General features: G+C 55.7%; 1 protein-coding gene across 1 annotated transcript; it reads left to right on the top strand.

The window, feature by feature from the left end:
* The first annotated feature begins 52,253 nt into the window (after positions 1–52,253).
* Positions 52,254–102,986, top strand: RBM19 (RNA binding motif protein 19). Its single transcript, XM_082293162.1, has 25 exons — positions 52,254–52,382; positions 53,051–53,233; positions 53,675–53,806; positions 54,022–54,060; positions 54,554–54,758; positions 55,722–55,981; positions 56,466–56,534; positions 56,786–56,864; positions 57,561–57,632; positions 58,199–58,399; positions 58,949–59,079; positions 59,434–59,555; positions 60,289–60,385; positions 60,819–60,929; positions 61,393–61,593; positions 61,945–62,062; positions 62,262–62,404; positions 63,364–63,424; positions 65,000–65,079; positions 65,485–65,540; positions 66,853–66,969; positions 85,308–85,413; positions 90,734–90,854; positions 95,608–95,721; positions 102,633–102,986. Exons 1-24 carry the CDS (start codon positions 52,347–52,349, stop codon positions 95,697–95,699), a joined length of 2,832 nt encoding a protein of 943 aa, XP_082149288.1. The 5' UTR covers positions 52,254–52,346; the 3' UTR covers positions 95,700–95,721; positions 102,633–102,986.
* Positions 102,987–139,020: the final 36,034 nt, after the last annotated feature.

Raw genomic sequence — 139,020 nt, forward strand, 5'->3', positions numbered from 1 at the left:
TCTCAGGCAAAGACAATCTCTTATTTCCACTCCAGGACATTTATTTGGGTCAGGGTAGGGAAAGTTGATTTACTTGCCAAGGTCCCACGGGGCTGGTGAAAGCACAACTGCCACACGTTATGGTGTGAGCATCCCGATCCCGCCCGGTGACTGTTTGTTACACTCGGCCACTCGGGAGTTTTCTCTCTGCCCCCTCCCCTAAATCCACTCGAGTGAATTTGCCCTGAGTGCTGCCAGGCCCTGTAAAACCACGGAGAGGGGATGGAGCTGCAGGGATCCGGGACCCAGCTCCTCGCAGAGCTTCCCAGAGCCTGCGGAGGGGAACACCTGAAGCTCTGTCCTCTGCTCAGGGCCTCATTTCACGCCTCGTCTGCCGGGAGTGGGAGTCGTTCACAGCATCCCAGAATGGGTTTGGAGGGATCTTAAAGATCATCCAGTGCCACCCCTGCTGTGGGCAGGGACACCTTCCACTGTCCCAGTCTTCTCCCTTGGACACTTCCAGGGATCCAGGGGCAGGCACAGCTGCTCTGGGCACCCTGTGCCAGGGCCTCACCTCCCTCACAGGGAACAATCTATTCCCAGTATCCAACCTAAACCAGCTCTCTGTCAGTTTGAAGCCATTCCCCCTGGTCCTGACACTCCAGTTCCTGATGAACGGTCCCTCTGTGGTCTCCTTGCAGCCCCTTCAGATCCTGGAAAGCAGTTCTGAGGTCTCCACTCAACCTTCTCTTCTCTCAGCCTGTCATCATCCTCGGGCCCTTACCTCCAGCAGAAGCAGGACATGGATCTCCAGCAGGCAGGGCTGAGGTTGCCCTGTGATGATCCGTAAGGCGGAGGGCATGGAGGATGAGCCTTAGGAGGGTGCCCCTCGTTGACAGGAGAACAAATTCTGATTTCTTATGTTGGATGAAAACAGAGCCAGTGGACTGGAGCCTGTCCCTGGGGCACTGAGCTCCCCTCTCTGGTGCCCGGGGACAGCACCCAGGGAGCGGCTGGAGCTGGGCCAGGGCAGGCTCAGGCTGAGATCAGGGAAAGGCTCTTCCCCCAGAGGCTGCTGGGCACTGCCCAGGCTCCCCAGGGAATGGGCACGGCCCCGAGGCTGCCAGAGCTCCAGGAGCGTTTGGACAGCGCTGCCAGGGATGCCCGGGGGGAGTTGTTGGGGTGTCTGGGGAGGAGACAGGATCAGGAGTTGGATCAATGGTCCTTGTGGGGCCCTTCCAGCTCAGGACACTCCATAATCCAAATGGTGCTTTCCAGCCCTACATTCGCAGCTCCGGGCCAGAGCCCCTTGGCTTCCCAAGCCCCAGAACTGCCTTGTGAGCCGCCCTGGGCTGTACCGATTTGCCTCTGTGCCGCACCCTGCTCCCAATCCCCGCTGGCTGCAGGGCTCCTGCCTCACACTGGCCGGACTCCGCTGCCTCGGCACTTTGGGATTGGCCTGGCGGGTTTTTTCCAGGCAGGAAAAGGTTGTTCTGCTGCTGGAAGCGCCGTGGTAACACCCCGGGAGCGCTGCTGCGTTAAACCCCGCAGCACGAGGCGCTCCGAGCACGCCAGCTCCTGCTCCTAGGCAAGGAGGGAGTTTTCCTTTGTATTTATCCCCCGGGGCCTGAAGCACCAGCCTGCTCCCTGTGCATTGTGCCGGCACAGCAGCCCCATCGCCGGCGATCCAAGGGCAACGAGGTGCCAGGATCCCAACAGAACCCCCCGCTCGCAGCATCCGCGGCCGCCGGGGGCTGCGTGCGAGCCCAGGGTGTGAAAGCAGCCCCAAGGCGCTCCCCGTGCTGGAGCTGCTGCATTAACTCGCGTTCAGGGCGCTCTGCAGAGCACTCAAAGGGATAAAAGCAGGGGGAAATCATCTCCCAGCCTGACCTGGGGCTCGCAGCACCCCGTGGACCTGCTCCCTTTTCTGCGCGCACGCTTCCAGGTAACAGCTCTTCCCAAGAAAATCCAGCGTCTTCAGGAGGAGCAGGTGCTGTGCAAAGGCAGCAGCAGGGCCCGCAAATGGAAAACTCCCTCGCACGCGGATGGGAAACGCGTCCTGCTCCGAGGGAAGAGACCTGGGGGAGGTTTGCTCCCACCAAGGTGGTGCTGGCTGCAGAGATTTGCGTGTTTAGTGACTTCATGCACATCCACTCAGCCGCTTCCTTCCCCGGCCTCGCAGGGACTGCTCGTTATTTGTTTTCACAGCTAATCAGAGCCTCCCCGGGCTCAGCCCCCTGATTAGGGAGAGAGGGCTGAGCCCACAGGCAGCCACGGTGGAGGATGCCCCTGCGTACGGGCTGACCCCAGGCCGCCCTGCAGACCCCACGCTGCAGTCGGGACATTATTTACCCCGATATTGCAGCGTTCTCTTAAAATATATTGAAGGAGAGATTGGGAAAATGAAGTGCATAAGATTTATCCTGCACCAGAGGATTTCAGCATCCAAGAAAGCCAGAGAGTCCAGTCCCTCAGACTTAATAGAAACCTCCTGCTTTATTAATGTTGCCTGATTTTTTTTTTTTCCCCTTGTCCACAGGTCCTGGGCAGAAAGTCAAAGCTGTATTTGAGGAGCTTTCCTGGAGGTTTTCATTAACATCAGGGCCAGGGAATCCACTGCAAATGTAAAAATAATAGATTTGAGAGCCCTAAAAGGATGGAGATTTACTCACTGTGGAAATATTAGGGAGAAAGTGGGAGTGGGAGGTTCCCAGGGCCCGGCGCTGCCTGGCTGTGAGCTCTGGAAGCTGCCCGAGGAGCTGCTGGGAATGGGAGAGGAGGAAATGTTGCCTCCGAGCGGCTCTGCAAGGCAGCTGCGGCTGCTCCGCTGAGCAGCGAGCTCCCAGAGCCGTGGGTATCCCCGAGAAACGGAGAATTTCCTTCCCAGGGTAACGGGAAAAGGAGGATGGGGAGCTTTCACCGGCCACGGTGTTCACCCTCGGAGCTGGAGGTCCGGGGTGATGCTGATGCCCAGCAGGTCAGGAGGGACCCACCGGAGCGGGGTAGGAGAGAGCGATCGCTGCTTCCTGCTGTGCCCGCTCCTTGTGGGAATGCTGGGACCGCGTCCCCTCCTTCCCTGGGCCTGCTCCTGCGCCCCACACTGAGCGCCAGGCCACACTGTCACCGCCGGTGGCGTCACCTCTGTGCCCAACCTCGCCTGGCAGAGCTGCGAGAGCCACCAGCGTGGCACAGCTCGGTGGGCGGCAGGGTCCCGGCTCCGGCTGAGCCCGTGCCCAGGAGCTGCTGCACGGAAAGAGCCCCTCTGCTCCCGGACAGGAAGGGTCTGCCCTCCCCACTCCGCTCCGCCCTAGAGGCAGTAACCTGCTGAAGCTGCTTGGCACGGGCTGGTTTTACGGTGGAAAATAGGTTTAAAATGGGTACCGCTTCCTCTGGAAGGAGGAGCACAGCCTTTAGCTCTGTGGCATCCTCCAGGTACAAGTGAAAACCCTCAGCCAGAGCTTCCAGCCAGCTGAGACCGCTGGGTACCAGAATTCCTGGGGGATGGAGGGACGGAGAAGTGAGATTTCCGTCCATCTGGGCAAAACAGGCAGCGAAGCCTCTGGGTGCGGATGGAACTGGCTGCAGGCTCGGATGCCAAACCAGCCCTCCGAGGAATCCTGGGGAGCCCCTGCCAAGCCCCGCTTCCCTGGGAGGCAGCATCCGGCGTGCCCCGGAGCGCTTCAGCTCCTCCACAGCTCCTCCCTCGGCGCTTTTCAGCAGCTCCGCAGCCCCCCAGCCCCAGCCGGCTGCGCTGGTGGCCCGGGGGCTGCAGGCATTTTCCCAGCGCTCTAATCTAACAGCACCAGTGGGAATGTTTACAGCACGCTGCCACTTGAGGGCTTATCAGCCCCGCCGCCTATCTCCCACCGCCCCAGCCTGATAAAGGGAGGGGCTGCTGGCACCCGGGGGAAGCGCCCGGAGCAGGGGACGGAGCTGGGGACTGGCCAAGCAAACCCAGCAGGGCTGCGGGACTTCTCCAGGAGCCCCTCTGTGTCACCGAGGATGTGCTGGAGAGAAGGAGCAGGGCAGATCCTTTCCCGAAGGGTCCCTCAGAGCAGCTTGGGAGCAGCAGCGGCCAGGCCCGGGGCAGAGGGAGCATCCCGTGGAGGGGTGATGGGGTGTGGGGGCACGGAAGCGCATCCCTGGGAAAACTAGAGGCGGGTCATAGGGTCATGTAGGTGGGAGTATCAAGTCCAAGTGTTATCCCAGCACTGCCGAGGCCACCACTGCCCCACGTCCCCAAGTGCCACATCCACACGGCTTTTAAATCCCTCCAGGGACGGGGACTCCACCACCACTGCCTGGGCTTTGCTGAAGAAATTTTCCCTTTTATCCAATCGGATCCTCTGCCGGTGCGACCTGAGGCTGTTTCCTCTTGCTCTGTTACTGGGGGGGAAGGGTCTGACCCCACCGCAGAGGGCGGCTCCAATATTTCCATCAAGGAGCCAACTGCTGACACCTGCCTGCCCTAGGAACAGTTTTTCCCTAAATTCCCTTCATCAGCTGGGGGTAAAACGCAGCTCAGCTGGGGCTGCACTCTCTGCGTTGTGCCGGGGCTGAGCTGCAGCATCCTGGGAGCGTCCGCACGGATCCTAAATGTCCCGCTTATCCACCTGCAGCGCTTAAACCGAGCAGAGTTCGAACAGACTTAATTTTTTTTTTTTTTTTTTTTTTTTTTTTTAACTTTAGGACAGGCAGGTGCCCTGACGTGTCCTTGCGGCTACCAAGCAGCCTCTGTCCCCCCTGCGCATCCCTGGCTCCCGGCGCTCCGGGCGTGGGACACGCCACGATTGCCCTCTAGTGGCCCCCGGCCCGGGCAAGGGGCGCTCGGGTCGCGGGGGCTGCGGGGTCCCGCTCCCGACCCCCCCTGCCCCCGGCCGGGATCCCCGCCCCGCTCAGCGCACCCGGTCCCTGTCCCCTCCGCGTCCCCCGGGCTGTGCCAGGAGCCGCCGCTTTTGGGATTCGGGCTTTTCCCGGGATCTGGTGTGCAGCACGCCTGGCTGCAGCCCCCGCACGGCCCTTGTGTCCCTACCCCATCCCTCGGGCTGTTCCTCAGCCTGGCAGGTTCCCCCAAGCAGGGAATCTCAGACTTGAGGGTTCAGAGGGTGGTAGGAACAGGGAATTCATTCTGGAGACTTCCCCGGCTTTATTTTGAATGTTTTTAGTAGAATCACAGAGTCATGTAGGCTGGAAAAAAGCTTTAGGGTCACTGAGTCCAACCAACCCTTCCAGTCACCACAACCCCCCAGGGATGGTGACAAGCCGATGCCAGTGCTTGATAATCCTTCTGGTGAAGAAATTTTCCCTAATATCCAACCTGAGCCTCCCCTGGCACAGCCTGAGGCTGGTTCCTCTCCTCCTGATGGCTGCTGGCTGGGAGAAGGGAGTGATGTTTTAATAAGAAAGTGGCTGCTGCTCCTGCCAGTGTGGCCAGGAGGGATCCCCAGGTCCCACGTGGGATCCAACAGAGTCTCCCAACACAAGAAGCAGAGGAAATGGAGAGGTAAACTCGGAGAAGGAGGGAAGTTTGCAGAGGGAATGGACTGGGATCCACTCCTGGCATTGATGGAGGGCGTGAGGACTCAGGGAGAGAGAGGCTGGAGAATCACTGCGGACTTTCAGCAGTGCTGGGAGAACCACGCACAGCACACTCTGCCCGTGTTCACCCTCCCCCTTTATCTTAACACGGACCTTTTGGAGAGCAAAACCATCCTGCTCTTCCCAGAGCTCTGCTCCCAAGGTGTTGTGCTGAAGGAATCTGTCCTCTGGTGGGGCTGGGTGCTGCTGTTCTGCTCCCTGCAGTAACAGGAACCGTTTGCGTGGCTTGGCAGGACCTGCTTCACCCCAGCCAGGAGATCACAGCCCCATTTCTCATCTATGAATAAATCAATACAGCCCTGGCAGGGCTGGGAACACGAGGGAATAGAAAGGAAGGTTTCCTTCCTGGAATGCTCCCTCCTCGGTGGGATCTCCCAAGGGACCGGGCAGAGGAGAGGGTGAAATGTCCTCCCGTTCTCTGCCGATGTTTCTGGAGAGGTTGGAGACCCTGGGCTCTTCCTCCAGCCCTGGTTTATGTAGGACAGGGATGGGCAGCACTGGGATCATGATCCCTGCGTGTCCCACGGCCTGCCATGGAAAAGGGAAAGGGCATTAGGTAGGACTTTAAAGTGCTTGGAATTTTTTAATATGAAGGTGCCACTAAGGAAAACCGTAGATAATATCTTTTTTCTCCCAAAAAAGAAGGGCAGTGAAGATGTGGGAGCACATCCCCAGTGTGTGCAAACCACAGACTGGACTGTGACACTGAGCACAAACTGCAGCCACGGGTGCCAGGTAAGGGGAAAACGAAACTGGGCTGTGGATTGCAGGGAAAAACACAAGGGCAGGGGCGAAAAACCTAAAAGAAGAGACTGGGAAAGTGATCTAGAAAGTCAGAAGAACAGGTGGGGAAAAAACCCAACCCCAGGACAATAACGGGGGAGAGGAAATAACTGGGAGAAAGCAGAAGGAAGTGGAGCCATTGCAGGGGGTTTATTGCTCTCACCTGGTGGATTTTATGTCCTCCATTACCTGAATCTGTCCCTGGGTGACTGTAGGGTTTCATTAACTCCCTCTGTGACCCCCTCAAGGGTTTATGGCCCAGGACAGACCCCAGTGGCCATCACCATGCAGAGCCAGTGTCCCAGCAGCCCACAGATGTCCCCAAGCCGCAGCAGCACAGGGGCCCCTCGTGCCTCTCCAGGCTGCAGGGCCAGAGCTGGTGGTGCTCAGACGTCATTGCAGGGGCCTGGGTGGTGTTTCCATTCCTGCCCTGGAAGTTTGGAGCAGAATAGGAGCACAGGAACATCCCTTAAAGCTGATTTGGCAATGCAGGAGTCGCTTGTGTCCCTTCCCACAGGCAGAGGGGGAATGAGGAGGTTTTGGGGAGGTCGTGAGGAGCTGGGCAGGGACAGCTGCAGCTGAGCCCTGTCCACAGCCCGTGCCTGCCCTGGGGCTTTTGCCTCGCAGGGAGAACAGGGCTGAGGGACTCTCACTTCTGGAGCTGCGGGCTCTGACTCCCATCCCTCAGTGAGCCCAGTGCCACTCGGTGCTGTATTTTGTGCCTTCCAGACTGAACTCTGGATCCCCCAGCTGCCCCTGCCGGGGCTGATCTCCCCTTCCCTGACCAGCACCATCCCCCCCAGAGGCTCCCAGCCCCCAAACCCAGTTCCCCTGTGCTGTCAAGGCCCTGCCCTGCAGATCCCTCCTCCTCTGCAGTCCTGGGCTGGGTGAGGTGCCCTTTCCATGGACACCCAGCGGCAGCTGCTGCTCAAAGCCTGCTGTGATGCTGTGCCAGCCCTCCGAGCGTGGCTCAGGGCACCTCTCCTGCCCACCGGCCTGGGGGGAGCAGGAGCCAAGCCCTGGAGCACAAAAGGGGCTGTGTGGCTGCTGTTTGCCCTCCGAGAGCTGGAGGAAACTTGGCAGGGAGAAGAAAGCCCTCAGAAGCTCCTGGGACAGCCGGGATTTACGTTAAGCTGCTCTCAGGAATAAAGGGAATCTTGAGTGGGAGCAGGTACGGCAGAAGGGATGTGGGCAAACGGGATTTGTCTCCATATATCCGAGAGGAGCAGTTCACTGTCACAACTGCAGTTTATGTGCTCGTGAATTGCCTTTGTCACCTGCGGGAGGCTGGTTCTGCTCCACTGAGACACCACCTTTGGTTTCGGAGGGAGTCTGGAACAAAAACACCTCAGCCACGTATTTTTAACCTGAATGTCTTTAACTTCAGAGAACAGCAAGAAGGATTAAAAGCCCCAAAACCTCTGTGAAAGAGGGCATGGTGCACACATCTGAGCTGCAGCGCTGGAGAACGCGGAGGCGGCCGATTGGAAAGAGGGGCAGAAGGAGAGCGATCTGAGGGGCACAGAGCATGGACCCCCCTCTCCTCGGGGCAAGGAGGGCTCTGGCCCTGTGCCAGTGTCCCGGGCTCAGGTGAGATGAACTTCCCTGGGGGCGAACAGCCTTGCCGTGAGTTTATTCCGTGCAAAGGGCGGGGCCCTGGGTTCTTTCAGGGTTGTGCTGAGGGCAGGCTCTCCCCGGCCCAACAACGAAATGGATCTCCACCCTGGCCGGGCTGAGCGGGGCTGAGCCCGCTGTGCGGCTGGGACGTGGCCAGGAGGACGGTGGTGTGTGCTGGCCAGGCCAGCACAGAGCTGGCATTGAGAGCCAGGAGCCTGCCAGGCAATCCCTGGATCTCAGCTCCCTCTGGGAATGCCTGTCCTGGTGGTCCAGCGCTCAGAGCCTCACTGTGAGCGCTCCCAGGCAGAGAAAGGCACAGGGAAGGCTGAGGAGGGTTTTCCACAGCATCTCGTGACTCCTCTGACAAGTCAGATCCACGTGAGGGGATTCTGCTGCTTGCTTAGGCTCTCCTGAGACCCACCAGCATCTTGGGAATTGTTTAGGCTGGAAAAGATCCCTAAAAATCACCCTGAGGGAGATGATCTCCCCTCTATCCTGGCTGTGAAACCCCACCTGGAGCATTGCACCCAGGTCTGGAGTCCTCAGCATGGGAATGGTGTGGATCTGTTGGAGCACATCCAGAGGAGGCCACAGAGATGCCCAGGAGGCTCTGGAGCCAGGCTGGGAGAGCTGGGAGTGTTCACCTGGAGAAGAGAAGGCTCCAGGGAGACCTCAGTGTCCCTTCCAGGGCCTAAAGGGGGATTATAAAAAAGTGGGACAATGACTTTTTCCAGGGGCAGATGGTGCTAGGACAAAGGGGAAGGGCTCTAAGCTAAAAGAGGAGAGATTTGGATTGGATGTTAGGAAGGAATTGTCCCCTGGGAGGGTGGGCAGGCCCTGGCACAGGGTGCCCAGAGCAGCTGGGGCTGCCCCTGGATCCCTGGCAGTGCCCAAGGCCAGGCTGGATGGGGCTGGGAGCAGCCTGGGACAGTGGGAGGCCTCTTTGCCTGTGGCTGGAATGAGATGATGAACATCAGCTCTGGTTAAACAGCCTGGAGTGCTGGGGGAGCTTTGTGGGGCTGCTCTGGGCCTGGGGCCTGCTCCTCTCCCCAGCCTTGTTGGCCAAGAACATTCCCTGGGGTCACCAGCTCCCTGCTGCTCTCCTGGCCCTTGGCTGCTCCCCAGATTCCCTCTGCTCCCCCCGATCCCAGGGTGTCCCTTTGTGCCCCCCCTCGATCCAAGGGTGTCCCTTTGTGCCCCTCCCCAATCCCAGGGTGTCCCTTTGTGCCCCCCCCGATCCCAGGGTGTCCCTTTGTGCCCCCCCTCGATCCAAGGGTGTCCCTTTGTGCCCCTCCCCAATCCCAGGGTGTCCCTTCGCTCCCCCCGATCCCAGGGTGTCCCTCTGCCTCTCCCGATCCCAGGGTGTCCCTTTGTGCCCCCCCCCCGATCCCAGGGTGTCCCTTTGTGCCCCCCCTCGATCCAAGGGTGTCCCTTTGTGCACCTCCCCAATCCCAGGGTGTCCCTTCGCTCCCCCCAATCCCAGGGTGTCCCTCTGCCTCTCCCGATCCCAGGGTGTCCCTTCACCCCTGCTTTCAGCCATTTGGCTCCCTGTGCCAGCTGCCCAGAGTGCCCAGAGCTGTAAAATAAACCCAGAGTGGCACCATTCCCTGGAAGAAAGCAGCTCATGCCCCACGTTCCCTGCTCTCCCCTTTTCCCTCCTCCACCTCGCTGCTCTCCAGGAAATCTCGTGACCGGTGATTTATGGGCAGTAAAAGGGAGAAGGAGCCTGACTTGGGACTTGCTTTTGTGAGGCCTCGGGGGAGTTTTGTGGGGCTCAGCTTGCCTGGAAGGTGCTCGGTGCTGGTGGCTGCAGGTGGGAGAGCCTTGCCCAGCGAAGAGGGGAAGCAGAGGAGCGTGAAACTGTGGGACTTGCTCAGGCAGAGTGGGCAGAGGGGGAGCAAAACCGGCTCGTGAGCGCTCTGAAGTTGAGGATGGCTCCAGGCAGAGCTGGCCCAGCTGCAAGCCATTCTCCAGACAAACTAACTCTTGCCACCAAATGTCCATACGATTTTGTGGCTCTGCTCTATCCATCACGCCTAATACGTGGCTGCATAAGCCAGGCTTAAGTAATGAGTTGTGACAGGCTGTACATTTCTGGGTGATTATGGCATGTGTCATAAAGCAACGAGCTGGAGGCAATAATCCCCTGGAAACACATGGCCCCGGGGTGTCCTGTTACCCTTCCGAATGCGAGTCACAAATGAAAAAGTAATGAAAACAGCCAAGAGCTCGAGCCACAGGTAGGGCAGGGCTGTCGGGGGATCAACCCTCCAGCCCAGGCCGTGGGGATCGCTTAGATCCAGCACCCACTGTGCCACCCCACGGGTGCTGCCGACAGCCAGGCCCTGGGTGCTGCCGCTTCTGCCGCCAGGATCCTGGAGAAGCAGCTTTTCCTTGGTGCTGTGAGGGTTCTCCCGGGCTGTGCTCACCCCCAGCTCACCTGGGTGCTTTCTCTGCTCTAAACCCGTTCGGTGAAAGCTGAGCTTTCACTGGGCTGGGCTGCGATGGCCCCAGGGGGTCCCTTCCAGCTCAGGGCGTTCTGGGATTCCTCTTTTATTCCCGCACTTAAGGTGGAGCATCTCGTGAGTGGTTTGGGATAACAACCTCGCCTTTGTTACTTGGGCTCCAGAACTGGAGCGGGATCTCAGAGGGGGGAGGCTGAGGCTGGCACTTGGCTTTTCCTTGGCTCTCCATCTCCTGGCCTCCACTCGCTGCACCCACTCCTTTTCCAGGGAATAGGAGTTTTCTTTCCAGAGAAAGTTGGGAAGAACAACTCAGGGAGTGGCCTGGAAGCACAGGGATGTGCCTGTCCTGCCTTTTGGACACAGCCGGGAGTGACCCACCCTGAACTCAGTGTGGACCTTGAGCACGAGGTTGGACTTGGAACCTCCCAAGGGCCCTTCTGAGATGGAATTCCCGTGATTCCATGGAATCGGTGCATTTTTGGGGTGTTTAGGAGCAGAAGTTGCCTCTCTTTTCCATGAAATCTCACCCACAGGGAAACCACTGCCACCAGGAGAAGGCACCAGTCGTTCCATGGGGTTTTATCTCCTTTCTCAGCCTCATTTGCATCAGACAAGGGATTGATCCAGAGGTTTGTGGGAGGACTTTCACCACCACGTGTGTGATACCAACAATCGTTTCTGTGGCTGTGCAGAGAGTTCCAGCTCCCCATGATGAGCCCAAGAATGTCTCCAGCTCCCTTCTCTCCACAGGAGCAGCAGAAGATGCTGGGAAATTACAGCATAAGTTTATTTCTTCACTCTTTTTTTCTCTTTTTGTTTTCCCCAAGCTTAAGGAAAACTCCCAACAAAGAAAACTTCCTTTTTCCCCTTCTCACATCAACACGATTTGCCGGGTAATGACAGATGGAGGGCCAAGATGTGCCAAATGCCAGCCTGGAAAGGTAAAAAGCTTTGATATTCCACAGGATCCAAGGCCTGTTTGCAAATTTTGGGCTTTTCAGGAAAAAAAACTTGTCACCAGTTCGATTTTCTTGGCTCGCCAGGAGCGGAGTCTTTTCTATCAGCTGCCTCAAGTTTTTGTTTAAGAGAGAACTCAAAACTGTTGGTGGAAATGAGGGGCTTTTCCTCCTCTTTTCCTCCTGTGGGAAAAATCCAGGCTGAGGAACTCCAGTGCCTTGAGAGCTGACTGAAAACTGCAATTTTTTAGTTTGAAAACAACAAAATGAGATTTCCCCCTTCTGCAAAACAATTAGAAACCAGCGTTTTTCATGCAGGAAAATTGGACAAAAGCAGTTAAGTATGGAGGAAGTCTCAAATGCTTCCTGACTCTGGGAATTTTTTTTTTTTTTTTCAAATCATTTGTTTCAATAAAAATCTGACATTTCAATAGGAGAAAATGTTTTGTTTGGACTTTTGTGTACATAGTTGAAATTTACCAGCATCAAAATGCATTCTGACATTTAATGTATAATAATATGTCATGAGATATTCGAATATGCTTCAAACAAAGGGGTCCAGAGAAATAATGCCTAGAGTGAAATGAAATATTCCAGATCTGGAAAGTTGAGGAAAAGCTTTATCCCTCTTCAAAAATTTCATAGAAATGGACAAGTTCTTGCAAAAGATTCTGATTTTGAGCCAAATGTGGGTTTGGAAGGACCTAAGAGCTTCACCTCCAGGAGCTCTTTGATGAATTCCTTTGGATCCATGGCTCTCCAGTTCCACTTGGAACTCCAAAATGGGCTCTTTTTTGGTCATTTCCTCCAATCAAATTATCCCTCCAGAAGGAAAGGCAAAATTGGTCATTATCCTCATTTTACTGCCTGGGAAGCCAAGTTGTAGGGAGGGAGAGGGGAGGGGAAGCCAAGATTTAGTGGCCAGCTCGGTGCTTCCCACGCTGTGGATGCTCCTCCAAGCCCGGGCGAGGCTCTTCTGGGGGAGGGGCTGGGGGAGTGAAAGGCGCTTTCCTGGGGCTCTGCTGGGCTGCATCCCCAAAGAACTGGGATTTTTACAGCAGGGCTTCTTACTTCAACCTATTGCCATTGCCCAGCTGCGTTTTGCCATTCCCAGTTTGGTTTTGCCATTTCCCAGTTTGATTTTGCCATTCCCAGTTGAATTTTGCCATTCCCAGTTTGGTTTTGCCATTTCCCAGTTTGGTTTTGCCATTTCCCAGTTTGATTTTGCCATTTCCAGTTTGATTTTGCCATTTCCCAGTTTGAATTTTCCATTTCCCAGTTTGATTTTGCCATTCCCAGTTTGGTTTTGCCATTCCCAGTTGAATTTTGCCATTTCCCAGTTTGATTTTGCCATTCCCAGTTGAATTTTGCCACTCCTCAGTTTGATTTTGCCATTTCCCAGTTTGATTTTGCCATTTCCCAGTTTGGTTTTGCCATTTCCCAGTTTGATTTTACCATTCCCAGTTGAATTTTGCCATTTCCCAGTTTGATTTTGCCATTTCCCAGTTTGAATTTTCCATTTCCCAGTTTGGTTTTGCCATTTCCCAGTTTGATTTTACCATTCCCAGTTGAATTTTGCCATTCCCAGTTTGATTTTGCCATTTCCCAGTTTGTTTTTGCCATTTCCCAGTTTGATTTTACCATTCCCAGTTGAATTTTGCCATTCCCAGTTTGATTTTGCCATTTCCCAGTTTGATTTTGCCATTTCCAGTTTGATTTTACCATTTCCCAGTTTGATTTTACCATTTCCCAGTTTGATTTTGCCATTCCCAGTTGAATTTTGCCATTTCCCAGTTTGATTTTGCCATTCCCAGTTGAATTTTGCCACTCCTCAGTTTGATTTTGCCATTCCCAGTTTGATTTTGCCATTTCCCAGTTTGGTTTTGCCATTTCCCAGTTTGATTTTACCATTCCCAGTTGAATTTTGCCATTTCCCAGTTTGATTTTGCCATTTCCCAGTTTGATTTTGCCATTTCCCAGTTTGAATTTTCCATTTCCCAGTTTGGTTTTGCCATTTCCCAGTTTGATTTTACCATTCCCAGTTGAATTTTGCCATTCCCAGTTTGATTTTGCCATTCCCAGTTTGATTTTACCATTCCCAGTTGAATTTTGCCATTCCCAGTTTGATTTTGCCATTTCCCAGTTTGATTTTGCCATTTCCAGTTTGATTTTACCATTTCCCAGTTTGATTTTACCATTTCCCAGTTTGATTTTGCCATTCCCAGTTGAATTTTGCCATTTCCCAGTTTGATTTTGCCATTCCCAGTTGAATTTTGCCACTCCTCAGTTTGATTTTGCCATTCCCAGTTTGATTTTGCCATTTCCCAGTTTGGTTTTGCCATTTCCCAGTTTGATTTTACCATTCCCAGTTTGATTTTGCCATTTCCCAGTTGAATTTTGCCATTTCCCAGTTTGATTTTACCATTCCCAGTTGAATTTTGCCATTTCCCAGTTTGATTTTACCACTCCCCAGTTTAACCTCCCTGGCAAGGAGCTGCCCCCCCGGAATGCCCGGAACATTCCCCAGTTTTCCGTGCTCCCCCCCGGCAGCGCGGCCGAGCCGGGGCGGGCTCGGCCTTGGGGGAGGTTGTGTCCCGTTTCCTCCGGCTCTCCTTGATCCTGATTTCAGGAGAAGCTTCCTGAAAGCAACGTGACAAGTGGCGTTTGTCCCGTCACAGTCAGGCTTTGTCCCGTCACGTCACCCTCCAGAGAGCTGCAACCAGACTTGAGCGTTCAAACCTGTTTCCTTTTTATTTTTAAAGTGCCTGGTTTTCCCCCAGGGAATCTCTGTAGTCCTTGGGAAGACTCAAGGGTGACAGAATAAACTGATTTTTTTTTTTTAATATTAATGAGTTTAAAACTGGTTCAGGCTGAAAGGGAACATTGGGAACACAATTAATTTGATTTTTTCCCCCAGTTCCTATTGGAAGCAAATAAATAACCTTACGGAATGGCATCCATAAGGGGATTTTATCATGGAAACAAGTTTTAATAAGCAAGGCACTGATGTGGGAGCTCCCTGCACGCTGAAGAGAGGTCTCTAGTGAGGCAGCTTTAGCTGGAAATTGATAATTAATGCAATTTCCAAATCTCAGTTAATCACAGCAGCTTTGCCCTTGGGGCACGAGGCACTTTGACCCCAGACCTTGGGGGAGTTTTGGGATGGGCTGGGCTTGAGGCACCTGGAGCAGGATAAAGTCCCACCTTCTGGCTGCCAGGGCCTGTTCCTCTCCTTGGCAGAGGCCGCAGGAGGAAGTCTCCACAAGGTCAGCTGAATTCAGATATTTCTGCTTTTGTTGTCCTTTTCCAAGCACCGTTCCCACTGCTGCATTTGCTGCTGGAGCTGTGTTCCCATGCCGCTGACGAGTGGGAGTCTGGCCATTCCCAAATCTTCGGTCTCCCAGCGCTGTTCTCAGAGGGATCCGACTCCACAGCTGCCGGGAGTGTGAATGAGCAGGGCAGCTCCGAGGTTTCACCCAGCTGCAGTGACACCAAAATCATGGGCGAGGAATCCCTGCGGTGCCGTGGCCGCCGGAGGCAGGGCCAGCCGCCATTCCCAGCCTCTTTCCAAACACTCTGACAGCGGGCGAGGCGGGAACGAGGGAAGCAATAAGCTGGGTCCTGGGCCACAAATGAGGAATTAATTGAACACTTGCTTTTAATTTCCCCCCGTCCTGAGCCCAGCTCGAGATCCCTCTGACAGTGCTCTTCCCACGGGAGGAAAGGGGCGGGCTGACGATTTTTCCCTGTTGGTTGGTGCTTCCATCGTTTTCTGTTTGGTTCAGGCTCTTTCTTGCCAGTTCTTTCCTCTTTTCCCACCAGCTCTTCCCCTTTTCCAAGCGTGGGGAGCTGGGAGGAAGATTTGGGGCTCTGCCTTTAGCAGTGCTGTCTGTGGGAAAGATGTCATCGGTATCAGGGAGTGGTGATTTAGTCAATCCCAGAATTCCAGAATGGAATTTGGGTGGGAAGGGACCTCAAAACTCGTCTTGTTCCAATCCCCTGCTGGGGTCACCATCCCAGGCTGCTCCAAGCCCTGTCCAACCTGGCCTTGGACACTTCCAGGGATCCAGGGGCAGCCACAGCTGCTCTCAGTCAGTGATAACAATTCCTCGTTATCACATCCTGTGCAGTACTTGCAGACCGTGGGCTGTTTCATGGATTTAGGAGTGTTTCCCATCACATCCCGGCTTTCAGCTCTGGATTCTCCCGGTCTGGAGTGACTCCAGGGAGGTGCTGTGATCCTTGGGAGCAGGTGAGTTCAAGTTCAAGGGAATCTCCTTTTCCCAGGGGATGTGTCCTGCTGTGGAAAAACATCTGCTGCTGTAGGAAAATGAGCTTTTCCCTCACCTCCCGGTGTCCCTGGCACTGGGAATTCCCTGGTCCTGCTCCTCCCTGGTTTGCAGCATCTCTGCCACCTGCAAATACGGGAAACCTGCTGGAAACGATGGGAACAATATTTCTGTGCCCGAGGAGAAACAGGAACGCTGTGGGCAGTTAGGGGCTGGTTTTCCCTCCCCATTTCTTGGTAGAAAGGACCCACGGACACCTCTGGGTCCCTCCCATGGATCTCCCTTCCAGCTCGGATATTTTAAGCTGAATTCCTCTCTTTGCCCTCAGGACTGGGCTTCCCTCAGCCCTGCACCGGGCAGGGTCTGGCCTTTCCCAAGGCCATCCATGGCCTGATGGTCACCACGTCGCTCCTGATTTCAGGGATCACGTTCCAGGAGCACATTTTGCAGCAGCATCTGGAATTGCAGAGGAGATCTGAAGCTTTCCTTGCCCTTTTTGTCTCTCCCTCTCTTCCCCCAGCATCGCCCGGCCCCAATTACAGCCCGGGGCGCTCTGGGAGGGGACATTCAAACCCAACAAAGCCCCGTCCCCCGCCCTACAAAGGCGACATCTCCTGGGCTTGTGCCCTAATGAGAGCAAATTTTTTGTCCAAACATTCGAAGCGAGGAGGTGCCTTCTCCTGCCACCCCCTGCCGGGGTTAATGTCATTATCCAGCTGGCTCTGGTTGGGAATTAAAACAAGGGCATTCCCTTCTTTTAATGAGAGCTGACAGTGGCTCCAGCACTTCAGAAGGGAATTAGGGAAGGAGGGATGGAAGCGGAGTCTGTCTCCCTGGAGCCTTATCCACCGGCGCTGCTGCCCCGGGGGATCAAAGGCCACTTACCTGCTGCTGAGCACCAAAGCCCTCGGGACACCACGCTGGAATAACGATTTTAGCAATCCAAGGCTCCGCTTTGGCACTTTGGGCATCGTGGCCAGCTCTAAAATGGCATTTTGGAGTGTTAAACCTGGCCGGGTTTTGGTTAGGACTCGGTGGAAAGAGAAAGGTTTTGGTGTAGCCAGTCTGGTGAAAGTGCAGCAAGTGAAATGTTGTGGAGAAAACGATGCATGCATATCTATTTTAAAGCTGGTTTTTTTAATGAAAAACTCTAAGTTTTCAATGGAACCTTTTTGACTTCAGGTAAGTGCTCCAGAGAAGGCGGTTTATTTTTAGAAATGGAAAAAAAAAAAAGAAAATTGCTGATCAGAAATACCCACCAAAACCTCCCTGCATCGTATCACTGAAAACAGCGAGCTCAGCCCGTCCTCCTCTCTGTCCCAGGATAGGTTTGATTAGAAACGTCAAAAAAATGCAGGGCAAAAATGTGAATTTTTAATCCCATTTTAAAGGACCTTTACCCATGCGTGAAGTCTCCTTTTGAAGTGCTGTAGTGGCTCTTGCCCGATCTGCTCCGAGCAGAGATGCCCAAACAAAGGGAACCATTTGCAGTGATCGTTACTTGCGGCAGGATGCCAGAGGACAGGAGCAGGAGCTCCATTTCCTGGGATGCCAGGGGAGCTGCTGGCTGTTCTGGAGGTGGGGAGGAGACACTGAGCCGCACAAAACAGAGCCCAGGCTGTGAAAATGGATGGAACGGGCTGATTGCAATGATTGCAGGGAATTTTCCTGGGGTTTTTGGGTGTGTTGGAACAGTTTATAGCTGCCCTTTGAAAGGGATTGGGAGGGAAATGAATTCCCAATCCATGGACCACAGAGAGGATGCTCGCTGCGCTGCTCTGCTATGGAGCTTTCAGATGGAGTTGAATGATTTCAGGATAACTTCAGCCCAAATCCCACTATTTCATGGAATGGTGTCCTCCTCAGGAGCACTCCAGCTTAAAATTCACGCTCTAGCATAAATTTTTTGTCTAGGAATTACTGGCATGGAGCTGGGGAGGCAGGATGCTTGCTGGAAGAAAATGGGAGAGTCAATGGCTCTGTGGATATTTCCTTTCTCAAAAGGCCAGGCCAGAGGTGCTGCAGGGGACCTGGTGGCTCTTGCCATCCCCTTGGTGGCACTGGGAGACAAGGGACAGCAACAGCAGCTTCAGGGCACTCCCAACACCAGGAAAACCTGGAAAAATGCATTGCAGTTAAAGGTGTGATGGGGGAAAAGAAAAATCCCTTTCCTTGATGTCCATCACAGAGGGAAAATTCTGCTTTTTTCCTTTAATTGGAAAGCTGAAAATGAATAATTAATTTGGAAACGAATGCACTTTTAGGCTTCTGGATGAGAGGCTTTCAGTTTCCAATGGAGGGGTGGCAGAGCTTAGGGAAAGCCAACACTCTTAGGGGGAAATCAGCCTGGTTTGGTGCTTGGCTCCGGAGCGGGGCAGGGCCACGGGGGAGCAGCAGGGAAAGGAGCATTAACGACCTGAACCCACTCATCCATCCCCGGCAGGGCCGGGGGTACAAATGGAAGTGGCTGGGGCCAGCCCAGCCCAGCCCAGCCCGTTCCCTGCAGGCTGGGAGGGGGAGCCGGGCAGGAATCCCCGGGAGCAGCCGGGCAGGCAACGCTCAATAAACAGCCAGCGGTAACCCAGCCGTCTCCAGCAGGAAATCAATCAGATGAGGGGCCTTGAGGTTGGCTTTTTCTCTGTTTTTCCTCCTCCCTTCCCCTCCTCTTTTCCATTTTCCAGGCAGGTGTCTGAGGTGAGGGCTGCGGGAGCCGTCGCTGCTCGAGGCAGCCGCTCTGCTGTTCCCTCTGCTCACAGCCCGTGGCTCCGGGGCTTTGTGCTTCTCCCGTCCCCCATCCACTGGGAAGCTGGGGCTGGGAAGGCTGCCAGGGTCACAGTTTGAGCTGCTTGCATCCCAAAGGAGGTGCATTAGCCCTGGGTTTGGGCCTGACCAGCAAGAGCCAGAGCAGGGCATGGAGGTTTCCAGGCTCGGGGTGAAGGAGAGGAGGGTTTGGAAGGATGTGCTTGCTCTGGGTTTGGCTTCTGAGCTTGAGCAGAGATGAGGAAAGGCTGGGAAGGGATTAAATCCAGCTCTGGTCAGGGAAAACCACTGGAAGCAAAGGGGCAGCACGAGGGGTTTGGCAACAGGAGAGCAGAAAATGGATAGGTCGGGCTTGATGGGTTCTGCGGGACTGGCTGTATTTGGGATTGCACCCAGCCAGGGGTTTGGATCTGGGGCCTGAGGGTGACCCAGCTTTGAAACCAAATCTCTGATCTTTATATCCTCTTTGTTACTTTCCCCTGGTGGTTTGTGACCTTGCTTGCCTTGCTCCTGACTTAATCCCCCAAAATTCCAAACTGCCCAACCCTTTCCACTGCCAGCTGCACAGAGCCCTGAGCATGGGAGGAGGAGATGGCATTGGCTTAGCCAGGAATTGCCAAACACCACCTTTGCCAAGATGGAGATGAATGTAAGAGATCAAACACCACCACAAAATTGGATTTCAAAAAGCTCTCTGCTTTGAGAACATCAGAATCTCTGGTGCTCTGGGCTGTAATGTCGTGTTCTCATAAAGCAAAAACTGTCTCAGCCAAAATATCGGGTCTGAAATAGCTACGTCAGGCAGCAAACCAGTAATTCTGCCTGAATAACCACGAAGGGAAATGACACCGAAGGCAGCAAAGGGAGTGTGGGGACAGAGCAGGGGACAGATGGCCCTGAGACCAGCTCCATATCCCTGCGGAGGTGCTGGCAGAGGGAGAGACCTTGATATATCATCTGTCCCTTTGAACAATCCCAGGTCAGCCAGGCAGCTTCATTCATCTTCTCCCTCCGGCAAGGAAAGGAGCAAATTCTCTGCCTGGTCTGGATTCCAGATGTGTGGCAGTACCTGGGACGCTGACTCTCAGCAGAGCCCTTGGATCTGGAGAGCACCGGGCGCTCCTGACAACAGCAGCCAGCACATCCCTGGGGACAGGCAGAGCTGCTCCATCCTCTGGAGCATCCTGGGCCATCTCCTGGTGGAGTTCACTGGTCACCAAGCGGGTACAACCTGCACAACTGCTCCTTACCTGCTGCAAACACAAAGTGTCATTTAAATTCTTCCTCTGACCAAAAACTTCACACCGTGGTCATTAAGACCCAGCTACCAAATCTGCCTCAGCTGCTTTTAATCATCTGGACATCCCCCCGAGCTCCCAGATGCCAGGCTTGGCTTTATTCCCCTGCAGGAACTTGTTAGGCTGTCAGCCCTGAATGTTCCAATATCCCAGGTGAGGCACCTCCCAGCTTCATTTAATTATCTATCTCCACTCCTACATATCTATCCAGCCTGAAACCCAGGGTGAAATAGATGGCTTGGAAAGGGATGGATTGAGGGGTGTTTGCTGTGCCTTTTGTTCTCCAACCAGCAGGTCTGGGTTTGAAACCACAAGCTGACAAAAAGGGTCGTGCTCAGTACCGGGGGCTCGTCCATCTGCCGCTCGCGTGTCTGATCTGTGCAGGGTGTGTTGGGCCAGCTAAACCTGGGCTTTTCTGCTCTGTGAACAAGTCTGATGTTGGCAAAGGAAACGTCATCCTGGTTCATCGTTTCGGGGAGGGGTAGAAGGGAATTGGGCACGGAACATCACCTGGATGGGTCAAAGGGGTGGCTTTCCCTCTCTTTGTCTGGACTTCATTTGGATTCTGCAGGAGGAAACTCTGCAGTTTCGTTCAAGCCAAACCTAAATGGAAACATTATCTACAGAAATGTTCAGAATGCCTTGGGTTGGGGTTTTTTGCCTGCCTGCACATGATGTCATCTTTTAACACTTGTCTGTGTGAGGCACCGCGCCTGCCCTGGGTGAGCCCGGGGCGGCCGCAGCGCTGCTCTGCAGCTCGTGCTCGGCTGGTCGTGTCCCCAGCTCAGTCCCCGGCAAGGAAAGATAAGGCCCTAAGTTACGTCTTTAGCTCTTGGCTGCGTTTCCTGCTGCCCCCAAACTCGCTGGAAACAGGGAGAAAGATCCTCCAGGGATTTTTCTGCAGTTGCCTTCGAGCAGAGACTTTGCCAGGCTGGGGCACCCTCGCTCCCTGCTGCAAAGTCCAGGAGGTGCCACTGGCTGTGACAGGGACAAGGTGGGCTTGGAAACCGAGCACATTTCTTCCAAAGCCTCTGCTGTGTGCTCCCTGCAGCCCATCCCGTTCCAACCCCCAGCCCGCCGCTGTTATTTCAGCAATCAGCTGCAAGACAAACCAGCTGGCCCCTGCCGAGGTGTGGAAAGTCCACCGGGGGATTAAGCTGGTCTTACCATCAGTCCTCACTTGTGAAAATACAACCTACTAAGTTTTCCTAGATGATGCAGTTTTCAATTGCTTTTGTTTGCTTTTCAGGCAGGTCTTAAATCAGGCTGTCAGTCAGGCTCCCTCCGTGCCCCCGCCTCGCCTCTGAGGCGGCTTCCAGGCGCTGCTGCAGGACCTGCAATCCCTTTCCTATTGCCATTTCTTTTTGGGGTTTTCCCTCCCCCTGGTAGGAAGGGAGGGGCTGTGTCTGGCACAGCGAAGCCTGAGCTCTGCAGCTCCTTTCTGGAGCTCCCAAACCGGGGTGCCAGGCACCGATGCCGGCAGGGCTGCAGGGGGGACTGCGGGGACACCGCGGTGGCGCTTGGTGTCTCCGCCTCTCCAGCTTTCTCCTCCATCATCTGCGATGCTGCAGACTCTGAAGAGAGGGTGGGGACATCCTATCAGTGTCCTACAAACCTCTCACCCCTCTCTTCACACCTGCGAGGGGAATTTCCCGGGGAAAGCTGAGGGAGAGGCTTTATCTGCGCTTCCTCCCGTCCCTGGGCTGTTACATCCCTCTCCTGGCTGCCGCACGTGTTTGTGCAGCGTCCCGCGGCGAGGGAAGAGGTGAAGTTTGTTAGAGCTCGTTGCTGGAGTTTCCAAAAAAGGGTGCCACGGTTTTTTGGAGGGCGAAGGAGTGGCTGGGAGGTGCAGGGAGCAGCTCTGGAAGGTGCAAGCTGCGAGTTCAGCGGGGCTCGGCTCGGCCCCGCGCTCCGTCCCACCAGGCACATTTTTATATTTGTTTAGGTGCTTGAGCACAGCGCTGTCAGCACGTGGGAAAGGAGCTGGTCCTGCCGGAGTGTGTGCAGCAAATCCAACACAGCCCAGGCAGAGATCGACTCCGCCTGACATCTGGAGCAGGTCGGTGCCTCCGGGATGCAGCAGAGCTGCTCCGTGTACGTTCAGGGAGGATAATCCAGGATTTCTGGCCGTGCAGAGCAAGCCCTGACCCAGATCTCTGGGCATTAAGTTGTCTCTCCAAGTCGTGGTGCACAGGTCCCTCTGGCAGAGGTGGCAGACCTCCAAGGACCTCTGCAAATCTGGCCCAAACCTTACTTGCAGCCACATCTCTCCCCCCGCCCCGGCCTCAGTGTTCCAGGTGTTTTCTTCCGCCTTTGTCTCATAACACAATTCACAAAGGCCAGAGCTCTTCCAGATTTGGGAATGTGGGCGCCAAGTCCGCTCCCAGCAGCCCCCTAAATCCTACCCCTCCGTGTAATTCAAATCGCAGGGGCTGCGCCTCGGGGACGGGGGGGAGGCTGCTGGCTTTGAATGTCACCCGGTTAAGGAGCGCAGCGCGCTCCCTCCTCCCCCTGTGCGGACAGCAGAAGGCAGGGGACGGACGGGGTTTGAGCAGCTCTGCTGGCTGCAGGAGCCGATTCCTCTGCTGGGACTGCGGTAACACAGAGCTGCTGGAGCTGGGGTGGTGCTCGGAGTCAGGGCTTGCAGCTCTCCCCGCGCTCCTGGGGGAGCACCGTGCTGAGCTGCTGGCGACTCTCACCTCCGATAAGGGAGGAGGCAGAGAAAAGCCAGGGCCTGTCTCGTCCTGGAGGGGCTGGGTTTGGGTTCAAGCGGCGCAGAATGGTCCCTTCCTGGCAGAGAGGTGTGTCCTCCCGCTTCACCTGCACAAAACTGCAAATCCTGCTCTAATACACCCCGCTGTTGCCCCGGACAGGCAAGGAATCATCCCGGAATGTTTTTCTTAGCGCAAAGTGTGGCTACCCGGGCAGAAAAGCAAAGCAAGGCACCCTAAAGCTGCTCGATGGCAGAGGAAGATTTGGGAGTGCTGATATCCAAGTGAGTGGTGGTTTTCTGGCTGGCTGTAGGATGGGAGAAGGAGCTTCCCAGGCTTTTCTCCTGCTCTGGGTGATGTGGAAATGGCTTGGGCAGCTGAAGAGCCACTGGGCAAACACGTGGTCCCTGCAACAAGGTGAGAGTCTGCCCCTGACTTTAACAGCTAAATCCACAGGAGCTCCTCACTCCAAGCCTTGAGCTGGTTTTACATCTGATTTTAGCCAAGCTTGAACAACGCTGGCACTTAGATAAAGCTTTGTTTTCCTTCTCTTCTTCGCATCTCCTCCCAAGCAGCCTGGAGATGATTGGAGAAAGCTGCATCTTCCACTACTCCAGTGAGTCAAGAAGGACCCAAATTCCTGGTCTTGATGTTAGACTGGCTTTGTTCTGTGCAGCAGGAATAAGAAAAACCCCGACTGAAACACGAAAGTGGCTGTGCTGTTAAAGGCTCCAGCCCACGGAAGGAGGGGAAATACATTTTCTCCTGTGCCAAAGCGAGCTGGGACACCAAAATCCCTCACCTCGCAGGCCCGATGTGAAAGCCAGGTTGCCTCCCCTCCACACATCTGCAGCACTGCTGCTCCCGGTGCCCCCAGGGGAAAACAGGGCAGCAGCAAGCCCTGCCAGCTGTGTCCAACAGCACAGCACAGCGTGGTGCCAAGGCCTGGGCACTGGCAGGGGGCAAGGCTGGGGTGCACAGCAGGGCTGGGAAGCCTTGGAGGGATGCTCGGGATGAGAGATGCGTTGTTGCACCGTTGGCAGCACTGCTTGAGTGGCTTCATCCCTGGCAGCTTGAGCAGGGGTTTATCCAATTCCCAAACTCCCCAGGGATGTGGCTCGCTCAGCTGCCTCAGCTCGAGGAAGGAGAAGCATCTGGCTGGTGTCAGAGCTGGTTGTGGCCGAGAGAGCAATGAGGCATCGCTGCACTGTGCCTTGAGCCGGGATCTGCTGATCCGGGACCTCCTGGGCTGTTTGCTCCCAGGATATCTCCCAGCCACTGCTGCCTGGTGCCCTTGGAAAGCTGCTGGATTCATTGCTGGTGTTGCTTGGAAAACCCTGCTCAGGCATCTTTACCTGTGAGCTCGGCTGAGACTAAAATAGGAACATCTCAAGGAATAAAAGGATTCCTGAAAGAACTCCAGACCACCTGCCATGGGATGCCAAAGGGTTCGTGTTTAGCTGAACCCCTCTGCCCATGCACCAGGTTCCCTGGGAATCTGGTTTTTAACCTGGGACAGAAAAATGGGGAAAATGGCAAAGGTTTTATATTTGATCTGGATTAACCAGGAGCATCCAGAGCCAGCACCACTCCCCAGGGGACAGCTGGAGGCAAAGCAGGCAGTGCTGTGGGATACACATGCCACTGCCATCCCACTCACTGGAGCACGTCTTGGAAGGGGATTTGGGGATTTTGGAGCCACTGGAAGCAGAGCTGGCTGGGAATCTTTTTGCTAAAGCACGTGTTGGAGTCACTCGGTCAGATGGAACCTCTCAGAGCGATGTGTGGTGCCTGCCAAGGCTGAGGCTGGGAACTCTTTCCTCCATCCAAAGGGAGAAAAAAGGGGATCCAGGAGGAGCAAAGGCTTTGCAGAAGTGCATCCAGGCTGAGTGCTGGCTCCCGCTCTCTGCAGTGGCCACAAGCACAAGGAATGGCTGTCACCGACACCTCCTTGGCCACCCGAGAGCCCTGACGTGGTGCCAGGACCTGCCATGGTGTGGGTGTCCTCAATGAGTGACATTCCCAGAGCCTCTTGTTCTGTGCATGGTGTCTTGGATAAAAGAATTTAGGTTGGAAGGGACTTTCAAAAGTCCTTCAGTCCAATCCCCTGCCACGGGCAGGGCCTTCTTCAACCTCAGAGCCCCATCCAGCCTGGCTTGGACGTTTCCAGGGATGGGATGAGCTGGCAGTGGGCAACGCTCCTTAATCCCCACCTCGAAGCAGACCCTTGAGCCCAAGCCAACCCCACTTCCAACACCCTATGCTCTCCCTTCCCTTTCTCTTTTAGGAAAATCTTGGAGGCAGCCACTTCCGTGTGGTGGGAAACAGGAAAATTTGGGGAATTCTTCAGCAGGCCATCAGCGTTGCTGCTGCCCTGGGCACGGGAGAGGCTGCGCTGAGGGTGAGCGCCTTTCAGCTGCTCCTCGGTGTAAATCTGACCCACGAGCTCACCCAGCTCATAGACACTGCCTCCTGAAAAGGCAGTAAATCACCCAAAACCCTCAGTCAGAGCTGGCTTGGGAATGTTTTATGGTGGAATTAGAATAATGAATGAGGAGCCTGCTGTTTGTGTTAGTTTTGGCTTGCGAGCTGCAGAAGAAGTCTGGCGCAGAGCTCGGTGATAAACTCTCCTCGCCAGCGGGCCCTGAGGTTGGAAACAACTTTTTAAAGCCTCCAGGGCCCAGGAGGGTGAGAGGCTGGCACAGCACGAGCTGAGTGAAAGTTAGGGCTGAGATAAGAGGCCTGGGTGTGTTTTGGGGCAGGATGAGCCCTCGCTGCCGGAGGATCCAAGCTCTCCAAAGCTTTGGACACTGTCCTCCTTGGGCTTGGCCCACCACATGCTGCAGGAGCAAAGTGAGTTGGCCAAACCTGCAAGAACCCAGCTGTTTCCATGCTGAGGAGCCAAACACACTGGGATGCTTTGGGATTGCTCCACACCTGGTGGCAGGTCACCCACCACACATTCCTGTCCAGCTTTGCTCTCAGATCCCTGCTTGAGCTCGGGGGGATAAAATGAGCTTTGTGCTCTGACTCTGCCAGAGCTGCAGGGGCTGGAGAGAACTTGGCTGTGGTTTTCCCGAGCTTTGACGTGGGTCTGGATGGCTCCTGAGTGGCTGGGGGAAGATACTCTGGGAAAACCCGAGGAGCTGCTGGTTAGTGGGACACAGTCCAGATGGATGGGGAGCATTTCTGCGTTAGTGTGAATGATCCAGTCATGCAGTTCCAATGCATGATCCCTAATCCATGCACGCTGCAACAAATTCCCAGGCAGGGCTTCCAAAGAGCTGCAATTGCCTTCCCTTCTCTGCATCCAGGATTTTATTTCCTGGTGGTCCTTCTTGCCCCCTGACAACTCCTGCTGCTTGGTTCTGAGTGGGACACTCCTTTCACCAAGGTTTAGGATCCTTCTTCTCCAAATCTTTACCCCAGCAGATGGACCCAAAATTCTCCCACAGTTTTACCAGAGGTCAAAACCTGGCAAAACTCACAGTCTCATTTTTGCGTCCATGGTTGATTTTCTACTTCTCAAGGGCTGTAATCAATGTCATCTTTCCAGAAGAAATCCCAGCTCACCTGGCCTTGCCGTTTCTCATCTTTTTGGTCTTTTTTTTTCTCTGGATTTTTGAACTTTGCTTTCTCAAATTGTTTAAAAAGACATGTTTGATGATGGGAAATGACTCAGAGCTGCACCGAAGCCTCTTCCACCTGGTGAGCCATGAAACGCAGTTTGCAGGTGGAGCCTCGCCTTTGGTCTACGTTGGATAAGCTGAAGCCTTTGTGGGGGCTGCTTAAAAGCTGGGATTTGAATTCCCAAAATTCGGAAAGGGCAGAATTTGCTGCCCTGCTGCATCTCCTGTGAGCGATCACAGGGGAAGGGTCCAGGCTGGGCCTCGGCGTCCCCACGAGCCCCAAGGCCGTGAGAGTCCTCCCCGAGCCCGTGGGCTCTGGCGCCCGCTGGGCGCTCGGGGCAGACACAGGCCCCGCTCAGCTCCCCTCGCTCAGCGCCAGCCGGAGCCAGGCGGGGAGCGCCGCCTGTGCTGAGCTCAGCTCAGCTCCTGCAGGCCCGGCTGCGGCTGCACGGGGCCAGGCAGGACTTTTGGTCGTGTTTTGAGCTGTTTGGGATGTCCGGCAGGAGCAGCGGGGCTTGGAGGGAGGAGAGCAGCGTGAGGGATCCCTCGGTGTCCCCTGGTGCCACCCCAAAGCCACCCTGGTGTCCCCACAGCCACCACCCAGCCCGGCCTCACCGCGTCCTTCCGTGGCCCCTCTCCTCCTTCCCTGAACCCGACCACACTCGGTTCGAGTTGATCCCGGGTTTATTTTGGAGCTGGATCAGCCTCCCCTGAGGCCAGGCCCGTGGCTGCCTCCTGGCCAAGTGGCTCTCTCAGGGGCAGCCTTTATCTCTTTGAAGATTAGGGGGCTTTAATATGTCTTTAAAGTGAATTTCATCCCCCCCCCCCCCCACTCCTCTGTTTTATTATGATAATTGATGACCAGCAAACTTTTCTTTTCCTTTATCTCTTAAATATGTTTCTTTACCCTTAAAAATGCAATATTTCTTTTAACTGGGAATATGGATGGGTCTGTGCAGAGTGGGGCTGCCTTGGAATCATCTGTCAATTTGATCGTGTAAAGCCTCTGTTTTCAGCTGGCATCCAGTGCAGATTTCAAAGCTGTGACTCACCCCTTCTTAGCAGAGCTAGGGGTGAAAAAAAAAGGGTAATAAAATGAAAAAAAATTAAAAATAAACGTTTTTCAAGTGGTCAATTACTGAGTTTTATTTTTGAGCCTCTGTATCAGGCAGTTTTGCCTGTGCATGCTCAGGAAGGATTAAAAGCACTAAAAGAGTGCAGTAGCAAGGGCTAGAAAATGAATGGTTTGCCTCGGAAAGTGGAGGTTGGAAGAAATGAAATGATTGTAAATGAAGCTGAAAGGCCAAAATTCAAGTTTTTTAACAAAGGATAAGGCAGGAAAGGGGAAGTCACTGGAATAATTTAATATATAGTCAAAACATTGTATTTGAGTATAATGTAGGTAAACTCATGTAGTAAATGCTTGGAACTGAAACTGCCTTTTCCCTCCCTGCGATAAACAACAAATAAATCCATATCTAATGGATAAATGTATAACTATAAATATAAATTACTAGAATAAACCCACTTGAAGGTCATGTTAAACTGAAACCCTGACATTTACTCTGAAAATGTGAATATGCTTTTTTTTAAAGCAAATTTTCCCCCCAATTTATATAATTTTACCAAAAAAAAATGCTATTTTTTTCATTGCGATCACAGCTCCACTGGGAACCAGGCTGTGTTTGCTGGGCCTGATACCCCAGCCCCGGGTGGGCCAGGGCTCTGAAGCCCCCCAGGAGGTGACAGTGGATCTGTGCTCCTGCCACCAGTGGCTTCGGCCCCAGAATCCCGGGATTTCCCCAAGCCAAGTCTCCAAATAATGTCAGGATGGAGCACAAGCAGCAGCTCGGGGTTTCCTGGCTTGTCAGAGATTTTGGTGACACCTTATCCTGGGCATCGTAAATCCACATGTGGGGAAAGGAGGCATTAAAAATGAACATTTGTGATGCCTGAGGAGCACCGGGGCTGGCTCAGGGGCGGGATGGTTCTGGCAGCAGGGATGGTTCCAGCAGCAGGGATGGTTCCGGCAGCAGGGATGGTTCTGGCAGCAGGGATGGTTCCGGCAGCAGGGATGGTTCCTAGAGCAGGGATGGTTCCAGCAGCAGGGATGGTTCCTGGAGCAGGGATGGTTCCAGCAGCAGGGATGGTTCTGGCAGCAGGGATGGTTCTGGCAGCAGGGATGGTTCCAGAGCAGGGATGGTTCCTGGAGCAGGGATGGTTCTGGCAGCAGGGATGGTTCCGGCAGCATGGAATGGTTCCGGCAGCAGGGATGGTTCCTGGAGCAGGGATGGTTCCAGAGCAGGGATGGTTCCTGGAGCAGGGATGGTTCCAGAGCAGGGATGGTTCTGGCAGCAGGGATGGTTCTGGCAGCAGGGATGGTTCCAGAGCAGGGATGGTTCCTGGAGCAGGGATGGTTCCAGCAGCAGGGATGGTTCCCAGAGCAGGGATGGTTCCCGGAGCAGGGATGGTTCCGGCAGCAGGGATGGTTCCTGGAGCAGGGATGGTTCCAGAGCAGGGATGGTTCCTGGAGCAGGGATGGTTCCAGCAGCAGGGATGGTTCCCAGAGCAGGGATGGTTCCCGGAGCAGGGATGGTTCCGGCAGCAGGGATGGTTCCCAGAGCAGGGATGGTTCCCGGAGCAGGGATGGTTCCGGCAGCAGGGATGGTTCCCGGAGCAGGGATGGTTCCAGAGCAGGGATGGTTCCAGAGCAGGGATGGTTCTGGCAGCAGGGATGGTTCTGGAGCAGGGATGGTTCCTGGAGCAGGGATGGTTCCTGGAGCAGGGATGGTTCTGGCAGCAGGGATGGTTCCTAGAGCAGGGATGGTTCTGGCAGCAGGGATGGTTCCTGGAGCAGGGATGGTTCCAGGAGCAGGGATGGTTCCTGGAGCAGGGATGGTTCCCGGAGCAGGGATGGTTCTGGCAGCAGGGATGGTTCCCGGAGCAGGGATGGTTCCAGCAGCAGGGATGGTTCCAGCAGCAGGGATGGTTCCTGGAGCAGGGATGGTTCTGGCAGCAGGGATGGTTCCCAGAGCAGGGATGGTTCCAGCAGCAGGGATGGTTCCTGGAGCAGGGATGGTTCCAGCAGCAGGGATGGTTCCAGCAGCAGGGATGGTTCCTGGAGCAGAGATGGTTCCCAGAGCAGGGATGGTTCCAGCAGCAGGGATGGTTCCTGGAGCAGGGATGGTTCCTGGAGCAGGGATGGTTCCCAGAGCAGGGATGGTTCCAGCAGCAGGGATGGTTCCTGGAGCAGGGATGGTTCCTGGAGCAGGGATGGTTCCCAGAGCAGGGATGGTTCTGGCAGCAGGGATGGTTCCGGCAGCAGGGATGGTTCCCGGAGCAGGGATGGTTCCTAAGGGGTCAGGGCTTGGCATGCTGTGGGTGGCAGTGCCAGCTTCCAGTGCCTTATTCCAGAATCTCTCCCTCCAGGATGGGGTGGGCTCCGCTCCCTGCAGGCTCTGGGAGATGGAGATGGGTTGAATCCCATGGATGTCTGTGCTTGGAAGCACCCATTGGGATCACCCTGCACTGGGAGCACTTGGGAGCCACCAAGGCAGAGTCACCTCATGGTTAAACCATGGCATCGCCAAATCTTTTGGATTTAAAGGGACTTTAGAAACTATCTTATTCCATCCCCTGCCACGGCAGGAACACCTTCCACTATCCCAGGCTGCTCCAAGCCCCATCCAACCCGGCCTTGAACACTTCCAAGGATGGGACAAAGCACCCCTAACACCTCCAAAGACGCAGAGAGGCTGTGGGGCAGCAGAGCCGTGGTGGAGCTGGAGGGCAGGAGGTGGGTGGGATGCAGAAGCTCTCGGAGCACAAATTAGGACTTTTAAACCCCAAATTTGCAGGCAGCTGCTGCTGGGAAGCCCTTCATGATGCCGAGAAGAGCTGGGATCTGATGGTTGTTGAAACTTTGCAGTCAAGAGTGAGAGGGATGTGAAATGCAAAGAGCCCACGTGTCCCCTCTCATTTACTGAATTTGCTACTCCTTGCACCTGGCAGTGTCTGGAATTATTCCTTTCTTCAAGCACCGATGTTTCCCAAGTGTTTTGCAGGTTGGCACCTCCAGCCTCTCCTCTGGACCTGTGTGGGAAGTGCTCCAGCCTGGCTCTGCTGTGATCACGTGAAATGATCCGCATTCCTCCTTCCTTCACCATTTCAATGCCAAAGGCTGTTTGCTCACAAATTAACACCAAGCTCCACTTAGAAGTGGCTTCAGTGTTTTCTGAGCCTCTGAAGACCAAGAGCTGGTCACCAGAAATGTGCCAGGGGCCCTTACACCCTCTGAGAGTGGCCTAGACCTGCTGAGACCTTGAAACTGGCATTTTTCAAAATATGGTTCACCATGGTTGGCAAACCCAAAGTGAAGCAGAAGGTACAAGACAGGGAGTGAACGTTGGAAGGGAATGGTGGGGTGGACACAGAGGAAGGAGAGCAGAACTGCCAGACTGAGCCCAGAACATCCCAAGAGCAGGAGATTCGTGGTGACTCCGCGTTCCCTGGCTGCCATCAACAAATGAACTGTTGGCAGGGACGTGCCTTGGTCCTGCGCACACCCATCTCCTGCTGGGAAAGCAACGGGATGGCAGGAGACAGCTTCAAAGGCAGAGCTGGGGAGAAGCTCTGCTGAGGCTCCCCTTGACCACAGAGGCACCCCCTGCTATCAGGGGGCTTTTGGGGGCACCTCCAGCAGTAGCAACAGGCTCGGGCTGGGGCTGAGCCTGTGGAATTAGGGATGAAAAGCTGCATCACAGGCGCAGGGAGCCCACCCAGGGCCCTCCAGCCGGCGGAGTGCCAGGCTGAGGATGGATCCAAGGGCCATTGAAAGCCCTCATCCAGCGTATATTTGGGTTGTCTTGTGTGACACGGAGAACCTGAGTTATTATTTGATCCTGCTCTGAGTAATAACCAGATAAATGGGCCTGCGGTTTTCCAAATAAACATTTTAATAAATGAGGGGGGAATTAAAGGAGAGCTGCTCCCCCCCCCTCCCCTGCTGCCAATATTAATGTTCAAATGAAGGCAGGCAGTGTCTAACAGAGCCCCGTGTACTGTAAATACATTTCTTGCACTGTCACATATAAACACAGCAGAGACGGAGATCAAAAGGTCTCGCTGTGCCGAGCAGAGCCGTGTGATGAAGTGAACATGTTGCTTTGTGCCTGGGGTGGGGTGATGGGACGCCTGAGAATAACAGACTGGCTGGAGACGGAGCAGCCCCGAAGGCCTGGGGGGCCTCAAAGGGGGGGGGAAAAATCCCCACTAGCAGCAGGAAAAATAAATAATTCCGTTATCTCTGATGAATTTCTGCCTTTGATCTGGTTTTTCCTCTCCCTCGCGCTGCCTTTTCGTTCCCTCTTCTCCCCCCTGCTTGCAGCCCCCCCAGCTCCCCCTCGGACTCTTTTCCCCCTTCCCCTCTCGGTTTGATTTATCCCACGGCCGGCTCGGGGAGCCTGACGGGCGCTGATGGATGGGCAGAGCTCGTCTGCCCAGCCCTGCCCCGGCGTCTGCCAGGACATCCCCGGCTTCCTTTCATTCCTGGAAACCCGGAGAGTCCCGCCGGGCAGCCTGGAGCTGCTCTGTGGGTTGTGCGTCCCTCAGCTGCCTGGGGAAGATGCTTTTGTGCCTCTCCCAAAGCCCAGCCTTCCCTCCCCACGCCGAGGTGATCCAGCTTAACCTTGACAGCTGCTAAATAATCGGGTGTTTCTTCCACGGCCAGTGCCGCCCTTCTGAGCCAGGCCAGGCCGCACGGGTGCCTCTGATGTTTCCCTGAAGCTTTGCCAGGGGGAAGAAGAATAAAGGTGGGGTTTGGAAGCAGCAGAGTGGGGTTGGGATGGTGTTTGGGGATGAACGGGGAGCTGGGATGGGATGTGGTGGGATTAACCCTCCTCAGGATTAGCCACTGGGATGGTCCTTGCACAGAGAGGAGAGAGGAGCAACACCAGAAGAGCGCTTGCCTGCACCTTAGGCTCAGTTCAGCTCTGAAATCCAGGTCTTAGGAAGGCCTAAACCATGGAAAAAGTCAGCACAAGGAAATGACTCAGGGGGCTCTCAGTGCCCAGGTGAAGATGTCCTTTAAAAACCTGAATTTTTGTCTCTCCGTGCTTGATAATCCATCAAAACCACACCGTGGGCCTGCTGCAAACCCCCACCCCCCCTCTGCCACCACCAAGGCAACAAAACGGTGTGGCTCAGGCTGGAGGAGGCTGTCAGGAAGTGTAACAACCCCCTGGGCACTTCCCTCCTGCTCCAGGCACTGGGACAGACCCTGGCTTGATGCATCCTCTGTTCCCTGCGACTCAAAGCCAAAATTCACACAGTGGCTTGACCACTGGGTTGATAAAAGGGCCATTAAAAAAGCCCTGCAGCTCTGCTTTGACATCTCCTGTCTCCCAGCCCAGCTGGTTGAAACTTTGGCTTCTACATCACATTTGATATTAACAATTTTCCTCAAAACCCCTGTGAAATACAGGACATTTCTGGTTCAAGCCCACAGATCCAGCCCAGCTCGGTCAGATTTGTCCCCCCCTCTCTATTTCTTCATGCCTGTGGTGCTGTTCTGGTTGATCATTCCTGATTTTCCATCCCCTGGAGGTGTCTCAGGAATGGCAAACTCTCCCTTTGGGCTCTTTGGCCCTAAATGAACTCACCCTTTTTCCAGAAGATGATAACCTAAAAATTGATGCTCGAGCCTCGGTGATTTGTATTTTCGGGTGTTTGCATCGATACAGAGTTCACTCATCCACTTCCTTCTGCAAAATCCTCTCTCCTCTGATCCTTTTCTTTATGCAATTCCCTATTTTCGCTACCTATGAAGAGAAGTTTTTGCATGGAGGAATTTTAAGGATTTTTGTACAGTCAGTATGCTCATGGAACCTGCTGGCAGCGAGATCCCCCCAGACTCCTTATCCCCCCCAAAAACTACATAACCCTTGAAAATTCCTATGTGAACAATGTCATGAAGCCCCAAAATCAGCCCCACTGATGCTGCTGAGCACCACGCAGGGCATTCCTGCCCTCAGCTCTCCCAGCAAGGCTGGACAACTGACAGCAAAAATCACAAGGAGTAGAAATCACTCGGATAAGGGCCCAGAGCAGGTTGGAAGCAGAGCTGGGAGGAGAAATTGAGTCTCTCCACGGATTTTTTGGGGGAACTGCAAGGTGAACAGTAGCAATTCCAGTGCCAGGGAAGGTCACATCCAGCCCCTGGAACCATCCCAACGTGGTTTGAAGACATCCAGAGATGGCAAATCCGTCACTTCCCAAGGAGAGCTGTGCCAGCTTTAATCACCCTCACCTCAGTACAGTGCCCTGGCTTTGCTTGCAGTTTGCAGGGTCTCAACTTCTGATTTCAGCTTTCCTTGCAGGAGCACAGGCCCTTCCTGGCCTGACAGCCTGGGCAAGGCCTTGGAGAGCTTTTCTGGGCTGCTTATCGCTGGTGCTTTATTAATTCATTTTTCTACAGCTCAATGCAAAACTCTGTCCTCCCATTGTGATATTTTATTAATAAGAAATAAAGAATTGCCGTTCTAATTTAAATAGACATATTTCCTTACCCACAAATAAGAACTTTTATGTTTTAAAAAATTTCTGATTTAAATCTCTTTCCCCCACCAGATTACCCTAAAATTACTATTTGCAAAAAAACACCCACAATCAACAATGAGGGAGCTGCCCCCTGTGTTTCTGTGGCATCGTTTTGGTCCTTTGGGTTTCCCTTCTCCATGTTATTTCCATGACAAATACCACACCATTTAGGGAAAATACTCTTGAAATGTCATTTCATTTCCAGCCATGCACCACAGACCAACTGTAGGACTCCACACACTGAAGTCAATCTCCACTCTGATTTTAACAAAGAATGGGATGTCCTGATGAGCACAGCTGGTAAAACACCCAGGAGGGAAGGAGAGAGGATTAATTAGCTGGACAAGCTGCCAGGGCAGGACTTTCCCTCCCTAGGGTGGTGAATCCTACATAAAGCCCTGGGACAGCAGTAGCTGCTGCAATGCTGGATTGGGTGCTAGCAAGGTGAGCGGTCCCTGGGGTAGGTGGGATTCTGCCCGTGGGGAGAAGGGGTGGGAAGGTGTTGTTTGCTTGTTTGTGTTATTTTTGGGGTGGGAATGTCCTGCTCTGGGTGCTGCTGGTGTTTGGGGAGCAGCGTTGGGAGGGATGCCCTGCAGGGAAGTGCTCTGGGGTGGACAAGGGACAGAGTTCGGTCACTCCCTGTCCTGTTGGGGTGATTCCATCGACTCCCTTCCTCGGGCAGAGGCTATTTGTGCTTTGCCAGGGCTCCTGCTCCAGCTGGATAATCCTTAAAAATCCTGAGAGCCTCTGCCTTGGGGCTTGGCTTGCTCCAGAGCTGCAAGTAGGAAGGCAACAGCAGGGATGTGTTGAGTTCTAGTTTTGGGGTATTTATTTGCTTGTTCTCCTAAATGAAGGTGCATGAGCAGGTTCCAGGGGAAGTGAGGCCTGTGCCCCAGGGGCCTTCACTAAGCAGAGGCTCAGATGAGTCTTGTGTGTCCCTGAGCCCTGCTGGGGACAAGGGGCGACAGACACCATGGTAAAGCTTTGTACCTTCCCTCCTCACCTCCAGAGGCCTCTTGGTTTTGGGAAAACCCTCAAATCCTGTGGATGAAGCAGCCCTCGGTGAGCAGAGCACTCAGGGTCAGCAGCAGCAGCGGAAGCCACTGCCTGCTCTGTAAAATAAATCCTCCAGCACAGAGTTCTTGGGAAGTGACTTGAAACCCAGGAGGTTTTAACCCTGAAAGGTTGTTCCTGTGCTTTAACTCCCTGTATTTTACTGAGGCTTTGCTGCCCTGCTTTTCAGGCTCCGTCGTGCAGATGGAGGTGAGGCTCTGGGAGATGCTGGGGCGCAGCTGAGCGGGCTGGAGCTCCCTCCCAGCTGCTTGGAGCAGCGAGCTGGGGAGGAGGCTGCTGGTCACACATCTGGGGAGGAGCAGCTTGCTGTGCCCTCGGCTGAGTGGCTCCCAGAAGGGGCCCGGGCCGCGCTCGGCCATCGCGCCGGCGCCTTATCTCTGCCCCAAACATCAGAGAACTGATCTTGCTCCTGAGGCCAGGACCTGACAGCCTTGTACGTTAGCACTTTTTTAAAGTGATGTCCACTTTTGAAATAGTACCTGTCCTGAGAGTGGTCACTTCATTTGACAAATGCCAGTGATGACAGCTGGACGTTACAAACTCCAGCGCAGCTCGCATGGGGCTGAGGGGGGAGAGCCACGTTCCCCTTTGCTGTGTGGGGTTATTTGGATGTGGTGCCCACCCTGAGCCCACAGCCATGGTCCCACGCCTGTTTGGGCCTCGGATATGGGCTGTCCCTGTGGGATGTGGGCCTGGATCCCACCAGCAGCACGGCACATCATCAAACAGAGCAGCTGAAGGCTGGGAGAGAAGGTCGATGGGGATTTTCCCAAAAGAACCATGGTGTTTTGCCACCCTGTGTCTGCCCAGAGCAGGGACTGAAGCCAGGCAGGAAAACCCTCTCATCTCCTCCCCACACAGGAAGGTTTGAGGTGAAAGTTTCTGGGTGAGGCTCCAGCTCCAAAGCTGTCCCTGGCCATGTTTTGGCCTGGAGAGACCTCACTCTGGTGGCCAAAGGGACTTGCCTGGCTCCACGGGGCTGCCATGGGCACCGTGCTGAAGAGCTGGGGCAGCCTGGGCAAGTCGAGACAGGGCTGAGAGACCACACAGCTGAGTGGGGGAGCAGAGGAGAATTCACTCCCTGCTCTGCTGAGCCTGCCAAGAGCCCTTGAGCTGCCGCTGGGCTGCCCAAGGCACGGCTAAAACCTGCACTGAAACAGCACGGCTGAAGTGACAATTGAAGAAAGCTGGGAAACACCACAGTCCGGGCTGCTTGATTAATTTTCTGCCTTTTATTTAAAGAGGAGGTTAAACACATCCCCTCCCTTGGACTGTGGTGCCCTGCTGAGCATTTCTCTGACAGATGCCCGGGGGTGCTGCAGCGATGTTTGTGCTGTGTTTGGTGTGAACGGGCGGCTCACAGCCCCTGGCTGAGGGGTGCTGGGAGCAGCTGGGATTCTCTGGCCACTTGCCTGCACTGTGGGATGCCCACCCACTGCTGGAAAAGTGAACTCTCAGCCCTGGAATTCACAGGGAATGGGCTGTGGATAGGAGCAGAGGGAGCACTGGATGTCACCCTTTGCTGTGACTCCTGAGCCTCTCCCCGAAGTTTCCTGTATTATTCCCATATTCCCAGCAGGATTTCCTAGAGGACAATATGTGGGTGAGTATGTGAATGCTGAGCTCTGGGAAACACCAGCTTTGCCCAAAGTCTTGCACTCCTCAGTGTGTTTGGCTCCTCACTGCCAGCGATGCTGCGGCTCACAGGCAGTGCCCAGCTGGGCACTGGGCACCTCAGGGCAGCCAGGGATGCATCCAGAAACCCCTGAGCATGGAAAAATTTTCAGATAGATGCAGAAAAAAAGGTGTTTGGGGAGACTTTGGCATAGCTGAACTCTTCTGCTGACAGACAGAGGAAAGGGATTGAAGTGCCCTTCAGGCATCTCCTTGGCCACGGTCTCTGCTCTGAGGGTTGGGGTGTGTTGGTGTTCCTCTCCATGGTTTGGTCCCACCTCTCTGTGTCCCACACCTTTCTCCCTTCCCAGCCCTCTCTCCCCTTAAAAGAATGCTCATAAAGAATATCACAAGCTGAAAGGGATCTCCAAGGATTATCAAGTCCAGCTCCTGGCCCTACACAGGACAGCCCCAATAATCCCACCCTCAGCCTGCTGGACAGGGCAGAGCAGGGAGAGTTGGTACCTGAGGAAGGATGGGTGTCTCTGCTCCCAGCTGGCCCAGGAAAGCGCTCCAGGCTCATCTGTGCCCCTGGCAAACGGGGACTCTGAGAACTTGTTCCCAACTCAGCAGCTTTTGGGCAATTGTGGGTGGGAGTAGAAATTGGATGAATTTTTTCTCCCTTCACGGGCTCTTATGTTTTCCCCATGCACCAGCTCTGTCTCGTAGCCATCCCTGCATCTTGTGGTGCCCACCCTCCCATGCAGCTGCCACATCTCCCTCCACCTCCTCACCTCCACCGAGACCCAAGTTATGATGTGAAACTTGAACCCTCCTGGACAACTGGCACAGCCCAAGCTGAGCCTGCAATTTCCTGGCTCATAAAAACATGAGCTTCCTTCAGGCCCAGGTCTCTGCCAGGTCACAGTGATCCAAGTCCCACACCACCTCCCCAAGGCCTCCCCACCCCCAAAACATTTCGTGACACCAGCTATGAGCTTGATTTTTCTTTTTTTTTTTTTTTTTTTTATTGCTCCATATGTTGGAGGCACATGGAAAAATGCATAAGAGAAATCCCCCTGGCCAGGGAGCGAAAAGCCCCCGAGTTTACAGGGTGTTGCAAATAATCTGAGGCAAAACAAATGTTTAAGGCTGCCTCAACTGCCAATTTTGAGTGCATTGTTTTAAATCCGGGAAAACAGGCCAAGGGGCAGTTGTTAATGGGCCAGTAATTTTCTTCCTTTCTAGGGACTCCAGAGCAACAAATATCAAATATTCCTTGGGAAAGGAATCAAGCGTGGGGGTTTTTTATTTAACGTATCAAAAGCTGTCCCGGCCTCGCCCTCGGAGCGCTGCGGCTTCCAGCGAGGAGCCTTTACAAGCAATAACCTGCTTGGGAAGCAGAGCAGGGAAGCCACACAGCCCAGTTTGCAGCTCATTGTTGGGCCTGGCTTTTACAAGCCACGCTGGGGGCTCCCAACAGCCGAGCTTTTTGTAGCCCAGTCCATTAAACACAGCAAGCAGGGCTCAGGAGCGGCCGGAGCCCCCGGGGATCCTGCTGAGCCGAGCCCTCTGCTCTGTAATAAACTCAGCAGCATCCCACTTAGAATTCCAGCAGCAGCCAGCCCGGGCACAGGGGCTAATGTATCGCTGGAGGGAAGGTCAGGTGTGAAAAGGGCCAGGCTTGGGGGTTTTCCACAGGGTTTGGTCGTTGCTGCAAGATCAGTTGGCTCTGACAATGAGCCAAGCCTTGTGGCTGTGACTTTGGGAGCCTTGTTGAGGTTTCTCTTTCTGAGATCTTGTGGATGTTACATTGATGTGCAGCCCAGGAGATGTGGCAGCAGTGAGGGAGCGGCTGGAGCTGGGCCAGGGCAGGCTCAGGCTGAGATCAGGGAAAGGCTCTTCCCCCAGAGGCTGCTGGGCACTGCCCAGGCTCCCCAGGGAATGGGCACGGCCCCGAGGCTGCCAGAGCTCCAGGAGCGTTTGGGCAGCGCTGCCAGGGATGCCCAGGCTGGGGTTGTTGGGGTGTCTGGGCAGGGCTGGGAGCTGGATCAATGACTTTGAAAGTCCCTTGGCACTCAGGGCATTCCGTGTGTGCTGGGAAATGTCCCCAGCCCCCGGCTCCCATGGACCTGTGTGTTCCCACCTTTCCCTGGACACGGTCTGGCAGTGCTGGAACATGAACGTTTCCTGGCAGGTGCCTCAAACAAAACCAACCTGAATTTTGGGGATCCCTTATTTCTCTCTCGGGCTGCAGGAGAAGGAAGGGCTGCATCAAGTGAGGGGCTCTCACTCTTTGGTGCCCTGAGAGGGGTGCTACAAGAAAAAGGGGAAAAGAAGGGATTCAGCACTTGCTTTTCCAGCCCCCAGCTGCCCTGCCTGTGTGCCAAGGGCACAGGCACTCCCTGCCTGCTTCACTTTCTGGGTTTGCTGCTGTTTTCCCAAGAAACAGCCACCCAGAGCACCTCAGTTCCTCCCTCAGCTCCAGCCCATCCCCTCTCAGGCAGCAGCGTGGAAGTCCTGCAGAGCAGAGCCTGCTGCCACAAAACTGTGGTGGACCTAGTGGGGGGCAGAAAAAAGAAACAAACCACGAATTTTTATCTGAAATTTGGCCTGGCTGAACCCTCTGGTGTCCTTCCTGTGCAGGGGCTGCCCCTGGTTCTCAGCTGCTGTCACTTGAGCTGAACATCGCTGTGTCACCTGAAGAGGATCTGCATCTTCTTGTCCTTCCCCCAGTGCTTTCAGTGTTTCACTTGGAGGCTCGGACCTGTTGGCAGCTCCTTTTCTCCCTGCCAAGGCTGGGGGAGGGAAAGGAGTTGCTAGACAATGCCCAAGGTCTGTGGGCTAACATGGGCTGCTGTTTTCACTGGTGGTTTTAGTTGGAAAAAAACAGAGCTCTGACAATCTGGGAATGCTGTGGGAGCTCCAGGCTCTTGCATATTGCTGGAGAAAAGTAAATTTCCCCTTGTGTCCAAACTGCTCACCTCTAGTGTCTGCAGAATTGTCCTGGCATTTGTCTGCTTTGGAGCAACCTTGTCATTTAATTGGGTTTTGTCTTTGATTTTGAGGTTTTTGTTTAAATCGACTGAATTACTTTGGAGCGAAATATCTTAATTTCTGATTTATTTACTTGCAAACCCAGGGTGTTCTGGTGTGAGTTGGGATAATTCTGCTCAGCCCCCTCTGTGATAATTCGGCTGCACATTCTCCTGTGCAGGTACCTGCTATTGCCCCATCCCTGGAAGTGTCCGAGGCCAGGCTGGGGCAGCCTGGGATAGTGGAAGGTGTCCCTGTCCATGGCAGGGGTTGGAACGAGATATTTAAGGTCCCTTCCAACCCAAACCATTCCATGATTCTGTCACACTCCTGAGCTAGAAAGCTTAAAATTATGAGTCTGAAAAAACAACATTTTATATGTAAACAGTCCGGAGTGCAGTTCTCCGTGCAAAGGGCAGTTTAAGGAGGAAAAATTCCCGCACATCACGGGATCCAGGACTGGGACAGGGACTGCCAGGGCTGGGCTGTGCCGAGCATCCCATGGTCCAGCGCCGGTCACTGAGGGATGCTGCAGCCAGGGGGTTGCCATGGAGACGGGACAATAGCGAGCCTGGGATGCGATTTGGTCCCCACCGATGTTGCCGGGGAGGAGGGGACGTGGCCGGGGACCCCTCGGGGCGCTGCCCCGGCCCCTCCGGAGCGGCGGCCCCGCGGGGCTCTCGGGGGGCTCGGGCGAAGGGGGCGGGTGACACCTTGTGGTGGCGACTCCTCGCCGGGGCCGGGCGGTCACAGCAGAGCCCGCTCGGCCACTCCGCTCGAACCCCGAGGTTTGGGACATTCTCTGGGAGTTCTCTTGCCCGAAGCGCCTGCACAGCTCGGGCTCAGCCGGGGCGGGAGGATGGAGCCGAGCCAGGAAGCCCCGGTGTCCTGCAGGAGGCTAAACCCCATTTTTTTTCCCTTTGTGCCAATCAGGATCTGGGCTAGGGAGTGAAAATTTCAGCCGCGCTGACCAGCACGGGTTTTTCTGGGGTCATGCCTTACTGGGAACACGGAGCGCTGTTTAGTCCATCCTGGTTCTACACACCGCATTCAAACCTGGGATCCAGTGCGAACTCCCTGCTGTGGGATGCTCTGGAACCCCTCAGGAGGCGGAGGGCTGTCTGTCAGGGGATGTTAAACACCAGGATTGGAGGTAACTTGGGATGAGGTGTCCCTGCATGCCCAGTGGCTGAGGCTGGAATAACTCCGTGCTTCCCTGCCTGAGTGCCCGATGCTGGCTGCTGCGAGGAGGATGCTGAGCCAGCTGGGTGTCCACGCCGGCCCCTTGCTGCTGGTTTTTATGGGCTTTGTGTCTTTGGGGAATCTGTTTCGCTCCCAGATGCTGAGATAAAACATCGCAGCTCTGAAAATTCCTCAAACTGCAGACAATTCCAGTCCAGCTTATTTAAAGCGCAGATCCAAGATCCTTTGCTCCAAAGTAATTCAGTCGATTTAAACAAAAACCTCAAAATCAAAGACAAAACCCAATTAAATGATAAGGTTGCTCCAAAGCAGACAAATGCCAGGACAATTCTGCAGACACTAGAGGTGAGCAGTTTGGACACAAGGGGAAATTTACTTTTCTCCAGCAATATGCAAGAGCCTGGAGCTCCCACAGCATTCCCAGATTGTCAGAGCTCTGTTTTTTTCCAATTCTCCTCCAGGTGGAGGAGGGACAAGCACCCTGCTTTCCTGGGAAATAGGGAGGTTTGGAAGTGTCTGGCTCTCTGGGCTGCAGGAAAAGGTTAATCCCTGGGCAGGGAGGAAGGTTGGGACGGGGATTTTCTTATTCCCCTCGAGTGTGCTTTGGCTCCTGGCTCCCAGCACCTCCTGCTGCTGTCCTGGTCCCCACGAGTGACAGGGAGCTGCCTCCTCTGGGGTGCTGTGGGAGCAACCAGCAGCTCCTGGTGTGTCCATGCTGCGGAGAATTCCAGCAGCAATCAGAGAATAAAGAGGCCCAGGGGGCTTGGTACTTGGAGGTCACTGGGCTCCTGCTCTTTGGCTTGGACACCCCTTCCCTGGCTGCCAGCAGTGAAACAAGGTCCCTCCCCTGCTCTGTGTGATTTTTGGTGGCACAAGGTCCCTGCTTGGAGTCTCTTTTTGGGGTAGGACCTTGTTGGTTCACCCAGCTCCTGGTGGAAGCAGGAGTTGGAGTGCAGCTGGGATTTTGTATTTGCTGGGGGACTGCAGGTGCTTCGATGCTGAATTAATTGAGGGGATTTTGTAGTGCTGGAGGGAAGGAGACATGGAGTGAGACCCCATTTTGGGGGTTGTGCTTCTCCTTGCCCTCATGAACCCCTGGTGGGGAGCAGGTTGTCCCCACAGAGGCTTTTGAAAGCTCCTCTCCGGGCAGCTGAGTTGATGGGCAGTTAATGGTTCGAGAAGGATGGAAAGGCTTAACTCTACCCTGCCTCAGCCACCATTTTTCTGCTCGGGTGGGCAGGAGGCTTAAAATGCCACTTTGCCTGGCAGAGAGCTGGGGGCCAGGGGAAGGGCGAAGGAAAAAGCTTTTACTGCCAAAAATAACTCCGGAACAAAACGAAGAGGGCGGAGGGCAAGCAGGGAAACGGAGAAGTGCCTCCTCCAGGGGCCAGCCCTGGAGTTCTCATCCTCTGAGCAGGAAAGCTTGGCTGGATTAGAGACAGTCCCCTGCTGCAGAGCTAAAACAGGCACACGTGAGAGCAGCGGGGGATGGTGGCACGGGGCCACCCTTCCTCCTCCGCGCGTTCCAGGCTGAGCATCCCCCGGATCATCCTCCCAACAAACTCTTTTCTGGCTGCTCAGGGCCGCCACACGCTGGGACCACGGCCCCTCCCCTCGCCTTGTCCCTGGCTCTTGCACAGTGATGCTGCAGCTGCTTCCCACCCCCAGCACTGCCGTGGCTCTGGCACGGGGCAGGAGAGGGCACTGAGGGGCTCCTGTGGTCCCCTACCCTTGGGTGTGCTGCTCCAAGCCCATGGAGGTCTGCCTTGGAGGTAAAGGATGGGATTCCCAGAGGGTGGGAAGGTTTGTGGTGCTCCCCAGGCTCTACCAGCAGAGAGGAGGGAGGCCTGGGCTCTGCTGGGCACGGACCCAAGCAGAGCTGAGGACATCTGAGGGCTGGGGACACATCTCCAGCCCCCTCACAGAGCAGGCTTTGATCTGGACAGAGGGAGATGCCTGTGGCTGTCATGGGGAGCTCTGGAAGTGTTACAGGTGGGACAGGAGGAACCTGCTGCTTTGTTGGCTTTTTTTTTCCCCACTCCACTGATTTAAGACCCATTTCCCACCCTCAGGAGCTCAGGGCTCCTTGAAGAACCTGTTCCCTCCAGCTTGGCATGGATCCTGTCAGAGGGAGCAATCCCTGAGCCATGAGAACCCAGGAGCTGGCAGCTTTTGAGCACCAGGACACTGGGAAAAATGGAAAAAATTCCTGTGCCAAAATGGCAAAAAATCAGAATAACACCCCACAGGGGCCGTCCTGGCCAAGAGCAGCTCCTGGCAGGGCACTGGGGAGCACAGGGGCTGGCCTTGCTCCCTGCTCCATGAGAGGGCCTTGCCCACGTGTCCCAGTGCCTGATGCTGCAAAACCCCTGTGCACAGAGCCCTCCCAGCAAAGCTGGGGCTCCCAAGGGAAGTGCAGGGGCATTTCTCAGAGCAAGTGTTGGTTGGGTATTGAATTGTCAGCGGTGCCAGGAAATGCTGCTATGCCTTCCCTTCGCAGGGCTGGGAGATGATAAACACCGGGGGCTGCCTGCATTCAGCTGTGATCCATCAAGGAGGGGGGCCTGGCCCCAGCGCGGGGTGAGGGGAGGTCGGTGATTGTGTAAACAGGCACTTCAGAGTTCACCCCGAGCTGGTATTACTGCAATTCATTAGAGGTGTCAGCCTGCTTTGTAGTCGTGGCCAGAGAGCCCCTTGCCTGGCAGCTTCCAGCACCCAGCCCTGCCAGCAGAGGAACAAACCTCTGCAGGAGGCAAAGCTGCAGTTGCAGCACCACCCTTAAATTAAAAAAAAAAATTAGAAAGTGAGGTTTGGTGTCTCTGCTTGGCTTTACTGCAATCCCAGAGGCTCCTCCTCCAGGGGAATCTGGGCTTGGAGAAGGCTCTTTGCTCCTGCCAAACGCAGGGCAGCGAGGCGCACTGTGGTGCCCGGCCGCCGCTGCTGGCACTGAGGCGTTTGTTTCGGGAAAGCAGCACGAGGGCACGGATCAGGCCGTGCTCTCCCACAGCCAGGGCCTGCTTCGAGGAATTCCAAACCCGTTCTAGGCAGGAGCTCGGGGACCACAGGAGCTGATCCGGCTGTGTGGAGCATCCTTTCCACCTCGCAGCAAACCACCTGCACCCAGCCTCACCGAGGCTTTGCTCTGCCCAGGGCAGCGCAGGGAGCCCGTGCCCCTCTGCAGCCCCACCTGGATGCTGGGCTTGGTTGGGAGCTTGATGCCCCTTGGCAGCATTTGGGGATGGAACAGGGCTTTGCCAAGCCGAGGAGGAGGAGGAGGAGGAGGGCTGGAGCTCTCTCCCCTGTTGGAACAGCTTGTTCCACTCCCCTAGCCAACCTGCTCTGCTGCAACGCTTCACCCAGCACAAAAGGACATTAAAATTCCCCCTGCCAGCTGTGGGGAAGCCCAGGTTGGGATAACAAACTGCCAGAGGTGTCCAGGGAAAGTCTCACTTGGAGGCTGCAGGCCCTGGGGAGGACGGAACGCTGCGGGGGCAGCCCCACCAGCTCGGGTGGGCGCTCTGGGGGCGGTGATGCTGAAGACCGAGGGAAAGGAGGGAGAAAAGTGACATTCACTCTGCCCAGAGGGGAATAACAGCTCCCCAACGGGGATGAAACCTCTCCTCCCAACCAAAATGTCCCTGCAGGCGTGGCTGGGATGGCAGAGGGAGGGACTCTGCAGATGGAGATGCTGGACGGCGGCTCCTCCCTGGACCCTGCGGCTGTGCCCAGGGGTGCAGCCCTTCCCAAGAGGGATTGTGGCCTCAGATGTGTGCTGGCAGCAGATAAACTGAGTCCTCTGCAGGTCCTTCTGTGCTCTCCAGCCTGGAGGGTGTCGCTTTGTGGATCCTGGTCAAGTCCAAGGTCACCTCCCAGTGCTGGTGCAAAGATCTGGGAGGAACAGGCCAACAAATGCGGAGAATTCAGCTCTGCTTGCACACGTGGGGGCCTGGTGAGTCCCTCTACAGAACCAGACTTCATCATCGCCCTCCAGGTGACATGGCAGCCTCAGGCCTGCACGTCTGCAGGCGCTAACGAGCTGCACTGATGAAGGTTTCTCCTCCCCTGGGAACCTGCTGCTGAGTCCTGTTTGCTCCCACCAGACCTGTGCCGAGGAGCTGCAATGTGGTGCCCAACCACTGAAGAGGACAGAGCCCCCACTGCTGAAATTCCAGAAGTGGCTCAGGAGTGCTTGGTTGAAGGCTGGATTTGATGATCTTGGAGGCCTTTTCCCACCTTAATGATTCCATGATTCTAAACAAGTGACTATTAACCCAGGTGACAATTTCCATTGCTCCCTTATCTGCCTCCTAAACGCCACAATCCGCTCCAATCCCATCTCTCCACTCACCAGCCTCACTGCTGTGGTGTCAGAGTGCTGCATCCCCAAATAAATCCAACCTCTCCTGCCCCATTGCCAGGGAGTGTGTGTGAAACATTCTGAGATGGACCCATTCCTGAAGCCTTGGAGCCGGAATGAGAAGAGTGTCAGCTCCCAGCTCTGTAATTGCTAATAAACCATCTGGCCTCACTTGTTTTAATTGCATGCTGCTCCCACGGAGGGTCCCTGAGGAGAGAGGGTGCCCTACATTCCCACGCTGGCATTTCCCCAGGGATAAGTGTGCTATGCAGGGATCCCAGCACCGGGGCCTTTGATTCCCGGCCGAGGCAGGCAGGTGCTTCAAGGTTCCCCTGCTCAGCCTCTCGGAGAGGGAGAAGTGTTTGCAGGACGCATCTGGTGGGGAGCAGAGGAGGGAGTTCAGCCGGGCTGCTGGCGAGTGCTGGGTGGGGGCTGCCCCGTGGCCTCGTGTCACAGCTGTCCCCGTCACGTCGGGCCCTCCCCGCGCTGCTGTCACCGAGTGTGGCCCTCCCGAGGTGTCAGCGGTGGCCTGTCACCCTGTGCTGCCTCGGAGCAGCCTGAGCAGCGCCCGGGCTGTCCCCTCCCCTCCCGCAGCCGCCTGTCCCTCACTGCTGCCTCTCCGAAATTCCCCTCATCCGCACCCGGCTGTCAGCTCTGCTTTGCCCGTCTGGGATGGGATGGAGCAGCCGCGTCCCTGTGCTCAGGGCTGATTTTGCAGCTCGGGAAACCTCTGGCCACTTCCATGACCTCCACAAAAGTGAGGGTCCTTGGGCTGTCCCCTGTGCTGGAGCACAAGTAGTCCAGGGAGGAGGCAGTGTCAGCAGGCTTTTCCCGTGCCTCAGTTTCCCTCCCTGCTCTGGTGCAGGACCTGGCTGTAGTGGGGGCTGTGGGTCGTGGTTTGTGTGGGATATTTTGGCAGGTGAACCCTTTGGGCTGGGACTTGCATGACGTGACTCTGCAGGGATGTGGCAGCGCTGATCACTCCATCCCTCCTGCCTGAATTACTCTTCCTGGGACCTCATTTTTCTGGGAAATCTTTCCAAGGGGTCTTCAGGTTCCCTGGGAAGACCCATTACCTCCCCAGCCCCACATTCTGTGGGTCTGGCACAGGGGCACCCTATTCATTCCCTGCCTGCTGCCTGTCCTGGTCTGGAATGGGCCCCCTGCACCTGGCGGGGCTCAGCCCAGAGAAAAGGAGCCTCAGGAGGAGCTTCCTGCTCTCCACAGCTCCCTGAGCAGAGCCTGGCGCCAGCTGGAGGTTGGTCTCTTCTCCCAGGTAACGTGACAGAGAGGAAACAGCCTCAAGCTGCACTGGAGGAGGTTGAGGTCAGATATTAAGGAAAATTTCTTCATGGAAAGAGTTGTCAAGCACTGGCAGAGGCTGCTCAGGGCAGTGGCAGAGTCACCAAAGCTGGAGGAATTTAAAAGATGGGTGAATGCGGCACTAAAGGATGTGGTTGGACCTGATAAGCTTGGAGAGTTTTCCCAATCTAGGCGATGCCAGAACTCAGCCATCCCCCTTGCCCCGGCAGCCTCTCCCCATGCCCTCAGCCGGCTGTGGAGGCACCACTCCGGAGCCATGCGGGATCCCGACCCTCAGTTGCTGCTCTGTTCCCACTGCTCCCTGATTCCCAATTTCCCCCGCCCCTTTCCTCTGTGCCCCCTCCACCAGCTCTTAAACCCCAGCTTCTCCATCCACCCAAAAAAGGGCTCATCCCTGCCGGATTCCCGGCCTGCTGCAGGAGCATTTCCATGTCTTTATTTTCCCAGGGTTTGCTGATAACTCCTGTCTCCATCCCCCGGCCATGATGGACTCGTTATCAGGCCCCGCACAGCGAGGAAGCGACCCGTGACCCCGCCCGGGGACAGGGGGTGACCCCGAGGGAGCCGCCCTTATCGGCCCTTTTCGAAAGCTTCCCTTTTTACCATGGCAGAGGAGCCTCGGCCAAGCCTCAATAGCCACGGGGAGGAGGAAGGTGTGTCCTGGCAGGACGAGGGGTGCGGGAAGCACCAGGCCCGTGGGGTGGGATTATTCCTGCTGGGAACCGAGGGTGTTCGCTGAAGTTGGGAAGAGCTGGAGTGAAACCCATGAGGGTGGAAGAGGCGAGTGTTGCGGTGGAGAAGGGCTGGGTGTAGCTCAGCGGGGCTGAGCTTGACAAACGCCTTGCCCGAGTCCACCTGCTCCTCCAGACAGGCTTCCCACCGGGATTATCAGGAGAAAGCCCGGCGGGAGATAAGAGCGGCCGCGGGGGAAGGCGACACGGGACATTCTTGGCACCGGGGCTGTCCTGCACTGCCACCCACACACCTGGGACGGGGCAGGGGCTGGGAGCTGTGTCCCTGCTGGCCCCAAACCCCGGGTGTCTGCCGATTTGTCTTCCCTTTTCCTCCCAAGTGACCTTTCCATCCATCTTTTTGGAGGCGCTGAAAGCCTCAGGGCATCACTGCCCCCCTCGCCCCTCAGCTCCCTCTCCAGGGAGCAGCTGCAGGAGCTGCAGGGTTTGGAGGGTGCCGGCGTGTGGGAGCAGGGATGATGGAGAACCGAGGGAGAGCCGGGGATCCCGTTTCTTGTTGCAAAGAGGATGACGCCCTGCTCGGGACAGAGCCCTGGGCCAGAGCCCTGGCGCAGATGGAGCAGCCCTGCTCCCTCACCCTGCGGGGCACGGGTCCATCCCTCTGATGGGCTGCGGGCTCTGCCTGGGTGGGTCCCTGAGCCGACCCCCCGGCTCCCCAGCAGGGATTAGCCGGGATGGGTTTTTGCCAAGTCCCGGCTGTCACTGTGTTCCCACCTTTGATCAGGAGTCGGCATTCCTGAAGTGCTCCATCTCCCACATGTTGCGCTGATCAAAGGCAGCTGTTGCCCGGACCCTCCCCTGAGCCCATTTGCACGCACACACCCAAAAATACAGAAATAAAGGAAACTCGAGGCAGTGGAAGGGGTGATGGATGAAGGAGAGAGCGGGTAAGGGGCAGCAGCAGGAAAATCCCTCTCCCTGGTCTCCTCATGGAGGGTCCCATGCACACCCATCAGGAAGGCTGATGGGGAGCCTGTCAAGGGCTGAAGGGAGAGCTGCTTGGGGCAGCTTGGAAAAGGTGCTGGACCTTATCTGTCACCAGGAGGAAACAGTGTTCTGGGTGGGTGACAGCAGCAGCTGTGGCACAACACAGCCAACATCTCCCCCAGCTTCAGGTGGGGTCAGGAGAGGGCCTGGATCAACCTTTCCTCTAACCCTGCTCCAGCCCCGCCAGGTTCTGTGTGCTCAGTGCCAAGCTCCAGCCCATCCCCTCTGGAGAACCACGGAAGGCTCTGCTAGGCAGGCATGTGGGCTGTGATGGGCAGAGTGATGCCAGGAGGGATTTGACCTCATGGATCATCTCCTTCGGCTCTGCCATCCACCACCATCAGCTGCTTCACAGGGAGAGGAGAAGGTCTGAGACCTGCTCTGGTGGTGGCTGCTCTCCAGGGCAAGGGTGGTCCCATTACGTGTTCTGGCAGATGAATTATTGCTCAGGGACAGCATTTAACCTCTGTCCCCCAGCTGCTGTAATGCAAAGCACTTGAATTATCTGGATTTCCAAACCCTTGGTGAATCCTCCTCCATGGCAAGTCACACTGGCATCAGCAGCTTGTTTGTGCCCGATGTAACGGGGGAAATCCCTCCTGCCCTTCCTCATCCTCTCTCCCATCTGCTGACACTCAGCGCTGCAGTTCAGCTGCAAGGCCTTGGAAAGACACGATCTCCACAGACAACCTGCAGGTAAAAGGAGGGCAGAAAGCAGGAGCATGGCACACGCCTCCAGACGGTGCCCTCGGCCGAGGCAGTGGGTTCAGGTGAGGGGAGGTGTGGTTGGCAGCCAAACTGTGCTGCCCACAGTGACACTGCAGCACTCACACCCCCAGGCAAGGACAGCATCCTTGCAGCATCCTGCCCCTCTGGCAGAGCCTCTGGCAGGCCAGGCTGGGCAGAGCCCCAGACATGAAGCTCTTCAGAAGGGCAATGTCTCTTCCTCCTCCTCCTCCCTTGGTCCCATGCAGCACTGTAGGGACAAGTGTCCCAGGCACTGCTTTCCCAAGCACCAGCTGTGTCATTAAAAGCAGCCTTTTACCTCCTTCAGGACTGTCAGGACAATTTGCTCACACAAGGAGCTCTGGCCATCTCCCCTCCCAAAATTTAATGTCTCCAGCAGCAGAACCAAGGAGGTTCAGGCAGGATTTTCTATGGTGCTGTTATTAAAATAATGTTACCCCTGCAGCAGGGGCAGCACACCAAAACCAGGCCATGAGTGTTGCTGGGTCCTGTTCATCCCTGTCCTCGCTGGTATCTGTGGGTTAATTCAGTCAGGAGAAGGTCCTCAGCCAGGTGACAGCCCTCTGCAGGAACCCCCTGAGGCTGAATTCTGCTCATTTCCCATATCAGGAAGAAAAGGGAAGGACTCAAGGGTGCCAAGGAAGCCAAGCACCTGCAGTGCTTACTGCCACGGAGGCTGTGGGTACACTCAGAACCCCCAGAGCCCCCAGACCTGCTCAGCAGCGTCCTGTGAGCACCAGAGAGGCTGCCTGGCATGGGGGACCCTGTCACAGCCAAGGTGACCCCGGCTCAGAGAGATCTTTTACCTTCCCCGTTCACCTCCAGCAGCGTCCGGCGGTGGCCGAGGCGCTCCCGATCCGACAGGCATGAAGGGCACCCCGGGGCTGCGCTCGTCCTTCTCAGCAGGGCTGGCAGTGCCAGGGCTGGCCAGGGCAGGACACCACAGCACAGCAGCTGCTCTGCCTCGGGGTCACAGCTCTGCCTGCTGGGCGTGCTACCTGGATGAGTCGGGGGGAACCTCTGGTGCCCCTTTGGACACCATGGGGGACAAAGAGCAAGAGAAGCACCTCTCCAAACACCACAGCAGCCTTTGCATCTGCCCCCTGCCCTCGCATGCCCAGGGGCAGAGAGGCTCTGCAGCCGCTTTTTCCTTCTTTCTTCCTTCTTTCTTCTTCAGCACCTGCTGAAGGGGCAACTCTCTTACCTCCCTGATCCCCCTAAAATCCCCAGTTCTCCAGAAAAAGATGCTCCCAGTCTCACATTAGTAAACTTAGAATCTTGACCTACCTGGAGGAGCAGAAGCCACAAAGGAAATCAAATCTGAAGTCAGTGTGTGCAAATCTTGTGCTGCTGTACTGAGACTTTGCACCTGGGGAGGGATACAATCAGCTGTTTTCAATTTCAGCAGAGCTGAAATCTCCGTGGGCTTTGCCAAACCCATTCCTGCATGGACACTGGAATCAAGAGTCAGTGGGGTACCTGGCCCTGTCTCACCTAAGCTCTGCTGCCCCAAACCCCCCCCGGGAGAAGAGGCTCTTTTTGATCCCAGCCATGCTTAGGGCTCACAGCTGCAGCACCTGAGCAGGGGGGCCAAGCTCCCGCCTGGGGAAAATCACCCCTAATGGCAGAAAAGGCAGTGAGGAGGCAGATTGCAGCCCCAGGTGCAGCTGTGGTGGGAGGTGAGGCCCTACAAAGAGCAGCAGGGCCAGAGGTAGCCAGCATCAGTCCCTCTGTCAGGAGGTAAGAGTAGGCAAGGTTGGTGCTGTGGGGGTAGGAGCCGGGTGCTGCTGTGTGCAGCAGGTGAGGGGGACACGGGGAGGGAGATGGGGGACAAGTGTCTTGGAGAGGACAGGAGTGACAAGGGCAAGGTCTGGATGCGTTAGTGATGGCGTGAGGGTCCTGTCAGTGCCAGCCTGCATCCCCAGTGACAGCCCTGACAGCCTGGCCAAGGAGGAGGCAGGAGCAGAGGGCAAGGGGGGGAGGGAGCCGGGTCCCTGTGCTGTGACTCCTCACGGAGTCCCCTGGGAAGGGCAGGGGAAGGGACACAGGAGCATCTTCCCTGGGAGCCCCTAGTCAGGCCTGAGCAGGGCACTGAGGGCATTCCCAGAGCACCCCACCCTCTCCTGCTTCCCATGCCCTGAGCCTGGCCGTTCTCCACTCTCTCTCCCTGGCAAATGTGTTTCCCTTGCCATTCCCCGAGGGGAGAGCATGGGCTGCACCCCAGTCCTGCCAGGACACTGTGACAGGGCTGGGTTGGGGCTGCCTCCCCCCCAACAGCTTCCTGCCCTGTCCCCCTGCTGCTTTCAGCCTTTGGGGAGCGCTCGGCCAGCTGGACCAGCCCCAAAGGGGCACCAGGAGATGGTGTGAGGGGGTGGAATTGCTCCAGGTTATCCTTGAGGTAACTCCAAGCCGTGGGGAGAAGGGGGGAGGGCTGGTGCTGAAGCTCAGAGCTGCCCTGAGTATCTTCCTCTGGGAATAAAGGTGTGAAGTCGGATTTCAGGCTCGTGTGAGAGCGGGGCTGAGGGGCTGTGAGCAGGAGGAGATGCTTCAAGAACAACAGTTCTGCTCCCCCCAGTCCTGCTCAGCTTCCAGCAATGGGTCATGGAAGCATAAACTATCCCAAGCTGGAGGAGACCCACAAGGGGGATGGAGCATCCTGGCCACCCTCTGGGGGGGAAGAGCCCTTTCCTGATATCCAGCCTAACCCTGCCCGGGCACTGCTCCAGCTGCTCCCTCGGCTCCTGTCCCTGCTCACAGCCGAGTCAGAGCTGCCCCTCGTGAGGAAGCTGTGGATGGATGTTCAGGTTGGAGAGGACCTGCAGTGTTTAGTAACCCCCAAGGGATTTTATTTATTCTGTGACTTTTGCTCTCTTTTATCCTTTGGAGCTCTCACAACACACCATCTTCTGGCTGGGGCTATGTAGCTGTTCCTCGGAGGGAAGCTGCTTTTATTCATAGAGTCCCAGAATGGTTCGGGTTTGAAGGGATCTCGTTCCCATCCCCTGCCATGGGCAGGGATACTTTCCACTATCCCAGGTTGCTCCAAGCCCCGTCCAGCCTGGCACCCTGAGTACATCCAGGGACCCACAGTTTCCCTGGGCCAGACCCTCTGTCCCCCTTCCCTCCTCGCTCCTCCGTGACTTTTAGACGTGACATCGAGCCACTCTGCGGCATCCCCCCGTCGCAAACCCGACATTTCCCGAGGGACTTTGGCTCCGCGGCCGCCGGGAGCGGCGGGCGCGGAGCTCCCTCCTGCGGCCCCGCCGAGCAGCGCGGACGGGCCGGGGAGCTGCAGCTGCGCCTCTCGGGGAAATCCAGGGGTGCTCAGCCCCTCCTCCTTCTGCCCCTCCTCCCCTCCCCGCCGGTCCCTGTCCCCGGTGTCCCGGTGATGCTCCCGCGGCCCCCGCCCCTGCAGGCCCCGTTGCTAAGGGGCCGTTGTTAAGGCCCAACATCCGGGTCCGCTGGCGCATGCGTGCTGACGCGCACAGCCCACGTGACCCGGGAAAGATGGCGGCGCCCGCGGCGCGGCGTGCGCGGCGCTGAGCGCTCCCTCCGCGGCGTCTATCGCAGCCATGTCGCGGCTTATCGTGAAGAATCTCCCCAACGGGGTGAGGCAGCGGCGCGGTGGCGGGGTCGGCCGGTGGGGAGGGGCGTGCAGGGCCTAGGATGGGTCTGACGGGCGCTGCGGGGGGAAGCGGGATGCAGGGCAGGGACGGGAGAGTGTGCTGGGGAGAGCGGGGAGACCCCCAGGGAGAGAAGCTTTGAAGTGGCGGGAGGATGAGGTTTTGGAGGGGGAGCAGCGACATGTCCCGGGGAAGGCGCCAGGAGGGGATAAGGAGTCGTGGTCCTGGGATGGGGAACACGGGGACACCTCCGGGAGGGGACGGTGGGAGAGCTCCTGGAGGAGTCAGGAAGGTGCCCTGGGGTGCAGGAAGCAGCAGGGAGGGCATGGGCTGGGCAGGTGGCAGCCCCTCGGGGTGGGCAGTGGCTCTCGCTGTGGTCGCTGTTCCCCGCTCGCTGTCTGGGGTCGGTGCTGTGCTCTCGGCGCTGCTGTGCCGGCGGGACCCCGCCCTGTTCCCCACCCCCGCGCAGTGGGTTCGGGGGGAGATCAAGGGGTTTGGTGGCTGAAGGAGGCATTTTTATCACTGTTGCTGAGACACACCGTGGTTCCTACAGCCTCTGAGGGAGAATGTTTTGGTTTGGACTTGTCCACAGAGCATCTCTGTGTCAGTTCCAGGGCTGACTTCCCTTCCTGCTGTCTTCTCTCCTCTCCCAGATGAAGCAGGACCGCTTCAGGAAGCTGTTTGCTGCCTTTGGCACACTCACTGACTGCTGCCTGAAGTACACCAAGGATGGCAGGTTCCGGAAATTTGGCTTCATTGGCTACAAGTCTGAAGACGAAGCTCAGGCGGCCCTGAACCACTTCAACAAAAGCTTCGTAGACACTTCCAGAGTCACAGTGAGCTGATCTCTGAAAATATCTTCCTGAGATTCTTAAGGAATGGGGTATCGGGAAGGAATTGTTGCCTGGGAGGGTGGGCAGGCCCTGGCACAGGGTGCCCAGAGCAGCTGTGGCTGCCCCTGGATCCCTGGCAGTGCCCAAGGCCAGGCTGGACATTGGGGCTTGGAGCAGCCTGGGATGGTGGGAGGTGTCCCTGCCATGGCTGGGGTGGGACTTTAAGGCCCCTTCCAGCCCAGCCCATCCTGGGGTTCTGTGAGTGTCCTCTGAGCTTTCCCGCGGTGATTGCATGTGCAGCTCTGTGCCTTTAAAACCAAGGTGTGTAAAAAGTTGCTCCAGCAGAGTCTCCATCCCATCAGGGCTGTAACAGAGTGGGGTTACCCAGCAGTTACAGCATGGACTGGTGACCATGTGTTTAATTACAGTCCTGACTCCTTCCAGGTGGAGCTGTGCAAGTCTTTTGGTGACCCTACAAAGCCCAAAGCCTGGAGCAAGCACTCTCAGAAGGCCCCTGCCTCAGAAAAGCAGCCCGAGAAGCCCTTGGCAAGTGCAGCTCCTGCAGGCACAAAGAAGGTGAGTCCTGCCTGATCCCTGGAGGCTCTGCTGTGTGCCTGTGACAGAGAAGGGTGGCCTGGGCTGGGGAGAAGGGGACAGAGCAGCTGGCACAGCAGGTGCTGGAGTCCTGCTGCTGCTCCTTGGTGCCTTAGGATCTCTGCTCGCTGTGCTCTTGGGTGACCTGGCATTGCCTGTGCTTCTAATGAACCTTTCTGGGCTTTTTTTTCCCCAAGGATAAAAAGAAGAAGGATCCAGTGGGTAACTTAAAGGAGGTGAGTTGAGGTTGGATTGCAGTCCCTGTGTTCTTGCTGCTGAGTAGTTCCTTCCTGTCCTGCTTCCCATGCTGGGGATTCAGGCTGGGACAGCCCAGTTCTGCTGTAAAAAGTCATTTTAACAACCCCAACCCTGGGGTGCAGTTTTTTAATGGTCACCTCTTCCTGTGTGACCATGCACTGCATCCAGGTCAGTTCTGTTTCAGCAGTTCTGGGGCTTACCCATGTGTGAGTTCTGTCACATTTGACTTGTCTGGGGCTTTTTTCTCTTTTTATTGTTTTGTTTTCCTCTTCAAAGTACTTTCTAAACACTAATTATAAAAAAAGAGTAGGAATGAGACCCCTTGAGAACACTTTAATCTCCTTGTCAGTGTGAACTGAGCTCCCCTTAAGAGATTTTTGGTTTTACCCTGCTGGAAATGAGGTGTTGTCTTGGATTTCAGGCTCACTGTGAGTCTCCCTTCACAGCTTGTCTGCTTTTTGTCTTTCACAGCTGCAAGAAGATAAAAGGTTCCAGGAGTTCTTGGTGGTTCACCAGAAGCGGTCCCAGGTGGCCACGTGGGCTAATGACACTCTGGCAGAGGAGCCCAAGAAGGGAAAGCCAGCAGCAGCTGATTACCTCAACTTTGATTCAGATGAGTCTGAGGAGCTGAGTGAGGGTGGGGATGGGCCCTCTGAAGATGAGGAGGACATCAAAGGTACCCGGGGGAGCTGCCACCCTCTGCTTGTCTTGGTCACGGTGACTGTGACAGGATTGGGCTCAGCCTCACCAGGAGGGTGGGGCCTCACCTTTCTGCGTGCTGGGGGCGTGTGGTTGTTTCCCCAAATTCGGGCAAGTGTGGGAAATGCAGTGGCTGATGTTAGGGGGTGGCATTTGTGCCTTCCCTGTGTCCTTGGGGAAGAGTACCAGGACAAGCATCTGCAGCTTTCCTGAAGTGTTTTCCTGCCTGCAGCCACTTTACCTCCAGGCTTTGCAGGGCTGGGTGTGCTTTCTGTTGCTTTAGGAAGCTGTGGGTGGGTGTCTGGGAACCTGTCTGCTCTGCCTTGGGTGCACGTTTCTGGAATCCGGGCCTGGCAGGGTTGATGGGAAGGGACAGGGCTCAGGATCTTGGCTCCTGCGAGGAGAGCTGCAGTAGAGGGTTAATCCTGGGGACTCAGAAGTCCGGGCTCTGTGTGTGTTTTAGCATCCAGTGTCCCTGCAGCAGCGCTGGGTGTGGGATTGGAGCTTTTCTCCCTCCCTGCCCAAGGGATTGCCTTGGGCTGCTCTGGTGGAGTGAGTGGTGTTTTCCCTGCTGCCCCTCATCTCTTCGGGTCACTCAAATGCAGCTGAGATCGTGTCCAAACCAAACACTTGAAATCCTTTTCTGAGGCCTGCTGGGGGTATTTAGTTAAAATTTTGACAAAACAGTTTGTCCTGCAGTACCTCAAACCGCTTTCTAACGTGTTTTATATGTGAGCTGTTGCTTTGAAAGTCCAGACTGTCAGTCTGGAAGTGCTGAGATGAAATTGCTCTGCTGTTCTCAAGCCCTTCCTGTGGAAAAGGTAGAGGAGAGGGAGGTGATGGTCATGATTGTGGCAGTTCTCAGCTTTTTCCTGGCCTGGGGGGAAAGCAGCAGCAGCGTCTGTGTGAAAAAACTTCTCTGATCTCTCCTCTCTGTCAGGAAAGAAAGGAGGGAAGAAGGCAGCTACCAGCAAAGAGCTCTCAGATATGGACTACCTGAAATCTAAAGTGGTGGAGGATTCTTCCTCCTCATCCAGTGCAGAGGAAGAAGCAGAGAGCGAGGAGGAGGAGGAAAGTGGGACTGAGGAGGATTCGGGCATTGAAGAAACCCACCCAGCAAAAAGGGGGAAGCCAAAAGCCCAACAAACAGAGCAAGAAACACCCATGGGGAAGAAGAAGAAGAAAGGATCCACACTGGAGGTACAGCTGAACTAGGCTTCTGTCCTCCTAAAGCAGCAGCTTTATGATAGCAGGTGTCTGTCAGCCCCTGCAGGGATGGGCTGAAGCCTGGGAAGGCTGCAGGGCCCACTGGGTACCAGCTTTCCTGGCATTCTTGGTGTGACCCATTTAAAAACTTTGCTGAATCTCCTCAGGGCTGACTAAATGCCCAGAGATGGGGCACTTCCAGCTAAGTGCTGCCAGTGCCCTTTCCAGAGGCTTTTTTCCCTGTCTGCAGGAAATGCTGTCCCCCAGAGCTCAGTTTTTGGTGCCAGGGTTTGACACTCCCAGCTGAACCTGGCACCTTCAGCAGGCGCCTCCTGCCCCACACGGTTGCCAAAAGTTCTTAATAATCTCTCCCACTCTTGACCCTCCTGTTTGTTGGACAAGCCCAGCTGGTTGTGCTGTGATTTTTGTTCCTTCATTCAGCCTTTCCCCCTCCCCACCCCTTTTTTCCCCTCCTCAGGGCAGCTCAGGGGCAGCCAGCACTCGGTTCACAGTGAAGCTGCGTGGGGCCCCCTCGAACATCACTGAGGCAAGTTTGGTTTCCCAGCTGGGGAGGGAGGCTCGGGGGGGGGTCTCAGAGTGTAACTCTGCAAGACTTTTGCAGAAACTTCTCACTTTCACTGTTTGAGGGTTGTGTGGGGGGTCAGGGGAGCTTTTGGACTGTCCTTGTGCAGAGATCTGTTTGTTGCACAGGGTGTTTCATAGAGAAAAATCAAAGTCTGCAACTTGCTGCTTCCTGTGTCTGAGAAATTACCCAACCAATTCTAATTCTTCCTGCAGCAAAAAATTCGGGAATTCTTCTTCCCTCTGAAGCCAGTGGCAATCAGGATGGGGAAAGAGGCCCAGGGGAAGAATTCAGGTAAGAGCTGTGTGTGGAGGGGGGTTGGATCTGAGAGTTAGGGGACCTCTCGATCACCCCTCTGCTCTTTTAGTGTGCAGTTCCAAATCCCTGGCTCATGGCCTGGTTCTTCCAGACCTTTCTGTGACTTTGCAGCTCTCCTGCCCTACTTGCTGCCCACAGGATGCCCTGGGCACAGTAATGTTGGCTGTGCTCCCTTAGGAGTAGCAGCAGGAGCCTTTTTTTATTGATCTGCATCCAGGCCTTTTCTGAACACCCCAAAGCGTGCCAAGGAAAAGCCTGTTCCTCTGGGATAGCTGCAGCAGAGCAGGGCACTGTGCTGATTTGTGTTTGTGGGCTGCAGGGCAGCCTTTGGGTCTCCTGATGGGCTGGGTGTGCAGCAGCTTTGCTGTGCTCTTCCCCTTTAACAGTCCAAGAACGGATGCAGCTTCTGTTTGCTCTGGGAGGCATCTGTGAAAGCCTCCTCCAGCTGCTAAGTCAGGCTTTTTAGATTTGTGTGCAGAGAATAAGCTTTGAAAAGGCAGCCTTCCAGTCTGATATGGCCATTTCCAGGCTGGGTTGAAACTCTTCATGGGAGCTGAATGCTTTATCTATAGGAATCTATACTCAAGCAAGCCCAATTCACCCATAATTACCCAATTAGTGGCTGTGTGTGTTCCCCACATGGTGCTCAGCTGAACCTTCCCTTCCTCCAAGGTTACATCTTTGTTGACTTGAAGAGTGAAGCAGAAATGCAAAGGGCCTTGAAGCGGAAAAAAGAATTCCTGGGTAAGGGCTGTTTGTTCCTCCTCGCTGCGGCTGCGGGAGCTCAGCTGCTCGAGTGTTCCCTGCACAAGGAGCTCCTGTGATGGGAGTTTTTCCAGGCAGATGGGAGGGTTGTTCCTGGCCTTAGCCCACATGGGATAAACCCGGGCCTGTGGTGGGAGCGGTGCTGCGGGGCCCTCGTGTTGTGCCGTGTGCTCGGGGTGCTCCTCGTCGGTATCAGAACAGTCCTGTGTGAGTCCAGCTTTGTAGAGACAGCGCTGCGAGGCTGTGCTGGAGCCCTGGGCTTGGCCGAACCCTTGGAGAGGCTGTTTGCAAGTACTGTGTGCAGAATGGGGATGGCTGCCTGGACTAGGCTGGGGCTCTGGAAGGAAAGGGGGCTGTTGTTGGCACCCTGGCTTTTCTGAAGACTGGCTCCTGCAGCCCCCACCTCCCCCTTCTGAGGCCTGCTCAGAGCCTGTGGGGCTGTAATTGTGTCACTGCTCTAAACCTGGGCTCTTTGCACATTTTATGTTGTTTGCCCGTGGCCTAGGGCAGCATCCAGTGTCCCTCTGTGTGTGTTTGGGGCTCAGGTGGGCGCTGTGTGGAGGTTTCCCGGTGCAGGAACGCCCCAAAAGAAACCGTTCCAGCCACACCTGGTAGCCAGCCCTGGCAAAGGAGGCTGAGGGACGATGAGGAAGAAGAGGACTTGGCTGAATCAGGGAGACTCTTTGTCAGGAATCTGCCTTTCACCAGCACTGAGGAGGACTTGGAGAAGATCTTTTCAAAGTATGGTGAGTGTTGGCTGTGGGACTGGAACTTGCAGGGCAACGTCTTTCCTTTGTCCTGAGGTTTTCCTGCTGGGTGGGAATGGACAGCTCCGTGTCCCACATCTCTTGGACATGGCCCAGCTCCCATCATTTTTATTGCCTGGTGTGGTAACGTGAGCCTGCTTGGCAGGAGGCTTCCTGCAGGTCAGAGGTGAACCCTTGAGATACACCCCAGGTTTGGAACGTCAAATTAAACACATCTAAGGTTATCTTGGTGTCCTGGGGCAGAGAGGGTGAGGCTGTGGAGTCTTTATCCCAGACTGAAGGTAAATGCTCAGAGCTTGCCTGGTTTGTGTCACCTGTCAGAGCCCACGAGCTGCCACACCTGGACTTGGGGTGCTTGTGCTGGGCCCACCTTGTCCCTCTGCAGCTCCTGGCCCAGGCTGGTGGCTCACCACTCATCCAGAGCTGCTCTGCCCTCCCTGGCTCCCCTCAGCCCTGGTTATGTCTGGGTGGTGCCAGTTCAGGGCTGGGCAGGGCCATCTGTGACCACCAAGGCCTTGCCTCCTGCAGGACCCCTCTCGGAGATCCACTTCCCCATAGACAAACTGACCAAGAAACCCAAAGGATTTGCTTTCATCACCTACATGATCCCTGAGCATGCTGTGAAGGCCCTGGCAGAGCTGGATGGGCAGGTGTTCCAGGTACAGCAGCTGATGCTTTTCCTGAGCTTTGGACTGCAGCTGGCGGGAATGTTTGCTGGGAACGTGGCTGAGTTCTCTTCTGGGCTTGGTTAAAAAGGTTCAGGCTCTCCTGCAGGTTCCTTGGGTAGAGTGGCTTGCTTGGAACAGCTCTGCAGACACCAAAACCCTGAGTCTGTCTCACACTGTGTGGCCACTTGGCCTTGCAGTTGTGTCTCCTTTGGGAAGGAAAATTCCCTCCTTTGGCCAAGGCTCTCTGACTAGGAAAGGTTCCAGGAAACTTCCTCTGCTCTGCTTAGTTTGTGGACATCTGTGGATTATTCCAGAGCTGCTGGATCTCTCCTTCCTGTCTTGCAGGGCAGAATGATGCATCTCTTACCCTCCACGATCAGAAAGGAAAAAGTGGAAGATGGAGATGCAGAAGATTCTTCCTCCTACAAAAAGCGCAAGGAGGCCAAGGACAAAGCCAGCAGTGCCAGGTAGGGCACAAGCTGCCAGATTCACAGGACGTGGCAGGAATGCATCTGGGGTCTTCACAGGGGCTGCAGAGATTCCCAAAGTCGATAAAGCATTTGCTGGGCAGCTCTGTTTCCTTCCTCTCTTGCCTCCCTGACTCCTCTGCCCAAGGAGCTGCAGTAGTTCAGTGAGCAGCGGAAACTGGGAGCAACAGGGCTTGAATGGCTTTGTGTGTGTAGGAGTTGCTTCTCTAATAAAAGTTAGCCTGATCCTGTAATTCTTCAGGGGGATGGTTTCAGGTCAGGTGGGCCTTTCTTCTTTGCTTGGCCACCTGTATTTCTAGAGCTTGTAGCAGCTTTTTCTTGCTGTGTGACAAGTCAGTTTGAAAGAAGTATCTGATACTTTGTCTCGAAGGGAAAAGGGTGCAACCTTGCTCGCAGGGGGTTTGTGGGTTTAGGAGACCAGTTGGAAAGGTGTGTTCCTCTGAGCCAGCACCTGAACTGCAGCTGCAGAGCTGTGACTGGTCAGCTCTGGGGAAGCAGAGCTCAGCTGCCTGCACTGCTTTCTCTTTGCTCTGCAGTTGTATCTCCCTCATCCTGTCCCTTCCCTGAGGATGTTCCACCCTCCTTGCCCTCCCTCTTCACCCTGCCTGCTCACGGTGGTGCTCAGAGCCACTTTTTCCCAGGGCCATTGCCTAGAGAGGCCCCAGCAGCAGAAGGGGCTGCAGGACTGAGCTGGCTGTGTTTTCTTTGGCAGCTCCCACAACTGGAACACGCTGTTTGTGGGGACCAGCGCTGTGGCTGATGCCATGGCTCAGAGGTACAACGCTCCCAAAAGCCACGTGCTGGATGCTGTGAGTTGGGTTCTGACGGACCAGCTGGGGTGGGACATCGCTTCCCTGCCTGTTTCTTTGTGGCCAGGGCCTTCCTGGTCTTGTGCAGCAAAAGCTTCGGTGCATCCATGAGCACCGCACAGGCTGTGGTGCTGCAGCTCCTCTGTGGGGTCTGAGCCCATTGACCCCCCTGGTCCCCAGCCTTCCTTCCCTCTCTGCTTTCCTGTGCCTGAATTTCACATTCCTACATAACTACAGGTTGGTGGGAATTTACACCTAAAAGCTCAGATCCTTCCTGGAACCTTCGTTTTTCTTTGGGATGCGTTTGGATTCCAACAGCAAAACTTCCAGCAGCTCCAGAGGAGCTGGAGCATTTTACCCTCCAGCTGCCTGCCACGTTCCCTTTGCATCATGTGCTTCTGGGAGCAGCAGGTGACTGAATTCTTGCCTGCAGGAGAGTAAAGACAGCATGGCAGTGAGAGTGGCTCTGGGAGAAACGGAGCTGGTCCAGGAAATCTGCCGCTTCCTCGTGGAAAATGGAGTCAGCCTGGATTCCTTCAGCCAGGTGAGAGGCCCGGCTGGAGGCATCAGTGGGGATCTGCCTCTTCTAGTCCTGGTGTTCCCAGCTCTCTTGGAAATTGGTAATTAAATCCTCAGCATGCTGCAGGATTGACCCATCCCTGATGAGTTAGGAGTTGTTGTATCCATTTGAAAATGCGGCTGCCCTCGGGATGGGTGAAATCCATGATATGATGGCTTTAGGGTGCTGGTCAGCTTGCTGGAGGCAGGGAAGGAGCCCTGTGCCCACACCAGGGTGGGTCTGCAGCTGAAACCTCCGTCCATGAGCATCTGTGGAACTGGGATGTGCATCTCACAGGGAGTGTTTTCTAAATGGCTCTTGGCCCTTTTGGATCCCTGGTGACAGAGGGAGAGCACAGCGTGTTGGATCTGAAATCTCCTGTTAGAAAATTGCCGGGTTTGTTCTTTTACATCCCATATTCCCTTTCTTTCCCTGCTGGCTGTGTCAGGCTGCTGGAGAGAGGAGCAGGACTGTGATCCTGGTGAAGAACCTCCCGGCCGGCACGAGCGCCGCGGAGCTGGAGGAGGTCTTTGGCAAACACGGCGGCCTGGGCCGGGTGCTGCTGCCAGAGGGAGGGATCACAGCCATCGTGGAGTTCCTGGAGCCAACAGAGGCCAAGCAAGCCTTCACCAGGCTGGCCTACTCCAAGGTGGGGCACTGCCTGGTGAGGTGGGAAGCTGCAGAAGGGCTGCCCTGAGCCCGAGGGGCACAGGGAGCGTGGGAAGTGTTATCCCAGAGCCACTGATGCTCCACCTCTGCCCTTTGGATTTAGGGAGCTCCTGGTGCAGCGGAGCAGAGCTCAGCCTGCAGAGGATGCTGGAGAAGGGGGCTGTGACACAGCTGGAGGGTTTCTTTTCCCCTTCACCATCCAGCAGTGACCCGTGGCAGGCTGTGGTCTTGTGTGAGGCTGGATCCTCTTGTGACAGAGTTTGGGCAGCTGAAAAGGTTGCTCAGCTACTCCACTGCTGTTTCCCATTTCTCTCCTGTCTTTTCTTCCCAGTTCCATTCTGCGCCGTTGTATCTGGAGTGGGCTCCCATGGGTGTTTTCCTCAGCCCAGCCCCTCAGAAAAAAAAAGCTGGGGTTGCAGAAGAGGAGGATGGAGCAGGACTGGGAGCAGGTAAGAACTTTGGCTGACATGCTGGGGGTCTCTGTCTATGTTTCTCAGCTGTTGTACTAAGGCCCAGGATATGTTTTGTCTGGGTGACTTCCTGCTGTGAGCACTGCTCTGCCCTCCCTAAGAACCCCACCTTTCTCCCCATCCCATGGGCTGCCCCAAAGTTTGGCTTTGTTAAGTTGGGTTATTCTTCTTGTTTCAGGTGAAGCTGTAAAAGACTCAGAGGAAGCAGCAGCGAGGGAAGAGGAGGAGGAGGAAGAGGAGGAGGAAGAAGAAAATATTCCTGGGTGTACCTTGTTCATCAAAAACCTGAACTTTGCCACCACAGAAGACACCCTGAAGGAGGTGAGCAATAAGGACACGGTGTTTAAAGGAGTTTGGCTGCAGCCAGTGTGACCTGGTGGGAGATGAGAGAGCACTGGGTTGGACTGGGAGCATCACTCCAGGTGTCAGTTAAGACAAATGCATCTGGAACTGTTTTGGTGGGGTTTAATTCCACCTAGAGACAGGTGGAGGCAGTAAGAAGTCTTCCAACATTCCTGATTTCCCGTGTTTTCTGTAAAGCTCCTCCTTGGGACAGGCCCTGCTGCAGCTCTGCCACTGCTCCGTGTGTGAGGCAGGGAATCCACAAACGGTGATTTCAGAATGTGCTTTCCACCTCAGCTCCTGCTGACATTGAGCTGCCTTGTGCTCCTTCACCTCAGCAGAGCACTTGGCAGGGAGCGTGGCAGACCCCAGTGTGGGGTGTTAACACCAAAATAAGGAAAAGCAGCTGGAATTTCCCATCTCTGGCACTTCTTGTAGCCGTGTAAAATGCCACATCCCGTGGCCCGAGAATCCTGGACCTGTGGGACCCTGTAGAGGCTCTGGTCCAGCTGTGGATAAGTGGCTGTCCAGAGGAGGGCTGGGACTTGTCCCCTCTTTTTCTGGCTTTACAACAGAGTCAAATAAATAGTTTGCTCCCCTCTAGCCCCCACTTTTGGGAAGAGCTGTGTTCTAGGGACATCACAGGAGTTGCCCACCCTCAAGGTCTCTACCTGGCTGAGGGCATCTCATAATCCAGAGTGTTCCTGCAGAGCCATCTCAGATCTCTGCACTGGTTCTGGGGAATGGTGGAGGATTTCTGGGAACGTGTGTCTTGGTATCTTTAAAACTGTGTGTGTATTTGTACAGAAATAATTTAATGGGAAAAGGCTCAGCTGCACTGCCTGTCAGGTGTGTGCTGGGGGAAGAGGGCCACGCTGTCAGTTGAGTTGCAAGCCTGTGACAAAGGGAACTGAGTCACGTGTTCAAATTCCTTGCAGATGTTTTCCAAAGTGGGAGCCCTGAAGAGCTGCACAATATCCAAGAAGAAAGACAAAGCAGGTACTCTAGATGTTGCTGTTCAATTCCTTCCCTCAGCTGGTTGCTGAGGGCTCAGGTGTGGCGTTGCTTCAGCATTCATCTGGCTGAGCATTTGTGTTCCTGCTGGCAAAACCCTCCGTGCTCCCAGAGGTGTTCCTGTCAAAATGGGTGCAAACCAAACCTTACCCCGGGGTTCGGCCTGGCAGGTTAAGCTCAATTGTGGGATGTGTGAAGATGTGGCTCTTGAGATGCAGAAGCCAAACTCCAGGATCCCAGCAGAGAGCAGGGTGCAGGCTGTGAGATGGAGAAGCCAAACTCCAGGATCCCAGCAGAGAGCGGGGTGCAGGCTGTGAGATGGAGAAGCCAAACTCCTCCAGGATCCCAGCAGAGAGCAGGGTGCAGGCTGTGAGATGGAGAAGCCAAACTCCAGGATCCCAGCAGAGAGCGGGGTGCAGGCTGTGAGATGGAGAAGCCAAACTCCAGGATCCCAGCAGAGAGCGGGGTGCAGGCTGTGAGATGGAGAAGCCAAACTCCAGGATCCCAGCAGAGAGCAGGGTGCAGGCTGTGAGATGGAGAAGCCAAACTCCAGGATCCCAGCAGAGAGCGGGGTGCAGGCTGACGGGAGCCGGTGCCCTGCAGTGATTAAACCCTGCACTATCCCAGGAACAGCCGGATCCTCGAGGATGCCTGGCTGAGAGCTGAGCTGAGTGGGCTTGGTTTGCCTTCTCCCTGCCAGCCCAGAGCCCCCCAGGCTGCAGGGAGGAGTGGCTGTGCCTGTTGTGCTGGCTGCTCTCACTTCCCGAGGAGCTGGATCCAGGCGAGTGCTGGCTGGAGGGGCTGTGGCTTCTCTGGGAGCTCCACAGCTTCGTGGCATTTCCCCTTGAATTTGATTTTCCCCATCCTCTTCCATGGGATACTTGAAACCTCAGATCCACTGAGAGATGAAGAAATAACGTGAGTTCTTCAGTTCTGCTGGTGGGTCTGGCCAGGCAGCACCGCTGAGCATGGGCTGATCCCGTACCACCTGATCCCTGCGGGCACCGGGGTCGTCTCTACACTCTGCCACCACTGAGGTTCTGAAGCCGAGCACGGGGTGTTGGTTTGTCCCCTCACTGTTAATCCTGTGTTGGTCAGTGTGTTCCTCAGGGCTGTGGTGTGACCGCAGGTGCTGCAGACCTTTGCTGAGCAGGGAGGGGAAGGGATGTCTCTCCCTGGCTGTGGAAGTGGCAGCTGCCCACTGCAGCTCGTGGGAGGTTTGACCCCACAGTAGGATCACTTACCCTGTCTGTGCCCAGCAGTTGCTTTGCAGGACTCGGTGTTCTATTTAAGGAAGTGGCACTGAGATGATGCAAAGCAAAAGATCAGTTTTGTGTGCAGCATCTGTTACCTTATCAGCACCAAAACTGGCCGGTCCAGAGCAGTGCCTTGCTCAAAAAACTCAGCCAGGGGTGCTCCTGAGGAGCATCCAAGTCCAGCCGTGGCCAGGCCGGCCCTTTCTATGGGATATTCAGCTTTTGTCCCCCCAGGTCTGGCAATCAGTGCTTGCTCCTGGTTTGTTTTTCTATCTTCTGTTGTCACTGCTTTCTCTTCTGACAGGCACCTTGCTGTCCATGGGCTTTGGGTTTGTGGAGTACAAGAAGCCAGAGAGTGCCCAGAAAGCCCTGCGCCGGCTCCAGGTGAGCGCCAGCCTTGCCAGCCCGGAATTCTGTCCAGAGGCTTGGATGAACCTGGCAGTTCAGGGTGGTAGCTGAGGGTGTCAGTGCTGTGAGCTGCACTGGGCAGGTGGAGAAGCCTCTAAAATGGGCCAGGTTTATGAGGGAAGAGGGTTTGTGAATGGACAAGACCATGGAGAGGTGTTTCCTAGTGCTGATCCAATGTGGAAATCCCAGGAGATGTACAAGGGTTGGGTTTTAATGAGGTTTCCCACCAGGTGCCCCTTGCAGGGGGCAGAGACCCGGATCCCCCCTCACAGAACAATCACCGATTAATGTTTATTTAGTGCTGCTTTGACTTCTAATTCTTCTCTATGTTTATTTCTGTTAATTATGTCTCTTTTCCTCTTCCTTTGTTCGGACTCCCAGGGCTGCACTGTGGATGGCCACAAGCTGGAGGTGAAGCTCTCAGAGAGAGCTGTCAGGTGAGGCTCCCCTCCCACCTCTGCAGCACTTCAGCTGCAGTAACCCTTGGGAGCTTCTTCCCTTCTTCTCCCACATCTGCACCCCGAGGGATGTGCCCAGCAGTGCTCCAGCTGTTGAGCACATCAGCCTTGGCTGTGCTTTACTCAGCTTTGCTTGAAAGGAGAAGAGAAACGAGGAATGAGCCTGGAGCAGGGCCCCAAAACTGAGCCCAAAGTGAGAAACAGGCAGAGTTTTCTTCCCTGCTCAAGGAAAAAGCCTCTGCTTTGGTGGCAGTTCAGTCAGCACTGCCAGCTCCAGGGGCTTTGAAAAGTTCTTGGAGACAAATTTTCCCTGGGTAGCGAAGTTTTTACCTGTTCATCTGAGAGAACAGGAGCTTAAGAATAATATTCTGATCAAATCCAAACAAAACCAGTTTCTTGCTTGATAAAAAAGTTTGGATTTAGCTCCTCTTGCCTGGGCAATCAGGCACAGAGGAGATAGTTACTTGTGGGTGAATGTACTTGGGATTAGCCCTGGTTTTTAGGGATTGCTTCCTAGTTCTTACTCAGCACAGAACATCCTAACTGCAGAGTTGCAAATTAATCCAGATATTTGAATGTTGGCACCTGAACACTGTCCTTTAGGTACTTTGGAAGCCCTGCTGGAGGTGATATCTGTTAAATGTCAAAATGTGTTTGAAAATCTGGTTCCTGGGGCCCACGAGCAGTCTGACAGCTCCCCGTGTCTGCACTTTGTATTTCAATTCTTTCCTAAACCGTTTTTATCCAGTTTGATTTGGAAAATCCCTTCAGCAGGTATCCAGCCCACAATGGGAAGTGCTCTGCTTTATGGAATAAGCTGCTGTCTTTTGTGTTAGGTAAATTCTGACCTTGTCCAAATGCAATACAACTCCAGAGGTAAAAAAAAAAAATTAATACTTCATTACAAAATTTCATTTGATGTTTTATAAGCCAGGAAGAAAAAGAATCAAAGTTAGCTCACATTAAGCTAATATATATATAAAAACATATTCATTAGTGCACTCTCCTGACGATTAAAGGGCAAGATTTGGTAACAAAACATGAATTAGTGGTAAATGTGAGAGCAGGACCTCCACTGGAGCAAGAGGGACTACTTCATTTTCAGATGTAGGATTTTAATCACTGGAATTTGGTCCTTTTGGTGGCCTGTGTGGCATTTCCACTGTCACAACCAAGGATGCCAGTGTGAGCTGGTGCCTCATTTTTCCACGTTCCATGTCCTGAGGGAGCCACAGTTCAAAGGGATTCTGCTGCTCTGTGGTCTTTACCTGCCCTTCCTGTTGGCTTCCAGGCCCGCTGTGAAACCAGCCCGGAGGAAACAGACTGCCAAGAAGCAGAAAACTTCCAAGATCCTGGTCCGGAACATCCCCTTCCAGGCCACTGTCAGGGAAATCCGGGAACTCTTCAGGTAGGAAAGAGCTTTGGTGGGTCTGTGGCTTGCCCTGGGGTGCAGCCGGTGTGATTTTCATGTGGGGCCTTTCTCAGGTTGTAAATGTTGTGAGGTTTTTTTGTCCTTGTGGAAGATAACAAGGATTTTACTGAGTGTGGGGACAAATGGCTTGGGAAGTTACACCAGTATGGAAATTCTGGCCCATCACAACAGCTTGGACATCCCTGTAGAGTCAATGATTTAGCCTTGGATGTTCTTCCCTCCCCCCTCCTGGAGGGTGTGCAGCAGCGTTCCCGATGCTCTGCAGTCCAGAGGGAGCATTTCCACTTTGCTTTCCCCTCTGTGGATGTTCCATTACTTGTGCCCCACACATTCAGTGGGCTGTTACCCCATACCTGTCAGGACGTGGAGTTTTGGTGCCTGTAGTGCCCTCTCTGACAAGAGACACTTGAGGGGGGTAGTGCTGAGTATTGGGCAGGGATTTTGGGATCACCTCTGCGTGTCCTCAGCCTTTTGTGCCGGGATTTTGTTGTATCCTGAAAAATGAGTGGAACTTTGTGAAAGGAGCACCATCTTTGCTGCTCCCAGGACAAGGAGGGTTTGCTCGCTGTCCCAGGCGGTGCTCCCTGCTCTGCTGTTGGCTTGCAGGAGGGATTTTTCCAGCTGCCATCCACTGGGTGCTGCGTTGGGTGTGGCCTCTGTGGGCCTGTCCTGGCACAAGCTGGGTGCTTTTGTCACAGCTGGGGCATTTCTTTCCAAAGGGGAAACTTGAGGTGTTGCTTAACTCTTTGAAACCTGCCCAGACCATGCACTGAAAAGCCCCTGGCAGTGATTTGTTTGTGTTTTCTGGTTTCATGGAGTTCTCCCTCCTTTGTTCGTGTGGAGATGTGGTTCCTGTGTGGTTGGCAGCTGATCCCTTGCAGGGTGTGAGGGAATCTCTCTGTTACAACGCTCATTTGGGCTGAATTCTGGGGATTTCACTCAGGGCAAACCACACCGTGGCTCTTGGGCGGGGGTGTGGTGATGGTCACGATAAAAAAATGCCCCCGGAAGAGTAAAAGGTTTTTCTTGTGCTGTGCAGCTTGGATGCTTTTGGCTCAGTTCTGCCCTGAGGGATTGAGGCAGAACCCCTGGGCTTCCAGGCCTCACGCTGACTTTCCTTAGCATGTGGGGCTCTGCTGATTTAGATCCCAACACTCTGAACTGCAGACGTGACCCTCGTAAAGCTCAAGCCAGCAAAGCTGGGCCTAAGGTGAAGTTCAAGGTGCTGGGAGATTTTGTACATCACAAGCACAGAGACTGTGGGGGGTTTCTGGTGTGGGTTTTTCCCTCCTGTCTTGTCTGGCACCTCAGAGCTGTGGAGAGGAGGGGCAGAGGAACATCTGATTGATACTGCAGGGAGTGTGCAGCTTCCAGCTGGTCACAGCGCTCTCGGAGCATCCCTTTCCTTCACCTGGGATATGCAGAAATCGGGGGTTTATCCTCAAAACAAAAGCCAGCAGCTTGGGGGAGCACATTCCTTTCACTCCTGCCATCCCCGCTTTGCTCTGGAGCAGCCAAAACCAGGCACAGCAGAGCCCTGCCCCACACTTCACCCTCCTGCAGTGCTTTGTGTGTGCCTGTAAATCAGCTGCCTCTGCTCCGCGGCTTCGGGCTCTCCCTGCGTTTAGGAACCTGTCTTAGTTTCTTTTGTTGGGGATTTCTTGGGGATGGCCAACAATCCTTTGGCAGTGGAAGGGCTGGCAGGGCTGCAGGGGGCACTCTTAGCCTGCCCAGGACAGCCAGCCTGGGGACAGCCAGGCCACTCAGCCAGGCATCACCACCCAGGGCAGCAGCCCCAGGGCCCAGGTTTTACAGGATGAGCATCTTCCCTATTGTTTCACCTGCTCCAGAGCCACCTTCCACCTTGCAGCAGGAGAAAAATAAATAAGTATTAAAGTAAATAAGTATTAATTTTAAAGTAAATAAGTATTAGTTTATATATACGTGTGTATATTTATACTATGCACGCACACACAGACTGTATATATCCACACAGTTTCTATGTATGTATTACCCAGAAAAATACAGATTATGCCACTATCATTTCCAGAAATACCTATTACACTTTATATGTGTATATATGTATTTGTTTTTTCCCCCAAACAAATCTTTCCGTGTTTTGGGCTTTGCCAAAGAGCTCAGTCCCCCCTCTCAGATGGCCCTGCAGGAGGTGTTGGTGACACTGGAACAGCAAAACAAGGAGCTGGGTGTTCTGAATAGTGGATTTTTCAGGCTGCTCAGCTCTGGCAGTTCAGGGAATCCCTGGCCTGGCTGATTTTACACTTTTGGATATTGCTTTTTTGGATCCATCACTGAAATGCTCAACCTTGCCTTGCACCATTGCCTGTGTTCCTACAGCCTGGAGGAACTTCTTAATTTTGGAATCCAGGGACACCAAGTTCTGTTTCTTGGCTTGGAGAAATGTGCTGGTGCTTAATTATGGTGTTTGAGGGGAGTCAGGGGTGCTCTGCTCAGCAGCTCAGGTCCTCTGCCTGCACAGTAATCGTGTTGCAGCAGAGCTCCACAAGCCTCAGGTGCTGCCCATGTCCCAGCCCAGTGGCTTTGCTGGGTGTGACACCGGTTCAGAGCATGTCCTGCCACGTTCTCCTGGAGGTTCTGGCCTCTCTTGTACCCTCGAGGGATTTATTTATCTTTTTCTTTTGAGATAGGTGTTATCATCTTCAGAGGGAGAAAGGCTGTTCCATTATAGGGGCTACCTTTGGGCGAGGTGTGAAGATTTAGCTTTTGTGGGTGTGTTTTTTTCACCCATTTTTGTTCTTGATTAGATTCTACTCTTCTCTTTACTACCTGGAAGAATAACAAAGGTAAATGGTGCTCAGTTCTTCCCAAAGAGCCACAGTCAGGGGAGAAGAGTCAAAGGGATTGCTATCCCATGAAGGCTGCTAATTTTTGCTCCCAAATTGTGGGGCTTTTATGGCAAGACTTTTTTTCTTTTTTTCAAAAGGAACTCTAGATGTGGCAAGCTGAATTGGAGATCTGTGAAAGGCCACCCTTTCACAGATTGGAGCCTGGCAATTTCTGAAAATTGGGCTCCTTTAAGAATCTATCACATGAGATCCACGCAGCCTTCATTGGCAGTACCAATTAACTCTTTGTTTCTGAGCCTCCCCTTCCATCCTCCTCCGCTGTGTGCACCAATTCCATGAATATTGAGGATCAGGCTGTTTTGCAGGTGCTTTATAATGTTTTGAGGAGCTGTGTGTTTCATTTGCCTCAAAAGGGAAATGATAAAGCTTAGAAAAGCACTTCTTAAAAGATTCCTGCCCAATCCAAGGCAAGCTGAGGGACAGGCACAGCCCAGGGTGTGCTCAGAGCTTGGCAGAGTACAGGATGCAGTTGTTGGAGTTGTGTGTCTGGGGGTGAAGTTGTTTCTTCCTTTTTTTTTTTTTTTTTTGCAGAATATATCTGAGAACTTTCCAGTTTGGGTTTCTCTTTGGTTTCTCTTGAATTTGCAGCAGTTGTTAGTTCAGCCCTCCCCTGCCAGCTGGGCAGGGTTCCGAGGGCAGTCAGGTGCCAGCGCTGGCTGTGGGAGGTGTTGGATCGTCCCCCTGGCTGTCCCCTGCCTCTGCCTGCAGGAGCTGCACTCAGACAGGCTGCACAAAGCTGTTGGATCACAAAGTTATCCTCAGCTGGGAGCCTGGGCTTTAGCTTGACTAAGGAAGCAGCTGAAGGTATTGCAGAGCAGAGAACAGCTTATGTGTGACTTTGCTACAGAGAATGTGACTCTGCTTCTGCAGACGCCTTTGGGGGTGGCTCTCTTCTCGTTTTAACTCCTTTGCTGACTGTTTCCTCTGCCTTGACAAACACGTGGCAGTTACTGCACCTGGCAAAGCAAGCACCTGGGCGTGATTAGGAGGAAAAAGAGCCATTCCCTCTGCTGGAGGGGAAAAGTGAAGTGGGACAAGACTTGGGAGTCAGCCCCTTCTGAGAGACAAAAAAAATCTCTGCAGGGAGATGCAGTGGATAAACTGGCAGAGATTTTTTTTTTTTTTTTTTGAAGCAGTCTTTATGAAGTTAATTTTATAAGATGATGCCTTTCACTTCTCCTGACCTATTATAATAAAGTGTAGTTACCAGAATGGGCTTTTCATTTCCCATTATAAAGGACACGGTGGGATAATGAATCCGTCTGCCAGACGTGCTTGCTGTTCACACCTTTCTCCCAGTAATGGAGTCTACATGACTGGAGACAATTTCTCCTTCCCCTGTTGAAGATGTGGAAAATCTGTGCTGGTGAAAGACACAGAAGGAAAAAAAATTGAGGGGAAACGTGAGTTTGTTAAGTGAGTGCTGGACAGAGTTAATTAGAGCATTCCATGCAAACAGAACGTCCCAGTGCTGTCAGGGTTGCTGGGTTCCACTTCTAAAGCCTTGGATTATTTGCTAGAAATGGCTCAAAACTGATTGCTGCTGCTTGAATTTGGTCTCCACGCCGTCCCCCTGCAGTCAGACAGCCCAGGAGCTTGGGGACAGCAGCAAAGGTCACAGTGAGCACCTCCCTGAGATGTGAGGGGCTGCTGGGGGCAGGACAGGGGCTGCAGGTGCCGGGTGGGAGAAGCCAGGAGGAGCCATCTGAGCCAGGACAGAGCTGCTGCTGTGGTGGAGCAGCAGAAGGACCAGGTGGAGCAGGGGCTCACTGAGCTCCTCCACAGTGCTGGTGCCTCTGCCTGTCCCAGGGCCCTCTCTGCAAAAAGAGAGGGCCCAAAAATGAGTCTTGGAGGAGCAGAAAGCCCCTGGGGAAGCAGCTGGGCACCCTGCACCCAGCCACCAGGGCTTGGATCCCACCTTCCTGGCTTTTCCTGAGGACTGTGGAATGTGTCCCTTGCTTGGAGGCACCCAAGCCAGGTGTTTATGACCAGGGTGTCACAAACAGCGCGGGCAGCAGGAACCAGAGCTTGTTTAAGTGCTCAGATGTGCAATGGCAGCTGTAAGGATGCCTCTGAGTTGGGTTTGGTGGTGAGTGGGATCACAAAATCATGATCTCCAGGAAATAAGTGTGTCCGTGAGATCTCCAAAGCCCTCCCCAGGCTCTTCCTCTGGATTGGTGATGCCTCTGTCCCTGCCACCCCCTGGCTGTGGGGCCCTGTCCACCCACGTTCTTTGAAGGTTCTTGCCAAAACAGCATCTTTGGAAGTGTTTAGTTTCCTTTTTGAAAAACAAGAAGCTGTGTGGTTGATGGCTGCCTCTGTCCAGGCTGAAGAGCTTGGCCCCACTGGGGCCTTTAGGGTGTCTTTGGTTTGCAAGGGGAGCACGAGGCAGAGGTGGAGCTGCTGCAGCGAGTCCAGAGGAGGCCACAAAGTTGATGGAAGGGCTGGATGCCCCTTGCAGGACCTAAAGGGGCTCCAGGAGAGCTGCAGAGGGACTGGGGACAAGGCATGGAGGGACAGGACACAGGGAATGGCTTCCCAGTGCCAGAGGGCCGGGCTGGATGGGAGATTGGGAAGGAATTGTTCCCTGGCAGGGTGGGCAGGTCCTGGCACAGGGTGCCCCCCTGAGCCACCCCGTGCCCTCTGCTGTCCCACACCTTTGGACTGTGCCCTGGATCTCCTGCCCAGCTGATCCCAGGTGCATCCTCACAGCCTTCTCCCAGTCCTGGTGCGTTTCCATGCCCGAGCTGCAGTGCCAGGGGATGCTGCACAGGAGAACACAGGGCATGGGAGCTCCTTGGGAAGCAGCTTGCAGGAATGGGCACCAGCCTCGTGAGCTCCAGGGGGGCATACAGGGATCTGCTGGGCTGCTTTATTTCTCATACTGTCTCAAACAGCATAAATTGATCTGGGTTTTTTCTTTTTTTCCCCTTTTCAAGCCTCCTCCTTGCATCCTGGAAACCCAAACGTGGCAGAATTGGGTTCATGCTCAGAGCCCAGAAATGGAAGTGGCCACTTTAATTTGGCCGCTCTCCAAAGCGAGCCACGGGCTGGGGGAGAGGGAGGGAGAGGGGTGTTCAGTGCTGGTTTGCAGTTTGAATCATAAAGGTGTTTAACACAGATAAGGAAGTGTTTAACTCTCTGTTATCTCAGCAAGGTTGCTTTAAAAGGTGGCTCTTCCCAAGAGCAGAAGGAAGATTTTTTTTTTCAGCACATCCCTTTCCCAGGTTTGAATATTCATTACATCCCTGATTTTTGTATTTATTTCTTTCCCCTTTTCTGCTCTCTGTGTACTCCACAGCCCCGGGTCCCTTTTCTGCCCTCCCAAAGCCTGGGCTTGTCCTGTGCAGATGAAGGGAATTTCTGGGCTGCTTCCTCCCTTCTCCTGCCACAGCACCTCTCTCCAGGGCACCCAGCTGAGCTTCCCGAGGGAACTTTAATTAGTTTTCCACACAAATTCCGCTGCTCAGCAGCGTGGAGGGGCTCGGGGAGGTGGAGTGAGGTGGGGACAGGGCTGCTTTTGGAATGTCATGTTCAAATGCCACTCTGGGCTTCTGCTTTAGGGTTTTTGCCATTTTTTCAGTGCAAAAAAATGTCATCTGTGGGCAGGTGCTTCTCCATAGAGAGCGAAGCCAAAGCTTGCCTGTGCTGTCTCCTGGAAATATCCCACTCAGGGTTCTTAATGTTATGAGGTCGCTTCTTGTCTGAATTAAGAACTGTAAGTGCGTAAGAAAGGAAAGATATGCTATTTTCTTGCCTTATATTGTGGCCAGTCCTTGTTCATTCCCAGAGTTTGGCCCTTTGGGGGCTGGCAGCTGGGGCATTGCAGAATCTGGAATGCTGAAATTATGCTGGACTAATTTCTGAGCTTGTGTCTCAGCCTTCCATCAAGGCACAGTCAGGATGATTATTTCCTTGCTCTTAAAATTCCTCTGTCTGTTGGATTTCTTAGCTCCTGCTCCTTCACGGTGCTGTTGATCCCTCCACCCCCCTGTCTTTCACTTGTGTGGGTATTTTCCAGTCTCACTTCACGAGAAGGTCCTGAACAAGCCTCTAATGAATCACAGCTTTCTCCTCACGCTGACATCGTGTCCTTTATTTGCATCTCTGTTTGCATCATTATTTTTTTAACCTCGAGCCTGCTGCAGCCTTTCTCCCTCTCCCAATCCAGTGGATTCTACGCCTTGGGATGTGATTGCAATTAAGGCCCTTCCATCCCAGTCTCTCCCTCTCCTGAGGCAGTCCCTGTGCCCCAGGCCTTTGAACTGTGCCAGCAGCATTTCTGTCTGCACCTTGTTCTTCCTGAAGAAATCGAGGGAAGGCACAGCAGGATGACCATCTGTCTTCTCACCTCTCTTTCCTCCTCCCCCAGCAGTGTCCTGAGCACTTCCAGGCATCTGGCAGAGGACAGGAGATCTTAAATTTGCTGCAATTAAGGACAGGAGGAGCCTTGTCCTCTCAGGAAGGTGCTGTTGTGGGACTGACCCTTACCGGGCATCCATCATCAGCTGCCTGTGAAGATGGGATGTTTTTTCTGCCCACATTCCCATTTATTAGACACCAGGGAAGCTGGGAAAGCCACTTCTTGTCCTCCTGCCCATCAGTGGTCTGCACACCAGGCTGTCCCCTCATGGGGATCTCTGGGACTTGCCCAGGGGTGTTTGGACAGGTCTGGGCCCCCTTCACCCCTCATCTTTTTCTCTTTTTTTGGCATCTCTTTATGAAACCTCATCTGGAAAAGCAGCAATGTTGACTTTTCCAAGCCCAGGAGGGCCAATCTCTGCATCTCAGCAGGCTGGGCCTGCTCACAAGCAGCACCACTGATCTATGCCAAAATTCACCTGTAAATCCAGTTCCAGGTGGGCTCCGTGGCCCCTCTCTGCTTCACTTTAACCCAGCTCTTGCTCTCCCCACTCTTTGATCCCATTCCAGTAACCAAAGGGTTAAAAGAGTCTGGGGGGGCGAGGGGGTGGGGACGAGGTGTTTCAGCTGCTCATTACTCACTGCCAGCTTCCCCCAAAATCATATTAATTTCACGCTGTCACGCAGGACTGCGCCGTCTCTCCTGTCAGCAGCCGGGAGGGTGGCGGGGCTGGGGGGAGCGTGGGTGCCCCTCATCCCCCCACAGTTGCCCTCGGGGAAGATCACTGGTGGCCTCTTTCCTCGCCCAGGTACCCACCCAGGTGGGGCTGGGGCCGCTCACCTTGCGGGGGGAGCTGCGGAGCGCCGATGATCATTTTCCACCCCGCTGCTTGTGCAAAAACCCCATGAAATTGGGTCTGCTGCAGCAGGGAGGGAGGGAGGGGAGCTGCCAGCCTGCCCTGCCCTGCCCTACCTGTGCTCAGCTTAAAAGTTGCTTTCTGACCACTTGGCTCCGTTTTTAAACAGCAGCAAGCACAGCCCGGCTCTGCCTGCACAGACCCCGAGCTGCCTTTGCCTCCTGCCTGGTTTCTCCCCCTTTTCTGCTGCTTGCTCGCTGTGTCTGCCAGAGCTGTCACCTCTGCAGGGCCTTCCTGCCATCAGCTGGGACTCTGACAGCTCCCACAGGCGCTCGGCGTTCCTGAGCCCGTCCTGGCTGGAGCTCGCTCACCGTGGCAGGCGTTCTGCTCTGTCCCCTGCCATTTTTATTATTCCCTCCCCTAGAGCCCGTCCCACCTTCTTTCCAGGTGTGTGCTTGCATTGTTCTGTGGGTTGTGAAGGCAGGATGATCCCTTCCCCTCTTCTCTCATCGTGGCCACACTTCTTGGAGCTCTTGGCAGGGGACAAGGTGAGTCCCAGAGGTCTCTTCCAACCCAAACCATTCAGTGGTCCTGTGAAATCTCTGTCCTCTTCATCCAGCACTTTCTGAGTGGGTGCAGAGCGATGAGCTTTCCTTGAAATGAGCTGGGAGCATCATCACTGGATCCCATGGTGGCTCAGATGGTGCTGGCACCAATCGCTCACTCCCTGTCCTGCTGTCTTTTGGGACTTTTCCAGGTGACCTGTGAAGACAAATCCCAGCCACCTCTGAGCTCTAGCAGGTGCTGTGGTCATGGCAGGGGTGACCAAAGGGAGCAGGAAAAGAGCCACTGTGGTAGCTTGGGTGACAGCCACACCTCCAGTTTTGGGGACAGGATAGGCAAGTTGGACTGGTAGCAGTGGAAATACACCTCTGCTCACAGGGCTTCTGCAACAGCAGGAGGAAATGGGATGTTCTGCTGGCTCTGGAGCGTGGTGGCTCCCAGCCTGCCTCACCAAGGAGCTGTTCTGTGCCTGTTTGTAATGCTTTGTCCTGTTCTGCCCCCGGGCAGATGGTGCATGTGGCCAGCCTGGGCTCTCAGGGACAAGCCTGGGCCCAGGAGAGCTCGGCACCCTCGTTGTGTTTGAGTCACCGCAGCAGCTCCCACGTTCCTGCTGCACTCCTCGTGTGCATTTGATCTTCCCTCCGTGTTTCTCTGTTCTCCTGATGAAAATAATTAATCAGGTTATTTTTCTAAGTCATCCTGCAGCTTTGCAGGGGCAAGACTTAAATAAGGATTCTCTTTAATGCAGAGCTGTGTTAAAATAGCTGTGTGCCTATAAATACCTCTTTGCTTCTATATTTATTCTCCAGCTCAGTGCAGGAGGTTCTACAGTTGAATATGAGATCTACTTTTATATTTTTGGGGTTGTTGATGCAGCTGGTATCTTAACAGCAAGGCTGCCTTCTCCAAAGGATGCTCTGGCTACACCTTTGGGTTCCTTCTGTGTTTCCTGCTTTGCCAGTTGTACAGATTTCCTCTTGTCTTTGAAAGGAGCTGGCTCACGAGAACCCTCCAGCAGCAGAGATTTACACCAGACCCTCCTGTGAGCACTATTTTTAGCATAACTTTTTTTTTTGGACCAGAGCTGCGCTCTGATCAGGATTTTCAAAAGAGCCCAGGAGAGATAAATCCCCAAATCTGAGCGCTGTTGGAGCTGCGCGTTCCTTTGAAATCCTGACCCTCTGGTGGTCAGGGCAGTGACTTGGTGGCTCCTAAGCCGTGGTCCTGCAAGGTGCTGCGTGCTGGGAGAATTGTGGCTTAGGAGGGCGGGCTCTGAGAAGGGCTTTGGGGGGGCTCTTGTTGAAGGCTGTGCGAGGACTGAGATTTTAGGAGGGTTGGGATGTAGGGCTCATGCCTTTGTGCACCTCAGGGACAGCTGCCAGGGGAGCGTGCTTTGCTCCTGGTGTGGTGCAGGGAGGTGGTGTGGGGGGAAGATGTCCTGATAGAACTGCTCCTTTCTCCACCAGACTTGAGTGCCTTTTGTAATTACAGTAGGATTAAGAAGAAAGGTGTGGGATGGGGAATTTGAGAGCGGCAGAGCCCAGGAAGGGCTGGCCCATGACAGCACACACAGAGCCCTGCTGTGACCAGAACCAGCTCAGAGCTCTGTAAGGTTCCCTGAGAGAAGAGAAGCAGCAACACAACCTGAATAATATTAAAGTGGGTTTTCCACCTCCATCCTGGTTTGGGATGACATCTTCCATCACACATCCACCAGTTATCTTTAAATCCTCTGAGCCACCAGCTCAAACTCTTTTGGGGTGGCTTTGAACTCCCAAGCTCATATCAGTGTTCAAGTTCAGCAGCGCTGCTTAAACCTGGGGCTTCCTAAAGCTTGTGGTGTTCCCTGTGCCAGCTCTGCACCTTCCCCTGTGCCTTGGGAACTGGAAATTGTGAGCCCTGAGGTGTAAGATTTCAGGAGGAAGCCTGTCCCTGCTTTAAGCAAACTGAACCATCGTTGTCTTCAAAGCGTGGCAATAAATGTGGATAGTAGGCAGGTGTCTTCTCCAGGAGGTGTCAGTGAGGCCTGGCTGCTTTTCCTTGGTGGGACTGCCTCTAAAACAGGTTTATGGCAAGTGGATTAAAAAATACTTCCCACCCGAGTGGTGCAGGCTCTTCCATCAGCAAGGAGCAGGAAACAGAGCAGGACGTGTGCAGCACCCCAGGGGCAGGCCCGGGTGGGAAGGGCCATCCCGGGATCTCGCTTTGCAGTGGGACCAGGAGAAAAATAGGAATGAATCTGGAGCTGACTGTGTCCATCCCTCCATCCTAAAGGCATGTGAGGCTGCTGGGTGGGGCTCTGCACATCCCTTCTCCTGCTGCAGGGCTCTCATTCCTTTCTTCCACACTAAAATTCTAAAATTCCAGCGTGGTCGCCAGCTCTGGAGGGCGGAATGGCTGTGACGGTCACACCACAGCAGCGGTCCCTGGCTGCTCCAGGAGCCAGGGAAAAATCCTTGTGGGCTGGGAGGAGCAGGGGGCTGAGGAGCCACAGAGGGAGAGGCTGCAGGGGCACGATGCTGCTCCTGCCAGCACAGCAAATCCAGGGAAGGGAAAGGCCCCTTTTCCCACCAGCCTTTAAATCATTCTCTGCCGATGGTGGATTAAACATGGCAAAATTAAGAAACCAAACCTGGCTGCAGCACCTGGTTAGGAATGACTTAAGTGGAGGGATATTAAAATTTAAGACTTGCTGCTGTGCTGCTGATGGAGGATTTAAAAAAATAATAATTACTGTTGTGGGGTTGGGTTTTTTTCTTCATTCTGCTTGGTTTTCAGGATTGGTTTCTGTTTAGCGTGAGGCCTAATTGCGTAATTACACGATAGACTGGAGGAGAATTTAGTGTGTGTAATACCAGTTATAAAGAAGAGCCCTAATTATGTAGATCTTCTCAGGTAAATAATACATCAGGGGCATGGAGTGGCCTAATTACTGTTCTGAAAACCTGCCTAATGACTAATTTACTTGGAATTTCAGAACGCTTTTGATAAGGTCCCTCATAAGCAACTGTTACAGAAAATAAATCGAGGAGGGATAAAATGTTTTGCTGTGTTTTTAAACAAGCCAGTTAAGCCATGGGAAGCAGCCGCTGCCTCCTGCTCCAGCACCTTGAGGAGAGGGAAGATCCCCAGGCTGCTTCCTGCTGTGGGGCCAAAGCTGTTGTGTTCCTGATCCTGCTGCCTCTGCCCGCTAAAAATGGGATTCGTGGGTAAATTCCCAGCTCCTTGGAAGAAGCACATCCATGTCCACACAGTCCCTGGTGTGTGCAGTAGTTATAGTGTTGGGCATCTAAGTAATCTTTGAAGATCTGTGCCAAAACTCGATAAATCCAGGAGGAGCTGAACTTGGAGATTTCCGCAGGCACTGAGGGAGTGAGGGCAGTCCGAAAGCCAGCCCAGCCTCCTGGGACTGTTCCCTAGTGGATCTCATGGACTTCCTCCATTTGCAGCACTGTTATTCCAGGAAGCCTGGTTTCAGACCTGCCTCAGGAGGCTCTGGCAGCAAGGACAGGTCTTCCCCAGAAAGCTGGGCTCGGGCAGGGATCCGCGGCCTGGAGCAGGCGGCAGCACAAGGCTGGCACGGAAAAAGAGGAATCACATAAAGCAAAACCCAGTTGTGCTGCAGCAGCAGATCAAGGGGCCTCCAGCCACAGAGGCTGCTCCTGAGCAAAGAGGAGGGGAAGCTGGAGAAGCTGCGGGTCTGTGGAGTAAAGAAGGTGCAGCCGTGGCTGTCCCGCTGGCTCGTCACACGGATGGCGCAGGGGCTGTGATCATCCAGCAGGACAGAGATTGAAGGATCAGCTTTGCACCAGGGACCTGCTTCCTGCTGTCACTTCAGCCCTGGGCTGGGGGAACACTGGGACCCCTGCTCTGCTGCCAAATCCCTGCACCCCTGGCCCCACCAGAGCTGGAGGGAGCCGCAGTTTGGCTTGGCTCCAGAATCCAGAGATTTCCCTCCCACCTGGTCTTTCTGTGCCTTCATTTGCTGATTTGCAGAGGTGAAGGAGACGTTATTGATGATGATGATGATAATGGGTAATAGGGGAGATGGGTGCCAGATTAGTTCCTGAACTCTCTAACAGGATTTAAGCTAACAAGAGAGGAAGGCTTTTTTCCTCCCTCCTTCCCTTTCCCCTCCTCCTTTCAGATATTTCCTGTGCTGGGGATAACAACACCAAGGAGTGTTAAATTGGCTCTGAATGTCCACCCCTGGCTGTCCACATTCTTGTAACGATTTCATTAGCTTGAATTATCCACGTTATTTTCTTGTAATGGGATTAGCCATCCTGGAGTCAGCTGAAGTCCTGGAGCGGGAGGCGGGAGGGCCCTTCTGCTGCGTATTCCATTAACTCCCTCATGCAGGAGGTGGAACTGGCCATGGCTCAGCCCAGGGGCAAAACCATTTGCCAGGGTCCTGCCTTCCTCAAGGAGGAAGAAAGGAAAAAAAGGACCATCATTGTATTTTTTTTCCCCTCCCCCTTATCATCAGCGAATGGGTGCAGAGGCAGAGACGGGCAGGGCCATCGTTTTTGGGGGCAGGGAAGGTCCTGTTTGGGGGCAAGGGAGGACAAAGAATAAAATGAAGAGGAGCACTGCAAAGGGACTGAGTGAATTCTGTGTGGCTGCAGCCTGCTCCCGGGGCTGAGGCTGTGCAGGGAGGGGAGGGCAGGACTTGTGTCTCTTTTGGGCTGCCATCCCTGCCCGGAGCCGTTTGGGATGAGCGGGCACGCTGCCGGCTCAGCCGCCTGAGCTCCGGCCTGGGGCTGCCCGCAGTCACAAGGGGGGATTTGGGCAGGCTCGGGATGGGAAGGCGGCGAGGAGAGGAGGAGGAGATGGTGGCAGTACATGGCAACCCAGGAGAAGGTTGGCAGCCTTGATAAAAGGTTTTCATCGTCAGTTTTTCAACATGGTTTTGCTGTTTAGTTTTTCTTGAAGGAATATAAGCCAGAGAGGGGGATTGAGGACAGCTCTGTGCAGTGGGCTCTCTGTGCAGAACATCTGCAGAATGCTGAGGGTCATTTTTGTGGCTGTTTTCCAGGATGTTCTGCAGTTTGGGCAGTGGCCACATTCGTGGTGTCAGTTGTGCTTCCCCCTCAGAACTTGGCAGCCCAAGAGTCCTTGATCAGCTCAGGGCTTGGGGTGCACCGAGATCAGTGTGACGAACACATCTGTGTGTTTGGGGCTTGAAAATATCCCTCAGGGCTGGACAGGGCGTGTCCTGAGGACCTGGCAGTTTAAATGCTGCTCTTTGGGATGGGGAAGGCGTTGGAATGGAGGGAACACTTCCCAACTGGAGAGATGTTTACTAGGAAATTCTTTGGAAGAAACTGTTCCCTGTGAGGGTGGGCAGGCCCTGGCACAGGGTGCCCAGAGCAGCTGTGGCTGCCCCTGGATCCCTGGCAGTGCCCAAGGCCAGGCTGGACAGGACTTAGAGCAGCCTGGGACAGTGGAAGCTGTGGCAGGAGGAGGAACTGGATGGGCTTTAAGGTTTCTTCCAACCAAACCACTCCGATTCCACGTTTACCCTGATCCAGAGGTACCTGTCCCATGAACGAGTGGCTGTCAGGGCTGCCTGAGGCTGTGGGGTTTTCTGGAGACCAGGGAAGAAGGAAGGGGAGGGAAGAGGTTTTCTGGAGCCCACCTGTATCCACATGCTCCTGTGTCCCATGGCTGTGCAGGCACCTTCTGGTGAGCAGGCAAAGCCACGTGAGCTGTGTGTTGTCCCCGAGCTGGAATGTGCTGTTTAATAGCAATAGTATAGCCTATAATTAGCAGGCAAAGGACTTGCCTCCCAGCTGGCCCATGCCAGAAGGATGTCATTACAAGCCCAAGGAGTGATGTTCCTCTGACCTGCAGCCAGCTTGCAGTGAGGAGCAGAAATCTCCTTCTCCTCCCTGTGTTCAGCCAGGGGAGCAGGATGGCAGCTGGAAGAGCTGCCAAAGCAGCAGGAGAGCAGCTGATAGCCAGCAATGCCGTGGAGAAATGCTGCTCCTCTTGTGGTGGGAGGGAGGGGATGTCCCTTCGGCACCTCTGGGATGCGCCCTGTGTTCCTGCCGAGCTTGGAATGGGTGATGTGGCAGCCTGTGGCTGTCTGTTCTGCAGCCCTGTGCATCGTGGCTCAGCCAGGGCCAGCACAGGCTTTTTCTGGTTTCCCAGCAAATCTGGATGGGCACAAAACAAAGGTTCTCATTTAGGAAAGAGGAGTTGCAGTGTTTGTTGAGGCTGTCATCCCTCCCAGCCAGCAGCAGGAAGCCGTGCCAGGCCTGGGAGAGTGAGGTGTGAGGACAGATCTGCCAGGCATGCAGGGCCAGGGGAGCCCGGGCACAGCCACGTCCTCCACACCCACCCACACCTCTGCCCTGCCCTCCTGGTCCTGATTCCTCTTGGGATTTCAGAGAATAGCTGTTGGACACTATTTTTCATGGATCTACGGGCAGGAAGCCAGGAGGGGCTGGAGCAGCCGTGTGCATGGCAGGTCACCAGGGGCTCTGCAGTCCTGCTGCCTCTGTGGCAAAACTCTTTGCTTTTGGCCCCCCCAAACCTTCCTGTATTAATTGTGAGCAGCTGCATGGGCAGGGGGGTTGTTTCACAAGAGATTTGGGATTGCTGCACACCTTGGCCACGCTCATTACAGGTGAAGGCCCATCCTGGTGTGGTGCCACCAGGAGCTGCGGGGCTGTCCTGCCAGAAATCCAGCCCCAGGCCGGGCCTGGGGGCCTGGTGGGCTCACAGGGACTGAGGTTAAGTCTTGTGCAAAGTTAAGCCAGGCTGACTGCAAACAAGTCAGTGTCTCGAGATTGAAAGGGCTTTTCTCCCACAGCCAGCAGGTCCTTCAGGCCCAGTGCAGGGGCTCAGGAGCACTTGGAGAAGGCATGGATGGGTGGGTGAGTGTAAATCCAGAAGCCACTCTGGTTTCACCCTCACTGATGCAGGAAACGTCCCTGTGAACCATCCTGCTTGAGGGAAGGAGCCTGGCCTGGTGCCGTGCTCCGTGCTGGCAGCAGGGTCGCTGATCTGTGCCCAGTTTGAGAGGAGAGAGGCACCAGCACCCAGGGGAACCCCCACCCTGGGGCGCCTGTGGGTTTTTTCTCTCCATCTGTGCTGGAAGGGGAAGGAGCTGGCAGCAACACCAGCTGTGACTTGCTGTGCTCCCCCTGCCTCCAGAGCCATGCCAGCCCCTGGGAGCCCATGTCAGACAGCTCAGTGGGATCTTACAGAAACACTACTTTCTCCCCTCCCTTGTCACTCTGCTCCGGTGTCACTGGGGTGAGGTGCTCCCTCCTTTTCCTCCTCCCATCCCCGCTCCCGTGCCTTTGCCCGTGGCACAACCCGTGGATGGCCGTGCTGGAGCCTGGGTGCAGCTGGAGTGGGAGCGAGCGCATCAGCACCTGGCTTCCCTCTGGCTTCCCTCTGGCTTCCCTGGGCACGGGAGCCTGGCACGGCGGGGGGTAATTGGGTTTCCTTCTGCCTCTGCCCCTCTCTCCCCCCAGATCCAGAAGCAATAATTGGAAAAGAGAGGTGTGAGTCTGTGCCTGGCACCGGAGAGGAGAACATTAAAGGCCGGAGCTCCGCGCTTCATTCGCAGCTCCTGGGCTGGTAATTGCTGTGTTGTGGTTTCTAATTAGCGCCGCCGTGGGGGGGACTCTGCTCCACTGCACGGCCCCACCGGGGTCAGCCCTGTCCCCTCACCCCTGGATCCATCCCTCTGGAAGCCCCTGCTGGCTCCCACTGCCCAGGAAAAGCTGGTGGCCAGTTCTGCTCTGGATCTGGATCAGGTCTCCACTGCCTCCACACCTCTCCCAGCCTGGGTGGCTGGGGAGGAAGGAAGAGCCACTTTCTCCCAGCTCTGTCGTGGCTGCTGTGGGTCAGCACAGCTTCCCTGGCGCCCTGGATCCAGAGCCATCCTGCTCTCAGCCCGTCCTGTGTGTTGGCTCTTGGTGTCCAAAGGCCACGTTGGTGTTCAGTGCACGGACTGAGCGCTGTCTGAGCCCTCCCCTGGAGCAAATGCTCTGCTCCTGTTCCTTCAGCAGGTACTCTGCTGCCCCAGGCAATGCCCTGGATATTTTTCATGGTGAGAGAGAGAGGTAGAGATACTGGAGCATGCCCATGGCTCCTGCCCCCCATTTTTCCTGGCTAGATGGGCACCTCCATGGCTCAGGAGCTCTCGCTGCCTCTCCCTTCACCCAACTGCGGCCTTTGAGATGCTCCAGGGACCTTGGCAGTCCCTGTCACCCCCACCCTTGCAGGAGGACCTCTGGAAGCCACAGGGTGCTCCTGCTGCTCCCAGCTCCGAGCGTTGCCCCCAGCTGAGGCTGCTCCCTCTCCTGCGCTCGCGTTTGTTTGTTTGTTTGCGGAGCTCCAGCTCGGAGGGGGCAGGAGGGAGAGCGGGAGGGAAAGCACCGAGCGCGAGACGTGCAGATTCATTTCGAAGCTTCATAATGGTGCATTTACACACCACGTTGCCTAAGGAAATTGGGTGGATGAATGCCTGGTCATGCTGCCAGTGCAGCAGGTTAACTCCCAGGATTTAGCTTATATCATTTCACGAGAGCGTTTATGGCCTTTACTGTGTTTATTCCCGGGTGCTCTTTGGCACCGCCGTATCCCAGGCTCCTTTTGTGTATGCACGCCTGTGTGGAGATTTTCAAATAAAATAACACATCTCTTCAGACCTGGGCCACGTTAAATATTTATTGCCTGCAGTTTGTGCATATGTGTTAGATAAATGGGTGGGAGGGGAGGGGAAGGGGAAGCAGAAGCTCAGCAGCAGGGGAAGCATCGGCTTTGTCCTGGAATTCCTCCAGGGGATGGCACTGGAGAGGGGTGGCCGGCACGTGCTGCCTTTGGGTCTGCTTCCAGGCTTTTTGGGCAAAGTGGGATGGCTGCGTGCTTTGGTGCTCCAGCCACAAGTTCCTTCTCTGGGACAGGAACCCCCTTACCTCCCCATTCCACTGACACTCCAAAACTTGCCTCAAATGCTGTTGGATATGGAGTTTGTTGTGGTCTGCTGCATTCGTCTGTTTCCCTTTGTGCATCCAGAAAGCTTAAATAAAACCAGTTTATTCCAGCCCAGAGGCTGCAGGAGGGGACAGGTGGAGGGTTAGAGCGAGGAAATCCAGTCATAAAAAATGCCCAGGATCCCTGGAGGGGAGGGGTGACACCTCTGGGGATGGAGGAGCTATTCTTGAAACAACAATTCCCTGTGGGGCCACGCTCTGTGTCGTGCCTGTATCCTGTGCACTCCAGCCCCTCTTTAAAGGTGCAAATAAATCTGTTTGGGTGGGATTTGGAGCGGCCCTGGTAACCTGGAGATGCTCTTTGCCCGCCCTGAGCAGGGCCTGGCATTCTGGCTGGATCTCCTGAGGGCAGGAGAAGCAAAGCAGTTACAGTGAAGAAGGTTTTTGTCTTGTTAAGGTTTATATCCAGAGTGATCCTTGAAATGCAAGCTGAGGTTTTAGCTGGTTTTGCTTGGGAAATGGGGCTTGCAGGGAGGCAGAGTGGCTGCAGGACACCTGGAGCAGGACTCACCCGCTGGGAGAGACCCACTCAGTGTGGGTCTGCAGCGGGCACTGCCGAGGTGTGTGGGAAAGGGGTGGTTCTTCCCTTCACCTCACACTGTCTCTGCTTTTCCTTGGATTCACAGCACCTTTGGAGAGCTCAAGACTGTCCGGCTGCCCAAGAAAATGGCAGGAACGGGATCCCACCGGGGCTTTGGCTTCGTGGATTTCGTCACCAAGCAGGATGCCAAGGTGAGCTGTGCTGCTGCCCCGCTGGCACTGCCCCAGCTGGGGGGGAAGGGGGCTCTGTCCCCCCCGATTTGGGGCAGGCTGGTGCCATTCCCCAGGAAAGCTGCACTCAGGCTGTGTGGGCAGCAACAAAACCCACAACCCAAGCCATAATGGGGATAATTTCAGTGCAACTGGTAAAATAACTCAAATTTCTTGTAATACAGAAGGACAGGAGCTTCTTTTTCAGGTTTGTCAGCAGCAAGGTGAGACAGGATGGTTTTGACCCAACATTAACACACCAGGAAACCTCTGTGCATGTCCCACCTCCGCCACTGCCTTGACATCAGGGCAGTTTTGGGTATTGTGGCTGTTACCTAGTTTGTAACCTGGGCAAGGCTTGTGTTCACCAGTTCTTCTGTGTGGTTTGAGAGCGCCCTGGGAGCAGGGGCTGCGCTGGTGCTTTCCCAGTGACTGTACCAGAGGAACAATAGTTATGACTTGGCCCAGTTCATTTATTTTTGGAAGCTTTCCTGTATATTTAAGTTCTATGCTTTTAGCAGAAGCAAGGGGATTGCAGCCTAACAGTATCCTGCTCTTACCCTTTGCCAGAGGTTCTGGAGCAGGGTGCATTCCATCCTGCTGCTGGTTCCTGGTGATCTGTGCAGGGTCTGGAAGGGAGTGGTCGTAAGCACAACACCCACGATGTTACTGCTGAAGGGAAGGCACCACGTGACCCCCCAAAACTCCAGATTTTCAAGGCTGTGAGTAGAGATGAGGAAGAGAGGAGGGGGAGCCAGCCAGAGCCTGTGTTTATGTTTTTAGACAGCATTCATTGATCCAGGATCACAAGGGACTATTAGATCATCCCTTCCAGCCTGACCTCCTGTATAACACAGTACATGGAGTTTCTTTGTTAGTCCTGTATTGATCCTAATTCAAACTTCCCTGTGCTCAGCTTCCCTCCTCCCCCTGGGGGTCAGCTGGGGGTGCAGGGATCCCCCCAGGAGCCTGGTTCCCTCCCTGTACCTCGAGCTGTGCCCGTGGCTCTGCTCAAAGCAGCTTTGCTTTCACCTCTGCTTCGCTCCACGGTCGTTCAGGCTTTGTTCCTGGGGTTTGAATTAATCTTTTCCCAGAGAAACTGGAGGCTTTTGATGGAAAGGTGCACAGAGGGACCTGGCTGTGGGGGGTGTGAGGCAGCACCCCCTTTGCTGCTGCTTTCTGGGGGAAACAGGCACAGGCTCAGTGTTTGCCTCCCGTCCCTTTCCATCCCTCAGGGACTGGTTGCAGCTGCACTGGACAAATGGGAATCTCAGTGACAGGAGCCCATCTCTGGTGAGGGGAAAGGGCCAGGCAGGGCTCTGGATCAGGGCACTGCTCCCCAAGCTCATGGAGGGGAGTGTGCAGGGAGAGAGCTGCCCTGTGGAAGAGCTCTCAGCGGGGTTTTCTTCTTTCCCAGCAAAGCAGCTCTTCTTCCTTCTTCATCTTTTTTTTCCACCCTCATCTCTTTGAGGGATTTAATTGTCTCACAAGTGGCACATCAAGTACACTCCATTGGCCGTCTGGAAAAGGATGCACGGTGTATTGATGAATAGGATCCTGAATATTGTAAACACGCTCATAATTGGCTTAGAGTTTATTGCTGAGTGAAATGAGAGAGGAGGGGAGTGGGCCTGGAGACCTCTGAGCTGAATAGCTCTGACTGGCAGTGACGCTTTTGCTCAGAGTGGTAATCTGGAAATTGCTTATAAGCATCTTATAAAACATGATGGGTTTGTAATAGAATAGTTAGGCTGGCTTTGTTGGGCATTTAAAGCCTGTGACCTCCCCTGTTTGTCTTTTTCTCTGAACAACCACGGCTGCTGTGGGAGCACACATGGAGATTTTCCACAGCCAGCACGGAGATGGGGGGCTCCCCCTCCCATCTCCCCGAGGCTGTGCCTGCAGATCTGCCCCATCAGGCTTGGTTTGATCTTCTCAGCCTCCCCTGGAACTCAGACCCACTGGCAATACCAAATTAACTCCAGCTAAGGAAGCACTCACCATTTCCTGACGTTCCCTGGGCAGAATTGTTGCAGAATTGTTTTTATTTTTGAACTATTAACTGGAAGCCGAGTTCCCACTTTTCTCCCCTGTTGATATAAAAATACATCTGGTCTCCAAATAGAAATTGCCCATTTGGGAGAGGCAGCCAACGTTTTCAAAATGCACACACACACAGAAGGAAAAATCCTTGTGTGCAGCTGGCATCGCGGAGAGCATCCTCAGCTGGGACTGGCTCTTGCGAGGGAGGGATATTTATCAATCTCCTAATGTTGTTGACCCTTTGTCCCTCTAATGATTCCAGCTTGGAGGCTCTTTGGTGTGAGTATTTAATAGGGCAAGGGGGAATCTGGAGGCAGAGCAGCGCTGTCCTCAGATGAGCGCAGCGGCCGGAGCTGGAGCTGTCACACCCGGGGCTGACAGACGCTGCTCCCGGCCTTCCCGGCTCAGCAGGCTCTGCTCCAGAGCTCTGGCTGCCTCATCCCAGCAGCCTGGCTTTCGTGGGGGTTTATCAGCCACCTCTTCACTTGGAAATTCCCTTTCTGAATCCCACAGACGTTTTTAAGCTGCTGTTCCAGCCTCTCCCTTTCCTCTCCCCACTTTTTCCCACCACGCTGAGCCGTAACATTCAGCTTGAACCAAACTTCGCAAAAAACGCCCAGAAATGGCATTTTTAAGCATGCTCACATCCTGTTCTCCAGGAGGAGAAGTCCACAGGCTTTTCATGCAACCCCTGAAGCATCTGGAAAGCAAATGAGGCCCGGGAGAAGATTTGCCAGGGATCTTCAGGCTTCGGTGTGGCCTGGCAGAGGCTGGGTTACCAAATGCAGCCGTTTCATCAGAATCGGCTTTGGGCATTTAAAAAGGAGCTTTTTGTGGCCCCTTAAAGGTGTTGGAGGATGTGAAGCCCTGGCAATTGGAGGTCTTCTGTGGGGAGTCTCTCCCTTGGATGGGCAGACACCACACCTCCCTTTATCCCTCATTTGGATACAATTCCACAAACCTCTGGCCCCTTTGTTCCTCCAAAGAGGCGTCCTGGGAAGGCAGATGCTCAGGTAGAGGAGCTGCACCCCAAAAATAGCTCCTGCTTTCTGTGAAAGCCAGCCTGCTTCTCCTCATTTCGTACTTGTCACCTAATTAAAATATTTTTTCCCTACCTATCTTTTCATTTGCAATAGCAGCAGTGGCAGATTTCTTCCTCTCCCTGGAAGATTTCCAGCAGTGTGGATGTATGGGGAGGGCATATCTCCCCTTCATCCCTTTGTCTTTTAAATCATCAGTGGTTTCTCTTTTTTTTTTTTTCCCCTGTAAAAGTCTTAATTCCTCTCAGAGCAGTGAAGAGCTATGTTTTGTCTTTTAGCTCGTTTCCAAAGAAGTGACATCCTTGTGTTTGTCACCTGAAGTGTGCAGCTTCTCTTCTGCCTTCCCAGCTGGAAGACAGGGAGCAGAGATCCCAGTCCAGGCTGGAGCTCTCCTTCAACCTGGGTGCAAACCAGCTCCTTTTGGGGATGTGTTTGGCCCGGAAGGGCCAATGTCACCGAGCTGGTGGCAGATGTGCCTCACCCAGTGGGTTACTTGCACACAACACAACTTGATGGCAGCATCTGCCTTCCCTGTTGCTCCATGACCCTTCCCAGGGCTGCCAGCAAAACCAGAGGGTGGCAATCCCATGAGGAGGAGGTGGTGGTGGCAGAGCAGTGGCTCAGAGGAGCAGAGCCCACCAAGTGCCACACTCATCGTGGTCTGCCCTCCTCCGTGACCTGTGGAGCGTGGATGGGCTGTGTGCTGTCACCCAACCTTCCTCTTCCTGCTGCTGTGGGAAGGAGAAATTCAGAAGTAGGAATTAACAAAGGAAATGCAGTGTTTAGAGCTGTGGGTTGTGTGCCAGGCTTTGCAAAAGGCTCCTGGTGCCAATGCAAACAGCCCTTACAACTCCCTCCCCCAGGGTGTTTGTTTAAGCCAACACATTGCTCTGCTAATTGGGAGATAGGCCTTGAAAACACAGCAGCAGCAGCAAATGAAATCAGCTGTAGCTTGCAGCCCTTCCAGGAGGAATGTGCCCCTGGAAAAGGGGGCACTCTGCCCTGCTGGGGTCACTCCGGGAGCTGGGGGTGGTGGGATAGTGGGAATTCCACCCAGGCCATGGAGCAGGGGAAGCTGGTGCTCCTCGGCTCTGTTTTATAGCACATGAGGGTTCTGTGAGTGACAGGACTTCGGGAGGAGAGGAGCACTCAGGTTGCTGGGTGCTGGTTACTGAAATGGGGGGTTTTTAATGTGGTTTTATGTGCTGGAGCCCAGCAACTCCAGGAGCATCCTGAGGAGCAGCTGTGGGCAGCAAAGCAGGACAAGTCCCTCTGCCCAGAGCCTTAGCTGGGGTTCTTAAAAGAGCATTTCGGGCATTTCTTTCTGCCTGTGCCCAGCCTTTCCTGTGGAGCACTTTGTGGGCCCCTGGGGATAAAAATCTTTGGCCAGTGTGTTTGTGTATTTGCACCGTGGGCCCAATCCTGCTCAGTCCTGAGTTTCCTTGAAATCCTGTGGGAAACAAAGGCAAAATCAAGCTTGCCTGGACTGAGCCACTGTTTTCTGGGTGTCCCTGCTGGTTGCCTGCAGACAGAGAAAGCCACCTGAGCTCTGGGCTGGCTGGCACGTTTGTAGTCAACATCACGCAGAGATTACAGCTGTATGGGTGTTATCAAACAGGATCTGACACGAGGAAATCTGGATTTCTGCATCACGGCAAACCACCACAGGCACAAAGAGCAGAGGACTTCTGGGTTGGCTTCTGCTCTGCCACATTTGCTGCCACCATGGCCAAGTCACCAACTGGTTGGCAGGAGGAAGGCAGTTTTCCAACTTGCTTCCAGAGCAGAAAGGAGCTTCTCTCTCACACCTGAGCTGTGCTTTCCTGTGTTCCAGCAGAGAGCAGGGTGCTAGAGGGTTGTGAGGTTGCCCATGAGGGTCCTGGTTTGCTGTTGACCCACCCAGTGCTACTCCAAGGCTCCAGAGGCTGCAGCATTCCCAGCTTAGGGTGCTGATTCCGGCCCGCTCCCCCATGAGCAGCAGCCTGCAGGAATGGTGATGGGAATTTGCTCTGCTGCAAGCACAGAGAAGATAAATGACTGAGTCAAAGCCTCTGATGGAGATGGATCCTGCCCCATCAGAGCAGAGCACTCAGAGCAGGATGTTCTCCAGTGGCCTTTCCACTCCAGGGCAGAGGGAGGGACAATTTTGCCTTTCCTCCGATGAGCCTCCTCCCATTATTTTCTCCTTTAATATTTTCTTTCTTTTTTTGATTCTGCAGAAAGCCTTCAATGCCCTGTGCCACAGCACTCACCTGTACGGCCGCAGGCTGGTGCTGGAGTGGGCAGACACGGAGGAGACGCTGGAGGCCCTGCGCCGCAGAACCGCCGAGCACTTCCACGGTAACTCCTGCTGTAACTCCTGCTGCCCTGGCCCTGCCCCGCCTGGCACTGCCCCGCCTGGCACTGCCCTGCCTGGCACGTGCTGCGGGCTGGCAGGTAGATGCTGGAGCCTGAGGATGTGGGGGGAGGCAGGAGGCAGCCAGGCCAGGGCTTTGTCTGACAGCTCTGCCTGTGAGCTGTTAACTCTGCGTGTGCCACCTGCCAGCCACAGCGCCTTGGCTCCCTCCCCTGGGTGCTCCCGAGCTGGGGACAGGCTCTGTGCAGGCAGCACACGGGTTCAGAAGGACAAATCGTGTGGTGATGGGTTGGGATGCAGAAGGGGCTGCTTGGCTCAGGCTGCTGGGAGTGACGGCTCCGCAGATGACAGCACTGCAGGCTCCTATCGACAGCCATCGACAGGCACAAATGCATTGCTTGGCAAATATTTATGTAGGAAGGGCTCCCCTGGGCTGCAGGGCTAAGCTGGAGATCAATGCTCTTCCTCCTGCATCCTCTCCATCAGCACGTGCCCGTGGCCCGGGGCTTTGGCAGGAGCAGCACATCCCGGTTGTTCAGTGATCCTGACTGATCCAGTGATCCGCCTGCTCCTGAAATAGCCCAGGGCTGGTTGTTGCAGGCAGGGGAAGCTGCAGTTGGGTGCTGGCAGGGCTGAGGGGGGATGTGCCCACCCAGAACCCAGCACTGCAGCAAGGACACGTCGTGCTTGCTCACAGGAACGTGGCTCCGAGGTGAGGAGGGAGCTGCCCCCTGTCCCTTCTGTGGGTGTGCAGAGGGTGATAGCGATAGAGAGGGGAAAAAAGGCTGCCAGCACTCTGCCTCCAGCCCCCTGGAAGGGGGATGCTCCTTCAGCTTTCCTCCCTGCCATAGCTGGAGGCCGGTTTTCCCACACGGAGCAGGGATGGAGAGGACGCAGAGCACACACAGCACCCAACAGCCAGGCTGGGACCACGCATCTCTTCTCACTGGTGACACAGACCAGAACCAGGCTTTTTCTTACTGATACCTGTTTCCCCACTCGCCTCCTCTTCTCACAAGGCACAGGAGCAGCTCAGACATCCCCGTGCTGTTTGTGGCTGTCCCATGAGTTCTCCTCTCCTGGCACAGTGCAGGTGAACTGTGAGGGTCTTCCCACAGCTTTGCAGGCCCCAGTGGCCAGGCCCCTCTGGGGACCAAGCTGGGAATGGGAAAGAAAAGATAATTTGGGGTCTTCAGGGCTCAGGAAACAATTAAGACCGAGGTCTGTGGTGTCCCCAGCCCCAGTGTCAGCCCCATCATCTTTGTCACTGTATTTCCAAGTCCCGACCTGGGCTGTGACAGACGTGTCCTGCCACTGACTGCTCTCTGCTACAATTATGCACCTTATTTCCAGAGGCCATTTAGAGAGATTGGGCTCCCAGTTCCAGGTCTCCGCTGTTATTTGTGAAGGAGAGGTCTGCTCTCCCAAATCTTTTCTCCATGGAGGCATTTGTCATGGCAATCAAGCCACTTCTGAGCCATCTTTTCAATAGGTCTAATAGATGCAATAAAATGGAATAGGCTTCCTTCCCATTTCGTGTAGTTTTCAGGTCATTCCTTATGGCTTGTTCTGAGGCTTTGTAATATTCCAGGGGGAAGCAAGGAGCCCAGGAGTGGTCATGGACTGCCACGGGTGGGCTCAGTAGTTCTATCAGGAGTGAAGCCACAGCCCAGCCCTGAGGCCTGGGACCTCAGCCCTGCACTCCGTGCCGGCTCCCAGCACAGTCTGGGCGAGGTTTAAGGCTTTTGGCTCATTTCTGAGAGTATCTGCTCTTCATCCTGGGGCAGGAAGGTCTTACATTAGAAAAAAAAAAACACCTTGAGTTTTGTTTGCACCCCACTTTTCGTTTGGGGAACCCACTGCTGCAAGGTGGCTGCAGAGCCCGAGAGCTGGGACAGGGACAGGGGGAGGCTTTGATGCTGCTCAGGATAAATTTAGTGACTCTTAAAATGAGAAGGAGAAGCCAGGGAAAGGTTGGCCCGCAGTTGTAGCTGGATCCTCTAGAGCAGCCCCTAAGCTGGAGCAGGGTTGTGGCGAATGCCGCAGCAGGGCGGGGACAGGTGACAAACCCTGCCAGCAGCAGCATCTTGGCCCCGGCTCGGGCAGGGGATCCTCCCTTTGGAAAACAAGGGTCGCTGATGCCATTGAAACCGGCAGGGTGGCTGTTCTGGCTCTGTGACCAAGGCACCCCGCTGCCCTGCAGCTGCGTTTGCCAGCCCTGGGGCGGGGGCAGCCGTGCGTCTGTGCCCTGGGCAGGAGGAGCGCTCCGGGCTCGCCCCTGCGCCTCTCCCGCCTCCCCAAAGCACGGAACCGCGGCTCCCCAAAGGCCTGGAGCAGCCGCGTCCCCGTTCCTGCCCGGGTTTCTGGAGGAGCGGCGAGCTGGGGGCGGCTGGGCGAGCACTCGCCCCGCCCTGCGCGCTGCGCGGCCTCCGGGGCCGTGCGGGGCCGGCGCTGGCTCCCAATCGCTCTAAATTGCCATCGACTCGTGTTCGTACGCCCTGCCGGGGCTAACGTGGGCAGCCAGCTGTGCCGGGCCGCTCGTCCTGCTCCTCGCCATCGATCAAAGAATTAAATTGACAGATGGGGAATTTCGCCACGCCGGGAGGGCGAGGAGCGGCTTGCGGGGGGGGTTTATAGGGAGGGAGGTGTGTGAGGAGGGGGTTCAGTCGTGGGGGGCTGTGGGTGGCGGTGAAGCGGCCGAGCCCCGCTGTGGCTCCTCCCCGGTTATTTGCAGTTGCTGCTGGCAGCAGGGTTTGCCAGGGGAGGCACGGTGCTGGTCCTCCTGGCGGGGTGGGAAAGTCTTCCCTGCTGCCATCACCTTTGTCACATCGCTCCTGCTTTGGCCGCAGACCCCCCGCTTTCCTTCTCCCTCACCTCCCAGCCCCTGGGCTCCCTTTTTTCTCCTTTCTCCTTTCCTTTTTTTTTTTAATTTTTTTTTTTTTCTGAGAGCATCTGTAACTAATGCAAACACATGCCGGAGCCGGAGAGTAAAACCCTGCAGGATTAGCGTGGCATCCGCAACCCTGCCACGTTCTAATCCCGTGGTAATCCCCCTCCCGGCCCACCCCCGCCGGCTTTGCCCATTGTTTAAAGGAAGCAAATGGGATCGTTAGCGGGCAAACCTTAACCAGCTTGGAGCAGCAGAACGGAAGTCGAACCAATTCCCAATTCGCTTCCCCGCCCTCCTGGGTTTTTATTTTCCCCATGTCAGACAAGAGGGGGATGCTCCTGGTGCCCCCCGTGGCATCTGAGGGTGCAGGGGGGGATTTTCCCTGCGAGCCCCCTGCCCATGCCACAGCAGGTCCCACTCTGCTGAAGGATGCTCCCTATGCACAGCATCCCGTATCCAGCTCTTCCTCAGCTGTGCAGCCTCACAGGCTGGGATCCCTCACGCGGGATCTCTGTGCAGGGCCTGCCAGGGTCTGGTTGGGAAGGGGTGGCAGGTGCAGGACACAGCTCCTACAGTGGATTCGGGAGATCAGACCGTGTTCGATGGCATTCCAGAGCAGGAGAGCTGGGAGCAGAGTAAAGGAGAGGGAGAACTGCTGAGCTGGCACCTTCCTCCAGGGTGGGTTATCCCTTGTGCCTTTGGGTGACCGAACTGGGAAGAGCTGCTGGAGGGTCTTGGGGTGGCACCTTGTGTTTCCCTGAGCTCAGTGGGGTGGGTGCTGGGAGGGCAGCGGGTCCTTCAGCACCCTCATCCCGCTGCCCATCCCCACAGCCCCCAGGGAGAAGGGAGGCAGGTTCTGGCTCGCTGTCAAGGAATTAATTGAAAAATAAAATCATTAGATGGGAACTCCAGAAATGCAAAATTGTTGGGAGTTGGGGGGAGGTGGAGGGGGGGGATGTGAGCTTTTGTCAGGTTAATTTCTTCTGTATTGATGTTTTGTGACATTTACTTGTTGTTTATCTCCCGCAGCAGCTGTAATACTAAAAGAAAATGCACAGCTTGTTCCATTTATTTATTTTACACCTTTTCTTTAGTCCTATGGTACGTTTGTTTGTTTGAGAAACCCGGCGAGGCTTTTGATGTCTGAAAGCAGGATTTAAACAGCTGTTCTCCATGTGCTGCTGGGGAGCCGGGGGGAGAGGGGGCTGTGCCACGGCTCCTGCCAGGAGGGCACTGCCTGCCCAGCGTAAAGGAGGGTGCCAGCCTCAGAGCAGGGACCAAATGGCTTTGTCACCTTGGTGCCAGGTGACAGGTGCTGGCAGGGTTCCCCGCTCTCCTGCATCCATTGGGAAGGGTGTGTGCATGGTGCTGTGTCCCACAGGAGTCACAGGGCAGTGCTGTGGTGTGGGGCACGAGGGCCAAAGCAGGGACATCACCGCCTGACGTGAGGGATGAGGGCTGGGCTGCTGGAATGGGGTGGTCTCAGCGAGGATCTTGGTGGGGCTGTGTCCTGCCAAGAGCCTGAATGAACCCCTGGTTAGTCCTGCAGCCACTTTTCCACAGGGAACTTGTGAATTCCACAGTGAATTGGGGTCGACAGGAAGGGCTGGCATCACCAGCACTGTTTGGGTGGTGTTTGCTCCCAAACTGAAGCACGGGTGGGAGGTGTTGGAATCCCAGCTCCTGCCAGGACCTGGCTGGGGAGGAGGAGTAGATTATGCCTTCACCTGGAAGGGTGTCCTGCTGCCTCCAGCCCCCTCAGCCCCTCTCAGGCACTTGTGTGTGGGTCCAGGTTGTGATTTTTGCTTTTCTTCTTCCCCCCTTCGCCCCCACCCGGGCCTGGACAGACTCCCCGAAGAAGAAGAAACGATCGGAGGTTTTGAATGAAATCATGGAGCACCTGGAAGAGGAGGAAGATAACAAAGATGAGGACATCTAACAGCTGCCTGGGGTCTGGTGAGGTGGGTCCTGGGGCAGTGGGGCCAGGCTGGGCACAGCTGGCCTTAAGGGTCACAATGCCCTGTTTTGCTGCAGGGTCGGTAGCGCCAGAGGCAGGAGAAGGTGCAATTCCGGAGGCTCAGCAGCCTCCAGGAGGGGATCCTACCCTTTGCCTCTCCCCCGTCACCCCACAGGCTCAAGGCTGTGGTCCCAGCAGTTCCAGCCCGGATCTGGGCTCGGTTTGGGCCCCATGCTGAGGTGAGGGCATGCCCTGGGTGTGCTCTGTGAGCTCCCCTGGCTGTTGGCATCCCCATGGAGGAAGGCAGCAGCATTGCTGCTTGCTGCAGCAGGAATTGCTGTCAGGGTGTGAACTGTCCCTCCCTGTGGCTGGGCTGCCCAAAAATCAAAGTGCCCGTTTGGACACCACCCTGCAGCTGCCACCATGTCACGGACAGTTTGGCAAAGGCCTTTTCCCTGCCAGCACCAAAACCTCCATGGCTTCTCTCCCTCCAAAGGCACCTCACCCCGAGGTCTGTGAGTCCTGGCTGGCATCGCTCCTCCTTGGTGTGCCTTGGAGTGGCATCTCAAGGCTGGAAAATATGGAACAGCAGGAGGGAGCCAGGATGAAATGTCTCCCTGAGGTCAAACCCTGCAGCCCTGGCAGCCCCTCACATCTCTTTGAGAGCCCCGAGCTCACCCTGTGCGGGTTCAAGAGAGGTGAGATGGGCTCGTGGTGTCCCTTGCGTGTGTTTGTGGCCACGGTGGAAAGCCTGGATGTCTGATAGGAATCCTGTTCACCAGCCACAGCATCTGAGCTGCATTAATCCATCCCTGCCAGCTCCATGCAGTGCCAGGGCTTTGAGATCACATCTGTCCCTTTGGAGCAGCTCTGATGCCGGGATGCCCCCAGGTGTGTGTGCTGTGAACCCCTTCTCCAGCCCGAGGAGGGACAGGACCCACGGCGCTGCTCGGAGCCCAGCCCTGTGCTCACAGACGTGTCCATCCCCAAAACAGGGCTCAGCACTGCTGGGCCTGAGGCTGCACAGCCCTGGGTGCAGTCCCAGGAGCAGGCTGAGCTCCTGCTCAGGGACCTGAGCTGTGACACCCCTTGCTGCTGCCCCAAACCGTGCTGCAGCTCCAGAGCCCTGCTGCTGCCATGGAGAGGCTTCCCAGACCCAACACCAGCCACTCCTGCCAGGACCTGGCAGGGCTGGCTCGGGGGACAGAGCAGAATTCAGGGACACCCATTTGGGATGTCTCTGTGTAAAACCCTCGTCCTGTAGAGCAGAGCAGCCCTGCAGCAGGTGGGGACAGAGGCTCTGGTGTGGAAGCAGCGCTGTCAGAGGGGGTGGCAGTGTCACCTGAAGTGGTGACGAGCTCCATCCCCCTTTTCTTGCTTGGCACTGGTGAGTGGCATTCCCGCCCCTGCTCCCACTGCTGCCAGCACCTGCCCCAGCACTGGCACAGCTCAGCACCCGGGGGTCACTGCAGGGGGAACTTCAGCCTTGGCTGAGTTAAATCCGATTTAGCAGGGATGTTTTACCACCCTGGCTCTGAAGGACCAGCCCAGGCCCAGCACAGGGGACAGAGCAGCCGGGCAGGGTCCCCTCCAGAATCACCCAGCTCATGGTTTCAGCAAAGCTCTGCAGTGCTGCAGGTTGGGCTTGGATTTTCCTGTGGGGTTTTTTTTCATCCTGGTTTGCTTTTTTTTTTTCCCCTCTTTCCCTTCATTGTCTTTTGTGGCAGGGCAGGTTTCTTGCTGAGTGTCTCTGAGGTCTGCAGCGGCGACGAAAAGGATTAGCACAAGCAGAGCATGTAGGCTTTAGAGAACAGAGCAGAGTTTGGTTTCAACATCTAATTCAATTTGTTCTGCCGAGATTGAAATATGAAATGGTTGCCAGTCAAACGTTCAAAGGGGGAGGAGGGAGGAAAGAAGAGAGGGAGCCTTCTCAAATTTAAATTTTAATGAAAATTAATTTAACCCTTTGATATGTTTTAAAACATGTTATTTCCCGGGCTGGGAACAGGCTGGAAAACATTCATGAAGGTTTTTTTTTCCCCTGTACCTTCAAACATAATGAAGATTTTCTTTTTCCCTTAATGATACTTATCTTGTGGAGCAGTTTGACATTGGTTAATTTTTCAGGCAATTTGGTATCAAGGAAATCTGTTTGATGTGAGCGGGGGGGGCTGTGTATGTGTGTACAGATACATGTGTGCCTGGACATTAATTATGGAAGTGCTGATCCCAGCTCTGGAGAACAGTTGGAGTTAATTCCTGCTCCCCTTCTTGGTTACATATTGAGAATCCCACACATTGCACCCCTAAAATTACAGCAGCAATTCTCTGAGAACGAGCACACACCTGCTAATTACCCTGAATTCAAACGATCGCTTCAGTAGCTCTGCAGAAATTCAGCACTCCCCACTGCCTGGGGTTTCTTTTTCCCCCCGATCTGAAACAATCCTAACGATAAAATAACGCAAACTCTCTTACCTGTCCACGTAGCTGAAGCTGGGAACAGCCTCCCTCTGGTCCTTAACCTCGGCAGTGCTGCTGCAATGCTCTTGTTTGGTTTGGGAGGGGGAAGAGTTTCTTTTCTGTTACTCAGGAAGGTTTTGTCCATACCTGGTGATTGCACACTGCTTGTTGTAACGGGGCTGGGATCAGCTGCAGCCCTGTCCCCCTCTTTTCTGGCTCTTGACACCCCAGGGTCGGTGTCACCGTGTGTGCCTGTCACCCCTCAGCTGCCCTGGGCAGAGCTGGGCACAGGGAGGGGGTGATGCTCATCTGGGTGTCCCTTTTGGGGTGGGAGTCTGGCTGTCCCCAGGCTGTGCTGGTGGCAGAGAGGATGAGCAGCTCCAAGCCTGAGTCACTCCTCAGCCCTGGCCCTGCAGACAGGAGCTGGGGTTCAGCCAGCCCAGCTGGGCTCTGGGGTGTCTGGGCTGTGCTCAGCCCCTGCTCTCCCCACCAGAGAGCTGAAAGTTCTGCCCGTGGGGCCTGCAGAGCCCGGGCTGAAGCGCTCTGTCCCTGAGTTTCTGTCAGGCTGTGACAGCTCCATCCAGGGTGAGACCCCGGCGAGCTGGACGAGAGCCGGAGCTGCAGCGGCTGCAGCTGCTCCCCAGGCACCCTCCAGATCCGCCTCCCCAGGGCCAGCTCTGCAATTGGATTAGGATATTATTCAAATGCAGCTTTTTCACTGAATGGGAGGGTTAAGGGGTTTTAATGTAGAAGCAGCTCTCCCTCACTGCTGCCTGTTGCCAGAGGCCTGTGTGGGCTTTTATCTCCTTACGGGGACGGCCGGCAAAGCAAGGCAGGGCATGGAGGATCTCCAGGGATCCTGGGTTTGCTGGGCACTGCCAGCCCCTCTGCTGTGCCACCGTGCCCTGTGAGTGCCCAAAGTGACTCGTTCCCTTTGGAAAACTCCTGACCAGTCTGTGTTTTCCTCCCTGTCCCAGGGGAGGAGGCAGGAGAGCTGGCAGGGATGGGCAGGCAGCATCTCTGAGCTCTTGGTGGTTTCTTTTCATCACCACTGCACTGCCCCTGCCTACAGCTCAGGAATTCCAGCTTTTCTCATTCCTTTAGTCCCACCTTGCCTGGGCTTCCTCCCAGGGGCCAAGCAAGCATCGTGAATGCAACTCACACACCCTTTGCCAGGGCTGCAGGAAGATCTCGCATCCCCTGTGTCCTGCCTGCTGCTCACCCCAGGAGCCCTGGAATCTCCAGAGGGAGGTCCAGGTTGGACTTCAGGAAGAATTTGCAAATTCAAATTGAGAGAGTTGGCTTGGATGCTGGCTGGAGATTGGGGGAGCTTCTCCTTAATCACAGAATCCCAGAAGAAGCTGAGTTGGAAGAGACCAATATTCCAACACATCTGGACTTTACCCTGGCTCACAGCTCCGCCAGTGTTTGGCACCACATTCCAGCGTCCACCACCACATTCCAGCAGCCACCAGCACCTTCCTCAGCAGGAAATAGAGCAGGAGGAGGAGGTAGCGTGCAGCTTCCCTGGCTGAGGCACTCTGCTTCCTGTTTTCTCTAAATACATGCATTGGAGAGGAAGAGAAATCTTTGCATGGCCGGGCTTGAGAGCTCAGCCTTCACCAGCCATGAATAATAATCAGGCTCAGTAACTCACAGTAAATAGGGATCCAGACTGGCTAATAAGGGAGGCTTTCACCCCAAACTGGAGCTGGGAAGGGAGGCAGAGAGAGCAGGAGCAGGCGTTGGCTGGGGGGGTGTGCGCAGGGTCACCTGAACCGGTGACAGCGGGAAGTGATGCCAGCACAGGAGCAGGGAGGTGGGAAGGACCCTGGAGAAGGGAGTGCCTCACCTCCCCTGGGACCTGCAGGAGCACGGTCCTTGTGTTCCACAGGCCACAATTAGTGCCATGTAATTAATTAGGTTTGTCTCTCTGTTCCAGCCCCAGGAGCGTGGTGGGCCAGGGGGTACAGAGCCAGTGTCCCCACGTGTGACATCATCCCCAGCTCGGGGTTTAGCAAAGTTGCTGGGGCAGAGGGGGAGGGTGATGGGGGCTGTGGTGTGTGTCAGGAGAGGTGATCTGGGGGGGGAAAGGTTTTCTTCACGTTCACTAAAATTTGGCATTTTCTGGTTAATTTTCTCCTGCAGGAGCGAGTGGGGCTGTGGTGGGAGCTGTGTTCAGGTGCAGTGGGGTGGGGCTGGGGGGCTTTGTCTGATGGGGAGGAAACATCCCATGGACGCCCCTGTGAGCAGGGAATGGCTGCCAAGTGCCCGGCACTGCACAGAGCAGTGACAGAGCCCTTCCCTGCTGCTTCCCAGCAAATGCTCCTCCAGCAGCACCTGAAGGCCCTGTTAGAGCGAGTGAAGACAAAACCGTGGAAAAGCCCCTCTGCAGACCTCAGCCCATGGTCTGGGCTACTGGAGTGCGTGGAGTAGGAGCTGGAAGTGCCGCTGATGGGGAGCTGGAGGAAGGCTGCCCCTGCAAGGTGTTCACAGCTGCCGAATGACTTGAAATTGAGGAGGGGCCTCCAGCCACCCTCCAGTCCCCTCAGCTCCCCTCTATGGGGCGGCTGGGGAGCCCCACGCTGCTGCTTGGCTCCCTTTCCAGCTCTCCCAGTCCTGCAGCAAGGAATGGCTCTGGAGTCAACCAAACCACAGCAGCTCTGTCCAAAGGCGATTCCCCTCCCGCCCTCTCCCCCTCTCTCCCATCCCCACACCACTGGATTAAGGATGCTCCCAACACCCTGGGTGGGATGGGGCCAACAAACCTCCTTCAGCTTCCTTTTCCCCATGCCTTGGCTTCTTTAGGTGGGAAGAGGCTTTGGGATGGGCAGTGCTTTCCCTTGGGGTGTGATGGGTGCTGTTCGATGCCTCAGCACCTCAGAGTTGATGGGTGGCACCTCCCTGTGCCTTCCCCACAGCTTAAATCATCCCCCACAGCCCAAAACTGGAGCTGGGATTCAGCAGGGGTAACCAGGACAGCTTTATAAGGCATGAGAGGTGGAGAGAAAAGCAGGCTCCTGCCTCTCACACATGTGGTGACCCCAAATCTTTTTGGAGATTTGTAGCCCCTGTTGAGAAGTCCAGAGCTTTTTTCTCCCCCTGAGAAGTCCAGAGCTTTTCTACTTCATCAGCTTAGAAACCAGACCACAAAAGGCAAAAATCTCTCCAAGGAGAGATCTTGGGTAGGCAGCCATCCTCTCAGAACCATCCTCTGCCCACAAAACCTGGCAGCAAAGCCCAGGCTTAACCTCAGCCTCAGCAAGGCTGAGCCCACACTGGAGCCTTCGCACCTGGCTGGGGCAGGGATCTCTCTGGTGTTTTGGGCAAAGCATTAATTTTTGTGTGTTGAGGTCTGGTTTTAAGCTGATGACATAGAAAACCTTTTAATTTCTCCCCCACGCTCTGGGTGGGTGTGTGGGGTGAGCTGGGGTTCAGCGCAGGGCTGGGAGTGTCCTGCTGGATCTAAAGTAACCTGGGCTTTTCAACAGAGCCAGCACAGGCAGAGACAACCCATGGGGTGGCTCTGGTGGCTCCGAGGTCTCTGTGACACCCGCTGGGGAGGCAGGAACGGGCAGATTATGGGCAGGAGCTGCTTTAATTCCATTTTCAGCCGAACTCAGCCCAGTGTGTCAGCCCCAGGAAGCAGGAGGGTGGAGTGTCCCATCCTGGACTGTCCCGGGAGCAATCCCAGCCCCGTGGCAGAACCGGTGCGGGGCTACAGAGGCATCACCCGGGGGTTGCAGCCCGTTGTGCCCCCAGCAGGATGAACAGGGCAGCTCATCACCCCAGGCACTGCAGCGCAGAGCGGGAGCTCCTCCCGCCAGGGATCCCTGCTGGAAAACCAGACCTGGAAGTTTCTGATTTTAAGTTAAAAAATGAGGAACCAAGTCACCCCAGTGCGGTGTCAGCTGGGGGTCTGCGGGCCCGGGGGCGGCGGGAGGGGGCACAGCAGGCAGAGCCTTGGACTTCGTTAGGATGCAGCCGCTGGATCTCCCATTTCCCTCTGATGGCTGAGTGTGATTGACACTTACAAATTACCCAGCCAAAAGTGTCGAGTCTTTGACCCCTGAGTAACATCTTTGGCAAGCCTGAGATTTGCCAGCATTTTGTCATCTAATTACTACAAATCCCTTGAAAATTCACTGGCTGGTGAATTTTTAATGCGGGACAATTTCAATGTGATGCATCGCCCAGATGGGCACGCGCGGGCTCCTTCCCTCTCCCCCCGCCGCCGCTTCCCTGCCCGCCCTTCTCCTCCTTCCCTCCTTTCTTTGCTCCCCTTCCTCCCCCATCCCATTTCTTACCTCCCTCCTGCCTCTGTGCATCCGTATCCATGGATCTCAGCCCCCCTGGGCACCTCCATCCAGGTCGGTGTCCCCTCGTGTCCCCTCGCTGCCTTGCTGAGGGAGCTGCTACATGGAATTAATTTTTTTTTCCCCATCTTCTCAGGTCTCTGGCTGATGGATGGAGCAGGAGAAGCCTCCATGAGGAGTCAGCCCACTTGTTGCCAGCAGAGTCCACTCGTCCTGTGAGCCCAAGGGCTGATTTACACCGTGTGTCCAGGTCCCGGAATTCCCAGCCTTTGAAACAGGCTTTAAATTCAGAGAGGGAGGAAACTCTTGTCTGCTGGCAGCTCCTGGGCATCACTTCTTAAATCCAGGCAGGGATGTGATTGCCTTCATCTCAGCCCAACCTGGGGGAAGGGGAGCCTGGAGCAATGGACACTTTCCTGCTGACCCGGGGACTCCGACAGAACCCACTCTGGACATCTGAATTAAATCACTTCTGTACATTAAAAACCACATTCTGTACATTAAAAACCCTATTTTAAGTTTGCCAAACTGAGCCACGTCTGGGCTTTGTTTGGCTTTGTTCCTTCTCCACAGCCAGGTAGTTTTTGGGGCCGATAGGGAGTTAAGAGCATTTTAGGGGGGAGGCCTGGGGTTTGCTGCGCTGGGCTTTGTGCCTGTGTCACTCCTGTCCCCGCTCCCAGGCAGTCGCCTCCCGTCTCTCCCTTCCCAGCTTTCAAAGGGAAAGAGGCTTTGCTTTTCAACCAGGGTACTGCTTTACATATGTAGGCAGCTGATAAAGTATTTTCACTTCGCCCCTTTCCCCTCTGGGAATCGCTGTCTTACGGCAAAACTGTTTTGTCTGACAAGGGCTGCAACAGATTACACGTGTTGGCTGCAAACACGGGGCCTTTTTTTACCCCCTTCCCCTCCTTTTGCTTTTTTCTTTAAAAAGAACTAAATAAGTATCTCGGCACTGCCAGGAGGAGCTCTGCCTTTCGCCTCGAGCCCCCCGAGCAGCCCCGTGCTGGTGGCATCAGACCCCCTGCACGCAGCCTCTGGCCGCGCTGGTTTCTCACCGAGGTTAATTTGAGCCTGAATCCATGAAAGTGCCCCTGATTCCATCAGGGCTGAGCACTTCAGCTGGGCTGGCTCGGGGTTTGGGGTGGGAGATTTTGGGAGCCCTCGGCATCAGCACCCTGGAGGTCAGCGGGGCTCAGAGTGATGCCCTCGAGCTGCTGAGGGCCAGGCAGGGAGCCACAGCACGTGTGATGGACTCAGCAGCTCAGGGACGTCCAGGACACCCTTCCCAGCCCGTGGGCCGTGGATTTCTGCCATCTCCAGCTGGATGCAAGCTGGGATAGGTTTAGGATTTGCTTTTCAAACTGTCTTAAAACCCTCAGGGGACTCCAGCAGGAGATGAGCAGAGCTGAGAAACCCCTGCCCAGGGTTGTCCCCAGGCTCCATCTCCCGAGCCTCCCTTCCCAAATATGTCCCTGGCACCCCGAGGGAAGGGCTGGGAGAAGGTTTAAGCACCAAGGACGAAGGGAACACCAGGATTCGTGGGTGTTTCGCTGCTCAGAAGCCGCACCCCAGGGCTGAGACATGCCCAGATTTCGGAGAGGAATGAGGCCCCTGCAGTGCCTGGGAATGGGCACCCAAAACCGGGGGTGCCAGAGGGGGTTGGGAGGAGAGGAGCCCTGGGAGGGGGCAGCTCATCACCAACTCATCCAGGCAGTGCTTGGGTGCTTTAAAGGGGAAATACAAGAAGTTTAGTGAGGGGTTTGAAGGATTAGGACCTGGAGTCACTCCAGGGTGCCTGGAAGTGTCCAGCAGTGCCAGCAGCTCTCCCTGTGCCGCCACTGCTGGACACTGGTCCCAGAGACCTTTGGGGACCCCAGCATGAGCAGACTTGGGCACATCCCTGAGCTGTGGCACCATGGAGGGTGCTCAGCCCCAGGGAGAAGCTCAAGCACTGGACCCACCCAGCCCGAGGGGGTTTCGGTGACATTTCCGTGGGACGAGGCCCCTCAGCAGCACAGTCTGGCTCTGGGCATCTCGTGCTGGGCATTTTCACACCCAAGGATACCCACAATGATGTGAATCCTTACCTGCTCTTTTCCAAATTAGTGTTTTCCTCTTTTTTTCCCCATTTTCACATCTTCACTCATGGAATCCCATCGAAGCAACAGGTCTGGGCCCAGGGAGTGCTTTGCTTGCCCCGCGTTGTTTGTGGAGAGAATTAACTGAGTTTTCAGCTGACACCTGCCAGGGCAGCGCTGAGGGAAGGCAGCCCAGGGCCTGGGCCGTCCGTGGGGGCGGACTGGGAGAACCACGGGGGGGAAACACTCAGGAGGAACCAGCTGAGAGCGACCCTCGCTGGGCTGCCTCTTCTCCTGGTCCCTCAGCCCGAGGCCATTCCATTCTGGGGACATCCTTTGTGCCCTCTCCCAGCTTCTCTGTGCCCCACTGGAGCCAGGGATGGGCACTGCATCCTCCCCTGCAGCTCTGGTCTATCCCGTGGTCCTTTTCCCATCTTTTCCCAGTGATTCCTGACCTTCAGCCTGCCATGACTTCACCCCACTCCTGTTTCTCACAGAGCCAGGCCGGACGATGCTCCCAGCAGCCAGGGGAGCCGCAGGGGCCACCACCATTGCTCAGCCTGCTCAGGGGTGACAGGGCTGCTCTGGGCAGGGCCGCCCACACCCCAGCACCTCCCCGGGGTTTCGCCAGGTCTGGAAACACGCCGGTGCCCCTGGCACTCCATGAACCCCCTGCTCCCCTCGTGCCTGGGTTAGGCAGGAGGAATTAGTGCCACTTGCTCCAGCAGGCAATGCCCAAACATCAGGGAACAGCAGAGTTACTAAGACCTGGTTTTACTCCGTGTGTGCTCCCAGAGTCTGTGTGTGCATGAGGAGATTTTGGGGGGGTTGAATCCAGCCCCAAAGCACTGGGAGAACTCACTTCCCCTCAGTTTTTCCCTGCTCCCTGCCTCAGTTTCCCTTCCATCACCTCTGTAAGGGACCCACCATGGGGAAAGCACAGAGTTGTGTGATGGGGGCCACATCCTGCCCCGGGGGGTTCAAGGTATCACCAGTATCCCTGGATTCACCAGCTGAGGTGGCCCAGGGTGGCTCAGCAGCCAGGGAAAACCTGCTCCCAGTTAGAGCTCACAATCAGATGAGCTGGAGTGAGCTGGCCTTGCTTGGTGCCCATCCCAGGGCTCCCACCCTCCCGGAGCTACGTGCCCGAGGCTGTGGGCGGGTTTTGGGGGCTGCAGCCTGGCTGGGAGCAGGCAGGAGGAGGGTCCTGCAGCAGGACCATGCTGCAGCCTCCCTCCCATCCCTGCACCGAGCAGGAGAGGGAGCGAGCGGGAGAAGCGGGAGGGAAAGGACGTGTCAAATCAATCATATTTAAACAAAAGCCTCTTCGGCCCAAGGGCCCTTTTAAAAGCTGCTTATTTAATTAAAAGTCCCATTTTCCATATTTATGGCCCTTATTCAGTTAAATATTAACCGCCTGGGCCAGGGCTGGTTTATTCTTTGGGAAGAGGCAGAGTTGGGAGGTTCATCAGGGGTTGATCAGGCAGATGGATGGAGGGAGCAATGGAGGGACGTGGGACAGCACATGTGGGCTTGTGATGGTGCCTGGGGACCACCACTGCTCTGTCACCCTCCAGCAGGACACAGGGTTAAAAATAGCGGAACTGGGGCTGTGGGGATGGTGTGGGAGATGAGCAGGGACAGCTCCTGGAGGGAACAGCCTGAAACACACCACCAGGCGCAGTTTAAGCACCCAGCTCCCCTAAGCTGTGGCAGAATAATCATAAAAACGCCTCAGTTTGTCCCTGGAGTCACGGGACCATCACTGGTTCCTGGCCACAGCTTTGCCAGGGTTGGTTTCCCCCGGGATGTCATTCCCAGCAGCTGTGCCAGCCCCGGCTCTGCTGGGTTGGACGTCTCAGGGCAGTGCAGGACCTCACTGAAGGTTCAGCAGTGGTGTCACTGCTCCAGGCTGGCCTTTGGGACCTGGAAAGGAGGACCTCTGGGGGGATCCTTGGAGTCGTGGAGGGGGCCAGAGCAGCTCAGCTCTGCCTCCAGAAGATGTGGGAATGAGGAGAAGCTGGAGTTTGTGTTTGGGTTGGAAGGGTCCCTAAAGACCCGGTGATTCCACCCCCCCTGCCCTGGACAGGGACAGCTTCCCCTGGAAGGGGGGAAGGGAAAACCAAGGACCAGAGGAGCAGCCGTGCTCCAGCAGGTGCCCATGGGACCACCCCTCACCTGGCTGGGCCCTGGTGCTCACCCTGCCGTGGCAGGAGGAGCTGCAGCGTCCCCTCAGGGCTGGATCCTGCTCTGGATGTGCCGGGAGATGCCTTGTGAAGGCTGCAGGTGAGCGGAGCTCACCTGGACGGATCAAAATCTTGTTCTGAGCTCTGTCCACCCCTTCTGCCCTTAATTTTTTGGGAGCCAGCAAGGAGCCCCGTGCAGCTCCACATCCCAGCACGGTCAACACAATCCCAGTCCTGCTTTTCCCTCCCATCGCGAACAAACAGGGAGCCGGCAGCAGCGCCCGCGGGGACGCCGCGCTGGGAGGGTGGTGCTGGCAGGGCAGGGAATGAAACGGAGCCGGTGATTTCCTCGGGGCAGGGCGGGGAGTGGGGGCTGCCTGGCGGGGAGGGGGGTGGTGGCAGGAGAGGGAGAGACACCGGGTTATCAGAGAAGTGTGAAGACAATAATGCAATCTGACATTTCTGAAATGAGACCCCCCGGTTGCCCTGGCAACGGCTCACGTGGGACCAGCTCCCGGGAGACGGCTCCGAGATGTGCTATAAATGATGTTTGATTAGAATTTAAATCATTTAGGCGGAGAGAAGATAGGCCTTTTGTCAGCGCGGGGACCCGCGGGGGTCACCCACCCGGCAGCTGCCGGCGCGGGGACCGGCCCGAGGGGTCACCCCGGCACGGACCTGCCCCGGCCGGCGCTGACCCCTCCGGCCGGCCGGGACCAGAGGGAGCTCCTGGCCGCAGCAAACACGGCACGGGAGGAGGACGGTGCCTCTGAGCCCCGGCAGTGGAGCTGGCACCTGGACCTGGCACCTCGGCAGTGTCCCCTGAGCTTTGGGGTCTCCCCAGCCGGGGCAAAGCCACCAAAGCTCTGCCGTGGCTTCCACCAGCCGAGAGCCTCGGCCTTTCCAGGGCTCCGATGGAGAAAACAGCCCCTCAGAGCCAGCTCTGCCTCCCTGAAAGTTTCCTTCAGGAGCAGGGATGAAGCGCGGGGTCACCTCCAAGGGGAGTGCCCTTCCCCAGGCTGCCTCCGGGGACGTGTCCAGGTTTTCCCCACCACCTCCAGACCACGGCCCGGGAAATTCTCCGGCATCCAGAGCTGCTTGCGGGCAGGAATTTTGCTGGACAACCTGAGCACTCCTTGCTCCTTCCAGCTCCCTGGTGCACACAGTGAAGCCCTTTTGTGCTGTACAAAGCCTTCTTTGGGATGAAATACATCCCCCTGGCTCCGGGGGCTCGCAGGACTCCACGCATGGAGCGACGCAGCCAGAGCCAGGGTCGGCAGCCGTGGTTTATGTTCCTGTCAGGCCCAAACCACAACCGCTGGGTTTGTGGGGTGAGGGCTCCAGGTAATGGGATGCAGGACAGCCTCATCTCGGGGCAAGGTCTCCACGTGGCTGCAGCACAAAGGGGTTGGGGTCACTCTGGTGCTGGGGGGGACACCACCCCAGTCAGCCCGGCTGTCATCACCCCGTTCAGGTAGAAGATGACTTTAAGGCATGTGGACCTTCTTCTGAGGTCTCATGGGTGGTGGCACCACCAGGGCCAGGAGGCCACCCCGTTCTGGGGAGGCTGGGCAGCTGGAGAAGCTGTTTGTTTGCTGTGATAGCACCAAGCCCGAGCCCCGGGCTGAGACGGAGTGAGGAGCGGAGTGCCGGATTGCCCAGCTGGTGGGAGAATGGTGTTAGAAGCAAAGCAGCAACGGGGCACGGGCTCTTTTCCTGGAAAATGCTAAAATTCCTTGCTCTTTAATGCCATGGTTTAAATCCCGTGAATCTTTAGAGCTTGCTTTTCAACTCCCTGGAAATGCCATCTGATCATGAAATTAGAGCTAAACTAATAAGACTCAACAAATATTAATCTAATGAATTTAGCTCCTTTCTGTTTGTGGACCAGCAAGGAGGGGAATTGCAATGTTCTTGTATGTATTAATTATCTGAATGTATTCAACAAACCTCTCCCGACTGCTCTGGGCGGGATTCTTGGCCATGAATATTCCGAGTTTTGTTTCGTGCCTGTGGCCACCCTGTACATTCAGCTGTGGGGCTGGGGGAACAATTCAACCAAGGGGAGCCTGGGTCTTACAGTCACTGAAAGGTTTGGGTTGGGAGGGACCTTGGAGCTCATCCCATTGCAGCCCCTGTGGTGGGACACCTTCCACCAGAGCAGGGTGCTCCAAGCCCCTCCAGCCTGGCCTTGTCTTGCAAGCTCTGAGCTCTGCTGTAGAATTCCCCACTTCTGGTGGTCTTTCAGCTCAGATGGACTCTCTGCGTGTCTGGAGGATGAGCTGGGCAGGAGGAGAAGCCTTGAGTGATGCAGGTTCTGGGTGCGCACGTGTTTTTGGGTGAGGGAGGCACAGGGCTGGGCTTGGCAGCTGGAAGAGGCTGCTGGCCACCTCTGGGTGGTTTTGCTGGGTATCTCCATGATTGTGAAATCACCTGTGGTGTCTCCAGCCAGCTCTGGGGCGCTGCACTGGGCTGTGTCTGTCGGTTTATTGACAGATGTTACGTTTGGGGTGGTGGGAAGGTTTTCCTTCAGGGAACAGCTCGGCTCTCACCCAGGCAGGGCGGGGTTGGGGCTGCTCCCCAGAGCACCCCAGCAGGCTGGGGGCTCTGCCAGCCCAAAATCGCTGCTCCTGTGCTTGTGTGTGGCTGCAGAGCCAGCCCAGCTCAGGGCTGCAGGGGGGTCAGACAGGACCACAGCAACCCGCTCAGCTGGAGCCCTCCTTTCACAGCTCTGCCTCTGGAAATGGGTTTGGAGCAGGAGACTCCGTGGGCAAAGTCCCGCCAGCTTCCAGGGCAGAGCAGGGCTGTTCCTCACTGTGCTGGAGCAGCATTTGAATTAAAGGTGCTGTGCTCAGCTTTGGAGCCTCTCTCCTGGCAGGAACCTGGGCAGCGGAGCCAGAGGGTTGGAACTTGGGGTTTGGGGCTGGATCTTCCTCCTCCAGCCCATCCTTTGGGATTTTGGGCACCCCCATTTGGGGAGAGGGGCTGGCTGAGCCTCGCAGGTGGGTGAGGTGTGGGCAGGAGGGGCCGCGCGGGGCCGGCTCGGGCTGCTGTCAGTGACACCTCGTTAATTGGCACGAGCTGGAAGTGCAAACCCATGGCAGGAATGGGCTTGTCATCACCTGGGAAGGTGTCCTGCAGCGCTGCATGGACAGAACGTGACACTCGTGGGTGGGGCCAGGAGGAAAAACTGACGGGGTTTGCTCCAGATCAGCTGTGAATTAACCGCGGCCTCCACCTGAGCCAGCCCCAGCTCTGAGCCGCTTCACAGAAAGGCAGAACTGCTCGTTGTTGTTGTTGTTGTTGTTGTTGTTGTTGTTGTTCTCCAGCAGCGCTTTGCTTTGGGGCTCGCCCTGCACAGAGCGGCCCTGGGGACACTCCCCTGGGTGCCGCCTGCCCCAGCTCCTGCGTCCTCCTGGATGCTGATCCCTGGCAGAGCATCAAGGAGCTGAAGCGGCCCAAGGTAATAAAGAGTGATCCAGAACGGACATAAAACTCAATATATGGCTGTGTCTGATTAAAGACAAATTATTTTTGGCAAATATTAATGTTCCAGCAGGAGTGTCACAGCAGCCACTCCAGCACTCCTGGGAACATCTCTTTATTTCCTTTCAGCTTTTCAGTTTGATGTTTGAAATACCCACCCAGGACTGGAGCATCCTTCTGTGGGAAAGGCTGCCCTTGTCACATCCCTGGCACCAGCTTCTCCCTTTTCCCTGCCTGAAAGAGGGGGGAAAAGCTGTGTTTGCACCTCAGCTGAGGCCTGCAGCACCTGGCTGGGTGTGGAGAGGATTTTCCCACTGGGAAAATACCTGTGCAGGAAGCTGGGAAAGTCAGTGCCTTTGTTTTTATCACAAACCTCCTGGCAATGGAAAGGGGAGCTGCTGGGTGTGGTGGCCTCAGGAAAACTGATCTTTGGGAAGGGTCACGGGTGGCTGAGGGTTGGTGCTGTTCCCTGGTTTTCACTGGAGAAAACAGGAGAGGAACTGCTGATAAAGGACATGGGGGAATGGCCCCACACTGCCAGAGGGCAGGGCTGGATGGAATATTGGGAAGGAATTGTTGCCTGGGAGGGTGGGCAGGCCCTGGCACAGGGTGCCCAGAGCAGCTGGGGCTGCCCCTGGATCCCTGGCAGTGCCCAAGGCCAGGCTGGACATTGGGGCTGGGAGCAGCCTGGGACAGGTGGAATGGGATGAGCTTTAGGGTCCCTTCCAACCCAAACCATTCCATGATTTCTGAGCCCCCAATCTGCCAGCCTCCCTGGCAGAGATGAGAGGGCCCAGCTCTGCTTCTGGGAAGGCTTTGAGCAAAGCAGGGAGCCAGGGGCTGCTGCTGGGGCCAGTGACTGGCAGCAGCTCTGTGTCTGCACCATCCCTGAGGCGCTAAAGGCTGTGAGCTCCTCGTGGCCTGTGACATCTCCGGAGGAGGAAGAGCCCTCTTCCCCCTTTGTGTGGCTCCTCACAGCCGCGGCTCTGGCTGGTGGCAGGAGTGAGGGAGGCGGTGACAGACACCAGGGACACTCAGGCACCAAGGGGAGCAGCTCCTCTCCCTGACTGAAGCCCTTCTGCTCCCGGTGTCTTGCTTCCAGGTGCCCATTTCCCAAAGCAAACCTGTGCTTAACCCTCCCCACACCCCAGCCGCTGCAGAATCCACCTCCTGAACTCACCCGATTTCTTTTTTATTTTTAGATATTTTCTTTCTCGCTAGACATTTGCTGCTTCCCCTCGTGCTAATGCAGGCATCTTCCATCACCAAAGCGCCTCTGGGGCAGAGGCAAATGGCACCGATGGCTCTGCAGCCATTCAGGAGCGTGTCCCTGCCAGGGAGTGCCGGGACGAGGGACAGCGGGACGCCGGGACGAGGGACAGCGGGACACCGGGACGAGGGACAGCGGGACACGGGGCGCAGACGGGGCCGGGCCTCCTCTGCCACCCCTCGCCAGCAGCAGCCACTCGGTGCCTCTCGGCTCACCCACCCTCTGCCCCCTCGGCGCTGCAATTCCTCTTGTTTTCCCCTTTTTTCCTGGACCATCTCCCCGTCCCAGCCCTGATTGCTGCCCAGCTGTGCGTGCCTTTTGCTCCAGCCCTTCGGCTCATGAATATTCAGGCCGGGAGCCCAGGTTCGGGCTGGGTGGTGCTGGAAGAGCCGCACACCCGATCCTGGTGTCCTGGTGATCCACGCGGGGATGGGGCGGGCTGGGGGAAGGTGATGCGCGGTGGGAAGCGAGAACAAAGTTGGTGTGTGACAAAGCAAACCCGTTTGTGCGATTGTGTCGCAGCTCGAGAGCAGAAATCCCTTCACCTCTCCGTAGGAAATCGGGGCATGGATCCGTGCCGCGTGCTGCCGAGGCAGCTGTGCGTGAGAGGAGGGGGATTTGGGGTGGTTTGGGGTGGGGGGGGGGGGGGGGGGGGGTGAGGCCCCACCGCTGGCAGCGGCACCAAGCCCCGAATCCTGCAGAGAATCTCTGCTCCTGCTGCCTCTGTGCCAGAGGGGATGGGGACCCGGAGGGGTGGCACGGGGGGCGGTTCTGCCTGCTCAGGGTGACAGGAGACCTCCAAAGAACCGCGTTGGAGGCAAGGAGTGCTTGGATAGCCACGCTCTGCTGCCGGGCCGTGCTTCCCAGCCCTCCTCCAGGTGAGGAATGTCCCTGAGCATCCCCCACCCGCTCTTCCCCGTGCGCGGGGCCGAGCTGGGGATGCAGCAGCGCCAGCGAGCCCCGGATAATAAACAACCAGAGCTTGGTGAAGCTGTTCTGCCAAATTTACACCCACTCCCGGCGCACGGAGGGGGTGGCAGGAGCCGCGGCCGCTCCCCTTGATCGCCGCATCCATCACGGGGTACGAATGGCCGCGCTCCAGGAGGTATCGAGCGGCGTTCGCGGGGATGGTGGCGGCTGTGTCAGCTCCCCTCGTCCATCACCGGCCGGGGACAGCGCCGGCAGCGAGCGCCGGCAGCGCAGGGATGCTGTGGAAGCGGGGAGCAGCGGCAGGATCCGGCCGCAGCTCTCGCTCCCGGCCGCAGCAGCCACACGGGGACCAGGGTGTCGCAATCGCCATGGCACAGGGCGGCCCACGCAGCCTTTTAAAGGGAGTTTTCCAGGGCTTGCTGACAACTTTGTGGAGCCCTGGGAAGTGGGAGCTCGGGAAGGCAGCTTTGCTCCCACTCCTCGATTCTCTTGGAAGCCACAGTGCTTCCTTCTGTCTCCCAGCTCTTGTTTTGTCTCTGTTCCCATCTCCTCTCGCACGCACCATTCGAGTGCCTCTTACCTCTTCATTTCCTCTGATGGCATCAGGCTACAAGTGGCTGAACAGTTAAAATGAACACTAGCACGATGGGTTTCTCTTTTTTCTTCCCCCTTGCATCCGCTCTGGAAATGGGGATTTTTGCTCTTCTCTGGCTGCCTTCCCAAGGGATGGGGCCTGTCCCTTTCCCTCTGTCCCCTTCTGACCAAACGTCAGCCGAACTCCAGCAATGCTGAGGGGTCTGGAAATGCAGAGGTCTTAACACGTGGTGCTCCTGTGCTTTTGGGATGCAGGCTGGTGCCTGGAGGGAGCAGATCCTTGGATGCCTTCACCAAGCGGAGCTGCAGGAGCAGTGCTGGGCCAGGTGCCCACCATTCCTGCAGGGAGACGAGTCCTCGTGCAGAACAGGGAATCAAACCAGAATCTGAGCCAGAGGGAAGGGGCTCGTGTGGATCCCACCTATCGCTTGGTGCTCCTGGTGTTTTCCTCTAAGTCCTGCTGGGATGGAGCTGTGCTCCTGCGAGTGATGGGAACCAGGGTGGCATTCTGCTGGGAGCACCGAGTGGCCATGGGAAGCAGCTCCTGGCTGGGCGGGGGGGCGTTTCCAGGGACACAGGATGGGGGTTCAGCCTGAAGCCACCCCTTCAGTGTGATGGGTGCTGACACATGCTGCTGTGACCCTGAGCCTTCCCTGCACCATATAAATCCACATATTCCAGCTGCCTTAGTGATTAATGCAGCTCAGCGCCTCCAAGTTTATTGCTCAGAAGCCCAGACCAACTCCAGACCCCAAGAAACGTTGGTTTCCCCTCCCTGAACTATTTTTCTCTGGTGCTGGCAACCGGCAACTGCAACATCCCAAACCTTGTGAGGAGGGTGAGGGATCTTCCTCCTCAAGCCAGGCTGAACGAGGGGAGAACAAACGAGATCGCAAACAAGCCCCTTGTAATTTATGGGGTTAGTGGAAGCACCTCTGCTGGGTTTGAAGGGAGTAGGTAACACTGCCAGGCCAGAGCTGCGTGAACAGAGTCCCCTTTCTGCTGCTCCTTCCTTCTCCCCAGTGTCCCCAAGCAAACCACGGGTGACTCCACAGCTACAGGGCTTTAATACCCTCAGAATTAAGCGATTCCTGAGTGTGTTCAGGGACAGGTGGGAGTCGCTGCTGGAGGAGACTGCAGCCCCTCTGGCCAGGTCTGCCAGGGGTTGGGGGATCATGCCCAAGGTGGCAGCTGCTGGCCTTCCCTGTGATCGCAGCCAGGCAGAAGCTCCTCACCCTGACCTCAGGGCTGGTTTGGGAATCGCTGTGGGGTGACGCTGCACAGCAGGGACAAGGGAAAGTCCCCCTCTGCTGCTGGGATAAATGGGATTTGGGGGATTTTGGATGGTGCCGGGGGGAGGTTCCCCAGCAACCTCAGTGCACGGTCCCCATGTCCCCCAGCCCAGACCCTGCACCCCAGCTCCTCATCCATCCCCAGCCCTCCTCCATCCGCAGCCCCTGGGGCTCCCAGCTGCGGCGTGGGCTGCTCCGAGCCGCTCCTGCCTCGGGCCGCCTCTCCCGCCCTGGCTGGGCGTGCTCCATCCCCATCCTCCCCCACGGCTTTGCTTTCCTGCTTCTTCCCTCACAGCTGCTTTCTCCTTCTGCTCCTGCTCCCCTCTCGCTCCCTCCACTCTGCCTCAGAGACACACATAACTCTCCCGTGAAATATATACAGTGTAAATATATAAAAAGCCGGCGTTTGCCTGCTGCTTATGTATTCATGAAATAGTAAATAAATTTTATGGGATAATGTGAAGGCTGCCAGGGAGCAGGAGGATGAAAACTAACCCCTAATGAGGCTCCGTGTCAGTTTGGCACACTCGGGATCGATCTGCCGCTTCCATTTAGCGCCCGAGCGTGGGGGGGAGGAGGCGCTTCCCCGGCGTGGCCCCGGCAGCGACGCCGCCGTGACGGCCACGGGGTCACGGGCTCGGCACAACGGGCCGGGCCGGGGCTGGGGGTGCGCTCTGGGGGTGCTGGGCTGGCTCAGGGGGAGCTTTGGGAGGACGCGAAACGGCGGGAGAAGGGGGTTCCTCGGGAGGGGATGCTCAGGCTTGCCTGGGGAGGGATGTGGGGTCAGAGGCAGGAAGGGAGGCGGGGAGGGATGAGGGGAGGGAAGCACGGAAGGATGCAGGGTGGGATGCAGGCTTGCAGAAAGAAGGATTCAGGGTGGGATGCAGGCTTGCAGAAAGAAGGATTCAGGGTGGGATGCAGGCTTGTATGAGGAAGGATACAGGGAGAGATGCGAGGTGGGAAGCAGGCTTGCACAAGGAGGAATGGGGGGAAGGATGCAGGCAGGAATTCAGGCAGGGATGCAGGGAGGGAGGCAGGGAGGGATGGAGGCAGGGAGGGATGCAGGGAGGGATGGAAGGATGCAGGGAGGGATGCAGGGAGGGATGGAAGGATGCAGGGAGGGATGCAGGGAGGGATGCAGGGAGGGATGGAAGGATGCAGGGAGGGATGCAGGGAGGGATGCAGGGAGGGATGCAGGGAGGGATGCAGGGAGGGATGCAGGCTTGCACAGGCTGCCGGGTGGAGCGAGGACGCTGCCCTCAGCAGGCGGGCGAGGAGATCTGGGGGTGACCGCGCGGGGAGGCGGCTGCAGAGCTGGGGCAGCCGAGTGAGAGCCGAACTGCGGCTCTCCTGCCAGGGCTCCGGCCCGGCTGCTGATTTCGGCCATGCAGACTGCCCAGCTCAGGAGGGGCCGGGCTCCGTCCTTCCACTGAGATCCTGCCTTGGGAAAAGGCAGCTCCTGGGGCTTGCCCAGGGCTGAGCAGAGCTGGGGTTCTTCCCTGCAATCCTCCCCCAGGGATGAGGAGGGTGATGGATGCCCCGGGCACTGGCAGGTGTTGATCCCCTTGCTCCCGTTATCTCATCCCAGCAGGAATAGTGGGGACACGGGGTGTGGAGAGCACTGCAGAGGAGAAGGGCTGGGGTTTGGGAGGACCCACAAAAGCCAGTGAGACCCTGGGCACGCCACAGCCCTGTGGGGCTCAGCCTTCCCACAGGATCTGCCCCGTGTTTGAAGGGCTGTGGGTGCAGCACAGCAGGATTTGCTCCAGTGCTGGGTCCCCCATCTCCTGCTGCAGCACAGGATGGTTTGGGGTTATTTGGGGTATGAAGGGGCTCTTCCTTTATTCAGTGTTTGAGGAAGAGGGTCCTATGTAAGAGGGGAAAAGCAGGAAAAACGAGTGTGTGCTTCCAAACACCGGGGATGTGGGAATCACTGGGCACATCTGAGGAGCTCCCACACCCAGGGAGGGATTTGGGGATTCTTGTAGCTAAAACCCAGCGTGGTTTGCAAAGGAACCAGGAATGCTGCTCTGGTTAATACTCTGGGTCAGCCGCGGGTCAGCAGAGTGGGAACACTGCCCCAGGCACTGGGCTGTGGCTGCATCTTTCCAGCATCCCAGAGCAATTTAGGGCTTCGTTTGGAGAACAGCCAAACTGCCTGATGGAACACCGGAGGGGTAAGAAATATTTACACGTAAAACCATCCAAGTTTTATCCTCTTTGGTGCACCCACTTTTGAAGCCACCCTTGGGTGCAGCACGGGGGAGTCCAGCAGCGCTATGGGATGCAGGATGCTGCCGCTGCTGCTGCTGGAATTTTGGCACTGGGTGGGTTTTCCATCAAGGACCAGGGATCTGAGGGAAAGCAGAGGTTTTGCCAGCCTGTGGAAGCGCCGTGTTGAGTGAAGCAGCAGCGTTTCCCCTCCATCATCACCCACCAGCCGCCAGCGCCCTCACAGGAGCTGCCCCATCAGGGCTTTGGAAAATCACCAGGTTTGGGGTGTTCGCTGCGCTGTTCCATTCCCATCCTCGCCGGAGGAGAGCTGCAGCCTGGATCTGCGATGCTTTCTGTGCCTTGTGAGGAGCTGCACACACCTCCCTCAGCCCCGCACGGCCCCAGCCCCTCTCCCGCGGCCCCCGCGGCTCCCACGGGGCGGGACGAGCTCCGGGTGCCGCTGGCTCCCCTCAGCATCCGGCTCCCAGCCCTCCCCTCCCTCCCGCGCCGCCTCCTCCCTCCCTCCCTCCCTCCCTCCTTCCCCCCTCGTATTTTTTTTTATGGACGGAATGAGATGGAGAAGTAAAAATTATTAACCCCGAGGTCAGCGCTGGCTGCCTCATTCCTCTCTAGCTTCAAGCACTTTCTCCCTCATCTGTTTCACAGACAGCGATGTTCGGCTCAACACATTTGCATATACTTATTGCATTTTTTTTAGTCTTTATCTATTTATTTATTTTTAAAGAGACAGAGCCGCTCCTGCCTCTTTTTTCCCCCTCCTTTGAGCTTCCACCAGGCGCTGCTTGGGATTTGATTCAGGCACAGCTCGCTGAGGGAGGCAGGGGAGTGCAGGACCTGCAGGGATGCTGGGCTTCGCTCTCTTCCTCCCACCTTGATTTCACCGCTGCTTTTTCCACGTTTTCCCTAGAAAATGGCAGAGTTGTCCCTTCTGGCTGCTGGGGAACAGGAGAAGCAGGGTGGAGGATGGCCAGAGGGATGGATCCATCTTGCTCTTCATCCTTAATTCCCCCTTGGACAACCGGTGGGGAAGGGCCACAGGAAGCTCCTGGTGGTCCAAAGCAGGGTGGAGATGGAAACTCCTCACCATTCCAAGGCCTTTCCTGGGCTTTGCATGGCCAAGCACAGCTGGCTCAAAGTCATCAGCACATGGCAAAAGCCAGACCCTCATTTAGGAGGCAGCACCCCCAGGCTCAGCATCCTCCTCCTCCTCACCACAGAGAAGCTTCTCCCACCAACCCAAAGGAATACCAGGGAGGGGGGAAGAAAAATAAAAATTTGGGAATGTTACATCTTAAGCTCAGCATCTCCCCAAAAATCCCTCGCAGATATCCATAATGGTCTGGCAGCTATTAGAGGCGCGGGAAGGAGGGAAGGGAAGGAAATGAATGCCGGGTGAGAAGAGAAAATTCATAGCCCAGCTGATACGCCATGATAAATAATTATGAGTTATTAATTTTAAATTACATCTTTAATGCGTTGCATGATTTTAATTCCCACCACAGTATTAATATAGGGACTCTGGTTTGATTAATTTAAAGCGGAACAAAAAGGTGTCGATTCCCAGCGCTGCCGGGGACCTCACGGGGCTGCACGGGGAGGGCCTTTATTCCAGGATGAGCATCGGGATGGCTGCTCCTGCGCTGTGGGGTGGATGGGAATAGTGGAAAACAGGGTGTGATTTGTGGGGTGGACAACAGCAAGGTGTCTTAGAGCCCACAGCTGCATTACTTTGGGGGAATCCGTGAGGGAAGAGCATCACGGGTGCGTTTGGAGAGCTGGGAGCCCCCATCCTGCTTCCCAGGCGGATGAAGGCCACCAGAAATCCTCCCTCAAGCGCTTCATCCCAAATCCACACCGACAAAACTAAAACGGGGACCGTCATCACCAAAACCCACTGGGTGCCTCCGCCCTCACCCCGCACCTCGGGCACCCCCCACACTGCTCCGCCGGGGCCGGGAAGCTGCTCCAAGTTTGCTTGGCGAGTAAACTTCCCCTAAGTGTGACAATCGCTTTAGCTCCCCAGCGAGGATTTACCGGGCTGCTGTTATCGCTTTGAAAGTCGGAGTTCTCCAAATGGGCATGAGAGAGCAGCCGGAGAGGTCAGAGCCAGTTAGGCTGCACAGCCGCTCAAAGCCCCCTTCCAAGCGGCATTAAAGACGGGATTAAGCCTAAGAGGGTTATGGAGGGAGGAGTAAAACAGCCTTGTCCTGCACACGGCGCCGAGATAAGGCTCTGTTCTCTAGGTGTGAACTCCCGCGTGCGCCAGCCCAGGCACTCCGGGCTTTGCGGCAGAAATTGGAGGGATAATACCGGAGGCGGGCGGATCAAGCGGCAGCCGAGGCGGCCCCTGGCAGGCGCGGGGCTGGGGTGGTGCCGCCGCGGCCGCCCCGCTATTTATAGGATTGGTTAATCCGGGCAGCCGCGGCACAAGCAGTCTCCTTTTCCACTGGCCTGGCTGGGGCACGGCACAGGGAGGGGGGCCTGGGGGTGGGGGCACCCCCTGCTCCCATCCTGCCCCCAGAGGAAAGGCTGCGGAGGGGTTTGGGGTCAAGGCTGTGTTGGATGTTGGCCTGAAGGATCGCGTTATCCTGAAGGATCACATTGTTCCGCTGCATCCCGATGGACAACACATCTGTAGGGTCACACACGGTGCTACCCTCACCCCAGAGCGAGGGCTTTCTCCCCCTTTCCCAGGGCTGGAACTGGGTTTGGAAAGGCTTCCCACTTCCTCCTGCATCTTCCCAGGTGGTGGAGCCTGATGCAGCTCCTGGTGCTCTGCCAAAGAGGAGACACAACCCCGAAATCCTTGTGGAAGGGGGACGGGATGGGGATGGGGAGGGGATGGGATGGGATGGGGATGGGATGGGATGGGGATGGGGATGGGATGGGGATGGGGATGGGGATGGGATGGGGATGGGGATGGGGATGGGGATGGGATGGGGATGGGGATGGGGATGGGGATGGGGAGGGGATGGGGATGGGGAGGGGATGGGGATGGGATGGGGATGGGGATGGGGATGGGGATGGGATGGGATGGGGATGGGGATGGGGAGGGGATGGGGATGGGGATGGGGATGGGATGGGATGGGGATGGGATGGGGATGGGATGGGGATGGGATGGGGATGGGGATGGGGATGGGGATGGGGATGGGATGGGGATGGGTGGGGATGGGATGGGGATGGGGATGGGGTGGGGATGGGATGGGGATGGGGATGGGGATGGGGAGGGGATGGGGATGGGGATGGGGATGGGGATGGGGATGGGGATGGGATGGGGATGGGGATGGGGATGGGGATGGGGAGGGGATGGGGATGGGGAGGGGATGGGGATGGGATGGGGAGGGGATGGGGATGGGGATGGGGATGGGATGGGATGGGATGGGATGGGATGGGATGGGGATGGGATGGGATGGGATGGGGATGGGGATGGGGATGGGGATGGGGAGGGGATGGGGATGGGGATGGGATGGGGATGGGGATGGGGATGGGGATGGGGATGGGGATGGGGAGGGGATGGGGATGGGGATGGGATGGGGATGGGGATGGGGATGGGGATGGGATGGGGATGGGATGGGGATGGGATGGGGATGGGGATGGGGATGGGGATGGGGATGGGGATGGGGTGGGATGGGGATGGGGATGGGGATGGGATGGGGATGGGGATGGGGATGGGGATGGGGATGGGGATGGGGATGGGGATGGGGATGGGGATGGGGATGGGGATGGGATGGGATGGGATGGGATGGGATGGGATGGGATGGGATGGGATGGGGATGGGATGGGATGGGATGGGGATGGGGATGGGGATGGGGATGGGATGGGATGGGGATGGGATGGGGATGGGATGGGGATGGGGATGGGGATGGGGATGGGGATGGGATGGGATGGGATGGGATGGGATGGGGATGGGATGGGATGGGATGGGATGGGATGGGATGGGATGGGATGGGATGGGATGGGATGGGGATGGGGATGGGGATGGGATGGGGATGGGATGGGATGGGGATAGGGTTGGAGTACCATCTGCGTTTACCCTCCCAGCCCCTCAAAGCAGCCAGGGAAACGCCCGACTGAGGGGGATGCTCCTCACCAGACACCCTCCAAGGGCAGTGGGATCCTTCTCTGTGAGGTCCATCTGCGTCTTGCTTCGCCACTCTCCGTGTGTTCCACAGCCCCAGGAGCTGCTGCCGGCAGAGGGAGCAGGAACTGAGCGCGATCTGAGCCTCTCCCAAGCACGGTGTTTGCGTTTTCCCTTTTTTTGGCTGGGTCCCGAGGCCGCTCTCGGAAGAGCCAAGTGCCGGTGTTCTGTCTGCACGCTCGGAGCTGTTCAATTAAACAGTTCAGGGAATTAACTGCGTGCCACGAGCTGCAGCAAACCCGCTCGCAGCCAGGGACCGCTGGATTTGCTCCTCGCCAAAAAAAACCTCGGGAAACAACGCTAATAAAGAAGGATAACTGAGTCCCTGCCTGCTGCACAGAGCCTTTTCTTTCTGCCTTTGCCTCTTTTCCTTTGTTTTCCCAGCTGGGAGGGCTCTGTGCTCAGGATGCGGCTCCCTCAGGAGCTGACCGGGATGGGGATGCCCGGAGCTGTGCCTTGGCTGGAGCCTCCCTTTTCCTCGCAGCCCAGGAGGGATTTGCCAGGGCTGGCAGGCGGGAGCGCTCCAGGCTCAGCCGGGAGCTCAGCCCAAGGTCAAAGCCTGGCTGGGCCTGTCCCGGGGCCAAGCATTCGGGTTTTGCCTTCCCAAATGTCCCCTGGAGTTTTGGAGCCTCTCCTGGGTGGCCTCGTGCCCTGTCTGCTCATCCCCCTGGCCCAGCACTTGTCCCCCCTCTCTCCTCGCTCCTGATTTTGTTGTCCTGCATCTCCCACTGTCCTTCCCTGTGCCAGGCAGGGCTGGGTGTTCCTACTGCCCATCCCAAGGGTTTGGGGCACACCGAGCAGCCCCATCCTGCCTACCCCCAGGGCAGAGAACAGAATTGTTTTTTTCCAGGGGAGCTCGGAGACACTTTTCTGCTTAGGCTTTCTCTGCAAAGACAAACAAATGAAAAGAGTGAAGGGTGGGAGCATTTGCACACCCCCAAATCTCCCCGAGGGGGTTTTCCAGGGCAGGTTGTCCTTGGTACTGCCACTGGATCCAGGGATGGAGCCCCACTGGCTCCACAGCCACGTTGTGAGGCCCTTTTGCTGCATCCAGGGGTTTTTTATGCTCCATCTCCCACGCTCAGATGAGGACCCCCAAGTATTTTGGGTGAAGGGACTGGTCGAGCTCCCTGCTTGCTTCCAGGGCTCCAGGCCCTGCGCTTGGGATCCCTCCCAGCCTGGCCAGAGCGGGCTCCCTCCCCACACTGCTGTCAGCAGGAAGATGTAGAGCAATCACAGCTCTGTGCTGCAAATATTAATTATCCACTAACTGCTCTCCAGGCAGCCATTAGATCTCAGCTCTCCGACAGCTGTTCCCAGCCACCCGCCCGAGGGATGCTCCGGAGGGGGAGCAGCCGGGAGGTGCCAGGGAGTGGCATGGGAGGGGTCCCCAGGCTGCCGTGTCCCCAGGGGTGGCTGAGCCACTGAGGCCAGGGAGGGGTTGGGCACCGGCACTTTTTATTCTGTGCAAAATATTCCCATTCCAGCGTTTTGGGCGTCCATGCTTCCCATTAGCTTTCCATCCCTGCCACGGGGGGATGAGGAGGATTTGCACTCCCAAAGAATTTCAGCTTTCCTCGTTGCTTTATCCCACTGAACAGGGTCGCAGGATCTCGCTGTGATCACTTGCAACCTCCTCATCCTCTGGCTCATTTTCCAGAGGTCTTTGGTTTGGTCCTTCCTTCCAGCAAGTGGTCCCACTCCCACCCTTACCCTGGTGCATCACAAACCTTTTCCATTTTCCTACTTCCTGGGCCAATCCAGCTTTCTCCCCATGGAACCCCCCAGGATGGGAAGCTGTCGGCCACAGTCAGGCTGAGGCCACACCAAAGAGGAGTTGCCCACACCCCCGCAGTGCCCCTGGATGCCCCCAGCCCCAAACCCTCCATCACCTCACAGATTTGGGCTCTGGGAGCTGCAGAGGATGGGGGAAATTCCTCAGCATCCTCAAGTTCGAGGATGGGAAGCACTGCCCAAGCCTTCCAGGGCTCAGCAGGATGCACACACAGGGACGATCCCACCACGGATCCCATATCCCTCTTTCCACCCATCTCCCACAGGCAGACACCAACGAGGAGCTCGTTAACGAAATAAATGAGCGAGGTAGGCCCGTGCTCATATAAATCTCTCGGAGAGAGCATTCAGACGTTCCATATTTGAGCTGGCCATCATTTAAATTACTGCTCTGCCTCCCCTCAGCCCAGCCCCTTATTACCAGGGCTTTAATGCTCAGGGCTTAATTGCAATCGCTGGCGCACTCCCCCCACAAGCTCTCGTCAGGAATTAGCTGCCTCTCCTGCCCACTCATTATCCACCCACCCCAGGAGGCTCCAAAGGCAGCCAGGGAGAAGGGCTGGGTGGCTCCCAGGGGGTTTCTCTGGGCTCCAGGGAAAAGCCCCTTATCATGTGAGCTGCCTGGAGAGTAAAAAATAATTATATATATTTCAATATTTTCCTCCAGTTGCCCGGGGAGCATCTGGGAATGTCTAGAGAAGCTGCTGGGAGCAGGACATGTCTTCTAGAAGAAGCTGAGCTGTGGGGATGGATTCCACCTTCCTTTCCCCACTGTTTGTCCTCCCGTTCATCCCCCCACCCTCTGCCCTGGGGACTCACTGCCATCTCCCTTCCTTATCTACCAGAGACAGAAATTGTCACCCAAGAGTTGGAGGTGTCCCATCCCTGGAAGTGTTCAAGGACAGGGCTTGGAGCAACCTGGGATAGTGGAAGGTGTCCTTGGTCCATGGGGTGGAACAAGATGAGCTTTAAGGTCCCTTCCAACACAAATCATTCCACGATTCTGTGATTCTGACACTTTTTCCCCTCAGAGAGAGGCAGGAAATTGGGAAGGGGCTGTGAAGTACCAGGCTGGGAGCAGGGAGCACCTGCTGCAAAGAGGGAGATGGAACCAAAAGGGAACCATTTTGCCTCTCTGGAAAATGAGCCAGAGGATGAGGGACTTGTAAGGGATCACAGCAGGGTTTTGTGAGCCTGGGAAGGTGAGATTGTTCAGCCAGCCAGGAGGGAAAGGGGGACAGGAATGAGAAAAGGGGGAAAAAATAGTCAGGGAATAATATGTAGATTTTAAAAATACTGTGTCTGCTCATCTCTTGAGGAGGAGGATCCCAAAAGAGCTCAAAATTCCGGCCGGCTTTGTCCACGGGTCCAGTGCAGAGTGGAAAACAATTATTAATCCCCAGAAAAATGCAAATGCTTGGGGTTTGGACGTTTTCCAGTGGCAATATTTGCCCACCTTGTTGCAAGACCAGAGGTTTCCTTTACCCAACTTGTCTCTAACCCAGCCCCAATCCGCCCCAAGGCTCAGCAGCGATTTCCGTGTGTCCTGCAGAGCCCTGGGAGAGCAGAGCCTTGTGCCAAGCGCCAAGTCCAAGGCCACGCAGGTGGCAGAGGGCACAAGGGGATGCCAGGGCAGCGTGGAGTGGTCCAGGGTGTGCCAAGGATGCTGATCCCAGCATGCCAGAGCCTGGCATGGGGGAAGGCATCAGTAATTGGCAGCGTGGGCTCGGCTGCCCTTTCGGTGGCGTCCTGTTTAATTGCACTGGCTGCTGGTTCAGGGGAAGAGCTGCTCGGGGGCCTTATCTCTGCTTTCACCATTTTTCTTTCTGGGAAATGAAGTTAAAAATCCCTTCACAGCAGCTCCAGCGGAAAAAAAAATTAGTCCCATATCACTATTTAACATGCACTGCTAAAAACTAGATAAACACAGGCCGTCACTTGGAGATTAGCTCCTCACATGACTAAATGATTTATTTAGAAGATTCCTTCTTTTCTCTCCCGCTCCCTTTCTCTCTCTCGTTCCCCCTTTTCCTTGGCTAAGAACATATTAATCAGAAATTAGAGGCAGGCTGAGGGATGGAGAACAGGCTGACAAAGAGCAAACAGGGAAAAGGGGGAAAGGGGAGCAGGGGCTGGAGGAAGGAAGGATGTGAAGAGGGTAGGGATGAAAACGGGATGGGGGAAGGAGAGGGAAAAGGCCAGAGGGGGACCAAGAACTGGATAAAGAGGGAAATTTGAGAGGGGGACAAGAGGACTTGGGAAGAAACGGGGATGGAGTGGGGACCAAGCAGGGAAGAAGGGGCTGCCGAAAAGGTGAAAGGGTGGAGGGCAGGAATGAAAGGAGGGAAAAATGTGCAGAGGGAGGGGGAAAGAGCCCTAATTGTGTGCGGCAGGAATGCGCAGGGCTTAGCCCGCGCCCCGGGGGACTCCTGGCCCTGAATGATTAAGGTACTTATCAGGCAGGGAGCTCCGGAGGGGCACGGAGCAGCCCCCGCCCCTCTAAGCCTCCCTGCCGGCCGGGGCCGGGGGGATTTGCGCCCCCAGCCCCGCTCCCCGCTCCAGGTGTTGGCGATAAGAGCATCCCTGCTCAGCCCTTGCCGGCCTTTCTGCCTCCCTGCTCAGGCGTGAAGGGAGGGGAGCCGGGGGGGCCGGGGGCTTCTCGCTGGGGATTTGCGAGAGGGGGATAAAGGGAGAAACAACCCTGGCAGGATTAAAGGGGAGGGGTCTCTGCCGGGATAGGTGCTGTGCAGTGTCCCTTTTCTTTCATCCACGTAGATAACCAGGCCCGGAGGCTGAGGCCTACAACGATAAGGAGATTAGGAGGATTGGCTCATTTGTAGTGAGATCCTCCAGCAGGGATACTGGGCTCTCTATAGACCCACCAGAAGGTTATCTAAATAGGCTAGACTTGAACTAACCCCGAGCCGGGCCCTGGGGGACGCTCCTGGGACAAAGCGGGAGCGGCTGGGAGGGAGGGAGATGGGCCAGAGCGATGCCAGGGACATGGAGAGGATCCAGGGATTTCCACGTGGCCTGTTCCGTGCCCGGAGTCGCATCCCCAGCAGCACAGACCTGGCTGCTCCCTCCAGCTCCGACCGCGCTCCTGCCAACGCCGCACTTTGGGGTGCTCCAGGGACGGTGTTTGAGGCACAGGGAAGGGCTTGTCACCAGGCTGGGATGCTGGGAGAGCCACGAGGATGGGGAATTCAGCATCCATCGGCACTGGGAGGAGTTAACGCGGTCACCTGTCCATGCACACCCTGGCACTGCCACAGCTCTGGCCGCCCCACTCCATGCCAGGTGGTCGGAGTGTCCAGGAGCTTCCTCCCCAAGCCCGGCCGCTGGAAGGGACACTGGAAGGGACTTTACATTTTTTTATACAAGCTGAACAGATAAGAATAAAAGATCTCACATTTCCTACACAATAAAGAGGATAAATTCTTGGAAGACTGGGAATGTTGTCTGTGGCAAGGCACCCAAACCTCTCAGCAAACCTCTCCTCACTCAGCTTTATCCTGCACGGGTGGAAAGACAAAACCACATTTTCCTGCCTTCAGCCTTCCAATTCCCTTCCCAGCTTGGAAAAACCAGCAGCCACTGAGGAAATTGAAATAAAATAAGAATTATTTTACACACTGGATGTTATTAGCAAGGAGCACTCTGGTAATTTGGGGTTTAGGTACTTAGCAGACAACTTTTTGGATGGTTCAGTAATTTAACTTACCTAAAAATTTCAGCAGCAAATATGTACAGCTATCTTTTTATATATGGATATCAAATTGTACATATATATTTAATTTCAGTGTGAATAGATTACAGTAACTCCAGGCTTTAACATAGGTTTACCATAATGTTAACTTAAATTTTAATTCGATTAAGTTTTTAAGGCAAATGTAATTCATTTAAATTAAAAAGTCCAGCTTCAATGAAAAATCAGCTTTTAATTATAACATCCACCTTTTCATTTCGTTTTTTTTTTTTTTTAATTGATTTTGATCCCTCCCTTTGCTCAGAATGATAAGGAGCATCATGGGGGTGACTGTGGCCACTGGGGTCGGTCACCAGTCAGGGCCAGGCCAGTCTCAAGAGCCTGTCCATCACCTCCTCTGGCTGCATTTCCTTCAGTTCCACATCCATGGGCAAAATTTGAGAGGAGGAGCAAGGACTGGAGTGATCCAGCCTGGCCTTGGGCACTGCCAGGGATCCAGGGCAGCCACAGCTGCTCTGGGCACCCTGTGCCAGGGCCTGCCCACCCTCCCAGGGAACAATTCCTGCCCAATATCCCATCCAGCCCTGCCCTCTGGCACTGGGAAGCCATTCCCTGGCTCCTGTCCCTCCGTGCCTTGTCCCCAGTCCCTCTCCAGCTCTCCTGGAGCCCCTTCAGGCCCTGCAAGGGGCTCTGAGCTCTCCCTGGAGCCTTCTCCTCTCCAGGTGAGCACCCCCAGCTCTCCCAGCCTGGCTCCAGAGCAGAGGGGCTCCAGCCCTTGGAGCAGCTCCAGGGCCTCCTCTGGACTCCTCCAGCAGCTCCAGGTCCTTCTGATACTGGAGCCCAGGGCTGGGGCAGCTCTGCAGGTGGGGTCTCACCTGAGCACAGGGGCACAGGGGCAGAACTCCCCCTCTCCTGCTGCCCACGCTCGGGATCAGCCCAGGACAGGGAAGGACTGACGGGATGGTGACGCCCCAGCTCTCCTCAAGACGGTCCCAGTGCTGCTGGAGCTGGGACACGGACACTGGGAAGCAGAGCTGTGCCACCAGCAGCCCCTGGCAGCGCGGGCATCTCCCCATTCCTGGGGGAGATACGGGCAGAGATCCAGCTGCAGCCCCCGACAGCCTCCGCGCCTGGGCTCATCCGCGCTTCTGACTCAAAGAGCCTGGAAATTATTTTTCTTCCATGCTCACCGGGCCTTTCCATTCCTCCCGCGGTGTTTTCCTTCCCTCCTGCCGCCCCAGCCGGGAGCGCAGCGCTGCTCGGGCCGCCTGACAGCTCCGCACGCAGCCTCCTCCCCCCGCCGCTCTCCCCTCGTCCCTCCTTTCCCCTTTTTTATACGTTTTTCTTTTTTTTCCTTTACGCTCCTTTCTCCTTCCTCTCTATTTTATCTCGATTTGCCACAGATCTGTCCCTCTCCAGAGCAGCTGCCATCTTTGTTCTGGGCCATTATCAGCGGCGGCGCACGGCCGGGCCGCGCTGCCGGCCACACAATTGCTGACTAATAGACTGTCTGAGAGCCTTTGTGAGGGGTGGCCGAGGCAGATCTGTCACCGTGTCCTGTCACCCGTGCCGCCCTGACACCCAGCCAGAGCGCCGGGGAACGGGGAAAGGGCTGCGAGTGGGAGAACAAAAATTAGGAGGTGGAGGAGGGAAGAATAGAAGGGGGAGGAGGAGAAAAAGGAGAAGGAGGAGAAGGAGAAGGAGAAGGAGAAGAAGAAGAAGAAGAAGAAGAAGAAGAAGAAGAAGAAGAAGAAGAAGAAGAAGAAGAAGAAGAAGAAGAAGAAGAAGAAGAAGAAGAAGAAGAAGAGAATAAGGAAATAAAGGAAAAAATAATAAGAAAAAGAAGCAGGGAAAAAAAAGAAGAAAGAACAAGAAGACCAAAAGAAAACGAGAGGGACGGGGAACGAAAGAAGAGGAAAAAGAAGAAGGAAAAAGGAATAAAGAAGAAAGCAAAAGAAGGAGTGAAAGAATAGAAGGAGGAGGGATGGAAGAAAGAACAAGACGACCAAAAAAAGGGGAATGGAGAAGAAAAGAAGGTGAAAAAGAAGAAGGAAGAAAGAAGAAAGCAAAAGAAAGGGAAACAGAAAGGGGAAAAAAAGAAGAAATAACAAGAAGATCAAAAGAAAAGGGGAGGGAAAAGGAAAGAAGAAGAAAAAGAAGAAGGAAGAAAGAAGAAAACCAAAGAAAGAAAAAGAAAGGGGGGGAAACAGAAAGGAAAAAAAAAAAAAAAAAAAAAAAAAAAAAAAAAAGCTCAAGAAGACCAAAAGAAAATGGGGTGGGGGAAGAAGGAAAAAAAAAGAAGGAAAAGAAGAAGATCCAAGTAAAAGGAAGAAAGAATAAAACAAAAGGAGGGGAAAAGAAGGGAAAAAATGAAAACTAAGGACAGAAGATAGTGGAAAGTGAAGGGAAAAGAAGCAGGAGGCAAAGGAAGAAAGAGGAAAGTAAAAAGAAGAAGGATAAAAAGAGGAAAATAGAAGAAGAAAAAAAGGATTTAAAAAGAGGAGGAAAGGAAGGAAAAAGAAGGAAAGTAAAGGGGGGAAGGAGAAAAAAAAAGAAGATTTGAAAAGGGTGGAGGAAGAGAACGGGGAAAAGGAAAAAGTGGAAGGAAAATAACGCCAGAAGAACGCAGAGTAAAGGGGGCAGGGGGCAGAGCCCGGGCGGGCTTTGGATGCTCCGGGACAGGCGGGAGCAGCTCGGGCCGCGCTCCCAGCGCTCCCTGCCCCAGCCCCGCGGGGCTGCGCCGGCCTCTGTCCGTGCCAGGGGCTCTTTTCCCCCCGCAAAAGCAGCTGCGCTGGGTGGGAGCCAGCCCAGGCTGCTGGGGGGCCCGGCTTCTGGGGGGCCCAGGCTACCGAGCTGGGCTGGGCTTCTCCAGCGGTCAGTGTAGTGTCACCCCACACTTTTCCGGCTTCTTCCCCGGCCTTTGAGCCCATCAGCTCCTTGGCCGGTGGAGAGGGAAGAGGTGATGCCCCGCAGCTTCACCCCTCCCAGGGCTCAGCAATCCACCTGGAAGTGCTCTTTTGGGGTGATGTGTGGGGTCTGGGACAACAACTGCCCATCCAGGGAGGGGAGGGGTGCCAAGGGGGAATCAGAGCGGGCCTGGGGGTGCTGCCCAGCACGGCTTGGGGGGTTTCCAGCTGCCCCTGGGGCACACACAATTATCCCACCGCTGGGAATGAGGCCTCAGTGCCCGATACAAAGTGTTGTGGCAGAGAAATGTCAAGAATCCTCATCCAGCAGCACCTGGAAGTGCTGCTGTGCCCAGCGGCTGAACCCCCGCCCTCGCAGCCGTGCCGAGGGCTCCATGGGAGAATGTCCCGAGCCGGGCAGGGCTCTGACGTGGAAACGTGGGACAGGAGCGCCGTCAGTGCCCCCAGCACCCCCCCAGCCAGGCAGGGACTGCCCAGCACCCCAACTGCTCCCTGCTGCCTGAGCTCCCACGGACGGCAAGGAGGAGAAGCAAGCAACATTTGGGGCTGAATTCTTTGAAGTTTGGGGTTTCAGTTCCCTCTCTCACCCCGAGGGCCCATGAAAGGAGCAGTTCAGTGCCAACACCAGCCCCGTGAGAGGGACGCTGCCCGCAGGGAGGGAGCGCTGGGACTGCGCGGGACGGGAAGGAGGCGACACGGCAGGGCTGGAGGGACACAGAGAGGACAGAGGGGACACGGCAGGGCTGGAGGGACACAGAGAGGACAGAGGGGACACGGCACCCGGCAGAGCTCAGGCGCTCCCTGCGGGATGCATCCTGCGGGTTGCGCCGGGGCCAGGCGGGAGCGGCGAACGGCAGAGGGGGCTGCAGGTCAGGAGGAGCGGGGACACGGCAGGGACACGGCAGGGAACACCGCTGGAGACGGGCACGGAGCACCTCAGGGCTGCCATGCCATGGAGGGGGGGGGCCGGATCTACCCCGGGCTGGGATGCAGCCGAGGGGCACAGAGGGCAACAGAATCCCGGGATTCGGCGGCAGCGTTGCCACTCCTCGCCGCAGAACGCTGATATCTGTCCCCCACCGGGGCGCAGGTGGCTTCCCCAGGGTGGAGTTGGACCCCAAAAAGCACCAGGGTGGTCGGAGGCAGCCCGGGGAGGCAGCTTGATCCCGAGCGCTGCTGCTCCGAGCGTGTGCGCACAAGGTGAGAGGAGCTGAATCCGTGATTTCCCCAGCGGGTTCTGCTCCCGCTTGCTGCAAAGTTGTGAACAAAATGCCCGGCCATGCATTGAACGGGCTTACATCGCTCTCCATATGGAAATGAAGATAATCCAAGTCTCAGCTTTGTGTTCTCCAGGAGGGAACAGGGAGGGAGCGGGGGCCGGGGGGATGGGGCAGCTCGGAGCTGGGGATGTATCCTGCCCCAAAGCTCCCTCCCTCCTCAGCCGGGCTTCATCCCGAGCCGGCACTGCCACGCTGGGGTGGCGAAGACTTTCTGGGGACACAGCAGCGCCAGTTCCCGGCGCCTGGAGAGCCCCACTTAAAGCTAAGGCGGACCATGCACACACTGAAATCCGAGCCTCGTGTCCTGACATCCCCTCTGGAATATTTGGTTGCATAATTCAGCCGGTCTCTCCCTCTCGCACACATCCCACCCACCCACGCCTGTTCGTTCCAAATAATAACAAAGAAGGATTATTCTCCCTAAACAAAGTCTTGCTAATTAGAGAGACTTTTTTATTTGTCACTTGTAAAACCCTTGAAGTGCTGTTAACAACTCATTTAACAAAGACAGAAAAACCCCAATGAGAAAATAAATAAATTATTTGAGATTATATCCGAAATGAAATCAGCCTTGGCTGGGCAGTTTTTAAGGCTGTGGTTTGTGTGTTTGCCCCAGGTTTGCTGTTGGAGAGGACATATCCGGTGGTATTGTGGCGGTTTATGGGTTTTGCCATTCGTGTGGCTTGGTTTCAGTTCTGTTCTTCTGTTTTGGGTCCCTTTTTGTTGCACAGACCTGCAGGAATACACCACTGACATCAGGAAGAGCTGCTGGATCGGGCTCGAGGAGTAGGAGGGGGTGCAGGGGATGGGAGATCAGGGTCCTGCCCGGCCTCTGTGTATTTATTATACGTGCGGTATTTTTTTATTTCCTTTGTCCACCCCACGGGTGACACTGGGACCCTCAGTGGCACCAACAGTCCTGAATCCCCCACGCCGCAGGGTCAGGGATGGGGCCATCCTGCTGCGGTGGGGAAGTCCTCACTGCCGGGGTGAAAGGAGGGCACGAGAGGTGAGCCCCTGGCTCGGGACCTGTTCCAGCAGCAGGGAGAGCTCTGCCACGCAGGAGCCGTTCCCCAGGGCACGGGGATGCTGCACTTCCAGCGTCACGCCAAACAAACCCTGCGGCTTCGGCAGCTCTGCCCCCGCTGTCCCCACACCCGCCAGCAGGTCCCGGTGGGAGCACGACCTCAGCCTGAGCTTTTCCCACTTTCCTCCCTGGATAAAATGCACATCCCGACATTGCCCGATGTCTTGGCTCCCCCTGTAGCCGGTGGGGAGAGAGGCACCCCCAGTGTCCCCTCGGCAGAGGGGTGTCCGCCGCCAGCCGGGTGAGCCACGGCTTCCCCGTGCCCCGCCAGCCCAGGGACTGCCCCGCTGCTCCGGAGGTGCCACCAGCTCGGATTGCGCCCCAAATCCCTCGTCTGGGGGCTCCCTCCACCCGCCCCAGCACAGGGACACCTCCTCGGGGTGGGCAGCTGCGAGTGGGGGCACCACAGCCACTGTGGGGTACCTGTGCTCCTCAAATAGGAACAGGGACCGGTGTCCCTGAGCCCGAGCTGGGCTCGAAACCCCCCGTGGCACGGGCGAGGGGCGGACCTGCCGCCGCAGGTGCCAGCGCCACGCTCGGGGAGCCTTGGCACGATGGCAGGGACACCGAGCTGGCTGGAAATGGGGACAGCCTCTCGATCACACCACCCCGCGCTGGCAAATTGCCGTGACTTAACAAATTCCCGCTGCCGAGCTGAGCTGTGGAAATCGCTCCAGTGCACGTTCCCAGCCCCCTGCACATGTGCGGGCAGCGCATTTTGCTTAAGCCACATTTTCCTGCGCCGCTTGCAAGGCGCCTGAGGGGTCACCCGGCTGCAGGGGCTGGCGGGCAGCGCTTCCCCAGCCAGGGCCACCTCCCTCGGGAGCGGGGCTCTGGCAGCCGGGCATGGTCCTACACCCTTGCGGACCCCCAGCCTCGGTCTGGGCTTCACCTGGACCCCATCCCCATCACCCTGCAGCACACAGGGAGCTGTGTCCAGCCTGACAACAGCCTCATCCTGCCCCAGGCATTTGGGATTTTCTGGGATCGCCTCATGCCTCAGGTGATAACACAGCAAGGCTTTGCAGCAGAGCAGGGGGGGTTTGGAGCAGAATTCCCCCCCCCCCCCCCCCATCCTGAATTCTGTCTGCTTTAGGATTGTCCAGTGGGGTGAGATCTGCCCACCTGGGGTGGGATGCTCCTTTCTTCCTTTCCCCAGAAGAAAAGGGGACAAAATCTGGCTGAGCATGAGACTTTACCCAGGGCTGTGGCGGCTTTTGTGACCTGAGGCCTCCTCATGGAAAATCCCCTCCCTCAGCTGGGAGCTGGTGCCACCCCGCGCCCCCACACCCCCGGGGCTGCGAGGGGAGCACCAGGCTGACAAATGACGTGGGACAGGCAGCATCAGAGATGTTGGATAAAAGCCATTTGTACACGTTCCTGAGCCCATGGACATGGCAGGAGCAGTTCCCACCGAGCCTGCGATGGAGGGAGAAGGGGATTTGTGGCAGGGGTCCAACGGAATCCAGAATGAATAGGATGAGTTTCTAGAAATTAAGAAAAATGCACCACCTCCTCCTCCAAGGGCTGAGCTCTGAGCCTGGGGGTACCAGGGCTCAACCACTCCTGCCACCCTGATTTTGGGGACACGAGTGGCAGGGCCGGGCCGGCACCTGCAGGCAGGAGCAGGCAGGTTGTGCAGAGGAGGGGGAGAGCTGACGTCCCCGAGGTCTGGGCCACACCGTGACACCGTGGGTGTGCACTCAGCCCTGCTGCAAAAATCAAGGCTGGCTGGTTAATTAAAGACTTGGGCCCCGAGATCTGCTTATTCAGGTCTGTGGTAGCACTGCCATAAAATTGTCACGCCCCATTTCCCAGCAGGGACTGAGGCAGCTCCTGGAGGAGCCGTTGGCTTCGTGTGGAAGGGGCTCTTCTGCTTCCCCCGGGGTCATTACTCATGTGCTGCAGCACCACTGCCAGGTTTTGTCCTGGGCAAGCTTTCACCCTGTCCAGGTGGACCCCAGAGCCTGAATTTGGGCATCCATCCTTCCCTGCATCCATTTGTGAGACCGTCGCCAGGAGAAAGCACCCAGAGAACCTTGGACCTGCCCAGATCTCCTCTCAGCACATCCTAAAAAGCCATATACAAACACAAACACTGAGTGACACCCAGAGCTGGGGGGCTCCCGCTCCTCATCCACCCCAAACCACGGGTTTTTCACCCAAATCTGGCTCGTTCCTGTAGAAGCAGCAGCTCCCTCTGCCTGGGCACCTCCGTAAGCATCCCAGCCCCTCATTCCTCGGCTTCAGAGCCGCCCCCAGCCCCGCTCTGCACCACATGACCCCGGGAGGGGCGATTTGGGGTGGGGGAGAGCAGGGGAGGGGAGGGGAGGGGGGTGGGGGCGGGGGGCGTTTGCCGTGTATGCTTTTTATTTCAGTAATTCTTTTATCTTGTTCTCGCACCCTGAACAGTATAAGCGTTCATCAAAGTAATTGACGTGGATGAAATTAGCGCTTCCTGCTATGTCGGACAGATAAACTTTGCTGAATATTGATTTTGCACAAAGAAAATGACATGTGCTTGGTCCTCACCCTTTATCTGGACGGAGCAGGGAGATGCTGGGGGAGGCAGGGGGGAAGGAGGCGAGCCTCCGCTGGAGAAGCATCCATAAGAATTACTTTTATCTCTTCTTCCACGAGAAGACAACAGAAGATAAGGCTGGGAGACAGTGGGGGGGGAGGCGGGGGGGGCGAGGGAGAGGAGCCCAGCAGAGACCTCCGCCGTGGGTTGGGCGCCGAGCTGGAAGGGGCTGGGGGCTCTTTGTGCGGCAGGCGCAGGATTTGGGGGGAGGTAATTGGGCTTTGCAGGGATGGGAGACACCGGGAAGGAGCAGAGGGAAACACGGGCTCGTCTGTCCCCTCCCCAGACGCCACCGCTGCGTGTGGAGAGGGCCGGGGCTGCCCTCGGAGGGCAGGATGCTCTCCTTGAAGGAGGGGGGTGGACACCCCGGAGGGGACACCGGAGGGGGATGTGACAACCCCTCCGTGCCCCTGGGCTGGATCTGTGGTGCTTGGGAACGCTGGGAATGGTGTGAACATCTCCAGTGGGAGCAGGGGGGGTGTGGGAAGGGAAAAGAAATCCACATGTGGGCAGGAGAAGATCTGATTTTGGAGCTTCACTCTCCCCAGTTTGAGCCACCAAAAAACAAAGCACCTCTCCTTATCCCATCCTGCGGGGAGCAGAGCCAGGGGTCACCCACCAAAACATCCCAAAAGGTCCCTCTGCTCCCCGAGGGACCTGCCCCTTGCTCCAGCCTTGGCACAGCAGAGCCACAGCCAGCCCCGAGGTTTGCTGTCAACACCAGACTCCGGGGAAAGGTGCAGCAGGGAACGGAGCTTTGCCGTGTGCCCCTTTTCCCAAAGAAAGGCCTTGGAGCAGCACGTGGGATATCTCATGGGGTGAAGGACCTTTGATTTTTCAAAGGCTTCAGGGAAATTCGTCCACAGACCTCCTCCTGCCCTCAGTGCGGAGCTGCCCTCGGAGGCGCCCGGCAGGGTCACCTCTCACTCAGGTCCTGCTGGGCACCACCACCTGCTCACGTCACTTTTGGCAAAGTCTGGCGCTCCCGGCAGCATCGCCTCGCTCAGGAACTGCTCGGGGTACTCGGGGAAAGGTTAAAAATCTCCCAGTGTGAGGCTCAGAGAGGATGGACCCGGAGAAGGCAGGCCTGGGCAAGGAGCAGCCCCTGTTCACTGTGGTGACCAGCGGTGGTTTTGTACATAATTTATGGGTATTTTATTTGTAAAGACTGGAAAAGGAGGGTGTAGAAAGCAATGATCCTGAATTTCCCACCTCACGCTGGGCAGGGCTGGGCAAGGAGCAGAAGGCAAGGGGGGAGAGGCCAGGAGAGGGACTGGGGGGGAGTTCACCCCTTTCCTGAGCACATCCCCATGTGGAGCCAGGAGCAGAGCTGAACATTTTGGCTCAGTTCTGAGCGAAGAGTGGCTCAAATGAGCTTCTCTGACGGTGGTGGGTCCTTCACTTGGACTTACTGAGAGCTGGTGGGGTGAATCACCAGCAAACCCCTCACAGCAGCTTCACAGAGGACAGGTTCTTCCTGTGCAAGGTCCCTCAGCCTTTAATTATTTTCTGCAGGCTAAACCACAGGTGCTGGAATCCTGTCCAGGCATTTCCAAGGAGCTGGGCTCAGCATCCCATCACACTGAGCTGAAAAGCCCGTGTTTAATGGCTCAAAATCCAGAGCCCAGGATGTCACTGGCAGCCTGGGGATTTCCCAGGGGGAGCTGAACCCCCAAAGACCCTGAGACCTTCCTTTGGCCTGGCTGTGCTGGTGAAAAGCTCTGCTGGGTCAGCACCAGCCCCCAACTCCCCTGTTTCCCCCAAATCCTGGGGGGGCAGTTCAGATCTTGCCAGGGCAGAGCCAGTGGAAGTCTGTGGTGTCCCGGATCACTGAAAATGACTCCTTGAAACACCGTGGGCATGAGCCAGCCCAAGCCAGCGCTCCTTTAACTTCCCACCATCCCTACAGCAGCTCAAGCCACCAGCTGCACATCCAGCTCCTTCGGTTTTCCTGGGAATATCCACACCTGAACCCTGGCCACAAATCCCCTTCCGTCGGGGAAATGAGGAACCATTTCTGTGACCGTTTCCCTCGGGTAATGGTCCCTTGGGAAGGCTCTCCTTAAACCCTCTGCACCCTCAGTCACCAGCAGAGAATTCCCACCCCTGGTGGATTTGTTCTGCTTCCCACTTCCTGCGGGGGTTTTGCTATCCCTGGGTCATCACCAGGTTTCATCTCAGATGGATCATTACAATTTCTGACTTCTCTTTCTTGATCTTTTTTTTTTTTTCCCATAGATATATTAGGCCTTGGGAAAGAGAATAAAAAACGCAGCCTTTGGTTGCTGCCTGTATTTTCTAGACACAGTGCCCTGACATTGAGAGCAAACAGTTATTAAATAAACGCATTGTTAGGCATGCTCTTAGTCCTGACACCTCGGGTAAATCTGCATTTATTATTTAGTGAATTAAGTGGTTTTAAATCAAGTTATAATCGGTGGGTGCCCTTGTGCTCGGTATTTTATATCCTCCTGTGCATGCTTTGTTTGCAATTTCTGTACAATTTCTTTAGGTGCATTATATATTTTCCTTGGAACAGCATCACACACCGCTCGTGTGGGTCCCCAGCCTCCCAGGAATGCTCCTGCCATTAACAGTTTGATACCCAGCCCTGTCCCTGTCCCTGCCCTAGACAATGGAAACACCCCTGTCCCCTCCTGTCCAGGTCTATCCCAGGGAAAGAGACCTTTGTAAAATCCCCTTTATTGCTGGATTTCAGTGAATTTCAGTGAATTTCAGTGAATTTCAGTGAATTTCAGTGAATTTCAGTGAATTTCAGTGAATTTCAGTGACAGCTGCCCACTTTGTGGGGTCACAGCCTGGAAAGATTTTCCTGCAGGAGACAGACGATGTTCAGGGATGCTCATGGACCCCAGGGCTGGTGACCCCAGGGCTCGTGATGCAAAGGGGAGATGCCACCTGGCATGGGCAAGGACCAGCCAAGCTGAGCCTGATCTCAGCAGCCCTTTGGGTCTCTCACTCTGCTTTTCCTCTCCTGAAAAGGTGCTGGGAGCAGAAGCTGAGTGAGAACTGGATCACTTTGAGCTCGGGTTGGTGTTTTGGCCACCTCAGCTGCACTACAGAGGCCACCTGCCACCCTGCCCATGTGTGCGAGGTCCCTCCTGCCTCCTTGGGCTGGAGGTTGTTTGCTCTCCCGCATGCCCAGCTGCGATGGGGCTTCCCAAGGAAGGGAACACTTACTGGAGGGCTCTGTCACCTCCAAGCCTGCCCCTCTCCACTCTCCCCAGCCTGCCCAGTGTCCCTGGGAAATGCCAAGCACACTTCAGGAGGAGAGAGCTGCCAGCTGCTTTGTGCTCCCTCCATCCCAGTCACTCCCCAGGCTGCAACCACCCCTAATGTACCATCCCTGTGTCCTACACCTCATCATGGGGTGGTCATCTCCTCCTCTGTGTGGTGTGGTCACCCCCATCTCTCCATGGCCTCCTCTGGCCTGGAACAGTCAGGGCAGAGCCTGGACACAGCACCCAGCATGGCACTGCCCTCTGTGCCAAGGATCAGGAGTGAGGATCATCTCACCCCACATTTTGGTGTCTTCACTGAGCTACCAAAGCCTGACCTAGCTGAGACCTGCTTTTTAAGCCCACCAATGACGTTGCTTGACTGCTAAGGTCACAAATGTGCAGAGGAAAGGCCTTTACCCAAACCCCATCATTTTCCAGGGTGATTTCCCCAGAAGCTTGCAGGAAACCCTGCCCTCCCTTCCCTGCTGGGCCTCGCCATTGCCCAGGTGCTGTTCTTCCTCCCCCTGGCTGCTATCCCCTCTGTCACACGTCCTGCTCAGCCCACCGTGGGGATGGCCTGGTGCCTGTGCCCACACCCTGCCCCTCCTCATCCCACCCTGGGGCTGCTGCATCCCATCCTCCCCCACAACCTCCCTCCCTCCTCGGCCCCCTCTGCGCCTGTTTTCCCATTTATCTCCTTTGCCTGGTGAATATACATAAATATGAGCAACTGTGTCTGCCAGTGACCTTACCTGCCCTGACTAAATTCATGTAGTGTCTGTGAAGATAATTCGAAAGCCATAAGAAGATAATAAAAAAGGAAAGATAAAAAAAAAAAAGGAGAAAAAAAAAAAGGGGAAAAAAAAAAAGGGCAAGCATTGTGGTTTGTGTTCTCTTATCTAACCTTCTGCAGGCCCCGGCTGGGAGTGCAGTCCCTCGCTATTTAAAGGGATGCTGCAGTTGGGAGCTGCACGAGGCAGCTGCATGCAGGGAGAGGGATGGCACAGCCACGGGTGCCACCAGAGACAGGGCAGGCCAGCTCCTTGTCCTCTCCACTGTGACCTTCTGGGTGGGGAGGGGAAATCCTGCTGCCAGCAAAGTCCCGCCCAGAAATATCAGCCTGGCCTGATCCTTCCCCCCTGTCCTAGCCAGATCTAAGGGGACATCCCAGCGGGAAGCCCACGGAGGCAGCAGATAGATGTGGGACCCCTGCAGGAGCAGCTGTTGCAAAGACCGAGCTCAGAAAGAGAAGAACAAACCTCTGGGTGTGATTTTTATGGGTTTTTTTCATCTAAAAATCCCGCTGCAGCTGAAGGCAGGAGAGGGCATTGATTGCAGGGACGGAGGGAATTATCACAGGCGTCATCGCAGCGGTGTCATCGCGGAGCAGAAGGGCTTGTCAGATAGACGGGAGCCAAAATGATCTGGGGAAACAAAATACAGCAACGAGACCCCAAGGAGATAAACCAGCAGGCTGGGGAGAGAAATCCTGAGGTTTCCCCAGCCCCAATCTCTGAAACCGCTTCGCCAGGGAATTAAACCTCTGCTGTCCGAGCCGTGCTGCAGCCGCGTGCTGGGGCCTGGCTGTGCCCATCCTGCCCTGCCCTTGAGGGCACAAGGCTCACACCAAAACCAACACAAAGCAACCCCCAAAGCCCTCAGAGCTTTGCCCAAAACCACTTTGGTTTTTTCCCC

The sequence above is a fragment of the Coloeus monedula genome (genome assembly GCF_965178545.1).
Source record: "Coloeus monedula genome assembly, chromosome: 18".
Classification (NCBI taxonomy): Eukaryota; Metazoa; Chordata; class Aves; order Passeriformes; family Corvidae; genus Coloeus; species Coloeus monedula.

What these genes read in the sequence shown, in the direction of transcription:
- RBM19 (XM_082293162.1), top strand. Translation starts at nt 52,347, where the DNA reads ATGTCGCGGCTTATCGTGAAGAATCTCCCCAACGGG. An exon ending in CCCCCTCGAACATCACTGAG is followed by an intron (nt 56,535 to 56,785) that starts GCAAGTTTGGTT and finishes TTCTTCCTGCAG; the next exon opens with CAAAAAATTCGGGAATTCTT. An exon ending in CTCTCAGAGAGAGCTGTCAG is followed by an intron (nt 65,541 to 66,852) that starts GTGAGGCTCCCC and finishes GTTGGCTTCCAG; the next exon opens with GCCCGCTGTGAAACCAGCCC.